Source organism: Nomascus leucogenys, chromosome 6 (genome assembly GCF_006542625.1).
Source record: "Nomascus leucogenys isolate Asia chromosome 6, Asia_NLE_v1, whole genome shotgun sequence".
Taxonomy (NCBI): domain Eukaryota; kingdom Metazoa; phylum Chordata; class Mammalia; order Primates; family Hylobatidae; genus Nomascus; species Nomascus leucogenys.
In genome coordinates, this window is record NC_044386.1 from 30,389,505 (window position 1) to 30,533,683 (window position 144,179).

Sequence of the window (144,179 nt, forward strand, 5' to 3'; positions counted from 1 at the left end):
AATGTTTAGGGTTTTCCAGGTATAGAATGTTATTGGCAGCAAAGAGAGATAGTTTGATTTCTTTTCCTATTTAGATGGCTTTTATTTCTCTCCCTTGCTTGATTGCTGTGGCAAGGACTTCAAGTACTATATTAATAGGAATGGTGAGAGTTGGTATTCTCATCTTGTTCCAGTTCTCAAGGGGAATGCTTCCAGCTTTTGCCTGTTCAGTATGATGTTTACTGTGGGTTTGTCATAGATGATTCTTATTATTTTGAGGTATATTCCTTTAATGTCTAGTTTTTTTGAGGGCTTTTACTATGCAGAGATGTGGGTTTTATCAAAAGTTTTTTCCATGTTTAGTGAGATGATCATATGTTTTTTGTTTTTAATTCTGTTTATGTGGCGAATCACATTTATTGATTTGCACATGTTAAAACAACCTTGCATCCCAGGAATGAAGCCTACTTCAACATGGTTAATTAACTTTTTGATATGATGCTGGATTCGGTTCACTTTTATTTTATTGAGGATTTTCACATCTCTATTCATCAGGGATATTAGCCTGTAGTTTTCTTTTTTCATTGTGCTTTGCTAGGTTTTGGTATCAGGGTGTTGCTGTCTTTGTAGAATAAGTTAGGGAGGAGTCTTCTCTCCTTGATTATTTGGAATAGTTTAAGTAGGACTGGGACCAGCTGTTTTTTGTACATCTGGCAGAATTCAGCTGTGAATCCATCTGGTCTGGGCTGGGTTTTTAGTTGTTGTTGTTGTTGGTAGGTTTTTTTAATAATGGATTCAATTTTGGAACTCAATATTGGTTTGCTTAGGGTTTAATTTATTCCTGATTCGATCTTGAGAGTTTGCGTGTTTCCAGGAAGTTATCCATTTTTTTCCAGATTTTATAGTTTGTGTGCATAGAGGTGTTCATAATAGTCTGAGGATCTTTTGTTATTTCTGTGGGATCAGTTGTAACTTCACCTTTGTCATTCTGATTGTGCTTATTTTGATCTTCTCTCTTTTTCTTTGTTAATCTAGCCAGTGGCTTATAGATCTTTCTTTGTGTGGATTTTTGGGTGTCAATTTCACTCAGTTCTTCTCTGATTTTAGTTATTCCTTTTTGTCTGCTAGCTTTGGTGTTAGTTTGTTCTTGCTTTCTAGTTTGTCTGGGTGTAACGTTAGATTGTTAATATGAGATCTTTCTTTTTGAAATAGGTGTTTAGCACCATAAACTTTCCTCTTAGGTCTGCTTCTGTTTTCTGTATGAGATTTTGGTATGTTGTGTTTCTGTTTTCATTTATTTCAAATAATTTTTTGATTTCTACCTTAATTTCATTGTTTACCCAAAAGTCATTCAGGAGCAAGTTGCCTAATTTCCATGTAATTGTGTGGTTTTGAGAGAACTTCACGTTGGTTTCTGTTTTTATTCCACTGTGGTCTGATAGTATGGTTGGTACGATTTCAACTTTTTTGAATTTATTGAGACTTGCTTTATGGTTGAGCACATGGTCAATCTTGGAGTATGTTCTGTGTGCATATGAGAAGAATGAATATTCTATGGGTGGTGGGTGGAGTGTTCTGTTAGGTCCAACTGGTCAAGTGTTGAATTTAAGTTTATAATGCTTTTGTTAGTTTTCTGCCTTGATCTGTCTAACGCTGTCAGTGGGATGTTGAAGTTCCTCACTATTATTGTGTGCCTGTCTAAGTCTTTTCATAGGTCTGGAAGCACTTGTTTTATGAATCTTGATGCTCCAATATTGGGTGCATATATATTTAGGATAGTTAAGTCTTCTTGTTAAATTGAACCCTGTATCATTATGTAATGCCTTTCATTGTCCTTTTTTACTGTTGTTGCTTTAACGTCTGTTTTATCTAAGAACAGTGACACCTGCTCTTTTTCGTATTCTGTTTGCGTAATACCTACTACGAAATATTATAAGGCTCTTTAAAAGGCAGGAGGCCAATCTCTTTATTCTAACACACATAGAGTTCTAAGACATATGTCTGAGTGAAAAAGTTACACTGCTCAAAACCAGTGTACATAGTGACAAAATTCACATGTAGGTATAGCTGAGCCTCAGCTTCAACCAAGGTAGCCCATATTATCCATGCATTTTTCCCCATCTAACTCTCTTAATAGTTGTGTGGGGTCAAAAATATTATCGTTACTTATTTACAATGAGAAACTGAGCTGAGAGAGGTTAAGTAGCTTAAGTTTACACAACTAGTCAGAGATAAAAACTTCAGTTTCACTGCAAAACCTGTACCCCTAACCATTGTGATATGTTGTCTTTACAATTTACAGAGCTGTATTGTGGTCAAATGAGACAATATATGGGAAAACACTGTAAGACTGTAAAAATGTAGGACACTAAGAAGGGACCATAAAAAAAAAGTTGGCTGGGTGCAGTGGCTCATGCCTGTAATCCCAGCACTTTGGGAGGCCGAGGCGGGAAGATCACCTGAGGTCAGAGTTCAAGACCAGCCTGGCCAATGTGGTGAAACCCTGTCTCTACAAAAATACAAAATTAGCTGGGAATGATAGCGGTTGCCTGTAATCCCAGCTACCTGGGAGGCTGAGGTGGGAGAATTGCTTGAACCCGAGAGGCAGATGTTGCAGTGAACTGAGATCATGCCACTGCATTCCAGCCTGGGCAACAGAGCGAGACTCCATCTCAAAAAAAAAAAATTAGTTGAATCTGTGAGTGAGAATAAAGGAAGTCATTGTACCATTTGAGAAAGTATTTTAACTTATTTTTTCAGTGCCTTGTTAAAAATGTGATTCTTTCTAGGTTAAATAATATTTGGGCATTGGGAGCCAACTTAGCACAGTTTTATTTTGGCATTGATATGTGAGATAAGCAAAGGTTAGAATTTTCCTGAAAGATGCAAGTACAGTAAGTCTTCACTTAATATTATCCATAGGTTCTTGCCAAACTGTGACTTTAAGTGAAACAACTTAGAACAAAACCAATTTCATTTTTCTCATCTACATGGAATAAAACAAAGTTACTTGAGGATCCTTTTTAGGTCATTTACTTGAAGTTGCAGTTTCCAAGAGCCTATGAATGAGGTTAAATGTGGACTTACTGTAGATGTAGAAGAGAACAGAGCTTGAGGACCAGTATTTGGAATCTGAATCCTTCCCAAAGGAGGGCAATTCTGTTTCTTATTGGTATTAAAATCTTCCTAAGAGGTGTGGAGAATATTAAAATAAAAAGCAATTTTGAAAATATTGTATATACCCCAGAGAAAAGAAATGCCTTGGATGCCAATAGCTGAAGGTAGAAGAGAGTGGTAGAAACATATTTTATTCAATGACTAAAGAGTTTGACTCATACTATAGGATAATTTATTGACAACACTAATAGAGGAATCAATCACAAACTGTGATATTAATAATCTTTCTTTGTATTTTTTAAATTTACTGATCTGGAATTTTGAATTGTAAAAGACTGGACTGATGTAAAAAACTAATTTCTTTGTGATTTCTGTTAACCATTCACTTAGAATTCCAAATGGGATGAAAATGTAAACATACTATTAAACATTTGCAAAGTTCTTACATCTCTTTACCGATTTGCGTAAACTTTTCAGAAAAGAAAACTACAATTTCTGTTTAGCCCATGAGAAAAATTTAGATCAACTATAAACAAAATATTACATAGTGATTCATAAGCATTGAAAAAAATTTCTAATATTAGGAATTACAGAAATGATAATTGGGGGTATAATCCAGTTAATACATTTGATTAGTATATAATTACTGAAGAGTAATATTAATTTAGAGACATTCCCTAGGAATAATATAGAAATTTATGTTAGTATTCTTGTGATTTCTCTACTTTTCTCTCATTCATGTAAATCTAAATTTTGAATTTTAAGGATGAATAATCTGAACACATATGTTTCTGGTATTCACCCATTCATTTAGTCATTTATTCACTCATTCATTTAATCCACACCCAAGAGTCTAATCCAGCACAGATAATGTGCCAGGCATTGTTCTAGATGTTGAGGATACAGTGGCAAAAAGGTAGAAGAGGACTCTGACCTCACCTAGCTCAGAGTTGATGATACTGGACAATTAAATCATAATGAGCAAAGGTTGTGATGGGACCAGTCTGTGCAACATACAAGCGTGTCATAGGGCTTATTAGAAATATTTGTGAAGAAGACTTAACTTTTGAAATCACACAGGAAGAGGGTTTATACTGTTGCTGGTCATTTATAGGAGGGCCATTTCTCCCGAAGCTAGAACTTGGAAACATCCATAATATTTATATTAGAAGGAAAATTAATCATTTCCCCTAATTCAGGTTGTCTTTTTTTTAAAGGAAGAGAGTTGAGATGGCTGCAGACTTGTGCCATGCTGGCCCACACTTGTGACACTAACCCAAAATCAAAGAATTTAACATGCTAAAATTAAAATATACCTGCCCAACACCAAGACTAAAATATCCCTGCCCAATACATGAATTGTTACGTGTGTTTAACACCAGGCAATCGGCATTTAAAAATGCATTATAAAGGAACCTGGAAATTCCTGTTAAAATTTAACTATCAGTTACGTATCCTTTTTTTTTTTTTTAAAGCTTGTGACTTTACAATTATATATAACTTGGAGCAAATAGACTCCTTACTTTCTCATCTTAAAAGAATATAAATGTCTTAACTCTTTTGTGGCCAAGTGCAGTGACAAAATACCACATAAATAACTACTGGCTGTCAAAAAACCAAGTTATACCAATTGCAAAATACTGATAAACAGAAATTGGGCAATGATGAAGGGTTCATTGACTTAATCCTCCAAACTAATTTTGCATAAAATTTAGAACTTCTTTAAATTCAAAATTGGGGAAGAAAACATTAAGACGTGGAAAACCATGCAAAGATAAAGATTGTTATACCCTTTCCTTTAAACATGATTATCCTTTTTTATACATGTGTTGGAAATAAATCTGTGTTGTATCTAGGCAGAAGAAAGTAAGACATTGCAGGATTTATGTTCTTCATGTTTTTATCCTCCTATGATAGTCATATTAATCCAAATTTAAAAGATGCCAATAGCTGGGTTTGAGAGACATCATCACACTGAAAAGGTGGACTCTGTTGTAACCACTTATTAAAAACAAACCAAGCCAAACTTGTGGTTTAAAAATTGAGAACAGATGATGCTTAATAAGCATGAAATACTTTTGGTGTTGCAAACGAGAACCAGGTGTGGAGATAAGCAGCTTGGAGCTGAGCACCGCCACCTACAACAGGACTCATCCTCCTCCCAGGGGGTGACGGTTGGTCATCAACTACATAGCTCATTAACTACACAGCTCGGCCACCGTGTTGTCTTCCTGGGGTGAGATGTACAACCGCAAAGGAAAAATAAAACATTGAAAAGTAGAGAACGTGAAGGCTGTCTTTCAAAAAATACGTATGTGTTCTGAAATCAAACCACCTAAGAGAAGTCAGGGAGGAAATGTATGAATTGCTCAATGGCAAAGCAATTAATAGAACTTCTGGACAAGTGGCTGCTTCTTTCTTATCCAATACCTAACTGCTCAGTCATGACGGAAGCCAAATTATCAGCAAGGTGATCCTGACTTTTACCTTAATAAATCTCCTTTAGTGAATCCTGGGGGAAAACTGGGTGACCTCAGGCAAGTAAGTTCATCTCTCTGGGTCTCAGTTTTCTCATTTATAAAATGCGGGAGTGGAAACTTATTATGTAAGGTCACTCTCAGCAATAGGACTCTATGGCATTATCTCTGAAATGTGTATATGCAGGGAAACAATTAAAATATTTTTCTATTTCACTCAGATGTTCAGCTTTAGCCACCAAAACTTTGTACATTACTGGCTCTGACTTCAAAGGAGCAAGATAAATACGTTGCCCAAGAAAAAAACCAATCCTGCTCCTTTCCCCTCTATTCATATAAACTCATTAAAGAAAAGTTCTCTGAGCCCAACTATTTCTCAGTTGTTCCACAGTGGGTCAATATTAAATTATCTACACCTGGTTGAGAAACAGTAGAAGGTAGACAGTCTGTGGAGACATGGACTCTGCTCTCAAGAGGCGACAATGCCATGGCCCAGTGGTTACCAGTTTTCACCAGACGCCAGAGTCATCAGAAGGGCTTATTAAAACACAGATAACTGGGAACCACCTTTAGAGTTTCTAATTCATTGAGTCTGGGGTGGGGACCAAGGATTTGCATTTCTAAGTTCCCAGGTGATGCTGATGCTGCTGGTCCAGGACTCTCACTTTAAGAATCATTGCACACTGAACCTAAAGATGCCAGTAATCTAGGTGAACAAACATGACATCGTTATCTCAGCATCATCATCATTATTTTTTTTTTTTGTGGCTTAGAACATAGTACTCTGTCAGGCACCACGGAATACGAACAGCTTCAAATATGGAGATATCTTTCAAACTATATCCCTACTGTTTTTCTGCATTTGAATAGGACTAAAGGCGTACTGAAGAGGAGCCTATTGACAAGTGATAGTGTTGACATTAAAGATGTATCAGCTGCCACCGCCAACTCTGTTCTCAGAATGGACTACACAAGTGGTGGGGCTCCTTGACTAGAATCATTAAGAATTTCAAGACAGTAACAATAGAGCATTAAACCAAACATAGGGCCCTGTGTGACTATCTAGGTCACATGTCCATAAAACTGACCTGACATGTTCTTATCCTATAATTCTAAGGACAAGAGTATAGTTCTATAAGAACCAGCTGCTAGGAGTCAGAGAGTGGCTTTGAAGGACAGCAGAGAAGGCAGGGACAAGCGCAGCTTCCACCTGGGAGTAACTGAGAACATTTGTCATCAATAGCAACAATAAAGTACCTACTGAATTCAGTCCATTGTATCATTCAAAGAGAGTTAATACGCAGCTCTTACCTTATAGGAATTCTTAATTTGTTTGAAAAATATAATAGATATTTAAGGGCTAATATATTTTAAGCCTCATGAGGACAAGGAAATATCAGTTTTATTTACCATTTTATTCCTAGGATCTACCATGATGCTTAAACAAAGTTGATGTTCATTATTAAGTAAAGGAGAGAATTTATCTCTAGTGGCTATCCTCTGTCCATAGGCAGGGTATCCAGTTGAAGAATGAGAATTCTCAATACCTAGAATGAGAATGTTTACTGATCCAGGACAGAAAGCAGTGAGTTCCTGTAACAGTTTCAGTACTTAACAAATATTTGCTGAATTAAGTTGGATTGAATTGCAGAAGACAACAGCACAGACCAGTGAAGAAAGAACTCATCATCAAAATAAAGAATACAACCTGAAGCCATAAGACCTGGGTTTGAATACCAGTTCTATCGATCACCATTTGTAAAAGTTAATACCACAGGCCACTTTCCTGGAATCTCACCTTTAACCTTTTGACCTAAAGAAACGAGAAAAGTGAGAGAGTATAACGGTGGCATACCCAAATTTCCTGGAGACTTAGTTAACTCTGTTGTTCTACAGAAATGCAAAGAGGTGAGGAGAGTCAATTTCAGGCTTTGGTAGTTGGTGAATTCTTCCTGGTATGAGAAGGGCAAAATTAGAGATGCAGAATTTAGCTATGGAGCTGTGAGAGAGTGGAAAAAGATGGAGAATATGGCTCTTGAACTCAAATACTTATACAAGGGCCACTGAAAGTCACATTAACTATTTGGAGCTGTGGCTTGAACAGTACAAGCCCCATCTATAAGTGGTAGTCAGTTGTCACTGAGGGTCCACCATGGCCCAAATCCATACATTCACATGAAATCTCCCAATTTTTAAATGCTGGCAACTAACTTGAAATTAGAAAAACACTAAGGTGTTGAGAAAAATAGCAATTGTAGGCAATATCTAGACTCTTAACCATCTCTGGCTTAGAAGGAGGGATAAGCTTGCAGTGGTTGGGCTAAGGTGAAGCCGGGGCAGGGGTGTGGCCAGAGCAGTGAAGAGGAGTCAGAATCCTTGAGTGGCAGGCTCTGCTGGACATCAGAGATCAAAGACAATTTTTTGACACATATTCCACTCATATATCCATTCATTTATTTGACAAAGATTTAGGAATGTTAAGCAATGTGTACATATAATGAGTGTCTTAGTTGTCTTGGGCTACCACAACAACAGAAATTTATTTCTTAGGGTGCCAGTATGGTCAGGTTCTGGGGAGGGCTCTTTTTCTGGCTTTGTGCTCACTTTACCTTTTCTTTGTGTATGCTGAGAAGACAGATAAAGAAAGAGGAGAAAGATCTCTGGTGTCTCTTCTTATAAGAACACTAATCTCATCTGAGGGCCTCATCCTGATGACCTCATCCAACCCTAATTATCTCCCAAAGGTCCCAATTCAAAATACCATCACATTGCACGTTAGCATTTCAACATGAATGTAACTGCGGGCACAAACATTCAGTCCACTGCAGTGGGTAAGATGAGACCCTATTCTAAGGCAATATTTAGTCTAGATAGGAAGATTATATTATATTTTTATTTGTTTTTGAATCTTTGGTAGAACATGCCATACAAAGCTACAGATAAACCATTGAGAATCCAGGTAAATAATTTCTCTGATGTGCTGGGCTAGGAGAAGATATCTGAAAAATCTTTAAGGAGAAGGTGGTTTTTATGTCATGTCTCAAGTCTTTAAATTTGAACACAAAGAGATGGGTGGGGATTCTAGACAAGGGGACAACATGAATAAAGACATAAATGTTGAAGGGAAATACTTAATAGGAAACACTGGGAAGTTACATTTGGCTGAACGCAGGATGGCCATTGGCCAGATCCTGGAGTGATTTTAATTTTAGGCTAAAGCGTTTGGATTTTATTGTATGGGTAGTGGGGCCATTGATTTTTGGGTGAGGAGTAATATAATAAAAGCCATGTTGTGGGATGATTCATCTGAGTGTAATGCATTGGATGGTGTGGAAGAAAGGGGAAAGAGAGCCATGAAATTCTTAGAGATCCTAGTAATACTCTTGGTGAGAATAATAGATGCTTGACCAGTGTAGTGGCAGAGGTAATGGAGAAGGAAAAAATTACACAAGACATTTAGGTTTCCAGATGGATTCACTAACAGTCCCATGAAGGGGCAAGGGGAAGAAATAAAGATGACTCTGGGGTTTTGAGACTGGGTAATTAGATGATGCTGGTGACCTAAATACAAACTAGGAATGTAAGATCATGAACAGGCCTGGAAGGGGGCCTGGGGGAGAGTAAGGGTACACATGTGGAATTCTATTGTGTGCACGCTGAGTTTGAGGTACCAGTATGACAGTTAGATTGAACAGAGAAAGAGATAATATTAGGTAGGAGAGGCTGGGCCATGGATGTACATTTTGGAGTCATTTACATAGTGGCAATCTTTGATATCCTGGTAGGGAATAGAGTGTCCCAAGTGAGACTGCAGGAAGAAGAGAAGATGGCTGATGACCCGATCATACTGATGGAGGAATTCAGTCATTTAGGGACCAAAAGAGGTTGAAGACCAGTGAAAGGGTGGTAGTCAGGGAGATCAGAAAGAATCACGTGGTGCAGGGTCTCATATGCTTTTGCAAAGAAACAGCGCAGGTGATCAATGGTATTGAGTGTTACCAGGACATCAAGGAGCTTGAGGACTGAGAATTGGCTGCTGGGTTTGGCAATGAGAAGCTCACTGGTGACTTTTGAGAACAGCATCAGAAGCAGCTGAGTTGCAACATTTTCCCTAAGCTATAAAGAGGTCCTGCCTTGACCGCCTTTTACCCTCACAGGTATGTATATGTGCATTCACATAACAAATTCAATGCACACACACACAATAAATTCAACTCAGTGAAGAAGGGGAATAGACATTCACAAATGCTTTACACAATTTTTCTTGTCTTCTTAGGCACAAGGGGCACACAATGCTCTTGTATTCAGTCTAAAAACTGAATGCTTGTATTTAAAACTAGCCAATAAATAGTTAAGAAATTCTTTCAGTTCCATTCCAATTCAGAAGATCTATGCATCTCAAAGGACACAAACTACAGGGCTGAAGCTGCCCTGTAAGTAGGACCCCCGATTGAACAATCGCTCAGTGAGCAGCCTCTTTTCTGTGAGCTGTCTGGCAGCCAAACATGTTTATGAGCTTTTTAAAAAGCCCTGCAAAGGCCTAAAGGCTGAAGGCATACAGAGAAGACATGTATTTATCTTGTAATGCCAATACGGAGATCTCACTCACATCCCAGGCCTTACTGCTATGGGACAGGAAAATTGCAACTGATGATGGTCGCAAATTCCAACAGATTTTCTGCACCAGGTTTTGTTTTCAAACAGTGCTGAAAGTGTTAATGTACCCAAAAGCTGCCAGCTGCAGCCTTAACCTGGATGAACCCTGTGCCAGGAGAGAGGGGTTGGAGAGCCTTTTATTCATTTGGTAATTATACAGCAATGGATATTTCATGCATTTTTAGAAATGGAGAGTGGAATGAGGAGAGAAAGGCAGGCACTTAGTGCAGGGAAAGCTCTGGTCGCATGGCTTGGCATCATGGGCACCACCACAGTCTCTTTAGGGGCAGCCTGTCCAGCCCTGGCCTGGCTGGCACAGGGTATGAGAAAAAATGAGAGGGCAACCTGGCATTTTCTTATTTGTTTATTTTAACCTCTCAGGCCTGCTGAAAACAACTGGAATCTTCTGAGTTGCTGAAAGCACATAGACTTCTTTGATGGAGCTCTTGGCCCCTGCCACCCTAAAGCCAAAGGGGCCCATTGATTAAGTTGTCGGGTGACCATGCCCTCTGTGAATTCAGGTCAGGCCAGAGGCAATGAGGCAATGGTTAATAGCTGGCAGGTAACTGTCCCTAATGTAATCTTTACTATAATCTCCAAAGCTGAACTTGAAAGAGTATTCCACTGAAATCCAGACTGCAAGTCGGGAAAGATTTTGAGTCTGGGCATTTGCCTGTGTTACTTAGAAAAGGAAATGCTGGGAAAGCATAGAAAGGTAGAAAGGCATGATTCAACACAGCTGGAGAGAATCCATGCAGATAGCCAAGACAAGGGTCAAAGGGAAATCCAGGGCCTTTTTGTTTTTCTAATGATGAGGAGGGACTCAGGCTGTGGGTTGGTGGACTGTGCAGACTAGTTCCCACCAGATGCAGGCTACTGATCAGCTTATCTTTGGTGATGGCCCCATGGAATGAGCTGGTGGGCCAGGGACCTCCACTGGACTACCTTTTGTGCTTCTGTTTTTCTTCCAGAAGGAAAGGAGAAGGGGCTCAGAGAATAGTCTGTTAACTTGTGGGCTCAGTAGTCTAGCCTGGCTTTGACTGAGTCCAAGGCATGTGAGGGTTCTACACGCTTTAGCTCCCCATGTGTTTTGTGGTTCCTGTTGACAAATTAAACCAAATGTTATAGAAGCTCATCAGGCTCCCAATAAGTTTATTCTAAATTAGATCAGGTTTATTGCTGTTGGGAAAACTCACTGGGCTTGGATTTGGGGGAAATCTGAGAGTTTCAATACCCCCAAGCATTATTGGAAGGTTAGATTTACCAATAATTAGCAATGAGACCCAGACCAAGCTATTTGCCCTTTCTCAATGATAAAGAGCTACTGTATACTGAGCACTTGCTACCTGCTGAGGATTGTGCTAAGCACTCTACTGGAATTATCTATGTTTTTCTTTGCAATACTCCAATGACAAAGGTACTTGGTAATCTGCTAGTCCCCTATTTTACAGAAATGGCTAATTGTATGAATTTGAGACTCAATTTCTCTTCCATAATATAAGGGGTTGGAGTAGAATGATTTAAAAAATACCTTCCAATTCTGATATTTATCTGGGGTTTAAGTTGCAGAAGAATACCAACAATTGCTTTCTGGAAATTAGAAAGAATCAAACGGGATGGAGGGAAAAGTGACCTAAACAACTTGAAATCACTTGTAGTAATAAAATCTACTCTGCTATCAAAAGCAATTTCTTACACATCTTTAGTAATTAATAGATTTAACAGCAGACTTTGCCATTGTCTTAGTTTTGCAGGGCTACCACAACAACATATCACAGACTGGGGGCCTTAAAAAACAGAAATTTATTTTCTCACAGTTTTAGAGGCTGGAAGTGCAAGATCAAACTATTGGCAGGTTTGGTTTCTCCTGAGGCCTCCCTCCTTGGATTGAAGACAGCTGCCTTCTTACAAGTCCTCATGTGGGCTTTCCTCTGTGTTCACGCATCCATGTCTTTTCGTGTGTCTTGATTTCCTCTTTGATACGGTTTGGCTGTGGCCCTACCCAAAATCTCATCTTAAATTGTAATCCTAACTGTAATCTCCACATGTGGGGGCAGGGGCCTTGTGGGAGGTGATGGAAGTAGTTCCTCCATGCAGTTCTTGTAAGAGGAAGTGAGTTTTCACGAGATCTGATGGTTTTATAAGGGGCTTTTACCCCACTTCACTCTGTACTTCTCTCTCCTGCTGCCATGTGAAGAAGGATATGTTTGCTTCCCCTTCCAGCATGACTGTAAGTTTCCTGAGGCCTCCCCAGACATGTGGAACAGTGAGTCAATTAAACCTCTTTTCTTTATAAATTACTTGGGTAATTTATAAAGTACCAAGTACCCAATGTTCTCTATTGAGTCTCAGTTTGACTCACCAAATTGATTCTTGCTGCCTCTCCCAAGCTACAAAATATAGCCTTCTGCCCCTCAGCTATAAAGCCTGCCTACTTTTCTCAGGTGACATCTGTCTCTCCATCTCCCAAACCCTAGTCTGTTGGTTCTTTAGCAACCCCCAAAGAAGTGCCAAAGACTACTGACTCCCATGAATACTTCTCATGTCCTAGATGCTCTGAGTCATGTTATGTCAGGTTGCCAAATCACATCAGTTTACACTGCTACCACTGTGATTTGGAAGTAAACCAAATTTACTTAAGATTTAAGAAATTTAAAATTAATCAAAAATTTCAAATAATTAGATAATTTTAAACCTCTTAAAATATTCATCAGCAAGTAAAAGATGTATGAATATGTGTATATATACATACCTAGGGCAAGCTCTGTTAACCAGTCCATGTGTCTGTATCACTGTATTAGCCTCTGCCTCTTCCCATTGCCTTGTGAGGCATACTGTCTAAGGCCATAGCTCGTGAATGCCCAAGACTGGCAGGCTGCTTTCTAGTACGCAAGTAACTCCTCTTACTGGCTGACCTGATGCCTGCCAAGCAGTCTTCTTAGGTTGATTGTAAATGTTATTGAACTTACACAAGATAAATATTCTATAAATTAATGAAATTGGAGAGTGAAAAGAGAATTACACTATGCAATACTTTGAAAAAATTAAATGAAAATGAACTTGTAAGACAAATGCTATTAAGTCAGTATAGGCAAGACAACCTGGAAAAGATTGGAAAAGACTATAAAAATATAGAAGAAATCTGCACTTGTATTTCCACTTTAAAGAAGCTGAAACTAGAAATTATAGATGATGTATTGGGAGGATGGTATGTGCAGGAAAACTGTGTAGAACTCTAGTTAGAGAATTTATATTTTATGTTTGTATTCTGGATACTACACCTTTATCAAGTAGATGATTTGCAATGTTTTTGCATCCTGTGGATTGTCTTTTTCTTTTTAAATATTTATTTGGTTTTCTAAATTGATGCATAATGATTGTATATATTTATGATGTATGTAGTGATGTTTCAATATATAATATATAGTGATCAGAGCAGGTAATTGGCATATCCATCATCTCAAACATTTATCATTTCTTTTTTTGAGGCAGAATCTTGTGTTTCCCAGGCTGGAGTGCACTCTGCCTCCTGGTTCAAGCAATTTTCCTGCCTCAGCCTCCCAAGTAGCTGGGATTACAGGCACCCACCACCACGTCCGGCTAATTTTTTGTATTTTTAGTAGAGATGGAGTTTCACCATGTTGGCCAGGCTGGTCTTGAACTCCTGACCTCAGGTGATCCACCTGCCTCCACCTCCCAAAGTGCTGGGATTACAGGCATGAGCCACTGCACCTGGCCCAAACATTTATCATTTCTTTGTGTTGGGAATATTCAGTATCCTCCTTCTAGCTATTTGAAACTTGATAATATATTATTGTTTACTATAGTCATCTTACAGTGGTATGGAACACCAGAACTTGTTTCTCCTATCTAGCTGTAATTTTGTAAGCTTTAACAAATCTCTTCCCTTCCCTGTACCCTTGCCATCCTCTAGAGCAGGTGTCCCCAGCTCCCGGGCTGCAGACTGGTATGGGTCCATGGCCTGCTAGGAACTGGACTGCACAGCAGGAAGTGAGCGACAGGCCAGTGAGCATTACTGCCTGAGCTCCACCTCCTGTCAGAGCAGCAGAGGCATTAGATTCTCATAGGAGCCACAGACCTCATTACCGCCTGAGTTCTGCCTCCTGTCAGGTTAGCAGAGGCATTAAATTCTCATAGGAGACACAAACCTCACTGTGAACTGCACATGCGAGGGATCTAGGTTGCACTCTCCTTATGATAATCGAATGTCTGATGATCTGAGGTGGAACAGTTTCATCCCGAAACTATCCCGCAACCCTCACTCCCATCCCCATCTGTGGAAAAATTGTCTTCCATAAAATTGGTCCCTGGTGCCAAAAAGGTTGAGAACTGCTGCTCTAGAACTCTCTGTTCTACATTTTACTTCTATGAGAACTTTCTTTTAGCTTCCACTTATGAGTGAGAATGTGGTGTTTAACTTTCTGTTTCTGGCTTATTTTACTGAACATAATGTCCTCCAGTTGCATCCAAGTCTTTTTCATGGCTGAATAGTATTCCATTGTGTGTATATACCACATTTTCTTTAACCATTCATCTGTTCTTGCACACCTAGGTTGATTCTATATCTTGGCTATTGTGAATAGTGCTGCAATAAACACAGGGGTACAGTTGTCTCTTCAATATACTTATTTTTCTTTTCTTTGGATAAATGCCCAGTAATGGGATTAGTGGATCATATGATAATTGTATTTTTAGTTTTGTTCAGGAACCTCCATACTGTTCTCCATAGTGCTTGTACTAGTTTACACTTCTACCAACAGTGTATAAGAGCTTCCTTTTCTCTGGATCTTCACTAGGCATTTGCTATTATTTGTCTTTTGGATAATAGCCATTCTAAGTGTGGTGAGCTGATACCTCACTGTTGTTTTAATTTACATTTTCCTGATGATTAGTGATGTTGAGCATTTTTTCATATATTTGTTTGCCATAGGTATGTCTTCTTTTGAGAAATGTATGTTGAGATCATTTGCCCATTTTTAAATGGGGTTATTTTGTTTTTTTTTGTGGTTGTTGCTGAATGGTTGAGTGCCTTGTGTATTTTGGATATGAATTCCCTATTGGATAAATAATTTGAAAATATTTAATTCCATTCTGTAGGTTGTCTTTTCACTCTGTTGATTGTTTCCTTTGCTGTGCAGAATGTTTTTAGTTTGATATGATTCCATTTGTTTATTTTTGCTTTTGTTACCTGTGCTTTTGAAGTCTTATTTATAAAATCTTTCCCCATACAAATGTCCTGAAGCATTTCCCCTATGTTTTCTTATAGCAGTTCCATAGTTTTGGGTCTTACATTTAGATCTTTGATCTATGTTGAGTTGATTTTTGAATAGGGTGAGAGGTGAGGGTCTAGTTTCATTCTTCTGCATATAGATATCCATTTTCCCAACATCATTTATTGAAGAAGCTGCCCTTCTCCCAATTAGTGTTCTTGGCACCTTTGTCAAAAATCACTTGGCTGTCAATACCTGGATCAATTTCTGGGATCTCTATTCTGTTCCACTGGTCTATGTGTCTGTTTTTTATGCCTGTACCATGATGTTTTGGTTACTATAATTTTGTAGTGTATTTTGAAGTTTGGTAGTGTGATGGTGTCTCCAGCTTTATTCGTTTTCCTTAGGATTGCTTTGGCTATTAGGGGTCTTTTGTGGTTCCATACAAATTTCAGGACTTAAAAAAATTTCTGTGAAGAATGTCATTGACATATCTATCTATCTATCTATCTATCTATCTATCTATCTATCTATCATCTATCTATCTATAATCTATCTATCTCTATGTCTATGTCTGTATCTCGGATACAGACACAGATATATGTCTCCTCTATTAATTGATAGATGAGATACAGACATAGACATATCAAATAGACATCTATTGATAGACAGATATTCTTTAAGAGACAGGGTCTGGCTCCAATCCTAAGCAAAAAGAACAAAGCTGGAGGCATCATGCTACCTGACTTCAAACTATACTACAAGGCTACAGTAACCAAAACAGCATGGTACTGTTACCAAAACAGATATGTAGACCAATGGAACAGAACAGAGACCTCAGAAATAACATGACACATCTACAACCATCTGATCTTTAACAAACCTGACAAAAGTATTGGGGAAAGGATTCCCAATTTAATAAATGGTGCTGGGAAAACTGGCTAGCAATACGTAGAAAGCTGAAACTGGATCCCTTCCTTACGCCTTATACAAAAATTAACTCAAGATGGATTAAAGACTTAAATGTAAGAATTAAAACCATAAAAACCCTAGAAGAAAACTTAGGCAATACCATTCAGGACATAGGCTTGGGCAAAGACTTCATGACTAAAACACCAAAAGCAATGGCAATAAAAGCAAAACTGACAAATGGGATCTAATTAAACTAAAGAGCTTCCGCACATCAAAGGAAACTATCATCAGAGTGAACAGGCAACCTACAGAATGGGAGAAAATCTTTTCAATCTACCCATCTGACAAAGGGCTAATATCCATAATCTACAAATAACTTAAACAAATTTACAAGAAAAAAACAAACAACCCCCTCAAAAAGTGGGCAAAGGATATGAACAGACAATTCTCAAAAGAAGACATTTATGCAACCAACAGACGTAAGAAAAAATGCTCATCATCACTGGTCACTAGAGAAATGCAAATCAAAAGCACAATGAGATACCATCTCATGCCACTTAGAATGGCAATCATTAAAAAGTCAGGAAACAACAGATGCTGGAGAGGATAAGGAGAAACAGGAAGTCTTTTATACTGTTGGTGGGAGTGTAAATTAGTTCAACCATTGTGGAAGTCAGTGTGGTGATTCCTCAAGGATCTAGAACTAGAAATACCATCTGACCCAGCAATCCCAATACTGGGTATATACCCAAAGGATTATAAATCATGCTACTAAAAGGACACATGCACATGTATATTTATTGCAGCACTATTCACAATAGCAAAGACTTGGAACCAACCCAAATGGTCCATCAATGATAGACTGGATAAACAAAATGTGGCACATATGCACCATGGAATATTATGCAGCCATAAAAAAGGATGAGTTCATGTCCTTTGCAGGGATGTGGATGAAGCTGGAAACCATTATTCTCAGCAAAATATCACAAGAACAGAAAACCAAACACTACATGTTCTCACTCATAAGTGGGAGTTGAACAATGAGAACACATGGAGATAGGGATGGGAACATCACACACCGGGGCCTGTTGAGGGGTAGGGGCCTGGGGGAAGGATAGCATTAGGAGAAATGCCTAATATAAATGATGAGTTGATGGGTGCAGCAAACCAACATGGCACATGTATACCTATGTAACAAACCTGCACGTTGTGCACATGTACCCTAGAACTTAAAGTATAATAATAATGATAATAATAAAAAGAATTTCTTTAAAAAAAAGAGACAGGGTCTGGCTCTGCTGCTTAGGCTGGACTGCAGTGGCACAATCGTGGCTCACTGCAGCCTTGACTCCTGAGCTCAAGCAATCCTCCTGCTTCAGTCTCTCGAGTAGCTAGCACACCACCACATCTATCTAATAAAAAAAAATTTTTTTAGAGATGAAGTATTGCTATGTTGCCCAGGCTGGTCTTGAATTCTTGGCTTCAAGTGATCCTCCTGCCTCAGCCTCCTGAGTAGCTGGGATTATAGGTGTTAGCTACTGCACCTGATTATCATTAGTGTCTTGATAGTGATTGCAATGAATCTATCACTTGCTTTGGGTAGCATGGTCATTTTAACAATATTGATTCTTCTGTTCCAGGGGCATGAGATGTTTTTCTGTTTCTATCCTCTTCAATTTCTTTCATCAGAGTTTTGTAGTTTTCCTTATAGAGAGGTCTTTTACCTCTCTGCTTAAATTTATTCCTAGGTATTTTATTATTTTGTAGCTATTGTAAATGTGATTGCCTTCTTGATAACTTTTACAGCTACTTTGTTGTTCATGTGTAGAAACACTACTGATTTTTGTATATCAATTTTTGTATCCTGCAACTTTATTGAATTCAATTATTAATTCCAGAGTTTTTTTTTTTGGTAGAGTCATTAGGTTTTTCTGTATGTAAGATCATGTTATCTGCAAACAAAGACAATTTAACTTCTTCTTTTCCAGTTTGGAATCTCTTTATTTGTTTCTCTTGTCTAATTGCTCTGGCTCAGACTTCCCATACTATGTTGAATAAGAGTGGTGAGAGTGGACATCCTTGTATTGTTCTAGTTGTTAGAGGAAAAGCTTTTAGGCTTTCCCCATTCAGTGTAAGGTTAGTTGTGGATTTGTCATAGATGGCCTTTATTATGTTGAGGTATTTTCCTTCTATACCTAATGTATTGAGAGTTTTTATTCTGAAGGGATGTTGAATTTTATCAAATACTTTTTTTCTGTGTCTATTGAGATGATTATATGATCTTGCCCTTCATTCTATTGATGTGATGCATGATGTGAATTGATTTGCATATGTTGAATCATCCTTGCATTCTTGAGATAAATCCTACTTGATTATGATGTATTATCTTTTTAATGTGTTGTTGGATTCCTTTTACTATTATTTAGTTGAAAATATTTGCATGTATATTCATTAGGAATACTGGACTATAGTTTCATTTTTTTGTTGTGTCCTTGTTTGGTCTTGATATCAGGGTTATCCTGGCCTCATAGAATAAGTTAGAAGGAATGCTCTCTGCTTCAGTTTTATTTTGTTTTGTTTTTTGGAATAGTTTGAGGAAAATTCTTCTCTAAAGTTTTCAGTAGAATTTGATGGTGAAGCCATGTGTTCCTGGACTTTTATTTGTTGAGAGAGCTTTTATTACTGATTCAATCTTGTTACTTGTTATTGGTCTGTTCAGGTTTCCTATTTCTTCTTGGCTCAATCTCGGCAGGTTGTATGTGTCCAAGAATTTATCCGTTTCCTCCAGGTTTTGGAATTTATTGGCACATAGTTGCTTGTAGTAGTCTCTAATGATCCTTTGTATTTCTGTGGTATTCACTGTGGTGTCTCATTTTTCCCTTCTGATTTTATTTATCTTCTTTCTCTTTTTTTAAGTCTAGCTAATGACTTGTCAATTTTGTTTCTTTTCAAAAAGCCAATCTTGTTGTTTTGTTGATCTTTTGTATTTTTGTAGTCTTGATTTTATTTCTGCTCGAATCTTTATTGTTTCTTTCATTCTAGTAATTTTGGATTTTGTTTGTTATTGCTTTTCTAGTTTCTTGGATACATCATTAGGTTGTTTATTTAAAATATTTCTAGTTTTTTGATGTAGGCACTTATTGCTATAAACTTTCCTGTTGGTACTGCTTTTGCTGTATCCCATAGGTGTCAGTATGGTATGTTCTGTTTCTATGTCCATTTGTTTCGAGGAAATTTAAAATTTTATTTTTAATTTCTTCTTTTACCCATTGGTCATTCAGGAGCATGTTGTTTAATTTCCACCTATTTGTATAGTTTCCAATGTTCCTCTTGTTATTAATGTCTAATTTTATTCCATTGAGGTCAGATAAAATACTTAATATAATTTCAATTAAAAAAATTTTAAGACTTGTTTTGTGTCCTAGTATATGGTCAGTCCTGCAGAATGTTTTGTATGCTGATGGAAAAAAAGTGTATTCTTCAGCTATTGTGTGAAATGTTCTGTAAATGTCTCTTAGGTCCATTTGTTAGATGACACAATTTAAATCCAAATTTTTTGTTTGATTTTCTGTCTAAATGATCTGTCCAATGCTGAGAGTAGAGTGTTGAAGTTCCCAACTGTCTTGTACTGGGGACTATCTCTCCCTTTAGATCTAATAATATTTGCCTTATATCTCTGGGTGTTCTAGTGTTGGATGCATATATACTTAAAATTGCTACAGTCTCTTGCTGAATCAATCCCTTTATTATTATATAATTTCCTTCTTTGTCTATTTTTACAGCCTTTGTCTTAAAATCTGTCTGATATAAGTATAGTTACTCCCACTTATTTTTGGTTTCCATGGAATATCTTCTTCCAATCCTTCACTTTCCATCTATGGGTGTCTTTACAGATGAGGTGAGTTTCTTATAGGCAGTGTAGAGTTGGGTCTTGTTTTTTGAATTCATTCAGGCAGTCTATATCTTCTTTTTTCTTTTTAAACAATTTATTCATTTATTTTTAAAATAGAGACAAGGTCTTACTATGTTGCCCAGGCTGGTCTGGAACTCTTGGGCTCAAGCAATCCTTCCTCTTTGGCCTCTGAGAATGCTAGGATTACAGGCATGGGCCACCATGCCAGACCATCTGTATATCTTTTAAATGGGAAATTTAATCTGTTTACATTCAAAGTTATTGTTGATAGGTAAGGACTTACTCCTATCATTTTATTGATTATTTTCTGGCTGTTTTGTGTATCCCTTGTTCCTTACTTTCCCTCTTCTTGTTTATCTTTGTAGTTGGGCAGTTTTCTGTATTTATAAGCTTTGATTCCGTTCTCTCTTTCTTTTGTGTATCTGTTTTACCAGTGAGTTTTATAGTTTTGCATGTTTTCATGCTGGTAGTTACTGTCTTTTCTCTTCCAGATATGACTTTCTTGAGAATTTATTGTAAGGCTGATCTAGTGCTAATGAATTCACGTAGTTTTTGCTTGTCTGGAATCTTTTGTTTCTGAAAAATAGCTTTGCTGGGTGTTATATTCTTGGTTAGCAGCTTTGTTTTATTACTTTGATTATATCATGTCACTCTAGTGTATTATGCCATGCTCTGTTCTGCCACAGACTTTAGCAGAGGCTTAATTCTTTTTTTTAATTGAGAAAGTACCACTGTATCTCTGGGGTCTTTATCTGTAAGCACTAGTGAGTTAAGAATGTTAAAATGAAATTAGAGTTACAGCCCTCATTTTCTTCTCAGAAGTCCATTATTAGTCAAATGGAGATTTTCTTATATGTGACTTGGCATCTTTTTCTTGCTGTTTTTAAAATTCTTTCCTTGTTTTTGACTTTTGACAACTTGACTATAATGTTCTATGTTGAGGACCTTTTGGATTCAATATAGTTTGGCTTCTTTGAGCTTCTTGAACCTGGATGCCCATCTCTCCCAACACCTGGGAAGCTTTTAGCTATTATTTCATTAAATATGCTTTCCTCACCTTTTCCCTTTGCCTTGCCATCAGGCATGCCCATAATATCAATATTTGTTTGCTTATTGATGTCCCGTAAATCCTGTAGGCTTTTTAAATTATTATTTTTCATTTTTGGGCTGCCTGTATTATTCCAAAACACCTTTCTTCAAGTTTAGAAATTATATCTTCTGCTTGGTTTAGTCTGTTGTTGAAGCTCTCAGTTGTATTTTTTATTTCACTCATAGAATTTTTCTGCTCTAGGATTTCTGTTTGGTTCTTATGATATCTATCTCTTTTCTGAACTTCTCATTCAAACATAAACTGTTTTGTGATCTCATTGAATTGTCTATCTGTATTCTATTTTGTTTCACTCAATTTCTTTAAGGTCATTATTTTGAATTCTTTTTTCTGGCATTTCATATATTTCCTTATGATTGGGGACTATTATTGGAGAATCATTGTTTTCCTTTGGAGGTGTCATATTTCTTTGCTTCTCTATGCTTGATGTGTCCCTACATTAATTTCTACACATCTGGTGGAAAAGTTGTTTCTTCAAATTTTAGGGAGTAAGTTTCATAGGAAAAGACTTATTCATGTGAATGGGTCTTGGGATGTCAGTTTGGTGAGGGGTGCATTGACCTTGGTTCTAGCTGGACACAGTGTAGTGTTAGTGAAGTTTCTTTATCTGTAATCCACATTAGTGACATTTGTGAGTGTCTCAGTGGCTTAGGCTGAGAGAGTTTGTGGTGGCAGTGATGTGGCTTTGCTGGGTGTGGGCTTTCCAGGTTGCTTCTCAGGTTGGGGTGCATGTGTGCACATGGTGGGTCAACGAACTTGGGGTCTGGCTCATAGGGCTGTTATTCTGGCTTGGAGTATGCTGTCCTTTGATGCACAAAAGTTTTTAATTTTGATAGAGTCTAACTTACTTTGTTTTTCTTTGCTTATACTTTTGTTGTCATATCTAAGAAATCAAATCCAAGGTCATAAAGATTTATTCCTATACTTTCTTCTAAGAAATTTATAGTTTTAGCTCTTACATTTAGATCATTGATCCATTTTGAGTTAATGTTTATATTAGTCTGTTCAGGCTGCATGAGAAAATACCATAGACTGGGTGACAAGCACCAGAACTTTATTTCTCACATTTGTGAAATCTGGGACATCTAAAATCAAGGTGCCAGCATGGTCAGTTTCTAGTTGGGACTCCCTTCTTGGCCTTCAGACAGCTGTCTTCTCACTGTGTCCTCATAGTGAAGAGAGAGCTCTTTTGTATCCCCTCCAGTAAAGGCACTAATCCAATCAAAGGCCTTATCCTCATGAGTTCATCTAACTGTAATTGTCTCCCCCAAACCTTATCTCCAGATACCATCACATCAGGGTTATAACTTCAATGTTTGAATTTTGAGGAGGATGGAAACATTTGTACTATGACGATTCTTATGTCCTATTTGATGTAACAGTCTGACTTCACTGTTATGTCATGTGGATTTCCAGTTGCCCCAGCACCATTTATGGAAGAGACTCTTCTTTCCTTATTGAATGGTCTTGGCATCCTTGTTGAAAATAAATTTGATCATAGATGTTTGGATTTATTTCTGGACTCAAGATTTTATTCCATTGATCTATATGTCCATCTTTATGCTGGTATCATACCATTTTATTCACTGTAGCTTTATAGTAAGTTTTTAAACTTGGAAGTGTGAGCACTTCAAACTTTGTCTTCAAGTTAATTTTGGTGATTTGGGTTCCCTTATAATTTCATATGAATTTTAGGAACAGCTTTTCCATTTCTGCAAAAAAGTGGCTATTAGTATTTTTATACAGATTGTGTTGAATCTGTATGTTGCTTTGGGAAGTATTGCCATCCTAATAATATGAAGTCTTCCAGTCCATGAATATTGGGGTATTTTTCCATTTATTTAAATATTCTTTAGTTTCTTTTGGCAATGTTTTGTAGTTTCATTGTACAAGTCTTGCATCATCTTTGTTAAATATATTCCTATTTTATTGTTTTTGCTGCTACTATAAATGGAATTGTTTTCTTTTCTTTCTTTTTCTTTTTTGTTTTTGAGACAGAATCTTGTTCTCTTGCCCAGGCTGGAGTGCAGTGGCGTAATCTTGGCTCACTGCAAGCTCCACCTCCCAGGTTCACGCCATTCTCCTGCCTCAGCCTCCTTAGTAGCTAGGACTACAGGTGCCTGCCACCACGCCCAGCTAATTTTTTTTTTTTTTTGTATTTTTAGTAGAGATGGTGTTTCACCATGTTAGCCAGGATGGTCTTGATCTCCTGACCTCATGATCCGCCCACCTTGGCCTCCCAAAGTGCTGGGATTACAGGCATGAGCCACCACGCCTGGCCTGTTTTCTTAATTTCTTTTTTGGATAGTTCATTGCTAGTGTACAAAAACTTGTATTTTAAAAAAGGTTTTGGATGCACAAGAAAAGATGTGTGAATGAACATTTGTTAACATATTTTAGTTAAAATAAAAGTTTAAAGTAAGTAAATATAATGTTTAATGAGTATCTTCTCTAAATCTAATGAGTATCTGATTCTCAATTAACCAATCAACTACCCTGATTGATCACATTTGAGAAGTCTATTATATATTTTAATAATTATGAGTACCTGATTCTCTGTTAACTAATCAACTACCCTGATTGATCACATTTGAGAAGTCTGTTATATATTTTAATAATTATGAGTACCTGATTCTCTGTTAACTAATCAACTACGCTGATTGATCACATTTGAGAAGTCTATTATATATTTTAATAATTATGAGTATCTGATTTTCTATTAACCAATCAACTACCCTAATTGATCACATTTGAGAAGTCTATTATATATTTTAATAATTTGCAGTTTCATAATACATTTATATATTTCAAAAATATAACCAACATATTAGATAGAAATACTATGTTTGTTAGTATTGATATGATTTGACAATCAAAACTTCACTGGGTTAAATAATATTTACTTAGCTAAGAACTCACAAAGATGAATGACTGGGGAAACAATCTTTACCTGGAATTTACTGCTTTTGGTATTCAAATAAAATATGTTTCAAGTATTAACTATGGTCTTCTCTTCTCTTGCAGGCTTGGAAAAGCACCACATAGGAAGGGAAGAAGCTCAGGATCTGGGTTTAGGTTCTAACTCTGAACTTACTATCTATATGATCTCAGCAAAGTAGGCCATTTTGTGATTCTGAGCTCTAGCTTTTCTCATCCACTAAATGGGAAAACAAAAACTGCTTTACAGAGTTCTAAGGATTAAATGGGACATCTTCTATGAAAATGCCTGGTACAAGGGAGGCCCTCAAGAAGGTAAGGGTGATTTTGAAAGATTTACCAAATTATGGTTATTTATTATTTCACCTATTTATTCCCTTAAGTTCAACTTTGGGACCAAAAATAAGTGTGCAAAATGCCTATGCTATACATAAAGTATGTGCTGAACAAATACTGCTTTTTACATGATTAATGAGGGGTCAGTGATCCTATTTTTGGCCATGTAACTTAGGAAAGTTAACTGGCCTAGAACAGAGACCAGGCCTCTGTCTTGGCTCCATTATTACTGCCCTCATAAACAGAGAAGATTAATGAAGTTTGTTTTGTGAAGGAAGAGGAGGAGACTCTCCAGGATTCTGAGATATTTTCCTGTAGGCACATGGCTTGTGTACATCAAAAGCCCTTCATAAACTTGCTACTTGTGAATGATTCTCAGATAATTCTAGGTTGGCTTTACCTGAAACATTTAATAACTGGTATATTTCTTTGTTACCCACCATCTTTTCAATACTACCCAGTCTTGGAACATAAAACCCAAACTGAAAGGGGAGCTCTTATTTTAATATCTTCTTCATGGGTGCAGAATTTTTGAACAGTTCTGCTATAATATGAAATATTATTTGAGCTTTTAGGGTAAGAAAATATCTTTGGAAAGATCATGTGTGATTGAGGTAAGTTGTTCCAGTAACATGTCTAGGACACGGTTCAGAAGGTGAAAATATATACCATATGACATGTGAGTCTTACTAAATAGAAGGAATCCAGGAGCTTTAACAGATGGTTTGGTAAAGCAGGTTTCTTGGATGGAGCCAAAACCCTCAGGTAATAGTCCAGCCTGTTTGATCAGAGAAATTGGAAATGGCTTAAAGAATGCCGTGCCTGGATGAATTGGTATGAGTCAAGAAGGACATTTGAAAGAAATTAAATCTTGTTTGCGTTGCTTGGAATTCCCATATACAATATACTCCTGGCAGAAGCATCAAGCTGCCATGTAACACAGATGAAGAAGATTTTCTTTACTGATAGTGCTTTTTAAACAAATATAATGAATGAAATGAACCTTGAGGAAGTTAGCACAAATTAAATGTGTGTCATTATGAATGGCTCTGAGAGGGAAAATATAAAAGATAAACAGTTCTATTTTCCCTGTTGGGTGCTATGTATCATCTCAAGTATAGAACAGAGTTGGCTTCTCTATGTCTTACTTCCCCTTCTGAAATTTTTCCCAACATCTGGATGGCAGCAGTTTGTGAACAAGATATCTCTTCTTTTTTTTTTCCTTTTAATTACATTTATTTTCATGCTGAATTTACTCCCGTGCCATAAGTTTTTGTTTCTTCAGTTTCTTCTGAGATATCTTTTTCTTCTGGGCAACCTCCTCTTCTGGTTTAGGAACAATCTGTTCCTTTTCGGTAAGGATCATCTCAAAGTGGCAGGGAAAGCTCATGTATGGGTTAATTGGAGCTCATGGTCAGATTGACCCATACAAGATATCTCTTCTTTTCCCCAAACTTAAGTAATGAACTCCATTCCCTCCTCTGAATAAAAAAACATGGACTTTATAAATGTTCGTTTTGTGATTTACTAATAAGTGGTGACAACACTGCATCTCCGCGTGACTAAAGGTGGGAACAGAACTGGAGAATAAATTGAATTGTCCGAGAAACTGAAGGTCAGAAAGAATTATGGATTAATTTATATTATGGGATCAACCAGTAGTGGCTATAAAAGAAAGATTTGGATTGACTGCCAACAATTCAGTTTAGAACTTATTTTTCATGGAAGAACACTTTGGAAATCAGAATAGTCTAGGCTACGTTCTGTTAACTAACAACTCCAGAATCTCAGCAGTTTAAGACACACACAAAAGTTGTGTTTCTTGCATCCATTACATAGTCACTCAAGGACCCAGTCTGATGAAGGCTTTACCACCTTACTAGCTGTGTACCATTTGAAGTATGTGACCTCCGTTGCTACAATAGAAGAAGAGAGAATTGCAGATCTTTCACAGACAAAGGCTTTGATGTTACTTCTACTCATAATCAGTTGGCTATTAGTACTCAGATGTCCCCATCTGCCTGCATGGTAGTAGAGAAATGTAATTCTTCTGTGTGTCTGGAAGGAGAAAGGAACCTATTTTAGAGACGCTCCACTGTAGGAAGGAAGAAAATAAGAAAGAAGTGAAGACAAGAAAATGAGCATTTATTTTAAGATAAAGGACCTTGCGATGTCTTGCAGTTACCCTTGAAATTAGACCTTAACCAGTTCCCCTGGTCTATATGTCTGCACAAGATATGACCACTACCCACTCATCTCATTCTTCTCTCACCCTTGCCCACTCTGCTCCAGCCTTTGAACCTTATTTTGTTCCTCACACACATCAATCTTGTTCTTCCCTCGGGGACCTTGTGTTGACTTCCTTCTGCCTGAAATGTTCTCCTCTCAAATATTTGCATCTTTGTTATCTAGGACTCTGCTTCTTCAGAGAAGCCTTTTCCATCACATAGCCTAAATGAAACACCTTTGCTAGCCTTTCCTTATCTATCCAGCTATTTTATTTTCATTCTAGTATTTATCATTGTCTGTTATCTTCATATTTGTTTGTCTCTTTTTTATTGTTTGTTTTCCTTCACTAGAATATGTTCCATGAGACTAGGGAGCTTGTTTATTTTGTTCAACATTGTATCCCTAGTACACAGTAGGCATTTAATAAATGTTTGTTAAATGAACAAATTTACAAATGGTTGAGCAGAATCCTATGGAGGCTAGAACCACCAGATGGTGTTCTAGGGTCTGTAAAAGTAGGCATTTTCAACACGAACCTGATAAGTCATACCTGAAACCAAGAAAGTGAAGACATGGTGCCCCTAAGACCAAGGAGAAAAAAGGAGTTACCCAGCTTGGGTGTGAAACAATAATAACAAATTCAGTTATCTCAAGTGGCTAAGGAAAACTTTGGATTCAATGAATGACTTACGTATTCACAAGTGTCTTATCAGTATATTGCTTCTACTTGATTGTGGTAGCCAGCTACTGAGATGAGCTCTAATAATCTTAGCCTTCTGTTATTCATGTCGGTCTGTCATCCTTACTGGCCTAGTGTGACCTTTGGAATACAGTAGAAGTAAAGATGTGTGACTCCCAAAGCTAGGTCATATAAGGCATTGCAGCTTCAGCCTTGCTTTCTTGGATCACTTACCCTGGATGAAGTCATCTGCCATGCTCTGAGGATACTCAAGCAATTCTGTGGAGTGGTCCACATGGAGAGGAAGTGCTACCTTAGCCAAAGACCGACACCAACTGGCCAAGTAAGTGACCTTGGAAGCAGATCTTCCAGCCCTACTAAAGCCTTTGGTTAACTGCAACCTCAAGAGAGACCCTGAGCCTGGATGGCTCAACTGATCAGCTTCTGAATTCCTGATTTACAGAAACTATGAGAAATAATAAGTGATTACTATTGTTTTAAGCCACAAAATTTGGGGATAATTTGTTACATAGCCATACTAACTGGACCACAGAGATTTCTTCAAGGTTTCAAAAATTGTTTTACTCTCAGTGATGTTCATTGTCTTGGAATGAGAATGGGAAACATAGAGGTCAGAGATAGAAATTTAATGGCTTAGCCAGCCAAATTAACCACATCAACTCTGCCCACTGATGGGGAGACAGATATTTCAGTCATATTGTCCATCATATATCCCTACTTTTTGTGGCCTTGCAAAACAACTAATAACCGTAAAGCTATATCATCACAATGCAATAATAATAGGTTATTTCAGTAAAAAACATGTCAAATTAAATGTTAGAAGCTGTGTCAACACAAGTGGCTGATTGAATGAATTTTTTACTTTAGAACTAATTATTTGGCCAAAACTTAGAAGGTTCTTGGGATCAAATTTTAAAGCTAAAAAAACTAAACTAGATTTTTTAGTCTGGGGAGGGGATCCTAGATTTATAATTTTATTTGGGTTTTCATACGTATAGTTTAAAATAAGTTTTGCTGCCTTTAATGGAACATGTAATTATGGATCAGGTGACAGGAACACAGTATGTTCCTTTTGGATTATAAACTGGAACTTCAGATGTCTTTCTTGAAGATTTTGAAAAACCGATCTATTACATCTGTACATAAATGCCTGGCCTTTGGCCTTCCTATGAAGTAATCTGCAAGTTCATAAAGTATTGTTCTGTTCCCAGGCTTCAGGGTATTAAAAATGTATATGTTCATTTGTTTGAAATTATCTGAAGCTCTGGGCTTCCCCATACTCACCCTTGACTCTTTCCTTTTTGACATGTTCTGCATATCTTGGTGTATTTATGAAAGACTTTTTAGATGTAAGTTTGAAGGAGGAGATTTTTTAATCTCTGTACTTTTCATCAACAGAGTGCGATTTTCCTGGGAATTACTATTTTTCCTTATGGCTTTGAACATGGCTTGTTATTGAGTGGTCTAGTCTCCTGACCTGTTAGGCCATAGAATTAGAAAAAGCCTTGTTTCCACTTGCATTTTTCAAGCCGTTCCTTATATATAACATCTTAATGAAACCATTATGGTTTTTTTGCACAGAAGCTCCCTTGACTTCTCTTGGGAACCTGCTCTAATACTTTGTGGCTCTTGTTCATGAGAACATTCTTTTTCCTAATATCTGGTCTAAATGTTACCTTCCTTAGCTGAAGGCTTTCTGTCACCCATTTTTTGAAACTACAAGTGATTCCCTTTCCTCACTGAAGACTAAACTTTATACCTAATGGCTAGAATGTCAAACAAACATTAATCTTGTCTCCTGCCTCTTTACAGATGGAGGAATGCCCAAAAGCAATTTAGCTTTAGACAGCAGATGTATTTGTGTAGTGTTCTTTAACCTCTGATTCATCTTCTCAAATCATTTTGGGTTAAGCTTCATTTCTCAAAGATTCCAATAGCGTAAGAATCTACCTTGAAATTTCATAATCATTCCATACTCCTGCATTTCGTTTTAAATTATGTCTCTCCCTTACATAAGCTACCTACTGTAAAAAGGATACTTACACATTTGCAAAGGACCATTTATTTGCCACAGCAATACATGTATCAGGTTTGAAATTTTCTCTTCGTAGATAGGGCCTACTCTAAGACCACTTAATATGCAAAAAATTCATACTTTCCAAAGAGCTATGTAAGGGGCAATTGTTCACATCCAGGCAAACCTCCCCACTTTCCTCCACTCCAAACACACATACACACGGGCCAGTCACACGGAAATTCCACCTTTGGGAATGTAGCCCTTAGGGATAAGTAGCTCAAGATTTTAATGTAGATCTTCTGGGAGGACACTAGAAATTCTTGATACTCTTGCTTCACACATTTATTACCAAACTAAGTGGGGCAAGGGGTGGAATTTCAATATGAAGACCTGAAATTAGAATAAGCTAGTACTTTGAGCCAGCAATTATTTATTCTTTTTAATATGAATTAGTGTGATCTATTCTTTATTGTTAAGATAGTTCATTGAAATCTTATTTTTGAGCTAGTGAGGATTTCAATGAAAAGATGATAATTGGTCTTCTTCTGGGAAGAGGGTGGTGATGACTTGCACAAGACAATTTTCAAGTGAGTGGGAAGGCTGACCAGTGAAAGACACTTTAACAAGCGGTTGGGGAGTGTTAGAAGGCAGAAGAATTGTATAGAAGAGCATCTGCCCTCCATCCCAACTTAAATCTGTTGCACTGTTTTATTCATGCACTAGAAAAATTCTTAAAGCTATGCTGAAGTTACTGAGTTGCTTGTCTGTTACCCCCAGTCAACTCTTTGAGGATAGAAAGAAGGATGCTGTGCTGTGGGGGAGGAATATGAATGAGATAACAGGAGCATAGAGGTCTGGAGGAATAAAAATATAAATAATTTCATACTACCAGTTACAGAAAGTAAAGCCAAATGACATTAGAATGAAATACCCCAATATCTAAGAAGATTTTCAATGATGCTGAAGGTAGCATGTCAAAATATGGAGTACACTACATGAAGTTTTAAACTCATTGAAATGGAGTGGAGGTGGAGCCAAGATGGCCAAATAGGAACAGCTCCGGTCTACAGCTCCCAGCGTGAGTGACACAGAAGACGGGTGATTTCTGCATTTCCATTTGAGGTACCGGGTTCATCTCACTAGGGAGTGCCAAACAATGGGTGCAGGACAGTCGGTGCAGTGCACTGTGCATGAGCCGAAGCAGGGCAAGGCATTGCCTAACTCGGGAAGCACAAGGGGTCAGGGAGTTCCCTTTCCTAGTCAAAGAAAGAGGTAACAGATGGCACCTGGAAAATCGGGTCAGTCCCACTCTAATACTGTGCTTTTCCAATGGGCTTGGAAAACGGCACACCACGAGATTGTGTCCCGCACCTGGCTCGGAGGGTCCTATGCCCACGGAGTCTCGCTGATTGCTCGCACAGCAGTCTGAGATCAAACTGAAAGGTGGCAGCGAGGCTGGGGGAGGGGCGCCCACCATTGCCCAGGCTTGCTTAGGTAAACAAAGAAGCCAGGAAGCTCGAACTGGGTGGAGCCCACCACAGCTCAAGGAGGCCTGCCTGCCTCTGTAGGCTCCACCTCTGGGGGCAGGGCACAGACAAACAAAAAGTCAGCAGGAACCTCTGCAGACTTAAATGTCCCTGTCTGACAGCTTTGAAGAGAGTAGTGGTTCTCCCAGCACGCAGCTGGAGATCTGAGAACGGACAGACTGCCTCCTAAAGTGGGTCCCTGACCCCCGAGCAGCCTAACTGGGAGGCACCCCCCAGTAGGGACAGACTGACACCTCACTCAGCCAGGTACTCCTCTGAGACAAAACTTCCAGAGGAACTATCAGACAGCTGAATTTGCGGTCTCACAAAAATCCGCTGTTCTGCAGCCACCGCTGCTGACACCCAGCCAAACAGGGTCTGGAGTGGACCTCTACCAAACTCCAACAGACCTGCAGCTGAGGGTCCTGTCTGGTAGAAGGAAAACTAACAAACAGAAAGGACATCCACACCAAAAACCCATCTGTACATCACCATCATCAAAGACAAAAAGTAGATAAAACCACAAAGATGGGGAAAAAACAGAGCAGAGAAACTGGAAACTCTAAAAAGCAGAGCACCTCTCCTCCTCCAAAGGAATGCAGTTCCTCACCAGCAATGGAACAAAGCTGGATGGAGAATGACTTTGATGAGTTGAGAGAAGAAGGCTTCAGACGATCAAGCTACTCCGAGCTATGGGAGGAAATTCAAAACAATGGCAAAGAAGTTAAAAACTTTGAAAAAAAATTAGACGAATGGATAACTAGAATAACGAATGCAGAGAAGGGCTTAAAGGAGCTGATGGAGCTGAAAGCCAAGTTTTGAGAACTATGTGAAGATTGCAGAAGCCTTGGTAGCCGATGCGATCAACTGGAAGAAAGGGTATCAGTGATGGAAGATGAAATGAATGAAATGAAGCAAGAAGGGAAGTTTAGAGAAAAAAGAATAAAAAGAAATGAACAAAGCCTCCAAAAAATATGGGACTTTGTGAAAAGACCAAACCTATGTCTGATTGGTGTACCTGAAAATGACGGGGAGAACGGAACCAAGTTGGAAAACACTCTGCAAGATATTATCCAGGAGAACTTCCCCAATCTAGCAAGGCAGGCCAACATTCAGATTCAGGAAATACAGAGAACGCCACAAAGATACTCCTCGAGAAGAGCAACTCCAAGACACATAATTGTCAGATTCACCAAAGTTGAAATGAAGGAAAAAATGTTAAGGGCAGCCAGAGAGAAAAGTCGGGTTACCCACAAAGGGAAGCCCATCAGACTAACAGCTGATCTCTGGGCAGAAACTCTACAAGCCAGAAGAGAGTGGGGGCCGATATTCAACATTCTTAAAGAAAAGAATTTTCAACCCAGAATTTCATATCCAGCCAAACTAAGCTTCATAAGTGAAGGAGAAATAAAATACTTTTTAAAATACATGCATGTCCAGGAATTTAACAATTTCTTCTAGATTTCCTAGTTTATTTTACGTAGAGGTGTTTATAGTATTCTTTGATGGTAGTTTGTATTTCTGTGGGATCAGTGGTGATATCCCCTATATCATTTTTTATTGTGTCTATTTGATTCTTCTCTCTTTTCTTCTTTTAGTCTTGCTAGTGGTCTATCAATTTTGTTGATCTTTTCAAAAAACCAGCTCCTGGATTCATTGATTTTTTGAAGGGTTTTTTGTGTCTCTGTCTCCTTCAGTTCTGCTGTGATCTTAGTTATTTCTTGTCTTCTGCTAGCTTTTGAATTTGTTTGCTCTTGCTTCTCTAGTTCTTTTAATTGTGATGTTAGGGTGTCGATTTTACAAAGGATGCTTTCTCTTGTGGGCATTTAGTGCTATAAATTTATAAATTTCCCTCTACAGACTGCTTTAGCTGTATCCCAGAGATTCTGATACGTTGTGTCTTTGTTATCATTGGTTTCAAAGAACTTATTTGTTTCTGCCTTAATTTCATTATTTACCCAGTAGTCATTCAGGGGCAGGTTGTTCTGGTTCCATGTAGTTTGTGGTTTTGAGTGAGTTTCTTAATCCTGAGTTCTAATTTGATTGCACTGTGTTCTGAGAGACTGTTATGATTTCCATTTTTTTGCATTTGCTGAAGAGTATTTTACTTCCAATTATGTGGTCAATTTTAGAATAAATGTGATGTGGTGCTGAGAAGAATGCATATTCTGTTGATTTGGGGTGGAGAGTTCTGTCGATGTCTATTAGGTCCACTTGGTCCAGAGCTGAGTTCAAGTCCTGAATATCCTTGTTAATTTTCTGTCTGGGTGATCTGTCTAATATTGACAGTGGGGGGTTAAAGTCTCCTACTATTATTGTGTGGGAGTCTAAGTCTCTTTGTAGGTTTCTTAGAACTTTCTTTATGAATCTGGGTGCTCCTGTATTGGGTGCATATATATTTAGGATAGTTAGCTCTTCTTGGTGAATTGATCCCTTTACCATCATGTAATGGCCTTCTTTGTCTCTTTTGATCTTTGCTGGTTTAAAGTCTGTTTTATCAGAGACCAGGACTGCAATCCTTGCTTTTTTTTTTTTTACTTTCCATTTGCTTGGTAGATCTTCCTCCATCCCTTTATTTTGAGCCTATGTGTGTCTTTGCATGTGAGATGGGTCTCCTGAATACAGCACACTGATGGGTCTTGACTCTTTATCTAATTTGCCAGTCTGTGTCTTTCAATTGGGGAATTTAGCCCATTTACATTTAAGGTTAATATTGTTATGTGTGAATTTGATCCTGTCATTATGTTGCTGGCTGGTTATTTCACCCATTAATTGATGCAGTTACTTCATAGCATCAATGGTCTTTATGATTTGGCATGTTTTTACAGTGGCTGGTACCAGTTGGTCCTATCTATTTTTAGTGCTTCCTTCAGAAGCTCTTGTAAGGCAGGCCTGGTGGTGACAAAGTCTCTCAGCATTTGCTTGTCTTTAAAGGATTTTATTTCTCCTTTACGTATGAAGCTTAGTTTGGCTGGATATGAAATTCTGGGTTGAAAATTCTTTTCTTTAATAATGTTGATTATTGGTCCCCACCCTTTTCTGGCTTGTAGGTTTTCTGCAGAGAGATCTGCAGTTAGTCTGATGGGCTTCCCCTTGTGAGTAACCAGACCTTTCTCTCTGACTGCCCTTAACATTTTTTCCTTCATTTCAACCTTGGTGAATCTGGTGATTATCTGTCTTGGGGTTGCTCTTCTCAAGGAGTATCTTTGTGGTGTTTTCTGTATTTCCTGAATTTGAATGTTGGCCTGCCTTGCTAGATTGGGGAAGTTCTCCTGGATAATATCCTGAAGAGTGTTTTTCAACTTGATTCCATTCTCCCCATCACTTTCAGGTACACCAATAAAATGTAGGTTTGTTCTTTTCACATAGTCCCATATTACTTGGAGGCTTTGTTCATTCCTTTCCATTCTTTGTTCTCTAATCTTGTCTTCATGCTTTATTTCATTAAGTTGATCTTCAGTCTCTGATATCCTTTCTTCTGCTTGATCAATTTGGCTATCGATTCTTGTGTATGCTTCACGAAGTTCTTGTGCTGTGTTTTTCAGCTCCATCAGGTCATTTATTTTCTTCTCTAAACTGGTTATTCTAGTTAGCAATTTCTGTAACCTTTTTTCAAAGTTCTTAGATTCCTTGCATTTGGTTAAAACATGCTCCTTTAGCTCAGAGTAGTTCGTTATTATTGACCTTCTGAGGCCTACTTCTGCCAACTTGTCAAACTCATCCTCCATCCAGTTTTGTTCCCTTGCTGGTGAGGAGTTTTGATGCTTTGGAGGAGAGGAGGCATTCTGGTTTTTGGAATTTTCAGCATTTTTGCACTGGTTTTTCCTCATTTTTGTGGATTTATCTACCTTTGATCTTTGATGCTGGTGACCTTCAGATGAGGTTTTTGTGTGGACGTCCTTTTTGTTGATGTTGATGCTATTCCTTTCTGTTTGTTAGTTTTCCTTCTAACAGTCAGGCCCCTCTGCTGCATTTCTGCTGGAGTTTGCTGGAGGTCCACTACAGACCCTGTTTACCTGAGTATCACCAGTGGAGGCTGCCAAATAGCAAAGTTTGCTGCCTGTTCCTTCCTCTGGAAGCTTTGTCCCAGAGGGGTACCTGCCAGATGCCAGCTGGAGCTCTCCAGTATGAGGTGTCTCTTGCCGCCTGCTGGGAGGTGTCTCCCAGTCAGGTATCCACTTGAGGAGGCAGTCTGTCCCTTAGCAGAACTTGAGCACTGTCCTGGGAGATTCGTTGCTCTCTTCAGAGCCAGCAGGCAGGAACATTTAAGGCTGCTGAAGCTGCGCCCACATCCACCCCTTTCCCCAGGTGCTCTGTTGCAGGGAGATGGGAGTTTTATCTATAAGCTCCTGACTGGGGCTGCTGCCTTTCTTTCAGAGATGCTGTGCCCAGAAAGGAGGAATATAGAGAGGCAGTCAGGCTACAGCGGCTTTGCTTTGCTGAGCTATGGTGGGCTCTGCCCAGTTCAAACTTCCCTGCAGCTTTGTTTACACGGTGAGGGGAAAACCACCTACTTCAGCCTCTGTAATGGTAGTGCCCCTCCCTGCCACCAGCTCAATCATCCCAGGTTGACTTCAGACTGCTGTGCTGGCAGTGAGAATTTCAAGCCAGTGGATCTTAGCTTTCTGGGCTCTGTGGGGCTGGGATCCTTTGAGCTAGACCACTTGGCTCTTGGCTCCCTGGCTTCAGTCCTCTTTCCAGGGGAGTGAGCAGTTCTGTCTTGCTGGCATTCCTGGCACCACTGGGGTATGATGAAATACTCCTGCAGCTGGCTCAGGGTCTGCCCAAATGGCTGCCCAGTTTTGTGCTTGAAACCCAGGGCCCTGTTTGTGTAGGCACCTGAGAGAATCTCCTGGTCTGCGGGTTGTGAAGACTGTGGGAAAAGTATAGTATCTGGGCTGGAATGCACCATTCCTCGTGGCACAGTCCCTCCCAGCTTCCCTTGGCTATGGGAGGGAGTTTCCTGACCCCTTGCACTTTCCAGATAAGGCAATGCCTGATCCTGATTTGGCTCGCCCTCCATGGGCTGCACCCACTGTCTAACTAGTCCCAGTGAGATGAGCCAGGTACCTCAGTTGGAAATGTGGAAATCACTCACCTTCTGTGTTGATCTCACTGGGAGCTGCAGACCAGAGCTGCTCCTATTTGGCTATCTTGCTAGCCACCCCAACACAAACAATTTTGAGGAAAATTTTGACAACACTGTATGTAGCTGAAAAATCTAATACCTGATTCTGAAACCTATGTTGCCACATGAAAACTTTAATTAAAAGAAAGACAGAAAGAAAAGGCTCAATAGCAAGAAACCTAGCATTCCCCAATCATGTCTTCAACTGCCATTAAAATGGCTTGGCACTTCCTCACAGGTGTCTGTCAGAATTACTTCACTAAATATTCTAATACATAGAATAAAATTAAGAGAGGAGTCACAAATATAAGCCTTGTGTATAGTTTGACCTTTTAACTTATATTAAATAAAATTTTATGCTTTGTTTACTGTTTTGGCCAATTTCAAATGTTCATTTGAAATACTTTCTATAAACAATGGGCATGTGACCTTTGAAACAGAAGAGCTAGCATTGCATTTTCTTAGGAAAATCAGGTTTCGTGTACCTAATTTTTACTAATGGTATATTTTTCAGTAAAATGGCCTATGATGAGATCAAGGATGTGTTAGTGCATTTTCATATTGCTATAAATAACTGCTTGAGAGTGGGTAATTAATAAAAGAAAAGGGTTTAATTGACTCATAGTTCAGCATGGCTAGGGTGGCCTCAGGAAACTTATAATTGTGGCTGAAGGGGAAGGGGAAGCAAGGCACCTTCTTCACAAGGCGGCAGGAAGGAGAAGTGCTGAGTGAAGCAGGAAGAGCTCCTTATACAACCATCATATCTCATGAGAACTCACTCACTATCATGAGAAAAGCATGGCAGAAACTGCCCCCAGGATTTACTTACTTCCACCTGGTCTCTCTCTTGACATGTGGGGATTATGGGGATTACAATTCAAGATGAGATTTGGGTGGGGACACAAAGCCTAATCATATCATCCCACCCCTGGCCCCTCCAAAATCTCATGTACCTTTCACATTTCAAAACCGAGCATGCCTTGCTAACAGTCCCCCAAAGTCTTAATTCATTCCAGCATTAACTCAAAAGTCCAAGTGTAAAGTCTTATCTGAGACAAGGCAAGTCCCTTCTGCCTATGAGCCTGTAAAACAACAAAAAAGTTATTTACTTCAAAGACACAATGCGGGCACAGGCATTGGGTAAATTTTTCAATTCCAAATTGGAGAAATTGGCCAAAACAAAGGGGCTACAGACCCCATGGAAGTCTGAAACCAGGTGGGACAGTCATTAAATCTAAAAGTTCTAAAATGATCTCCTTTGACTCCATGTCTCACATCCAGGTCATGCTGATGCAAGAGGTGGGCTCCTATGGTCTTGAGCAGCTTTGTCCCTGTGGCTTTGCAGGGTACAGCCCCTGTCCTGGCTGCTTTCATGGGCTGGCATTGAGTGTCTGTGGCTTTTCCAGATGCACAGTGCAAGCTGTCAGTGGCTCTTCCATTCTGGGGTCTGGAGGAAAGTGACCCTCTTCTCACAGCTCCACTAGGCTGAGTGGGGAATCTGTATGGGGGCTCCAACCCTACATTTCTCTTTCCTTCCATGGGGCTTGGGCCTTGCACCCTCTGAAGCAATAGCCTGAGCTGTACATTGGCATGTTTTAGCCACAGATGGAGCTGGAGTGGCAGCAGCTGGGATGCAGGGTGCCAAGTTATTCGTTGCACAGAGCAGCTGGGGGTGGGAGGGTGGGCCTGGGCTAGGCCCAGGAAACCATTTTTCTCTCCTAGTCATCTGGGCCTGTGATGGGAGGAGCTGCTCTGAAGGTCTCTGACATGCCCTGGAGAGATTTTCTTTATTGTCTTGGTGACTAACATTTGGCTCCTCGTTACTTAAGCAAATTACTGTAGCCAGCTTGAATTTCTCCCTAGAAAATGTTTTTTGCTTTTCTATTACATAATCAGGTTGCAAATTTTTCTAACTTTTATGCTCTGCTTCACCTTTAAACTTAAGTTCCAATTTCAGATTATCTCTCTCAAATTTGAAGTTCCACAGATCTCTAGGACAGGGGCAAAATGCCACCAGTCTCCTTGCTAAGACATAGCAAGAGTGACCTTTGCCCCATTTCCCAATGAGTTCCTCATTTCCACCTGAGACCATCTCAGCCTGGACTTCATTGTCCATGTCACTATCAGCATTTTGGTCAAACCATTCAACATGTCTTTAAGAAGTTCCAAACTTTCCTACATTTTCCTGTCTTCTTCTGAGCTCTCTGGATTGTTCTGCCTTCTGCCTGTTATCCAGTTCCAAAGTTGCTTCCACATTTTTGGGTATCTTTATAGCAGCACCTCACTATGCTGGTACCAATTTACTGTATTAGTCCATTTTTAAACTGTTATAAAAAACTGCCTGAGATTGGGTAATTTATGAAGGAAAGAGGTTTAATTGGCTCACAGTTCAGCATGGCTGGGAGGCCTCAGGAAACTTACTGTCATGGTGGAAGGCAAAGAGGAAGCAAGGCACCTTCTTCACAAGGTGGCAGGAAAGAAAACTGCTGAGAGAACGGGGAAGAGTCCCTTATAAAACCATCAGATCTTGTGAGGACTCACTCACTATCATGAGAACAGCATGGGGGAAATTGGCCCCATGATTCAATTACCTCCACCTGGTCTCTCCCTTGAGACGTGGTGATTATGGGGATTATGGAGATTACAATTCAAGATGAAATTTGGGTGGGGACATAAAGCCTAGCCATATCAAAGGACTGTTTTTACTCACTACTAGGAATTAAATAACATTTGGCCTATAATAAAAATGCACTCATGTTTTTGAGGATGGTAGTGTACCCCAGGTTCCTCTGAAAGCAAAGCCAGAGATTAAGCCTTGTAGTTTGGAAGTGATTCTGGGGAAGGATGGGGGAGTGAAACAGAGAGGGGAAAAGCCAACACAAAGGTATGCAATTGATTTGAAAACCACTGTGGGAAACTGGGACTTGATTTTGCTGGGAACTTCTGAGGAGCCTTTTGAAATGTGTCTTAGACTGTTGTCTAGAGGAGGGATAAGCAAACTATATCCTTTGGGGCAAATCTGTCTAGCCATCTATTTTTGTAAATAAAGTTTTATTGGAACATAGCCTCAAAATTAATTTCTGTATTTTCTATATCTCTTTTTAGGCTATGATGGCAGAGTTGAATAGTTGTGAAAGAGACTGTATGGCCCACAAAGCATAAAGTATTCTCAATTTTGCCCTTTACAGAAAAAGTTTGCTGACCTCTGCTCTAAAGGATGGGAGTAGAAAGCATTTATCCATTAGCTTTCCTTCCTAGTGGTTAAGGGTTGTCTTAATGAAGTTAACTGTCCCACCCCCTGGGTTGCTCTCATGTAGTAAGCAGATTCCCACACTGTGGCATAAGAGAAGCCACAGTCCAAGAGTGAATGTTCCAAGGTTAACCACTGTCACATTAAGACAGGACAATCTTGTCAAAATTTGTGTGGAACTGGCAGTTGTAAGATGGTTGGTGAAAGAGGCTGGCTGCTAGAATATAAAGTGTGTTCAAAAATGTCTGATATTTAGTGAAAATGGTATGATGATGGTTTGCTTATTCATTAGAAATATTTATTGAGCACTTATTATATGACAGGCTCTCTTCTAGATACTAAAAACATAGTAGTGAACAAAACTGGCAAAAATCTCTGCCCTCATAAAGCTTACAATCAAGTCTAGAAGACTGATGCTAAATAATGTAAAATACATGGCACACTAGATAGCAATGAGTGCAAAGAGCTTTCTGGGTAAGAACAACGGCCTGAACAGAAGTGTGCTTGGAGTATTCAGAAATAGCGAGATGGAGTGTGACTTGAACTCGGTGTGGGGGAGCTGGAGGAGATCATGTCAGCCATGAAGGACACAGTAAATAGTAAGGACTTAGGCTTTTACTAGGAGTGATAGGAAGCCGTTGGAAAGTTTAACTAGAGATGTCACGTGATAGGAGTTGTGTAATTTTTCTAAACAATTTTTAAAATTGAGATATAACTTATACATAGTAAAGTGCACAAATCTTACATGTATATCTCCATAAATTTTTATGTATGTATCCACCCATGTAACCAACACCTGGTTCAATATGTAGAATATTGAACTCAGAGGTTTCTTGCTCCTTTTAGTCCATATCCCATGTCCTTAATGAGATAATCACTCTTCTGTCTTCTAGCTCCACTGATTGACTCTATTTATTAGTTCTTAAGCTTTATTTTAATGAAATCATACAATATGTACTTTTGTATCTGGTTATTTTTGCTCAATGTTATATTTGAGCTTCATTCCTGTTGCTGCATGTATAAGGCTCTCTCTGTCTCTCTCTCTCTCTCTCATAGAGTACCGTTTGTGTGAATATGCCATAATTTATTCATTCTCCTATTGATGGGAATTTTGATTGCTTCTGTCTTTTGGGTGCTATGAATAAAGATACCATGAATGTTCTTGAATGTATTCTTCATTAACTATATGCACTAGTTTTTCTTGGGTATACCTAGGAGGAGAAATGCTGAGTCACAGGTTGGGCTTTTATTTAGTTTTAGTACTGTGAAAACATTTTACAGAATGGTTGAATAATTTACCTAACATCAGCAATTTATGTTCATTCCAGTTGCTAGATATCCTTACCAAATATTGATATTGTGAGTCTTGTATTTCAGCCGTATTGGTAGTTATGTAATGGTACCACCTTGTGGTTTTATTTTTTATTTTCCTGATAGGCAATAATGTTAAGTGCATTTTTATGTGCTGCTTGGCCATCTGTTTATGAAGTATCTGTTTACATTTTGCCCATCTGTTTACATCTGTTTACATTTTGCCCATTTTGTTTTTTTCTTTACTGATTTATTTTTTCTCTTACTGATTTGAAATTCTTTAAATATTCCATATATAAGCCTTTTTAAGCTATATATATTACAAGTATTGTTTTCCAGCCTGGAGCTTGCGTATTTACTTTCCTAATGATAAATTTTGATGAACAGAAGTTCTTAATCTTCATGAAATCCAATTTATCATTTAAAAAATGGTTAGTTTTTTGTTTTCCATTAAGGAAATCTTTGCATAGCTCAGAAAAAATGTATGTTTTCTTCTAGAACTTGATTTTTTCATTTTTATATTTAGGCCTATAATCCATCTTGAATTAATTTGAGGTATGGTTTGAGGTGAGTGATATGGATTTTTTTGATAGCTTATTTCTCTAGCAATAGTTATAAAATATACTCTTCTTCCCTGCATTAAATTACAATGGTGCTTTTGGTTTATATCAAGTGACAATGTATATGTGAGTTTATTTTGGATTCTATTGTGTTACATTGTTCTATTTAGTCTTATCTTTCACCAATATAATAGTCTCTTAATTATTTGTAGATTTAAAAGAAATCTTGAAGTGGTAATAAAAGTTCTCTTTATTTTTCTTCTAAATAGTCTTAATTATTTTTGGTATTTTGCATTTCCATATATACATTAGAATAAATTAGTATTGTCCTTTCAGTGGTTATTCTAGAAACACAAAATACATCCTTGGCTTACTACAGCCTACTTATGCTTTCAACACATTCCAAACAATGCAATAACCTTGTAACAGTTTAAATCCATTTACCCACTTCACTATTTTAAAATTTCTTTGTAAGTCTTCCAATTTATAAGCCTCACGAACATCATTATTTATTTGCCTTTCTTTTACACTTATAAATTATCCATATACTTAGACTTTACACTACAGTTGATTCTTTCTTGTACTTTTGTCTTTCTATCTGTGATTACTTTCCTTCAGCCTGAAGAGCTTCCTGTAGTGCTTCTTGTAGTAAGTCCGTTGATTTAAAATTTTCTCAGCTTTTGTTGTGGAACGTGTATAATTCATTCAAACTTGAAGGATATTTTCACTGAGTGTAGAATACTAGATTGAGAGCATTTTCATCACTTAAAAGGTGTTATTCTGTTGTCTCCTGATTTCATCATTTCAGTTGAGGAATCAACTACAACCCTTATATTTGTTCCTCTCAAGAAGATAATGTGTTTCTTCTAAGCTTTTTTCTCTTTTAAAATAAACTTTATTGAAGTTTAAATTCTATACAATGAAATGTACTTTCCTGCTTCTTTACCTATCCCAGAATTTTTGCTTATATGCTAGACATTACAGATATTTTAATTTGATGATAATGTTCTCTTCCTCATTCAAAATTACTAGTGTATCACCTTGATTCTGCCAAAGATCGGTTCCAGGTTTTGTTCTGACAGGAGGTCAATTTCAATGTTTTGCCTAGTACTTGATCATAATTCTATTCCTATGGCACGGTTCTTATTTCTAAGTCATGATATTTTTAAGGTCTCAACACAGAGTATTCACAAAATACTCTCCTCTCTGGTTGAGCCAGATATCTACCTTCTCCCAAGCATTGCATGACTTCTGAAATATTTGTTCAACTCTCAGCATCCCAGAAGCTGTTCTTTCATAGGCCTCCTGGAATCTTTTCCTGCACACATGTAGTTCAACACAGCCAAAATCCCAAGAGTTTCTACATAACCCTTTGGGGTTCCTTTGTGATTATCTTATATGTGGTGCCCTGCCCTCTACCTCCAAATCCTAGCCACTTTAAAAATCCTGAACTCTCATGCCTAGAAAACTGCCACTTTTTGAAAAGTGCTCTCAGAGAAAAGGTGGGGCTCACCTTATGTGGTTTTCTTCTCTCAAGGTTTGTACCCCTGTGTTGATTTCTGTCAAATTTTCTGACTGCAAACTATTATTCTATATATTTTATCCAGTTTTATGGTTGCTTACAGAAGGAGGGTAAGTCTAATGCCAGTGACTCTAACATGGCTAGAGCAAGAAGTTCTGAGACATGGGTAGCGAAGAGATTTCCTTGGTTTCTTTCTTGAGAAAAGATTGGAGGGGTGTCAAGCAAGAATCAATGAGATCAGTTAGGTGACAATTGCAGTAAGCCAGGTAGGAGATGATAGTGGTTTGTCCAGAGTGTTAGGATTAATGTGGTAGGACATGGTCAAATTCTGAATCTATTTTGAAGATAAAGATGGAAGGATTTTTCTGATGGACCTGATGAGGGGTGTGAGAGAAACAATGGGGTCCATAATGGCCTAAAAGATTTTAGCCTATACTGCTGGAACAATGAAGTTGCTATTTATTGAGAGGTAAAGACTGCAGAAGGTGGTGTTTTGGAAGGAAATACTAGGAGATTAATTTGGACCTATTAAATTTGAGATGCCTATTAGGCATCCAAGTGGATAGTCCAAATAGATAGTAAATATGGTTCAGGGGTTCAGGAGAGAAGATGGGTTGGTGACACAAATTTGAGGCTCATCAGCATATAGATTCCATTTAAAGCCATGAGACTAGGCACAGTCGCCAGACAAATAAGTAGATATATAAAAACAAGAAGTTCAGGTGTTAAGCCTTGGTAAGACATTTATTAATAACTTAATTATATGCTTTATGACGGTGAGTTTAACTTAATAAAAGTCATCTTATAGGCAGCCTAATGGGGAATGGTGGTGGGGAGAATCCCTACTTACCCAGAAACCAACCAATTTTTATGTAAATTTAGATACTGCATACTGACCAGTTGTCTGAACACTGGTTCCAAGTTTCCATCCTTGCATGAGACTATATAATTTAATCCTAACATTCCAAAATAATGAAAACCAACCTAGGTCAATGTAACAAATTTTGAAGACATTTTGTCTAAAACTATTTTCTGTGTCATGTGGATACACACATAAAAAGAGTACAAATCATTTATGGTTACTGATGACGTTGGAGCTTATAAAATGGCACAAACTCAATTTTTTTTTTTGCCTTTTAAGATTTTTCTTATTATTTTACTTAAATTCTAGGGTACATGTGCACAACGTGCAGGTTTGTTACATAGGTATACATGTGCCTTGTTGGTTTGCTGCACCCATCAACTCTGTCTCCTACAGAGGATCTCTACGGTGTTTTTCTACGTGTATCTAAAGCTCAAGACTCAAACACAGAAATGGATATAAGTTGCAAAGAGACCATCTCAGGCTTTCAAGTGGCCCTGAAAGAATGATCACTAGTCTTGTTCACCAAGCAAATGTATCTGCATCATGACCTATAAATAAGATAAATAGCATTTTGAATTGTTCTGTTTTTAGATTCCTCAATAAGGCTACAGAGAAATAATTACAAATGGACACTTGTGACATATACAAAAAAAATTGGTATTGAGGATACATTGGTTCTTTCCTAGTCCCTATCAGATCATGTGATCTGGAGTAAGCCTTTGGAGTAATTGTCCTGCATCTCTAACTTCCTCGTCTGTAAAAAATAAATAAATAAATAAATAAACTCAACTGGATTAATCTTTAAATCTCATCCTTCTCCATTCAACCAGCATGATTCTGCTGAAGCTTTCCTTGTAAGCAAATGTTTTTCCACCTGAAATTGCTTCTGGCTAGACAGTCGCTTCCCCAGGAAAATTCATTCTAAGACTAAAGTTTATATGAAAAAAAAAAATCCAGATGTGTTGGAAGTGCCTACTGTCTTTGACTTTCTATGTGGCTTTTTTCCCACAGTATCTCAAAGCCAGTATATATCTCAAAACACATTGCTGCAGTATATTAAACCTAAAATTTGACCAGCAGTGTCCATGGGGCTGGTATATTTAACTGTGTATCTTGTTTAAATACAAACATTTACATGGTTATCTCAAACTCTATTGTCAACTCGCCATTTTTGCAGATAAGAGATAACAAGAATTAGACTAGTCTAGGAATGAATGTCAGTCCCAGGACTGACTGTCATATGAGATTATACCACCCAATTTGAGGTAAGTATTGTTACTGGCAGCAAATCCATATGGGTCTGCAGCAACCTCAATTCTCTCCTACTCAGACGAAAGAATTCAGCTGAGGGGCAGAAGGCAGATGGAGAGACAGGCAAGTTTTAGAGAAGGAGTGAAAGTCTATTAAAAAGCTTTAGAGCAGGAGTGAAAGTCTATTAAAAAGCTTTAGAGCAGGAGTGAAAGGAAGAAAAGTACACTTGGAAGAGGACCAAGTGGGCGACTTGAAAGACAAGTGCACCATTTGACATTTGACTTGGGGTTTTATGTGTGGGCATACTTCTGGGTTCTTGCATCCCTTCTCCCCTGATTCTTCCCTTGGGGTGGGCTGTCCACATGCACAGTGGTCTGCTGGCACTTAGCTGGTGAGCATGTGCAGTGTGTTTACTAGAGTTGTACGCATGCTCACTTGAGACATTCTTCCCTTACCAGTCGAATGTCCCTAGAAGGCCATTTACGAGATCAACACCGCCATTTTGCCTTTTAATGTTGATGCTTAAGCCCACCTGCCCAGCTCCTGAGATCTTATCAGGAAGCTGCTAATCACCAGTTTCAGATTTGTTCTATCTATTAGGAGACTGCCTTTCCTCCCTGGTGCTGGCTGTGACCAGTTATTTTAGAGAGACAGTTAACAATGGCCTGACCATCACCTGATGGTTGCCTAACAATCCTGGTGGGGTTAGGGGAGCCCTCTCCTGCCCTGCTCATGTCTGCCTAGCTACCTACTGTAACAGTATGACCAGAACTCACACGGAAAGTGAAGGTACAAAATTGGTAGCAAAAGTGACTTCTTTTTTGGCCAGATGTTTATTGGTCTTGGATAATATCAGGCTAAGTTAACATAAGCTGTTAACTACTGTGTAGTTGTGTTCTCTTTATAGGAGAAAATGCTAGTGTCTGTAAAGGATTTGGGTTGATCACCAAACAGTATTCATTCTGACTATAGGAACATACCTGCTTCAGAGTTCAAAGAGCAGTTCTGTCCTGAAGAATTGAATTTCCTCCTGCTGCATGACTTAGTAATCTCTGGAACCACAAGGTTACTCTTTGGTGTTGGTTAATGTTCATTCTACCTAATTCTTCTGATTTAATGAGAAATTAGGCAGATAAAACATATTTTGCAGTGACTTCTGAAAGTCCACATTTAGCCAAAAGATATTCAAATATAGTTAGATAATTATCTGGGTATCAGGCAAATCACAAAAGCACAAGTGACTGGAGATTCCTTAACAGTCTCTGTTGAGGGCTTTATTGTGTCTTCTCCCTTATAGACATTGTAGTGAAAAGACATTTGACAGAATCTTAAAAATGCACTGATAAAGCTGAATGAATACGTAAAGCTGTTATTGCTTGAATAGTGGGTTCATTTCAGGTTTCTTGGAATGCATAAACTCACACTGTCCACATTCAACTTCCCTTTTGGCCCTTTTCACTATTTCCCAAAACAAGCCATTTTCCTTTAAGATAAAAAGTTATGGAAGGAATGTTTACAGGCCTTTGATAATTGTCATTCTCTGCAACCCTCATAGAAGTGTTCATGGCAATGGCAGGGAAGCAAAGCAAGTGCCTTAAGCGCACTTGGCTTTTCTAACCCTAGACTGTGGTCAGGAGCTGTTGGTTTGGTGAGGTTTTAGACAAACAAGGTGCATTCAACCCTTTTCCACTCCCACTGAAGTGGCATCATTCTTCTGGGGTAATACCCAAGGTTCGTTAGCTCGTGCCAAGGAAATCGAGGACACAGACCCACAAGAAGTGAGTTTAAGAGCAGAAGTGTAATAGGCGAGAGAAAAAAGAAGAGAAAAGTTTTCTCCCACGCAGAGAGAGAGGCTCCTGGGTGGGTCTTCTGGTTTTGTGGTAAAATGCATGGGGTTTTATAGATGAGCTTGAGGAGACAGTGTCTGATTTACATAGGGCCCGAGAGACTGGTCGGACCAGGTGTGCATTTGCATAGCATGCAAAGAAGCTGGCCACCCTACCCTAATCTTTAACCCTTTTCCATTCCCACTGAAGTGGCATCATTCTTCTGCGGTAATGCCCACGATTCGTCAGCTCATGCCAAGAAAATTGAGGACACGGACACCCAAGAAGTGAGTTTAAGAGCAGAGGTGTAATAGGTGAGAGAAAAAAGAAGAGAAAAGCTTTCTGTCCTGCAGAGAGAGAGGCTCCTGAGTGGGTCTTCTGGTTTTGTGGTGCAATGCACGGGGTTTTATAGAGGAGCTTGAGAAGGCAGTGTCTGATTTACATAGGGCCCGAGAGATTGGTCAGACTAAGTGTGCCATTTGCATAGCCAGCAAAGAAGCTGGCCACCCCACCCTAATCTTTTTATTATGCAAATGGGTTCTCTTCCTGGCTGGTGCCATATTGTCTGTTACTTACTGTACACATGGTTGACAAGGAAAAGGGAAGATGGAGCTGTCATGTTGAACATGCCCGGCCCGCAGGTAGCCTTTTCCGATTGGCACAGCTGCCAGCATTCACCCGCGCAAGCTTCCAGCTTGCTTATCTATGTCTGCAGCTTGATTTTACAGGCTGCTCTTTGTCAGAAAAGAAATAATTTTGCGGCTGCTTTGTTAAAAGGGAAGCCTTACCGAAGACTCTCTTACCCTCACTAACTGCCTAAATAATTTCTTTTTAGCTCCCGTATCACCACTCTTCCTGAAACCGTAGTCTTTTCAGGTTCAGCTTTGGTTAAAAATGGTGAAACACGTGATGTGGATGGCCCCCACTTTGTATCACAGCATCAGAATGCTATTTTCTTCCCCGACCCCTGATTTCTACTTCCAAATTTATCCCTCTTCAGTGCTCTGAAAAAAAGTTTCCTGACTCCCAGTTCAGTGCTTTTTCAATGTTTACAAGTTGCAAATTCCTTTGCTCTGTAATCCTCTCTGGACACCCAATAGATAAAGCTGATAAAACATCTGTTAAACTGTAGGTAGAAGGCCCACAGCCCCCACTTAATCTATCCTCTTCACTTCTCCCCATTACCCCACAGCTTCCCATGAGTGTGGCCTCACAGAACCCCCAGAGCAAGCAGAGCCCAGTTGGAAAATGACTATCCCACTCAAAATTACTGTCTTCCTTCCTCTGGATTCCTTTTTTCTTTTTGTTTCTAACATTATTTCATTTATTCACTCACCCAGTAAATATATATTGAGTATTCACTAGGAATACCTGGCACTTAGTTATGGATGGCCTGGTTATAACACTTATCTAATTATGTTGGAATTTTCCATTTAATGTTTGTTTCCCCATTGACTGGATTCTTCCTTGGATCTCCTGATCCTACACAGAACTTAGAACACAAAGTTCGATGTTCCCATATATCCACTTGCCTCTAATCAAATGCCACCTAATTAGAGATGCCCTCACTCACCATCCTACCTCAAATCCTACCACCTTCACCCTCTCTCTCCTCTGTACCCTTAATCTGCTTTGTATTTTTCCCAAAACACTTATCATCAGCTTGTAAATTACATATATCCCTAAACAAGAGTAGGGTCCCCTTGTTTATTCACTACCATATACACAGCATCTAGAACAGTGATGGGCACTCAAGTTGGTACTCATTAAATATTTATTGAATGGGTAGCTGAATAAATGAAGTGAGTAAATATGGCAACATATTGTTAGCTTTTTAAGAAGATATTCATGTTGAAATGCTTGTGTCCCTCACTGGAATGACACCTTTTTAAAAACAAATCTATGTCTTATGTTTCTCCTTATCCTACACACCCATCACCCTCCATGCCCAGCACAGTATCTTGTTTATGGAAGAAGTTCCATACATTTATTGAGTTGACTGATCCAGGGACCAGCATCATTGGCATCACCTGGGAGGTGGTCATAAATGTAGAAGCTCAGGCACCACCTCAGACTACCAGCACCAACAGTTGGAAGCTGAATGCAGAAGTTTCCAACACCACCACTTGGAAGCTGCATTTTAGCAAGATCCCTAAGGCAATGGCATGCACCTTAATGTTTGAGAGGCCCCAGTGTCATCCTGTTCTGAGCCTCCTCTCACTCTTCTACATTGCCTTAATTATTCTCTTATGTTATTGCATTGAATAGTTCAGTTTTTGAACATGCCATTATAATTTATGTAAACATATTTATGATTCTTTGGCCTCTTTCAAAGTAAATCTGTGAGCCAATTAACAGCTATAACTTGACCTTCTAGATTCTGGGACATCAATTTCTGTGAATGTAAAATCTGACACAAATTTTCTCCTTCTGGAAAACATGGAAGAGGACACATCACATGGCATTCAGAACTGCCCCTCAAAGAGAGGGGGCGGAGGGCCACTTCTACTCTCCGGTCCACTAGCAGAGATACCTGGCTAAGCAAGGAAGGTCCACAATACGACCCTGAAAGTTTGGGGGTATGAGTGCGGAGAGGCTGAGTCCCCCCGCAGAGCTTTGACAAATGGCACATTCGGCAGCTGAGTTCTGCAGCCTCAGAGGGGCAGCCTCTCTCCTCCAGGTTTGTATTAAGTGATATATTTGTCTGAAGTTATAGGAGTCATGGCCTTCAGAGAAAGGAACAGGGGGTGAAAAAGGAAGGCTGATACTGATATTCTTTAATGCCCCGGAAGAATCATGAGGAGCTTGGTCACTGGACAAATACCAAAGACATTCTTGAGGTGGTTAGGCCTGGGGGAGGAATGATGCTAGAGCACTGTGACTTAGGCAGCAACGCTCAAGATTAATTGCTCTGTGTGTGTGCACGTGTGTGTGTGCACAAGTGTGTGTGCTTTTTTCCTACTTTGAATGTGGAAATAATTTCAAACATTCAAGAAAGCTGTAAGAATGTCACCTATTGTTAATATATTGTCCCCATCCACTTTACCAATTCTGTGGTTCTTTCTCTCCATTCCTTATCCCCTTTCTCTCTCTCTCTCCCTCTCTCCTCTCTCTGTCACTGTCTGTCTCTATGTCTGTCTGTATCTAAATATCTATATAATTATTTTTCAGTCATTTGAGAGTAAGTTGCATTACATCATGCCCCTTATCCCCTATGTAGTTTAATGTGTATTTCTTAGAGTATAGACATTCTCTTACATAACAAAGTGGCCATAGCTTTAAATGTCCTAATTTCCACAGCTTTCTCATGATGACTGCATTCCTCTTTGCACTGTTTCACCATTAAGATGACCACTTCCTATTTGATTAATATCTTGAATTCTTCTCATGTTCTGACCTTTACACATTTTTCAGTGTGATTTACTGTTGTGAGTAAAAACTTCAATATTACATAAAGTTTTTCCTACAAGCTCTTGGCTCTGCTGTGTTCCCATGATCCCTCTACCAGACCACCTCTAAGAACTGGACTGTGGTAATGCAGAGCCTTGTGGTGGCCACTAAAAGGTTTTACTTCATGGGACCAGCTGACGCATTTGGTCTGAAATCTATTCCATTATCCTTAGAGAAAAATAAGATAATATATTTGAGGCAAAAAAAATCAACCATTTTTATTATGAGCTGTCTCAGGCTTTTGGCTGCAGTTTTGGATTATCGTCCCTTAACAAGTTCAAAAGATGAAGAACAGAACCAAGAATGGAAGTCACACTGCAATATGCAAGCAATTGGATTGACTTCATAAGTGGAAATCCTAAAGCTTAGCCTTTTCAAGCTATGAAAATAGCATTTCTCACCTTATGTATTGTTTTTAAAAATATAATTGAGCTGAGCCATAATGTGCTCTTCCAAAACAGAAAACGTATAACACTAAGAAGGGTCAGTTGCTCATATGATTAGTAGGGCATCTCTTTAAAAACTGAGTTTGTGCCATAAAAACCCTAGAAGAAAATCTAGGCAATACCATTCAGGACATAAGCATGGGCAAAGACTTCATGTCTAAAACATCAAAAACAATGGCAACAAAAGCCAAAATTGACAAATGGGATCTAATTAAACTAAAGAGCTTCTGCATGGCAAAAGAAACTACCATCAGAGTGAACAGGCAACCTACAGAATGGGAGAAAATTTTTGCAATCTACTCATCTGACAAAGGGCTAATATCCAGGATCTACAAAGAACTCAAACAAATTTACAAGAAAAAAATCAAACAACCTCATCAAAAAGTGGGCAAAGGATATGAACAGACACTTCTCAAAAGAAGACATTTATGCAGCCAACAAACATATGAAAAAATGTTCATCATCACTGGTCATCAGAGAAATGCAAATCAAAACCACAATGAGATACCATCTCACTCCAGTTAGAATGGCCATCATTAAAAAGTCAGGAGACAACAGATGGTAGAGAGGATGTGGAGAAACAGGAAGGCTTTCACACTGTTGGTGGGAGTGTACATTAGTTCAACCACTGTGGAAGACAGTGTGGGTTAGAGGATTCCTTAGCTTAACCAAAGCCTTTGGAGAACTTTGTCACTAACTTTCTAGGTGACCTTGCCTAAGTTAGCAGACCTCTCTATGCTTTCTTTCTACCTATAAAATCAGGCACCATGTAGAGTAACAGAATGAGGATGTTTATAAAGTTTTTGAGGCTATACAAGTTGTTGAGAATGATAGAAACTGACCTATGTGTTTGTGGCAACAATGTGCATAATTTAGGATATAAATTGTTTAATGCAACCATCTTTAAGATTGCCTTAAAAAACTGGAAAGGCTCTTCCTGCTCAATCCCTGAATGTTCCACCCATAAGCTACATTCCATTAGGGTCCCATTTCCTTTCCTTCTCTTGCTTATAGCTTACTACATCTTTGTTAAGGTAATTTGTTGCAAGGAAATGGTCCTTCAGGAGCTTTGCTTCAAGGGACCCAACACTGGGTAGCCAAGTGCCCTCATCTCCTTATCTCTTAGAGTTCCTCCTATTTTAGGGAGACTAAGTGAATGCCACCCACAGGGCAAGGCAGAAAGAGCACCAGTGCCACCACCTGGATGCAGGGAGAATGAGGCACCACACAGAAAAGAAAAGTCACTACCTGTCCAAGGGGGAGCAAGCTATCTTGCTTGATTCTTTGCCCTTCTGTTTTCATTTTCTTATCATAATTTTTTTGTCTTTGTATTTGTAATCAGTTCTTTTAACATTTCCTACACATATGTGCCAATGATTCCTCAGTATCATCTACAATTCCCCTGCTTATGAAAGGGTCCAGAGAATGGTGAGGCACCCACTCTAAGTCGGGAGATAAGGAAACTAGAATTAGGTCATCCTTTGGAGAGTGCATCCAACAGGCTTGATGCCTAGATGCAGGTCTATGTGTCCTCCTGAATATACAGGAAAAGCCTCTTTGTGAAAGTCTTTTTCATGCTGCCTGAGGTTCTGTTAAGTGCTATCAAATCATTAGCTATGAAATCAAGAAGACAAGGTCAGTGATTTTCTTGTTCTATGAAGAAAGAGACAATATGGAGCCTAGTAGTTGCCTGCCTCTTGACATGTGAGCCATGTAATTAATGCTCCATGATACAAGGCTCTATACCATGTGATATGATTCGTAGACTAATCAGGGATTTAGGGTAATTGACTAAAAATGTTCCTTAGAGTAAGAAATAGCAGAGAGACCAAAAAAACCTTCCCAAGTGGACTTTGTTTCCTTAGAGACTTTCCCCTAGATGCTTACTTCTAAAGATCCCTAGGTTATACAGATAGTTATGCAAGTCATTATAGATTACCCACCAGGGGTCAGGCACTGCTCTTGGCACCAAAAATGAGAAAAGGAACCAACTAAGTTTTCTAAATTAAGGTTAGTTTTTGTTTTAGTGGTTTAGTTACCTATTTCAAATGCAAAATACTCATTTTTAGTGAACCATTTCAGGTCTCCCTGGATCCCAAGGGTTCCCTGGAGATAACTCAAGGGCAATGGGTTGTGGTAGAGGGATGGTGGAACAGTTTTTTTGAAGGCCCCACCTATCAATTAGAGGAGCTTTACTACTTTTTTTTGTATTTAGCAATTTTCTTTTTTTTTTTAACTTTTAAGTTCAGCAGTACATGTGCAGGCTGTGCAGTTTTGTTACCAAGTTAAACGTGTGTCATGAGGGTTTGTTGTACAGATTAATAACCCAGGTATTAAGCCTAGTACCCTTTAGTTATTTTGCCTAACCCTCTCCCTCCTCCCACCCTCCACCTTCTAATAGGCCCCAGTGTGTTGCTCCTCTCTATATGTCCGCCGTGTGTTCTCATCATTTAGCTCCCACTTAGAAGTGAGAACATGCAGTATTTGGTTTCCTGTTCCTGCGTTAGTTTGCTAAGGGAAATGGCCTCCAGCTCCATCCATGTCCCTGCAAAAGACATGATCTTGTTCTTTTTTGTGGCTGCATAGTATTCCATGGTGTATATGTTCCACATTTTCTTCACTCAGTCTATTACTGATGGGCATTTAGGTTGATTACACGTCTTTGCTATTGTGAATAATGCTGCAACGAACATATGAGTGCATGTGTCTTTATAATAGAATGATTTACATTCCTTGGGGCATATACGCAGTAATAGGACTGCTGGGTCAAATAATATTTCTGTCTTTAGATCTTTGAGGAATCACCACACTCTTCCACAAATGGCTGAACTAATTTACATTCCGACCAACAGTGTAAAAGTGTTCCTTTTTCTCTGCAACCACGTCAGCATCTGGTTTTTTTTTTTTGATTGTTTACTAATAACCATTCTGACAGATGTGAGATGGTATCTCATTGTGGTTTTGATTTGCATTTCTCTAATGATCAGTGATGTTGAGCTTTTATTTTCATATGATTATTGGCTGCACGTATGTCTTCTTTTGAAAAGTGTCTGTTCATGTCCTCTGCCCACTTTATAATGGTGTAGTTTTATTTTTCTTGTAAATTTGTTTAAGTTCCTTCTAGACGCTGGATATTAGACCTTTGTTAGAGGCATAGTTTGCAAAATTTTTCTCCCATTCTGTAGGTTGTCTATTTACTCTGTTGATAGTTTCTTTTGCTGTGCAGAGCTCTTTAGTTTAATTAGATCCCATTTGTCAATTTTTAGTTTTGTTGCAATTGCTTTTGGTGTCTTCATCATCACATCTTTGTCCACGTCTGTGTCCTGAATGGTATTGCCCAGGTTTTCTTCTAAGGTTTTTGTAGTTTTGAGTTTTACATTTAAGTCTTTAATTCATCTTGAGTTGACTTTTGTATATGGTATAAAGAAAGGGTCCAGTTTCAATTTTCTGCATATGGCTAGCCAGTTCTTCTAGCACCATTTGTTAAATAGGGAATCCTTTCCCCATCGTGTGTCTTTCTCAGGCTTGTCAAAGATTTAAAAATTCATATGAAACCAAAAAAGAGCCCAAATAGCCAAGGCAATCCTAGGCAAAAAGAACAAAGCTGGAGGCCTCATGCTAACCTACTTCAAACTACACTACAGGGTCACAGTAACCAAAACAGCATGGTACTTGTAGAAGGACAGACACATAGACCAATGCAACAGAATAGAGAACCCAGGAATAAGATTGCACACCTACAACAATCACAGCTTTACTTCTATCTGCTTTTGCATTGATATTCTGAGATATACTTGAAGAAAAATTTCTGAGAATTTTATGCAATTAGGTATAGATGATTATGCTGGGTAGACTCAATCCTAAGAATGATCAAGATACCCCCAAATTATTGTGAGATCAGTCTAACAATTCAGTCTTTGGCAAACCACAGTGACCCATTCTTAGCATCAGTCAGTGAATGAGTCCTGGATGACCTAAATATTTAAAATGGTTTATTGAGTATGTTATGGCTCAGTTTTATTTTTAAAATTCTGGGTTGGATTAAGGATTAACTTCTGTTAGGCTAAATGTTTTCAGGAGAAATTTAGTTGTCTCTTTTCTGGAGGAATTATAATAAAATCTGAAATAGAGTAATTCTAATACATCTCAAAGCATAAATACAGAAATTTAATAAGTAAGTTCTAAATAGTTTTATTCTGACGTAGACCATCTCCTCTGCATCCATCATAACACCTACTACAAGGCTGGAAAAATACTAGATGTTTAATGTATACTATTGAATTGAGCTGAATTTTTCAGATTCTAGCATTGAAGAGCTAGATTGAAGAGCACTGAAGATTTCAGATATAGTAAATACTATGTACACAAATAATTATCACCTTTGTAAATCTGTTTAGAGCACTCCTCATTAAGGGAAGGAGATGGCTGAGCTTGGGGGTATCCCTCCCTTCTTCCCTTGTCCTCCTCCTTTTTTCTCTTTCTTTCATCACCAAAGAACAGATGTGGTCTTTTCTGAAATTTTTGCTTGGGGCTAATAATTTAAAAATTTTATTCTTTGTATAACCATTGTATCAGTTTTTATAAAAATAATAGAAGTAACATGTTTGCTGAAATAAATATCAAACAATTTGGAAGTACTGGTAAAAACCATCCTTTGTATTCTTTTGAGAAAGTATCTTTCTTTACTTCCCCCCATGTTTATTAAGGAATAACTTACAAATAACAAAGTTTACCCATTTTAAGTACAGAGTTGATGAATGTTGGCAATTACATACAATCATATAAGCTACCACAATCAAAATACAGTTTTTTTTTTCCTTTTTGAGACAGAATCTCACGCTGTTGCCCAGACTGGAGTGCAGTAGTGCGATCTTGGCTCACTGCAACCTCTGCCCCCCGGGTTCAAGCAATTCTCCTGCCTTAGCCTCCAGAGTAGTTGAGATTACAGGTGTGTGCCACCATGCCTGGTTAATTTTTTTGTATTTTTTATAGAGATGGGGTTTCACCATATTGGCCAGGCTGGTCTCAAACTCCTGACCTCAGGTGATCCGCATGCCTTCACCTCCCAAAGTGTTGAGATTACAGGCATGAGCCACCATACCCTGCCAAAATGTAGAATATTTCTATCACCACAAAAAGTTCCCTCTGTCCCTTGAAATCATTCCCCCCAATACCTATTCCCAGGCAATCAATGTTTTATTTTATACCATTACAGTTTTGCCTATTCTAGAGTTTCACATAAACGGAGTTATATAATCAGGAGTCTCTTATATTTGTCTTATTTCACATAGATAATGTTTTGAGATTCATCTACATTGTTGCATATATTAGTAAGTCATCTTAAAATTGCAGGGTAATAAACAAATATACCAACATTTGCTTATTCATTCACTAGTTGATGGACAATTGGGTATTTTTCAGTTTTCCAGCTATTATGAATAATGCTCATGTGAACATTCACATACAGGCCTTTTTGGGGACATATGTTTTCATTTCTCCTGGAAAAAACATTTTGATGTGGGATTGCTGAACTATTTTCCAAAGTGGATGTACCACTTTGCATTTCCACCACTAATGTATGAGAGTTGGAATTGCTCCATATCCCTGTTAACACTTGATATTGCCAGTGTTTCTAATTTTAGCCATTCTCATGGGTTTCTGCAGTATTTCATTGCAGTTTTAATTTGCATTTCCCTAGTGACTTATGATGTTAATAATCTTTAACTATGTTTTATTGGCCACTTGTATATCTTCTTTTGATATATCTGTTCAAAATGTTTTCATATTTTTTATTGAGTTGACTTATTATTGAATTGTTGCGTTCTTTATGTAATTGGAATGCATGCCCTTTGTCAGATGTATGTTTTGCAAATATTTTTCCAGTTTGTGGTTTGCCTTTTTATTTTCTTAATTATTTCAAAAAGCAAAAGTTCTTAATTTTGCTAAAAGTTCATTTTATAATTCTAAAATTTTAGGTCTTATGTATCATACATGCTTTATGTAGCATGCTGAATTCATGTTTAAATGGTTTAAGAAATCTTTGTCTAACCAAATATTTTCTCCTAGAAGTTTTATAGCTTTGTGGTTTATTTTATATTTGCGCTTCATTTTGAGTCGATTTTTGTATTTGGCAAAAGGTATGGATCAAAGTTCTTTTTTTTTCATTGCTTATGGATGGATATCCATTTGTTCCAACATGATTTTTTGATCATTTTGACCCTGCATTGCCTTTGCAACTTTTTCAAAAATTAATTGACCTTATATGTGTGGCTGTATATCCAGGCCCTCCATTCTATGTAATTGATCTATTTTTCTATCTTGATGCCAATGCCACACTGTCTTATCACTGTAGCTTTAAAACAAGTCTTGAAGTTAGGCAGTGTAAGTCTCCCAAGCTTGTTTTTCTTTTTCAAAATAATTTTTGCTAGATTCTTTTTTAAAAATTTTTTTATTTGCATAGGTTATTGGGGAACAGGTAGTGTTTGGTTACATGATTAAGTTCTTTAGTGGTGATTTGTGAGATTTTGGTGCACCCATCATCCCTAGCATTAGGTTGTCAATTTCCACACAAAAGACTGCTCAGACTTTGATTGAGATTATATTTAAATATCTATAAATATTGAGGAGAAGTGAAATTTTAATTTAATTCTTCTTATCCACAAAACAGTATATCTCATCGTTTCTACCAGAGGTACAAGGAGGAGCTGGTACCATTCCTTCTGAAACTATTCCAATCAATAGAAAAAGTGGGAATCCTCCCTAACTCATTTTATGAGGCCAGCATCATGCTGATATCAAAGCCTGGCAGAGACACAACAAAAAAAGAGAATTTTAGACCAATATCCCTGATGAACATCGATGCAAAACTCCTCAATAAAATATTGGCAAACCGAATCCAGCAGCACATCAAAAAGCTTATCCACCATGATCAAGTGGGCTTCATCCCTGGGATGCAAGGCTGGCTCAACATACACAAATCAATAAACGTAATCCAGCATATAAACAGAACCAACGACAAAAACCACATGATTATCTCAATAGATTTATTTAGGTCTTTCTAAATTTCTCTCGATATTTTTTTTTTAATGAGCCCAGATGAAAAGAGAAAATTTCCTTAATTTAAAATTTTAGTAGAGACAGGGTCCCACTATTTTGCCAAGGCTGTTGTCGAACTCTTGGCCTCAAGTGATCCACCTGCCTCGGCCTCCCAAAGTGCCAGGATTACAGGCATGAGCCATCATGACTTGCCTAATTTCTTTCAGTGTTATTTGTAGTTTTCAGTATACAGGTCCTGCATTCCTTTAGTCAGGTTAATTCCTAAGAGTTTTGTATTTTTAATACTCTTGTAAATATTTTTTTAAACTTTCAATTTCTAATTTAAAGCTAGAATTTCAATTTCAATTTACAATTTAACTTGAAATTATGTATACATATCCAATGTACTTTTTTTTGTAGCCTGCAACTTTGTTATGAATTAGTAGACCAATTACTGTTTTTGTATATTCCAAAGGATTTTCCACATAAGATCATGCTGTGACTAAAGATTGTTTTACATTTTCCCCCCTGAGTTGTATATATTTCATTTCTTTTTCTCTCCTTATTGCATTGGCTAGATCCTCCAGTACAATGCCAACCAGAGTAGTGAGAGTAGACATTCTTGCTTTGTTCCTGCTATGAGAGGGAAATCATTCAGTTTTTACCATTATGTATATGTTAGCTATAGAATTTTTATATTTTAATAGATGCCATTTTGTTCTTTGTTTCATTTGTTATTATTTACATTTTTTCTGCTTTCTTTTGGATTAATTGAATAGCTTTTTATTTCCTTTTCTAATATATTAATCAACCAATAAATCTAATCCCTGATGCTGCATTATGGCCAGAAAACCAATGAACTTTTGGAGAAGAAAAAAGAAAGACTTATTCTACCATATATAAGGATGTGCTATAAAGCTTTAATACATTTTATGGCATTGTCAGAAGAGAGGATTAGATCATTTGAACAAAAAGAGCTACAGAAGAGACCCATATGAAGAGACTTATGAAAGAGGCTGCACTGTAGAGGGTTACAAAAAGCACAGTCTTTTCAATAATGATGCAGAGACCAATGAGCATTCATATGGAAAAAAGGAAACTTGACCCTATATAACATCATTCACAAAAATCTAGGTAAATTTTAGATCTAACTCTGATAGATACAACAATAAAGTTTTAGAAATTAATACCAAAGAATATTTTCATTGCATTTGAGTAAGAAAGAGATTTCTTAAATAGGATGCAAGAAAGTACTAACCTTGAAGGGAAAAACTACTAAATCTGACTACATTAAAATTAAAAACTTCTGCTTACCAAGAAAACTATTCAGGGCTGAAAAGGCAAGCCAAAGAGTGGCAGAAAAAGTTTTAAATATTTTCATTACATATAATTAGTAAATATCATACCAGGGTATGTAAAGAATGCGAGAAAAACTGATTTAAAAATAGACAAAAGTTTTGAGCAGGTACATCATAAGAGGAAAGAAAAATAGCTAATAAACCTATGAAAAGTTATTCAACCCCACTAGTAACCAGATGGATACAAATAGAAACTACAAGATACATGCAAACCAGACTGACAATAATTTAAAAACCCCAACAATACCACATTTTAGTAAGGATATAAATCAGTGAAAGCTCATATGTAACTAGTGATAGTACAAATTGGTGCAACCACTTTGGAAAACTCTGAGATTTATCTATTAAAGTTGAAGATGCAGACACATTGTAATACAACAATTCTGCTCCTAAGTATATACCCAGCAGAAATGGGTACATATGTATGCTAGGATGCATGGAAAAAAGCCCCAATCATTATTTATAATAGACCAAGTTCAGAAATAACCCAAATATCACTTAATAGTAAAATGAATACAGAAAATAAATTTAAAAGTATTGTGGAATTCTCAAGTAATGGAATTTATAAAGGAAATAAACTGTAGATATCGCCATGGTCTTAGATAGATCTTGAATATAATGTTGAACAAAATATACCAGACATAAAATTATACACACTTTTCATTCCTTTTAAATCAATTTTGAAAACAGACAAAAGTAATCTATAGTGTTTAGGGATAAGTCCTTACCGTTACAAAGAAAAGCAACAAATATGCTGGAATAATGGTTATATTTAGAGGGGAGGATGAGATTTGTGTTTACGGATGAGCATTTAAGGGGTAGGTTTCTAGGGCATTGACAATGTTTTATTCCTTGATCTGGTTGGTAATTACACATCTGTTAGTCTTATAATAAATCATTAAGCTATACATTTATGCTTTTTGCATATTTATTGTCTGTCATTTTTCACAAGGCCAAAAAAGTAAAATGAATCACTAAAAACACAATAGTAATTATCCCAGCATCTAGCTTATATTACTCCTATATAAGCACAAAGATATAAAATACCTTGTCAAATGTCCTGCTTAAGCACATCTCCCTGATGTTTGGAGTAATCTTGTCAAAAATGAACATGATACTTGCTAGACATGAATTGTTTCTAATAGATCTTAGATAGACCCATGGGAGGCAGTATGTTGTCACATAAAAAATATAAAATGGAAGTGACAATACTGCTACATCACTCCTGGCTAGCCCAGTGCCTTGGAAAATCAATTGACTACGTCCCTCTTCTTTAAAAATGACCTTGAAATCGATGATTACTTAGGCTTTCTATGATTTTAAACTTTTTAAAATTCATTAATTCTATGAATAAAAAAATTCTCTAAAATATCCTGAATTTCTGTTCTATAAGGCCTCTCTGATATTCAAGTGATATTCAAGTGAGTGTTAAAAAGAGGCATCACAAAACATGCAATTCCAAATTATATGCAGTGATAATCAGTTAAAAAAAAACTAGAATATCTATGGCTAGAACATCTAAAAGTTTTAACTAGAGCTTGCTGAGCAGTGTCAATATATGTACTTGGTCCATGCTGTTGTTAAAAGGTGGCTTACAAATCCAGAGGAGGAGAGAAGTAGTCTAAAAGTTATTTTATTTTTGTTTGAGTTCTCAGCACGATCCATGTTAATTCCAGAAGATAAGTAATAGGCACTGAGCTCTACCCACTTACCTCTCAAGTCCTGATGTGTGGAAATACTATCCAAGTAGGAGCTGCTTGTTTATTCATTCAAGCTACGAGTGCTTATTTAGTTCCCGTCCTGTGCTGACACTGTGGAGAATGCAAAGATGGAGGGAGTATTATCCCTGCCCTGAAGTTGCTTACAGTAGACCTGTTACTTTTGAAAAATGTTACATAATTTTGATTAACATGAAACTTCAAAAAATGCTATTGACAGACTCTGATTTATTAATTTACATAACAAGAAAATAATTATCAATGGAACGTTGATGATCTGAAAATAAAGGACCAATAATTAGCAAGCCAATCCCATGTTAGAAAGTAATTCCAACAGTATCAGAAAATTCTTATACTATGATGTTTTGTTCTAAAAGGCGAAAAAAAATTGAGTATGCAGCATGATCTCAACTATGGAATATGACAAAAGAGAAAAGTACAGTAGTCACACTGCATTCATAGATTGACTTTCCATAATTTCAGTTACCTGCAGTCAACCATGGTCTGACAATATTAGGATACCTTGAGAGAGTGAGAGAGCACATTGTCATAACTTTTATTACACTATACTATAATTGTTCTATTTTATTATTAATAATTATGTTGTTAATCTCTTACTGTGCTTAACATATAAATGAAACTTTATCACAGCAATGTATGTATAGGGAAAAACATAGTGTATATAGGGTTTTAGCACTATCCGCGGTACTATCAGTGGTTTCAGCCGCCTACTGGGGATCTTTAAACATATCCCTTATGGATAAGGGGGAGCTACCATACACTAAAATGTGAATAGTGGCTATCTTTGGGATATTTATATTTATTTATTTATTTCAAGGGTATATTTTCTTTAGAATCAGAAAAATATATACATTTATTTAAAAATATATCAAAAAGATAGTTAGCATAAAAGTTTTCAAAAGTAAAGTGAAAGAAACCAAGTTTGTATTTACTTGGAATTAACCATTTAGCCAGAGCACTGAAAAGCAGAAACACGTAGCACCTAGAATTACAGGGTCATACTAGAGTTTGTTTTTAAAAATCCACAGGAAAAAACACTGGAAGATTAGAGAAGATAGAAAGGAAATTCAACCCCATAATTGGGAAGGGATTTTGCTGAAAACATTTGCCAGTTTTTCTAGTAATAATATTGTTTTGCTTGATAATCATATTGTGTCTGCCAATGGCATTGTTCTCTATGTTCTCTAGTGACAGTGAGAGATAAAAGCGAGACAGATTTGTGACATGTAGTAACGTGGGGAAACATTTTCCCTTGCAACAGGAAGAACAGAAAATCTTACCTCCCTGAATCTTGAGTCTTTACCCATGCCACTGCAGAATAACAGAGTTTAAATTTAAAATAATTTTTTATTTTTATGGGTGTTTTTTAGTCTTAATTTATTTTTATATTTGTATTAAAGTTTAATTAAGTACAATGAGATGCACAGTTCCTAGGTATTCAGTTTGAGGAGGTTTGACAGTAATAAGATCTAGAACAACAAAGTTCCCTTGAGCCCCTTTTCCCATCAACTCCCCTGTCCCCTCCTCAATTACTTTCTGATTTCTGTCACCACAGATTAGTTTTCTCCCCTTTTGGAATTCTTATAAATGGAACCAGAGAGCGAAACATAGTAACAGAGCTTTGACTACAAAGTCTAGTTTGAAATTTGTTGAAATTTCTTGGGCTAACCTCCCAAGAATTCTGGAGTATTATCAATCACTTCATGTAAACAAGTAGCTGTGTCACTACCACAGCAACAAAAATGAGTTTAAAGTTGCTTTTTTCCCCTTTTGCTCAATTTTCCTAGATAGGAACGTATAACCTTATAACCTGAAAGGTACCACTTTCAGGAGGACTGAAACCAACCATGAAATCAGGGAGACTTGGGCTCTATTCCTGTTAATTCTGATAGCTAGCTTAATAGTCTTGCTCAGGTTGTTTGCTCTGTCTCTGTTCTCTTTAGTTCTTCTAATCTCTAAAATGAATATGACTCGAGATGGCCACACATAAATAGTGGTGTTAAGGATCTTCTTTCAAGGTTTCCTTGCCTTTAATATATATGGAAGTTGTGGTGAGCATGCTCGTTATAGGCATGCTCCTGCATTGGCCCACACTTTTTCTTGTACTGCCACAGTCTTCTGACTCCTAACAGTCATTCCAGACCTCTGTTCCACTCTTTGCTAGTCAACTTACTTCATTTCATAACCAGCTTCTCAGGATATTGCCATAACCCAGCACCATTTCATGCAAAGTATACACCCAGTCCCCTTCAATTCCTCCAAAGAACAAGTGACATAAGGCCGCAACATTTAGCAGAATGGTTTCACAGGCTTGGAGATAACAAAAGTATAACATCAATTACCTTAGAACAAAAACAGATCCAGATTCTGTGGGGAATAATGTTTATATAATTTGGGGCTTTCTGTAAGAAAAAGAATACAAACATATACAAATATATCTTACCTTGCAAATTTAAAAACACATGACCATATACACACATTGTTAAGTCCCCTCCCAAGATCTTTGAAGGGGGCCTACAAAGTAAAGAACGCTGGAAATTAAACTTCATTAGTTTTATGGTGAACCCACCTTCACTTGTATTTGCTCCCAGAAGTTTCCAGACCCAAACCCTGATTATTTGTACAGCTCCTATCAAGCTTCCACGAGAAGTGAAGCCAGCTCAGCTCCTAACAATGGGCATATTCAAGATTCATCACCTCATGCTTCATTTCCTTCCCCAGGATGAATCATGATAGGGAGATCGATGTTCTTCAAGAAAATGCCAACCCCCATCTTCAAGATGCATCCTGGGTCACATGCCATAGACATGGACATCACAGTAGTTCACAGTATATATCCCAAAGTCTGATGTCTGGGTTATTAAGCCCTTACTGACACCATATTTGAGAAATCATTGGTTTAGCCAACACACCTCACACCTAGGAATAGTACATTTCATAGTACATCATAGATGATGTGAAAGAGAAGGTGAACTTTGTCCATTCCTTTTGACCATCAGTCAATCACCCCTTTCCGACGAGCTAGTGTTGAGACAAGAGCATAGACACTCTCTCCAAGAATAAATATGATTTTTCAGCATAAGAAAACTTAAAACAAATTTAAAAAGTTGTCTAAATCTTTGGATTCATGGTCTTGCTAACAGACTTGCTTTACATTAAGAAACCAAATTCTTAACATTTCAATCCAAAAAGCTTTCTAAAGAACTGTCTATAATGTACTGCCCTCCATCAGCTCCATAGCGATCTTTCCCTGGACAAAACAAGGCTATTCCTGAAGATAAATCCATTTTCTCCTGAAATACATCAGCTGCTTTCAAATGTCCTAAAAGACAATTCTCTAATTGTAAAAACTCTTAATTACAATCATCCTAGGGTACCCTCATACATTGTATAATAACACTCTTCACAAGGTTGTTTGAAGATTACATTAAACAGTGTCTGTGAAAGTGCTTTGCAACATTTAAAGACTACATAGATATAAACCATGTTACTATTGAAGAATTGTAGCCCAAATCCTGTCAGTTTTTTAACTGATCAAACTATTAGAAATCCTCTATTACTTCTGTTAGTGGCCTCAAGAAGGCTAAACTAACATTCCCACAAATGATCCCAAATCAAAACTTCAACCACCCCTTCACTTATTTTATTCACCTAAAGCTGGTGAAATAGCCCAAAAGTGAGAGGTAGAGAAGTAAAGTGCACAGGTTTAACCAGAAATCAACAGTTGAAACATAGTGGTTTCAGAAGAGCAATATATTAAATACATAAAGCAAGACTTTTTTAACCATGTAAATATATAGAGGTAAATATTATCTCTTTCGAAAGCACAAATAACTATGCCTAGATAACACTTGAAATTGTTTCAGCAAAAAAGCAGGGTATAAATAACTCAAAACCCTTAAAAACCATTATTAGTATATAATGCCAGCATTAGTCCCAACTCCTACTGTAGCATTATAAAAAACATCACTCTAGTTACTGTCTGCCCACAGGGTGCACAGCAATTTAAAGACATGCTTCTTGTTGTGTAAGAGGTTTTCTTTATTACCTAGTTCAAGGTCTCTTAAACCTCAGTCTTTTGTGAACTACATTCACATAATGTAGTATAATCTGTAACTTTATTCATGAATTACTTTCCTTTAAATTGACTCTCTTTTAAACACTTAAATAGCTAATGTTAGTTTCATTTCAAGCAATAAACTCATGACATCTTGAACTTGATGGTTTTCTATTTTTTAATTTTAATTTTATTTTTTTAAAGACAGGGCCTCGTTCTGTCTCCCAGGCTGGAGTACAGTGGTGCGATCACAGTTCATTGCAAACCTCTGCCTCACAGGCTCAAGCGATCCTCCCACTTCAGCCTCCTGAGTAGCTGAGACTACAGATGTGTGCCACCAGGCCCTGTTAATTTTTGTGTTTTTTCGTAGAGATGGGGTTTTGCTGTGCGCACAGGCTGGCTATTTTTTAAAGATACACATGAAATAAGTGAATAGCTTATTAGTTTTTTTAAAAAAAGTTTAACCATCTTAAAAAAATTGATACTATCATAGTTTATGTACCACAATGGAGACAAAACTGAATCACATAATGTATAAGGAGATAGTAGTAGACTTTGCCTGGATTAGAACTGTGAGGATAATTGGAAATCATTTAGTATAGCCTCCACTGAAACTGACAAAACAAACAAGGAGAAATTGAAGAATCAACAATTCTTTTTTTTTTCTCAGCTGGCCTTAGGCCTAATCTTTTTTTTTTTATTATTATACTTTAAGTTCTAGGGTACATGCACAACGTGCAGGTTTGTTACATATGTATCCATGTGTTATGTTGCTGTGCTGCACCCATCAACTCGTCATTTAACATTAGGTATATCTCCTAATGCTATCCCTCCCCCCTCCCTCCACCCCACAAGAGGCCCCGGTGTGTGATGTTCCCCTTCCTGTGTCCATGAGTTCTCATTGTTCAATTCCCACCTATGAGTGAGAACATGTGGTGTTTGGTTTTTTGTCCTTGTGATAGTTTGCTGAGAATGATGGTTTCCAGCTTCATCCATGTCCCTACAAAGGACATGATCTCATCATTTTTTATGGCTGCATAATATTCCAGGCTGTATATGTGCCACATTTTCTTAATCCAGTCTATCATTGTTGGACATTTGAGTTGGTTCCAAGTCTTTGCTATTGTGAATAGTGCCGCTATAAACATACGTGTGCATGGGTCTTTATAGCAGCATGACTTATAATCCTTTGGGTATATACCCAGTAATGGGATGGCGGGGTCAAATGGTATTTCTAGTTCTAGATCCCTGAGGAATCACCACACTGACTTCCACAAGGGTTGAACTAGTTTACAGTCCCACCAACAGTGTAAAAGTATTCCTATTTCTCCACATCCTCTCCAGCATCTGTTGTTTCCTGACTTTTTAATGATGGCCATTCTAACTGGTGTGAGATGGTATCTCATTGTGGTTTTGATTTGCATTTCTCTGATGGCCAGTGATGATGAGCATTTTTTCATGTGTCTTTTGGCTGCATAAATGTCTTCTTTTGAGAAGTGTCTGTTCATATCCTTCGCCCACTTGTTGATGGGGTTGTTTGTTTTTTCTTGTAAACTTGTTTGAGTTCATTGTAGATTCTGGATATTAGCCCTTTGTCAGATGAGTAGATTGCAAAAACTTTCTCCCATTCTGTAGGTTGCCTGTTCACTCTGATGGTAGTTTCTTTTGCTGTGCAGAAGCTCTTTAGTTTAATTAGATCCCATTTGTGAATTTTGGCTTTTGTTGCCATTGCTTTTGGTGTTTTAGACATGAAGTCCTTGCCCATGCCTATGTCCTGAATGGTATTGCCTAGGTTTTCTTCTAGAGTTTTTATGGTTTTAGGTCTAACATTTAAGTCTTTAATTCATCTTGAATTAATTTTTGTATAAGGCGTAAGGAAGGGATCCAGTTTCAGCCTTCTACATATTGCTAGCCAGTTTTCCCAGCACCATTTATTAAATAGGGAATCCTTTCCCCATTTCTTGTTTTTGTCAGGTTTGTCAAAGATCAGATAGTTGTAGATATGTGGCATTATTTCTGAGGGCTCTGTTCTGTTCCATTGGTCTAGAATCAGCAATTCTAATGATGCATTTCTAATATACCGCTTTCCATAATCAATAGAACAAACAACAAAACCTAGCGGAGTCACAGAAATTTGGAAAACACAGTTTAAAACACTTGATTTTATGCCATATAAAAAACATGGATTCAACAACTGCAGAATGTGCATTCTTTCAAAATACACATGGAACATTTTCAAAAAATTTGACCATGTACTGGGCCAGAAATAATTCTGAACCAACTCCAAAGGATAGAAGTCATATAAAGCATGTTTTTTGACACAAAGCCATTAAGCAAGAAATCAAGTATATATAAGCATGTTTTTAAAAAATACTATTGAAATGATGGAATGTTCTAAAGAAACTAAAGAGGGGGTTAAAATAAAAGAGAATAAGGCAGCTGTCTAGACATTGCTGATATTCAGTGGTACCCATCTGCTAATTTTGCTTGGCATCTGTTCAAATTATTCGGTGCATTCTTTCTGCCTGCTCAGGATCTGGGTCAGGCTGGTTGTTAATACTCGGAATATTACACCATCTTTACAAACTAACATGGGGAAAAATCCTCTTGGGCATGGCAGAAGGTTGGATAAAAAATAGCCACTTTGCAAAACCCATGCCTGGAATGATTCTATTTTGTCAAAAAAAGGAGTATATGTATTCTTAAAAGTAACGGTGAACATTATTTAATTGTACAAAGTGAGTATCTTATTTAATCTTCAAAATATCCCTGAGAAGTAGGTTTTACAATTATTTCCATTTTATAGATGAGAAAACTGAAGCTTAGAGAGGCTTAAAGAACTTGGCCAAATTACGTAACTAGAAAATAATGGAGTTGGCAGTCACACTGTGCTTTCTGCCCTTCCAAATATTAATTTTAATTTTGCTATTGCTTGGAAGGACAAAGAAGAAGCTGGAGAGTGTTTGGCACTGGTAAGTCTAATTGGAAGCCCCTGGGGGTGGGTATAGGATAAATGTTGAGGAACGATTGTTCTTTTCACTGTCACTCTGGATTCGATGTACTTTTTGATTATTTAAAGTTTATTTTTTCAAGGAGTACGTTGTGATTTTTTTCAGAGGAAAATTGACAAACAAAACGAAATAGCAGTAATTCATCCTACTTCCAACAGCCTGTACTTGTGACGTCTCCAGTGGAGAGCAGATGCCCAGGAAGGAGTTCTACCCAGCAAGCTGAGGGTTCAAGAATGCTTGTGTGGCTTTGAGAAAATAAACCCCCATCTGTATTAGAAATGCTTTGTATTTCTCCAACACCTAATCTGAGTGTCCCAAAGGCTGAATAAACACTCGTTTATCCTCAGAGCACCCTGTGAGGTCCCTGGTGTGGTCTAGGAGAGTGTGGAATTGAGTGGTGATAGCCCAAGATTAGCTCTCACCCACATTTAGGGATTCTGGCCCTTGGCAGGAAACGACTTAAACTCTGTGTGCCATCAACTAAAGGCATCGTCATCTTTACAATAATGATTTCCAGCCTCAAATGGATGCTATTAATTAGTCTAAAGTTTTCAGGGGCTTGAGAATGCCAGATGCTAAGGACTGAATGAATGCGAAGTTTTAGCCAAATCATAGAGCTGGGAGCTTGAAGGGAGGAGGTGAGGTGACTCGCAGCCCGTCAGTCACACGAGGAGGCTCAGGGCAGAAAGAACAGGATGGCCACTGTCCTGAGGCTGAGCTCCCTCTTCTAACCACACCAGACCACGTAATTAGAAATTACTTCAGCACATAAACAGGTACTTTACAATGTTTTCTTTTGACAACGGGCAGCACGCTTCTCCTTTCCTCTGCCAGATGGGAACCAGCATTGGCTTCCCATGGGCCCACCTCCTTTTCAGCCCAGCCCAGTCTTCCCCTACAGGGAAAGCAGCAGACACAGTCACACGGGAACATGGGTTCTAAATGTGGCCCCCTTCCAGGGGCCCTGGCTCAAGAGGAGCCGGTAAAATGGCCTCCTTTAACCTAAATCACCGCGGCCACGGTGCCCTCCCCCTCCGCCCTCCCGTTCTCCCATCAACAAGTTTAAGAAAGTTCTCTTCATAGAAAGCCTCATTATTGACATGGACACCCTCACTCAGAACACCCTCACCATACACCACTCCATCCCGCGGTGAGTGATAACAACTCTGTTTGTGTTTAATTAGCTCTTGGTTTATGGGGCAGTTTGAGTTTAGGGTGTGGCTGTTTTAGTTGGTTATGCAGTTGACAGAAATACATGTGTATTGATGTGGGTTCTCTCTATATGGCCTCCCCCAGGCTCTGGTCTGAAAGCTCAACAGGCCCTCACTGCACTCCCAATGGAGGCAAATTTTTGCAACTTCCATGGTTCAATTTTATTCCATAAAGCTGGAATGGTAACGCGTGTTCTTAGTCTCTCGGTATCTGGCCAGGTGAGGGCCCATCTTGCTTATCACGAAGTAGAACTATTGACTGAAGCATAGTGGCTGCTCGGTTTCACAGGGCTGGAGGACAGCACAGCTTTAGAGACTACTCCCCAGGCAGCTGGCTGTGTGCCCTGACCCTAAGTGTCATCTGTTTATTTCTCTTATTTTTAAAATCATGTCCCTCATAGGATCCATGTCATGACTTATATTCACAAAAACATCTAAAATAGAAGCATGATTATAAAGCGGTGGATTATTTTTTAAAACAAACATTACAGAATGTACTCATCTAAATGTGTGTTTTCTCTTTCAAAGTAATCACTTTTGAAAGTTGTACACATATTCCCCAAATGGCAAGATTATGTAACATATTTGAGAAATTCTTTGAAATTATTCAAATATGTACGAGGCATCATATGTAAAGACAAAACAAAATCATAATTTTTTAAATTTAAAAATAATACATGTTCATATTGAAATTTTAATTTTTGTCTTATTCTTATTGTTTTCTGAATTCATAATTATAATACTAAAACCCAGAGACAGGCATTTTTAATGTGTTTTATATATATATGGATATACATATATATATCTATATGGATATATAGATATATATATGGATATATATATATATGTATATTTCTAGTCTTTTTTCCTAAGTTTCGTCCTACTGAATAGACTCAGAAGTGAGAAATCTTTGTCCTCTGAATGTAATTTCGAGCTTTGGAAACTAATTCCATTTTGTTGAATTCAGCAAATATTTATTGACTGTCTCTACATGCAAGGAGCTGACTAAGTGGAATAAAAAGATTAACAAGATGTATTCGTATTGACTTTTTAAAGAGGCCATTAACTGGTTCAGAAGAAGATGCCAAATAGAATTATAGAAAATATTCTGAACAATTGCAACATCACTGGAATAGGTGTGTAGTCTCCCAAGAGGACAAACTGAGGGGACAAATTGCACAGTACACATAATTGTGCAATTCCTGGAATGTTACAAAATGAACGTGGTCCACATCATATGCTGAATAAAACTATTTGGGATAGCCAGTAGAAGCCACCACAGCTCGGAACTAAAACTAGCCTAATGCAATGGTAAAAAATAGGTAAGGTGACGCTGTATCCCAGTTTGTCTGGGACAGTCCTGCTTTATGCCTGTCATCTTGATAAAATTAGTAACATTGCCCCCTTTCCTTTCCGAAGAGGACTGGCCAGGAGGACCAATTAATGATCTCCTTAATAACAGAGACAATTGATGTTGGTACCTTCCCCCATGCCTCCGAGTGTCTAAGAGCAACACTTTAGTTAGTTTAGTTAGTTAGGCCTGTTGGCCTGCCTAAACTATTTCTATTGGTCTATTTCTTGGCCTTTTTTCCTCTTTATTTCCTATCAATTAAAACACACATGCTCTAGTTTCCTAAAAATACAATGAGCCAATAAACAATGAGATGATGTCTAATCTTAGCTTTTTATCAAGGAGACACAGGTTAAAACAAGTTGTTACCAATAATTAAAGTCAGTAAGAGTGTAGTAGGTGGATTCTACTACAGTCTTGAGTGTGAGAAGATGAAATTGTTAAGATCCCTAATGGTAATTTTGTTGTAGATTTCATACTATCTGAAGGTGAAGATTGTGGATTTTGAGCCAGGCTGCCCAAGAATGAATCCTAGCTGCACCACTTACCAGCAGTATGATCCTGGGAAATTATCTACCCTCTTGGTGCTCCAGTTTTCTTATCAGTAAAATGGAGATAATAATCATATTTTTCTCATAGGATGGTTTTAAAGATTAAATGATATTTACATCCTATTACATCCAACATACATACTACGTGAGCTCACTCCTGATGAACGGAATGATCTAGGAAGCGAAACTGAAACATAGCGAAATTATCCATGTATTCAATCCTTTGACAAATGAGTTGGAGGACAAATAACAAATCAGGCACTATTCTAGACATGGTGATATCATAATAAGAGAAAGACAGATAGGTTTCCTGTCCTCTTCTTGCCTGAAGGGCAGGAAAAACATTAAACACCTAATTACAGCTAAAGTATGTTGAGTGGTAAGCTGGGACCATGCATGAGGGAGCCCCAGCTGAGCACAGGAGGTGGTGAAAGCCCCCTGTTGAAGTGACACATGGGTTTTAAATGGGAAGGTGTAAGGAAAGCGCAGTCTGATGAAAATATCTTATACCTCAGCCAATCCTAGTTTGTTAAATAAAGTCGAGTTATTGCGAAGATTATTTATTTATTTATTTATTTTATTATACTTTAAGTTTTAGGGTACATGTGCACAATGTACAGGTTTGTTACATATATACACATGTGCCATGTTGGTGTGCTGCACCCATTAACTCGCCATTTACATTAGGTATATCTCCTAATGTTATCCCTCCCCCTTGCCCCCTCCCCCCACCCCATGACATGCCCCAGTGTGTGATGTTCCCCTTCCTGTGTCCAAGTGTTCTCGTTGTTCAATTCCCACCTATGAGTGAGAAAATGTGGTGTTTGGTTTTTCGTCCTTGCGACAGTTTGCTGAGAATGATGGTTTCCAGCTTCATCCATGTCCCTACAAAGGACATGAACTTATCCTTCTTTGTGGCTGCATAGTATTCCATGGTGTATATGTGCCACATTTTCTTAATCCAGTCTATCATGATGGACATTTCTGGGTTGGTTCCAAGTCTTTGCTATTGTGAATAGTGTGCAATAAACATACGTGTGAGAAGGAGTCTTGCTCTGTCGCCCAGGCTGGAGTGCAGTGGCGCGACTTCAGCTCACTGCAAGCCCCGCCTCCCAGGTTCACGCCATTCTCCTGCCTCAGCCTCCCAAGTAGCTGGGACTGCAGGTGCCTGCCACCATGCCCATCTAATTGTTTTTTTTTTGTATTTTTAGTAGAGACGGGGTTTCACCATGTTAGCCAGGATGGTCTTGATCTCCTGACCTTGTGATCAGCCCGCCTCAGCGTCCCAAAGTGCTGGGATTACAGCCGTGAGCCACCACATCCGGCCTGTGAAGATTCTTAATACAGTGCTCCCATACACTAATACACAGTATGGTCATCAGTTCAGGCTGGAGCATGAGATAGGCGCCTAACACATTGGTGCTTGCTCATTTGATTTTCAAAGTTTAAGGATTTTTCCTAGTGTAGAAGCCCAGACTGCTAAACCTTTGTCTAAAAGTGTGATCTCTTATATGGTCTTTCAGCAGCTGAGTTGTAAGAAGTGGCATTCTCGGAGGGTTGTCCAAGACATCGAGTCTGTTCCCTTCTCTAAGCACCCTACATTTTCCCCTGGGACTAACTGCATTTCCAGACACTTTCAGAACTGGTCTGAACACTTTAAAATATCACGCATTTTCAAAGTTGTTCTTTAGTTCTATACCATCGAAAATTACCATCTGAAACCCACTTCTTAATTTGTTGTGACTATACCGATGGTTCAGTCCTTAAATAGTTCTGTGTCTCCTATGTGAAGTCCATGTATAATTTTATTTAGAATTTAGGGTATAGTTTTATCTCACTTCTAGATGCTGGTGTACTTCTGCCTCTCTGATGACAATCATGGTCCTGGCTGCCAGGGAGGTCATAATTAAATGAGAGGTCCAGTCACAACAACCATGTTGACTAGCAGGCACCTTTTCTCTTTGGCCCTGATTTTCTATCTTATAAATTTATCATATATTTTGATAAAAACTACCCCAATTTTTTGTGATAAAATGATGGGTATAAATAAACTAAATATATAATACATTATTTCCATAAATTGTTACATATAAATAGACTAAGTATTAATATATTATTGAACAGTTTTAGTTACCATTAAAAAAAACTGGTAAAGCATAAATCAATGACAGAGAATGGAACTCAATAATTTTAGCTATTGTTGAGTTATAGGGAATGTTAGAAGCCCGTTAAATCTGCCAGTTTGTACCCGAAACCCAGAGGCCCTAACAGCAAATTTTGTAGGTGCCCCACAGAGAATGTTGATCTCTACCTGTAGCTTGGAAACTCTGCTGTCCTAGAAGGAGATGGGAAAGGTCCCAAACCGAGGAAAGCTGAACAAGCATTATTACTCACTTCCATACACAGTATGTTCTCAGAGCTCGAAACTTAAAAATAAACCCTGGTAAAATGCAGAATCCTTAAAGCGTGCTGCATCTTGACTCGGCATGTCTTGTGCCTTTCATCTGTTCAGACACAAGTAGAAATAAAATGAACAGCATAGGAGTATGTGAAGCATAGAGATATTTGTTAGGCTTTAGCAAAAGGGCAGAGCCAAAGTGAATGACAGAGTGGAGAGGACTTAGACCTCTCAGGATTCAGGGTCATCTTGAGGGTTGTTTAGGAATCCATCTGTAGAAAGGAGAAAGGAAAGAAGGAGAATTACCTTTGCCAAACATCTACTGTCTTCCAGGCACTGTACTAAGTGCTTTTACATATGCCTTTCTTTTAATTATCACAAGATTTTTCTCTTTAAGATAAGCAATGGTATTCACATGCTTTCTCTTTAAGGAACAGGAAGCCTTACCCTACCTTTTTTTTCCCTGTTGGAAAATAATAATATGAATCATAGGTTTCAAGCATTTTTGATTCTTAATCTATTTTTAATTAGTATTTTTCAATAAAGTTAAGAAATTAATTCTTCTCAATGTTAATTAAGATTATGTGCTTCTGGGGATAATATTGACAGTTTAGTTAAAAATAAAAGCTCTTCAATCAATCTTAGAGATGTTGACTCTAGCAGATCAAGTCCTAAGGATTGGGTGCAATTTCAAAAGCATGAAAAATAAAATAAGGGCAAGGATTGGATCAATCGAGACCACATTTTATCAAATACAAAACATGGCTTATGGTGTGACACTGGCAATCACATTAAGTCACACGGGCATATTAGCTACTACTCCTTTTTCTAGTCCCTCTATCATACATTATCTATCTATCCGATCATGAATAACAAAATGATATGCTTTTTCCTCCTGAAATTTACCATATGGAAAAGCATGTATTAAGGTGAAAAGGATTTTATACCTCTTTCACCAAAATTCCAAGTGTCATTCTGTAGTTTGTTTGTTTGTTTTTAAAGATGTGAAAACTTGTAACTTGTTCATAGTACATGCCAGGCAAATAGACCCTTTTTTTAAGAGACTGCTCCATGCTCTGTTGCCCAGGCTGGACTGCAGAGGTGCGATCATAGCTCACTGCAACCTCGAACTCCTGGGCTCAAGTGATCCTCCTGTCTCCATCTCCCAAGTAGCTGGGACAACAGGCATGTGCCACCACGCCTGGCTAATTTTTATTTTTATTTTTATTTTTGATACGGAGTTTCACTCTTGTTGCTCAGGCTGGAGTGCAGTGGTGCAATCTCGGCTCACTGCAACCTCCACCTCCTGGGTTTAAGTGATTCTCCTGTCTCAGCCTCCCGAGTACCTGGGATTACAGGCACATGTCACCACGCCTGGCTAATTTTTGTATTTTTAGTATAGATGGGGTTTCATCATATTGGTCAGTCTGGTCTCGAATTCCTGACCTCAGGTGATCCACCTGCCTCAGCCTCTCAAAGTGCTGGGATTACAGGCATGAGCCACCACACCTGGACAATTTATAATTTTTCAAATTTTTTTTTGTAGAGATGGGGGGTCTCGCTATGTTGCCCAGACTTGGTCTCAAACTCCTGGGCTCAACTAATCCTTCTGCCTTAGCCTCCCAAAGTGTTGGGATTGCAGGCATGAGCCACAGTGCCTGGCTAGACTTTTTGTAGTCACAGAAATGCAGAAATTATAAAACCTCAGAAAAAGAAGGGCGGCTGAAGATGATCTTGCTCAAACTCTTTATTTTATAGGTGAAGAAATGGAAGCCAAAAAAAGCTGAAGGAGATTATTTAAAAAAAAAATAGCACTGAGATTCCAGAGTTCCTCTCACCACATCATAGTCAAGATGTTGTTTTGAGTGTCATTTTGGCAAAAACCATACATACACCAGCAAATTTTGTAGGTGCCCCATAGAGAATGCTCTTACTTATTTTCTTGGTTACATGGGATTGTAAAGCTTGAAATTCTTTCAGAGATCATCGAAGTCCAAACTGTTTATATAGAAATGAGAACAGGAAGGTCCGGAGAGGTGAAATGTCCAGTTACATAGCTAATGAGTGGCAGACTTGAAACTGGAATCCAGCTTTGTTAACTCCCAGGCCAAATATTCTCCATTCCACCAAGGAGTATGCTATCTCAGTAAAACGGGGATATCAGTGAGGCTGTTCCAAAGCACAAAATACTGTTATGTAAGGAATTGAAAAGGTGTTGCTTCAACATCATGAACTTAGCACAGAAGCCTGCAGCAACTAGGGATTAGCAGGACTAATTCTACTTATTATTTATCAGCCCAGCATTGGAGCTCCTCTGGCAATGTGCAGCTCTGCATTAGCTTTCTGCTTTATAGCATAGTTACCTTGGGGGAAGCTGGACTTCAAGGTTAAATAACTTTCCTCAAGGTTATATATTCAGTCATCAGCTCAAACAAGTCGAAACTCAAGGTACTCTTGGTTAAGTCCAACCCAAGACAAAATAGTAGAGCAGAAAATGTTCCATTTTCAGTATATCCTATTTTTCCCTCTATGTCTTCTCTTTCTGTTATTTTAACATGTGAGTGCTGGGACACATGGAACATGGATGTACATAAGGAGAACCAGGAACTGGGAGTCTAAGGTGTATCAATTAGGTCAACAGTGAGAAGCCAAGACATACACATGAGTTTGTAGCTAGTTTAAAAGATTGAGTCAGAGGCTAGCTAGGTATTCATACAAATAGATGAGCAAGGAATAGGAGAAAAGGTCCAGGTAGATATTCAGAAAGCAAAAACCAATAAGAATTAAAGAGGCAAAATCAAGGCCAGGTGCAGTGGCTCACACCTGTAATCCCAGCATTGTGGGAGGCTGAGGCAGACGGATCAGTGGAGGTCAGGAGTTCGAGATCAGCCTGGCCAACATGGTAAAACCCTGCCTCTACTAAAAATACAAAAATTAGCTGTAGTCCCAGCTACTCGGGAGGCTGAGGCATGAGAATTGCTTGAACCTGGGAGGCAGAAGTTGCAGTGAGCCGAGATTGCACCACTACACTCCAGCCTGGGCGACAGAGTGAGATTCTTTCTTAAAAAAATAAAAAAAAGAGGAGACAAAACAAGATAAACTCAGATAAGTAAACAGCGAAGTATCACATTGTATATCATAAACATATACAATTTTTATTTGTCAATTATATCTTAATAAAGCTGGGGGAATACAAGAAAATATATGTCCACAAAAAAACTTGTGTACAGATTTTCATAGCAGCATTATTCATGATGGCCAAGAAATGGAAACAACCCAGATTTCCATCAACTGATGAAAGGAAGAATAGGGTATATCCATACAGTAAAGTATTTGGCAATAAAAAGGGAAGAAATGCTGGTACCTGCAGTAACACGGACAGATCTCGAAAATATTATGCTGAGCGCAAGAACAGTCACAAAAGGTTACATAATATACTATTCCATTTATATGAAATGTGAAGAATAGGCACATTCATAGACACAGAAGGTAGACTAGTGGTTTCCAGGTACTGGGGTGGGAGTGGGGGAGTGACTGCTAATGGGTATGCAGTTTCTTCTTGGGATGAAGAAAATCTTCTGAATTAGATAATGGTGATAGTTGCACAACTCTGCGGATATCTAAAAACTGATGAATTGTGTACTTTAAAAGGGTGAATTTCATGGTATATGCAGTATATCTCAATAAGGCTATAAGAAGAAGAAGGAGGAGGAGGAGGGGGAGAAGAAGAAGGAGGAGAAGAAGGGGGAGGAGGAGGAAGAGGAAGAGGAGGAGGAAAAGGAAGAGGCAGAAGAAAAGATGAAGAGGAAGAGGAAGAAGAAGAAGGAGAAGAAGAAGGAGAAGGAGAAGATGAAGGAGAAGAAGGAGAAGAAGAAGGAGAAGAAGAAGAAAGAATAAGAAGAAGAAAAGAAGAAGAAGAAGAAAAGAAGAAGAAAAGAAGAAGAAGAAGAAAGGAAGAAGAAAAGGAAGAAGAAGAAGAGGAAGAAGGAAGAAGAGGAAGAAGAGGAAGAAGAAGAGGAAGAGGAAGAGGAAGAAGAAGAAGAAGAAGAAGAAGAAGAAGAAGAAGAAGAAGAAGAAGAAGAAGAAGAAGAAGAAGAAGAGATTCTCAGAAGTGACAATAACCCATTGCTTGAAACCAGGTGATTGCATGCTTTCTGTGAGGGCACAGAAGGGCCTCCTGGTGGTTAATTTGGGATTTGCAGGTAGAAGTTGGTAATACCTTTGGCTGAGATAGGGCTTGTGTAGCCTGGAGAAGGCAGGTCCATATACAAGGCACCCTGTCACATTCAGTCATTCACTCAGTACATATTTTCTGAGTGTCTACTACGAGTGTCAGGTACAGTGCTAAGTTCTTGACTTTTAGTGACAAATTATAAATAAAGCTCTTGACCTCCTGAGGCTTCCATTGCTAGAGAAGGCAACAAATGATAAAGGAATAAATGTAGGTATTCACAAGTGCTTTGAAGTGACAGAAAAGAGATTAGTAATGGTGGTGATGGTACTACTCTAGATGGGGTGGTCAGGCTTCTCTGAGGTGTCACTTGTGCGGACACCTGAGTGAAGTGAATAAAAGGTCCCTCAAGTGGTTTCTCCCAAGGCACTAATACTGCCCATCTTGTCCACCTACTTTGCACATCAGAACACCTCTAGCCCATTGTTAGTTATTTTACCTGCTGGAAAGCCCTGCTTTCTAATCTTTAGGATGATGAACAACTAAACGAACTGGCTCTTCTATTTGAAGAGACCCATGGTACCCTTCAAACCACTCACTTAGGTAGTGGTAGATGCTTCTTGGTACTTTCCTTCTCTATAGATCATTGGATCATATCGATCACTTAGAGGAAGCAAGTGATGGTTAAGTCAAAACTAAGACCGGAAGACCGAAGAGCTAAAGAATAGGGAGGTAACTACAGCAAAGTCTGCTGGGATTCAGTAAATCTGAGGCAGGCTGTTTCCCAATCTTTATATTTCTCCCTCTGCTCTCACTGCCAAGGAAAGAGGAAAAGAACTGTATCTATCAGTTGGGATCTAACCAGAAAACCAGAAACACCAAAACTACCTTCAGCATCTAAAACAGGGATTCTGATGAAGGGAACTAGTTACACAAGTGATGGAGAAGTAGAGAGCCAAACCAGGCTGCATAAGCTTCAGTGAGTGAACCCCGAGGCCAGGCATTATCATCCCTCAGCTGGAAGGAAGTGGCACTCACCATGCCTAAGGGACTGAGACCACTTGACCAAAGCTGGAATCGTCGTGGGTCTGTCTGCTAGAAGGGACGAAAAGAAAATGTAGCTGCTACCAGAGCAACCACTAAAGGCTGGGGGCAGGAAGAGGGAAATAAAATACCTTGGGGTGTCCCTATAACCCCTGCTTTCTAATTCCCACAAGTATTTCCCATGGGTGAAACCCAGCCAGAAGCCAGGCGATATGGGAGTATGGGGAAAGTAGCCTGCAGGGGGCTATGACCTCTGCGACAGAAAGAAAAAACAGGGTAGGGGTGAGGAATAGATTTGAGGGCACATATGCCCAGGCCTGTCTGACGAGCTGTGGAAGTGTACTGAAATGTTCCTAAGTACTTCTCATGAGGCAAGTTCTAAGTTAGGACCTCTCACAAACATACTCTCCTTTACTCATCACAGAAGTCTTCTTTTGAAAGTAGGAATGATTATCACCCTCCTAAAGATGAAAAAACCCAGGTTCAGAGGGTTTGTGGAATTTGCTCATGGTATGATACTAAGTTAAGTATAGTGAAGTCAGGATTCAAATCCATCCCTGCCTGATTAGTAACCCTCTTCTCTATTGTTTTATGTATATAGATATATATGAAGAAAAATATATATTTATATTTAATCTTTTTGGACAGTTTAAAAACATTGTTTAAAAAATTTTTAATTTTTGAGACAAGGTCTCACTCTGTTGCGCAGGCTGAGTATAGTGGTGCCATCACTGCTCACTGCAGCCTCAACCTCCTGGGCTCAAGTGATCCTCCCACCTCAGCCTCCTGGGTAGCTGGGACCACAGGCATGTGCCTCTATGCCCTGCTGTGGTTTTTTGTTTTTTTTTTTTTTTAATTTTTGTAGAGACAGGGTTTCAGCATAGTGCCCAGGCTGGTCTCGAACTCCTGGGCTCAAGCGCTCATTGCAGCCTCAACTTCCTGGGCTCAAGTGAGCCTCCCACCTCAGCCTCCTGGGTAGCTGGGACCACAGGTGTGCACCTCCATGCCCTGCTGTATTTTGTTTTTTTTGTTTTTGTATTTTTGTAGAGACAGGGTTTCAACATAGTGCCCAGGCTGGTCTCGAACTCCTGGGCTCAAGTGATCCACCTGCTTCGGCCTCCCAAAGTGCTGGGATTGCAGACGTGAACCATGGCATCTGGCCTTCATTGTATTCTTGACCCCTCAGGATATTAGCAGGGGGCACATCTCCTTCCTAACCACAGATTTTTCCTTTTCACCTCTCGTGTGGTGCTCAGGCAACTTTTGAATAACAGGTAGAGTCTCTGTACTCTACCCTAAGACTAGAGTACAGGAAGATATGATCTTTGATTCAAGAGAAACCTCATCTCAGATATAATTGTTGATGTTACAAAACTGTATTGAAACTATCTCTCTTGAGGAGATTTACATATTAACTGCTTTTGTTTTCTGTACTGCAAAGCTAAGCAGAGATGCCTATGCCTACACTTTCAGAGACCAAGACTGAGTTTTAGGCGTGGGGGGTGTTTGCTCCCAGGCAATGAGGTAAGAGACTAAAAGAGCGAGGGTGGGGCTTTCTTTCCCCAGATCTCAGGTGAAACTTCTAGGTTGACAGCAAAATCCTCCTTTCATTTATAAATGGACTATGTTTGCTCTGGAAGCATCTGAGAGGATAAATATGGGATCCCACAGAAGCCACAATGTTATTTTTACTGTGTCTTTTCTCATTATAACTTCAGTTCAAGTCTTCTTTTTTCTTCCTCAACCTCTGTTTTTTCCTGGGGGAAAGGGTGGTTGTGTTCCTCATGTGTGAATGCGTGCACATGTATGATTGTGTATATGCATACACACATAGTAGAAGTTCTTTCTTTCTTTTTTTTTTTTCTTTAGACAGAGTTTCGCTCTTGGCACCCAGGCTGGAGTGCAATGACACAATCTCAGCTCACTGCAACCTCTGCCTCCCGGGTTCAAGTGACTCTCCTGCCTCAGCCTCCCAAGTAGCTGGGACTACAGGCGTGTGCCACCATGCCTGGCTAATTTTTGTATTTTTAGTAGAGATGGGGTTTCACCATCTTGGCCAGGCTGGTCTCGAACTCCTGACCTCATGATCCACCCACCTTGGCCTCCCAAAGTGCTGGGATTACAGGCGTGAGCCACCATGCCCGGCCCTACACATAGAAGTTCTTTCTAATTGAGGATCCTAAAAAGATGCAAAGACTGACCCTCTGAATAATGTTTACCTGACAAAAAAAATGTTTACACCATTCCTTTTCCTAATTTTTCCCACCTGGTGAGACTATCCTGAATTGTGGTTCAAATTTGGTCATGTTCTATCTTGGAAAAATATGAACTCTAAAGAATGTACAAATTAAATAATTATTATGTGATGTTAGGTATATATACTCTTAATTATTTAAAGAGCCATTTGGTAGCAAGTATCATTTTAGTATTTGTAACAGGCACACTAATTTTATCCTGAGAGATATCAAAATATAATGAAGATCTGGGTAAACATGTTCATCCTCAGTTTAAGTTTAAGGTTAGATTCCACATTTATGTTGTATATTAAAGCAACGTTTTAGGTACCCTTGGGGAGTAGCCAGAATAAAGGACCCCCAAAGCTGTCTGGTCTGTCTTAATCCCCCAAATCTGTGATTATGTTAGGATACATGGCAAATAAGAATTAAGCTTGCAGATGGAATTAAGATTTCGAATTAAGATGACCTTTAAGACTGGGAGATTATGCTAGATCAGCCCGATGAGCCCAGTGTAATCACAAGACCAAGATCATTCGCGTGGCCAAGGAAAGTGGAAGAGTCAGTGTCAGAGTGATGTGATATAAAAAAGATGTGACTGGCCATCGATGGCTTTGAAGATGGGAAGAGGCAATGAGCCAAGAAATGTGGGCAGCCTCTAGGAAGGCTGGGAAAGGGAGGAAAACAGATTCTCCTCTAGAGCCTCCAGAAAGGACATCTGGATTTTAGCTTAGTGAGAGCCATGTTGGACTTCTGACTTGCAGAACTGCAAGATAATAAATTTGTGTCATTTTAAGCCACCAAGTTTGTGGCAATTCGTTACGGCATCCATAAAAAAGTAACACACCTTCGAACTCAGGCTATGCCTACAGAATACTAACAAAAAGCCACTTAACAATAACAATGTCGGCTGGGCACAGTGGCTCACGCCTGTAATCCCAGCACTTTGGGAGGCCGAGGAGGGTGGATCACGAGGTCAGGAGATCGAGACCATCCTGGCTAACACAGTGAAACACTGTCTCTACTGAAAATACAAAAAAATTAGCTGGGCGTGGTGGCAGGCGCCTGTAGTCCCAGCAACTCAGGAGGCCGAGGCAGGAGAACGGCGTGAATCTGGGAGGCAGAGCTTGCAGTGAGCCGAGATTGTGCCACTGCACTCCAGCCTGGGTGACAAAGCGAGACTCCATCTGAAAAAACAAAAAAAACCCCAAAAAACAAAAAACAATATAATGGTATTAGTTAAGGCAAGTGATATTCGCTACCATAACAAAAATCTCTAAAAATCATATGGCTTAATGTAATTAGAGTGTATTATTTGCCCCAGAGAATTCAGACAGATGTTTGTTTCTGCTCTAGTCACTTTCCACATAGTCATTCCAAGTCCAGTCTTCTTCCATCCTGTGGCTCCAACTTCTTCCAAGACCTTAAAATCCTTTCTCCTTCCAGCAGATGCAGAAGGAGAGAATGTGTGGAGGATTATGTGGAAGGATTTCATGAGCCTGGCCTGGAGAGGACACATCACTTCCAACTCCGTTCCATTACCAGAGCTTAGGTGAATGCATGTGCCTCATTGCAAGGGAGGCTGTGAAATGTAGTCTAACTGTGTCCTCGAGGAAAAGGAAATTTGGAACTTGACTAACACATAGCAGTCACAGCCACAACTGGGCAAGGCCATCTTTTGACAAAATATAAAAATACAGGGACAGAGAAAAACAACAAATTTCATTGTGAAGTAGAGTCAATTAAATAATGAGACGCATAATAGATAAGCAGCTGTTAGCGCTAGTTTAAAATACCTGCAACATCACTGAGGGATTCCTGAAAAGTCACTTAAGGTCTCTGGGTCTCAGTTTTCTCATCCTGGATACAGCAATAAAAATCTGCCCTGCCTCAAACTTGTTCTCTATCCCAGCTTTCGCCAGTTTTCAGGTTTTTAGAAAAAACAGAAAGACACTAAACATGTTTATTTGTTTGCATGTGCATGTCTAGAGAATGTGAGTTACACTATTTTTTATAAATGAATTTTTCCAAATTGACTAGTTTAAATATAAATGCATGGTTTCTTTTTGTTAAGTTGCCCATCGAAATTGCCATTTTTTAGCTTAAATATGGCCAAATGACGGCAATTTCATACAGTTGAATTTAATATATTACATTAAAATAATATGTTGGCTCCTTTTGCATAACCAAGAAATGACTTAGGAGACTGTTTCTGATTACTGTAAATCTTCACTGTAATTCTCTATCATGATGTCTTGTTTATTATCTTCCCACATTTTGCAATTTGTAATTTATCTGCTTGTTTGCTTCTTTAAAGTCTATTTCCAGAAGATTATAAGCTTCATGGGGGTAGATGCTTTACTTCATTCATCACTGCATCTCCAACACCTAGCACAGAGTCCTGAATTACAGGCTCAACAACTATTTACTGAATGTGAAAACAGAGCTGCTTCAAGATATATGAAGCTAACTGAGGTGACGATATCACATAACTTTTATCTGAGATTGCAAATAAATTGTTATACATATTCCAGATAATATTTTCACTTGTTTTACTTTAATTTTTATAAAATCCAGAATTCCTTTCACTTAATTTTCAATGCCAACCAACACCACCAAGCCATTTGCATGCTACGAAAAAGCAGTGCCCACACTGTTGTAAATGCTTTTCCATGAATTACTTTGGATAGCTAAAGACTGACTTTGAAGCTCATAGTGATTCAGTCTTATTGTGAATTGCGTAAGTGAGAAGGGACATAGAGGTTGCTGAGCCTCTCTATACCCAAACTCTCCTAGACTGGTGCAAATTTGTTCAATTTCTAACATCTTCCTAGAAGAACATTGCACACTCAGCTTTTGGAACCACTTCCAATGTATACCATATGTCAGCGTTGTTGGGATTTTCTTCCTTTTAATTTAAATGCTTGTACTTAGGTCTGTTTCTTCTTGTTGTTAAGTGAAAATAGTAAAAGACTGTCATCTTTTGGGTGGTGAAAATTCGTCAAAGCCAAGAAAACCATCTTTTAATAATCACCAGTTCTCATTGTTCTATGTTCATGTGGTTTTGAGATGTTTTAGACTCATCTCCAAAAACACCTGCACCCCAGGCAAAACTGGTAGCAAAACAGCAACCCGGACGTTGGTGTGCATGTTAAAACGTTGTTCTGACTCAAAGAATTGGAATGTAATTTACTACTGGGGATAAACTCTGTGAAAATACCTCCATGATCAAAATAAAAGATGAAAAAGAAGAGCATCCTTGGGCCCCAGGGAGAGAACTAGATCCGATGGTGTCTGGTGTAGCTTGCAGATGTGAACATTTCTTAAGGCCACAACAGGACAGGAATATAACAGCCCAGAAATAATTGAACTTGAAAATGTTCCTGCCCATTTGGCTGAAATCAATGGTGAAAACCACTATGGCATTCAATATGTTTTTTAATTTATATTAAATACTTCCATTTTCTGGAAATTCATTTTGCTTTTCTTTTTACTTAACTTGTGCATTTGTTGGCTATTGCTGCTACAGCGGATGCTGTTGTTCGGTATTCAGATGTCAAGAAACAACTAGCCAAAGTAAGGAGGAATGAGGGGCCCATGAAGCTCAGTAGAGCTTGTGATAATATTTGCAAGAGAAGACTGCCTGCCAAACTAACTTCAAAAAAGGTAATGATGATGTTCCCTACTATCAAATACAATGTCATGGAAATAGAGTGTTAGGTACAAAGATAAAATCAGAAACACACAAGTCCTCTGGGAGATGCAGCAGCAACAGGAGTGATGTGTGGGGCAGCCCTAGTAATGTGAAGGAGGACGGATAAGATTGAATTTGCTCATGAAGAGTCAGTTTCTTGTTGCATCTTTCTCAAAGCACTTCTTTTTATCTTCTGTGACACTATGTTTTCCTAGGTAGTAGGTCTTCCTACCTGCTCTGTTTTAATCTCTGGGTAATCTTCTACCTCGAGTCTCCTAATGGAGAGCCTTCCCTAAGACTCCTTTCTCACTCCCCTCCCATGACCTGTTTAGCAAGCAAACCCTTCGCTATTCTCTGGCTATGATCTCAACTCTGGACCTTGTATTTCCAAATGCCATTGATAATTTTCCATAGGCATATGCATTGTAATGCATTGTAAAGTTGAATGGAATTCATAGGAATGAGACACTTTCCTCATCAACCAGAGCAGAACAAACAGAATATATTGATAACTATATATGCCTCAGGATAGATGTTCATGTATCCCTTATAGAATCTAAATATAAGCACAGTATTCTGTCTACATGGAATCCTCAATGCAAGTTATTGACTGACTGACATAAATCTGAGTAAAGCATTCACATAATAATCTGAGTAAAGCTTTATGTAATAGATTATAGGGGATTTTTTTAAAATGAGCTATTTAGGGTCATTAGTGTTGGGCTGGTAAGTGACAAAGAGAAATTAGAATTCCTTGGCTCCCATTTTGTGCCTGTCTTCTCAGAGTTTGTCTCAACCCCAGGGTAAGAAAGCTGTGCCTTATATTCCTGCACCAGTCAGTCACTTGTTGAGAGTTGCCTGGGGACTTTCAGCTCTGTGCTTGTGTGGGCTGAGGCCCAGGAGCACTTTGGTAGCCCTCCAAGAAAACTGGTGTGAGCTTTGGAAGCAAGAGCACACAGAAGCCAGGGAAAGGTCACACAGCGATGGCAGGCAGAACACTGGCAGTCTCCTCTACACCAAGAAAAAATTTAATATCTCATGAAGCATAGTATTAATATAAATGTAATTCTGTCTTCTTAGAAATTCCAGTAACATGGAATGTTAAATGGATGCTTCCAGAGAGACATCATCAACTCTTCGAGATTTAACTCTCACCACTGCTTCTTAAAATGCACCAGGTGGACCCCTCTCCCAAGCTGTGTAGCTTGAACACTTCACTTGGTGACAAGGCTGGCATTAGGATGGCACGCTGAGGGCAGCTGGGGCAAAGGACATGGCACTTGATGGCTATTTGACAAGCCGAGGCCAGGAGAGTTGTACTGTCCCTTCCTGCATACAGAAATCTGAATCCTAATGAGGACTAAGTTCTGATTTTTTTTATCTTGCCCAAATTCCTATCTAAGGGGTCTGGGAAGTCATGCCCTACAAACCATAAATTCTCATCAGGTGGGTTTTATTTAACCCTATATATCATGACTTACTTTCCAACCTGACTCTCTCATAATGAAGCGACATTGTTGTCTAGGGTTGAATACCTGGGGTTTGTTGTCTCATGCCAAGAAAATTAAGGACACGGACACACACACAGAGTAGGTTAAGGAGCGGAGTTTAACAGGCAGAAGAAAGGAGACAGCAGAGCAGCTCTCTCTCTTGAGAGAGGTTTCTGACAAAAAATGGAAAAGTGGCCAACACAGCAGATTTTATAGGCAGGCTTGAGGAGGTGGTGTCTGATTTACACAGGGCCCACAGATTGGTTTGGCCAGGTGTGATATTTACATGCTGCACGGGGAAGGCTGGTTGCCCCACTATAATCATATTATGCAAAAGTCCCCTTGGCCAGCACCATCTTGTCTGCTTCTTACTATACACCTGGCTGGCAGAGAAGGAAGATGGAACTGCCATTTTGAACATGATTGGCACAACTACCGGCATCTAGTTCTGCAGCTCGATTTTACAGGCTGCTCTTTGTTAGAAAGGAAAATGATTTGGGGCTGCTTTTCATTAAAAGGAAAACCTTACTGAGGACTTCCGTACCCTCACTATCTGCCTAAGTAATTTCCATCTCCTATATCAATAACATTACAAGGAAGAAAATAAAAATATTTCACTCCAAAACATATTTCTTTGCCATATCTTGAAATGGCCCTGCAAAGCTGCCCTTTGTGGGGGAAAATTTGCATCTGTAAAGAATCTCTATTAACATAGCTAGATCTTTTTCTTCCGGGCCCTCCCAATCCTAAAGAGATTAACAGAACGTCTAGCACCTTTTAAAGATCTGAATAGGAAACATCTGTCATCTATTGTCTCTAAGGGCAGCCACTGTAAGGCCTCAAAAGAACCTTGTCTCCACAATCTTCTTAACCTGAATATTTCCTTTCTATGGATCCCAGGTTTTTAGACAAACTCAATCAATTGTCAGAAAAGGGTTAAATTTACCTATAGCCTGGAAGCCCCCCTCCCACCCCCCACACCCTTTGAGTTGTCGTGCTTTTCTGGACCAAACTAATGTATTTCTTAAATGTATTTGATTGATGTCTCATGCCTCTCTAAAATGCATAAAACCAAGCTGCACACCTTGGGCACATGTTCTCAGGACCTTCTGAAGGCTGTGTCACAGGCCATAGTCACTCATATTTGGCTCAGAATAAATCTCTTCAAATGTTTTGCAGAGTTTGACTCTTTTGTTGACACTAGTGGCTTTGGCTTTGTGACACTACAAGAGGCTTGAGAGACTGCAGGAGATGCTAGAGAAATTCTTTAAAAAAAAGGGAACTACTTTTAAGAAGAGGTATGACTGAGAAGAAGGGAAATAAAACTTTTTTGTTTATTCTAAAACAAAACCTAAACATATCAATAATATTGCCCTTCAAAATAGCACCCTCATTCCAGCAACCCTTATTCCAGCAGGAGAGCAGCCACCACTTAACTGCCCCCAAGGGACTGCTATGAGCCAGCTAAGACAATCAACATTTTTACTTTAAACTTACACCTTGATTCAGTCTCAGAAACATGAAATAAAATGTGGTAAGCTGTTTTACTTATTAGATATCACTGCAGATGATTTCAGTTGTTTACAATTTTTTAAAAATCACCTTCATGATTGAAAAATTCGGTGAAAAATTTCCTCCACTGAAGACATCATTCAGATCCAGAAGGCATTAAACAGAAGTACCATCATCTAGATATTAAAGGCCCCAAAGTACTAAATTAGAATTACTTAGATATTTCATGTAAATGTGGATTTTTTTTTCTATTTTTGCCCAAATTATCCAGGCAATTTACTGGTTTTCTTCTGTAGCACATAGTGTGTTATGGCTTTGTCATGGTTAGTGCATCTTACCAGGTATGCAATTTTTTCTGCATTGTAGTTTAAAAAGTAATCACATAAATTATATAGCAAAAAGGCTCACATCTGCTAGGAGCATGACAGAAGCACAGACTTAAATTGGAGATCCTGTCAAAGTCTATGCTGTCGTGTTCATGGACATAACATTGATCCTGGATTTCTGTGGCCACTAACTAAGGCTGGGAGCAGAAGAATTAAAGGTCAAATGCACTCTTTGCATTCATGACCATTGTACAGTAAAATCCATTGTAAGTTGAAGGTTTCCTCTGTGCAGTAATTAATACCATTTCATGGTATTTGCCAGTTACACAAGAATGCACAAAGTTGTAAAAATGTTAAAAATAGTTAAACCTTGATGGCTTCTGTCACTTTGTCTCATAAAAGAGAAGGAATAGAAACAAAAGAGGCAAAATTCCTTGTGGTTGTGTGATGAGAATTCCATTCACAGAAGGACCTGCTCAGGTGAGCAGATAAAGGACACAGAGAGCTGGAAGTCGTTTAATTCCATTTCTGCTGCAGGTAGAGCATGCCTTATCTGAAATGCTTGGGATCAGAAATATTTCAGATTTTGGATTTTTCTTGGATTTTGGAATACTTGAAGATATATACTTGGGGACAGGACCCAAATCTAAACACAAAATTCATGTATGCGTCATATACACCCTATACATATATGCCTAAAGGTGATTTTATATAATATTTTAAATAATTTTGTGTATGAAACAAAGTTTGAGCACATTGACCCATTGGAAAGCAAAGGTGTCACTACGTCAGCATTTTGGATTTCAAATGTTTGGATTAGAAATGTTAATGTACATGCTTCTTGAGAGTTCATCACAGCTTGGGGAACAGAAAAAACTCATCTGACTAAAGGAAAAATAACTTTGATATGGTAGCACAAAACATTTCAGAATCATAGAGGTAAGAGAGTCTTGGAGAGAGAATCTATTACCTTCCTCTGACTTCAAGAACAGCCATTCTAATGAGGCAGTTATGTTTTATATGAAAATATCTACTCTAGCACAGAGAATGCTAAAACTTATTGGGTAATGCATTTCAATCTCTAAAAATTAAGAAGTACACTAATGCTCATGGTTCTATTAAAGCACCCATTTTTTCTTCATTACTAATGGAATTGATAATCAGTTAATCATTGTCATATGAATAATTCTACTTAAAAAAGGACATTCTTAAGTCATTCTTCAGCCTTAAAAAAATCTCCAGGCTTATTAAGCCTGGAGATAAATCTAGGTGTAATTTTCTTACCATTTAAACAATCTTTTTGATTTTTTTCCAAGATTCACTCCTCTTAAAATAAATCTGGTTTTAGTTAATATGCTTCAAATTGTTGTTAATAAATAGAGAATTGCCACTACTTATCCTTCCTCATCTTCTGGTAGCATTTTCTAGAAAGCTGGCCAAGTTTTAGAAAGAGTGTTGTATCCACAAGCCAATGAGAGAATAATTAGCCAAAACAGGGACTAAATTCACAATTATGTTTTTCTTTGTACCGTGCCTAATAAAATAAAATAGCATATGTGAGGCAAGAAGGCTTTAAGGAGGAAAGAAGAGGAAAGGGGGTTACAGAGTTTGTGAAAGAATCTAAATATTTAGGAAATAGACATTATACTCTTATTCTTACCAGTGGGGCTGGGGCTCTGAAAAGTTAATGGGAAATATCAGTGTTTCAGTGCTGATGAGAGTGCTCATCAGAGAAAGGATAATACAAGAAACAAAACAACAGAGCAGGTGAGAGGGTATGGGATCCAGGTAGAGGGGGACTAGATTTTGGTAAAGCAATGATAGTAAATTCAACATAGCTGAAGAATTGCAGTTTGGGTACTGAATGCAGGTATGAATTGTTAGATATGATGGTGGAAAGCTGATGGTGACTGCTTCTATGATGTCTGTAAATGTTACAAATGAGAATAATAGGAAAGGTGAGGGAGTAGGAAATTTGGGGAGGTAGAAAAAAAGATGTGAACTAGTAACTTAGGAAAACAGAAAGGTGAATAAACTAGGCATGTGCGGTAGGATTGCCCATTTGAGGTTAGTGGTCATGGATATAAAGTGAGATCAGTCAGCACAGTTCTTGGGTGGCCAGGGCAGTCTCAATTTTAGTTGTTGATTTTTTTTTGTATTATCATTTGAGAGATACTTCTCTTTGCCCATTGGCTGTTTGGATAACCTCTTGACTTGCTAAAAGTGTTGAGGGAATGTCCAAGCCCACTGCTGTCTGGAATCACAACCTTGGACTGTGTCACAGCTGATAAGAGATAATGAAACAGAAGGAGGTGCCTAGGGAAGAGAGAAGCAGTTTTTCTCAGAGCTGGAGTATACTCCCGACAAGTTGAAGATAAGAGAGCTTCAGGGAGGCCAGCTTATAGGTCAAGACGCAGGAAGGAAGGGCCTTAGGATGAATAGCCAGCACCATCTTATCCTAGACAGCAAGGCTCCATCCTATTGTTGATTCTGGGAGTAAAATGGTTTCCCTGATTACTGAAGCCTGTTTATTCGGTCAGGCCACAGAAGCAAGTATGTTCACACCGTGGCAAGCATACAACAAGCTTTTTTTTTTTTTTTTCCTATGCAGCACAATTTTTTTTTTACTTTTTTATTTTATTTATTTATTTATTTATTTATTTATTTATTTATTTATTTATTTTAATTTTGAGACGGAGTCTCGCTCTGTCGCCCAGGCTGGAGTGCAGTGGCGCGATCTCGGCTCACTGCAAGCTCTGCCTCCTGGGTTCCCGCCATTCTCCTGCCTCAGCCTCCCGAGTAGCTGGGACAACAGGCGCCCGCCACCTTGCCCGGCTAATTTTTTGTATTTTTAGTAGAGACGGGGTTTCACTGTGTTAGCCAGGATGGTCTCGATCTCCTGACCTCGTGATCCGCCCACCTTGGCCTCCCAAAGTGCTGGGATTACAGGCGTGAGCCACCGTGCCCGGCCCGCACAATTTTATTTTTTAACTTTGGGGTACATATGCGGGTGTGTTACACAGGTAAACTTGTGTCATGGGGGTTTGTTGTACAGATTATTTCATCATCCACGTATTAAACCCAGTACCTATTTGTTTTTCCTGATCTTCTCCCTCCTCCCACCCTCCACCCTCTGAAAGGCCCCAGTGTATGTTGTTTCCCTTCCATGTGTTCATGTGCTCTCATCATTTAGCTCCCACTTGTAAGTGAGAACATGTGGTGTTTGGTTTTCTGTTTCTGTGTTAGTTTGCTAAGGATAATGGCCTCCAACATCAACCATGTTCCTGCAAAAGACATGATCTAATTCTTTTTTTATGGTTGTATACTATTCCATGGTGTATATTACCACATTTTCTTTATCCAGTCTATCATTGATGGGCATTTAGGTTGACTCCATGTCTCTGCTGTTGTAAATAGTGCTGCAATGAACATATATGTGCATATATCTTTATGTATGTATTTATTTATTTATATTTTTTTGAGATGGAGTCTTCCCCTGTCACCCAGGCTGGAGTGCAGTGGCGCAGTCTTGGCTCACTGCAACCTCTGCCTACCAGGTTCGAATGATTCTCCTGCCTCAGTCTCCTGAGTAGCTGGGACTACAGGTGTGTGCCACCACACCAGGCTAATTTTTGTATTTTTAGTAGAGACAGAGTTTTACCATGTTGGCCAGGCTGGTCTCAAACTCCTGACCTCAGATGATCTGCCAACCTCAGGCTCCCAAAGTGCTGGGATTACAGGCGTGAGCCACCACGCTCAGCCAGCATGTGTCTTTATAATAGGACAATTTAGATTCCTTTGGGTATATACCTTATAATGGGATTGCTGGGTCAAATGGTATTTCTGTCTTTAGGTCTTTAAGGACTTGCCACATTGTCTTCCACAATGGTTGAATTAATTTACACTCCCACCAACAGTGTATAAGTGTTCCTTTTGTCTACAACCATGTCAGCATCTGTTATTTTTTGACTTTTAAATAATAGCCATTCTGACAGGTGTGAGATGGTATCTCACTGTGATTTTGATTTGCATTTCTCTAATGATTAGCGATGTTGAGCTTTTTTTCATATGATTGTTGGCTGCATATATGTCTTCTTTGAAAAGTGTCTGTTCATATCCTTTGCCCACTTTTTAAAGGGTTGTTTTTTTCTTGTAAATTAAATAACTTTTCTTAACACTTTCTGTGTCATCACATTGTCTCAGACCTTTGTTTCCATCTAGCTGTGTTATTTCTGCTCTTTCTCCCCCATGGCTGCCTGTTTTCTTCCACATCCAGCCCTCTAAGTGGGGTCTTCTCTGAGGCCCATCCTTGGTTTTCTCCTATGATCAGTTTATACTCCCACTCTTAGAAAGGTGAATCATTCTTTTGGTTCTAGCGCTCTCCCTGTCTCCCACTTTGTGTTTCCATAGAGATAAACATCAGAACTTCAGTGTGTCTAAAATCAAAACATTTGCTGTCTCTTCTCCTGGGTTTACTACATGGGATCATGAAGTTACCATTCTCACCATCTTCTAAGCTGGAAACCTTGCAATGTCATTACTTTATACTTTTCCTTCTCCATTACTTCCAATCTACCTCCACATCCTCTCCATTCTACTTACGTAATGTCATTTTTTATCCATGCTCTGTTCTCCATCCCTCTGCCATTTTCTTCAGGAACTACAGCTACTCTCTCAAGGATTACTTTGTAGCATCCTAAGCTGTCTCTCCAGCACTACTGTCTCTCTGCTCAAAGCCTATACACCATCTCTGTGCTATCATCTATGGTGTACTAATACCATGGTGTTCTAATTGATCCTACCCAATAAAGTCCAAAGTCCTTAACGTGGCCGTCATGGCCTTCAATGATGTCTGTAGTCTTTCCAGCCTTATTTTCTTTAATACATGTATCTTCACCACATCAGTGGCACAATAAAACTCTCTGCAAGTATGCCCTATTCCCTTTCCTCCGTATCTCCTCTCACATCATTTCTTCAATAATCACTTCCTCCTTTTCTCATAATCCATCCCCAGTTAAACATGCCAGCCTCCCTAGTTTAACTGTAGGTGGCATGACAACATTATTTCTACATATATTTATAATAAAAATATATAAAATGAATAAAACATAAAAAAGTAATTGGCTTAAAATGTTATGTATATAATTACATAGACACACATATATAAAGTTTTCAAGCCAATTATGTTTTAGTTTTCCATTATAAAAGATATGCCAGCACACTGAAGAAAATCTGGGAGATGCAGAGAAAGATACAGCTCATGGAATGATCAACATAACACAACCACAATGAGGACACTAGTACATTTCCTTCTTTAGGTGTTTCTGGTTGAAATCATCATGCCCAACGTTCCACCAGGTTCCTCACATGTTGAATACATCAAAGCCTACTCCACCCATCTGGTGAGTCTTGATTTGAACTCTTAGAGAACTCAAAGTTGTACTCTTCTATTGCTGCTCTGATATTATTTTTTATAAAAAGACTGCATTATTTTTGTTCAAAGCAACCAAATTAAATCCTTAGAATCCACAAAAGATAAATTTAACCAACAGCTCAAAGGCTTGACTTTCTCACCTTTTCCCAAGAGACATTTTTGACAATTGTATCAGTCATCTAGGACTTCCATAACAACATACCACAGGCCGGGTGGCTTAAACAACAGAAATTTATTTCTCACAGTTCTAGAAGCTGGAAGGCCAAGATCAAGGTGTCAGCTGGGTAGGAGTTTCTCCTGAGGCCTCTCTTCTCAGCTTGCAGATGGTTCCCTGGTCACTGTGCCCTCACATAGTCTTTTCTCTGTGCATGTTTGCATCTCTGCTGTCTCTCTTCTTTCTTACAAGGACATCAGTCATACTGGACTAGGGTCCCATCCTTTTGAGCTCATTTAACTTTAATTACCTCCCGAAAGGTCTTATCTTCAAGTACAGTCATATTGGGTGTTAAAGCTTCAACATATGAATTTCAGGGGGATGCTCGGTCCACAACTGCGATGGAAACTTCTATGGTCCCTTCAACCTAGGCCAAATGTACTAATAGGGATCTCATTTTTTCCCCTTTGCTTTGCTAATAATACGGGATTTGGAATAAGAAAATGTAAAGTGCCACCATAGATTTACATTAGCATCAAATTGGAAAGTTCACTTCTGAATCATTTCGCATGGCTGAACATTCACATTGAAATTTTGCCTCAGGTGTAATTGTAAAAAATGCCCCCCATCACTTTCTACTAAAGGGGAACCAAAGAATACCAGTTTCATTAACTGAATTTGGTTATAAATCACACTGGTACTAAAGGGAGGACAAGTGTTAGGTCTAGCGATGAGGCAGCTGCTGTCACAGCTTTTCCCATCGAGTTTCCAGTCCATCCAGAAGAGCAGTATCTCCCTTCCAAGAGATAAGTTTATGTTGGATTTGGCATAGAAGGCAAATTCTGGTCTGATATATGTAAGGTGTTGACATTTCCAAAAGAAAGTCACAGTGTGTTCTCTCCTAGGGTCACCAATAAGTTCTGAATATGAAACACAACAGGGCATCTGTTCACTTCTCCCCCAACTTCTAGAAAGTAAAGTAAGTTGCTCTACACAAGAGGCTTAGTGGATGTACTTCATCATCACAAACGGAGGTGTCGATTATGGAAATTATGGAGAAACAAAGCCATGTGCTGCTTGTTACTGGGAGGGGTAAGAAAACCAAGAATCCAGAAAACAAAGGCTCTCAAAGGCGAGCCAGAAAACAAATCAAACACCAAGTGATCACACTGAAAAGAATAAATGTTACAGTACAGCATTTTATTCTTGTACTTGTCAGTTGGCTTTGTGGATGCCCTCAAATTAGAAGCTTGATGTTGGAAGAGCCCCACAGGGATGAAATCAGAAAGGAACAAATAAGGGCTGGAGAAGTGATCAACTGTTTATCACAGGCCAGTCCCCAGCACTTAGAAAAGGTCTATATGTCAGAGGCCCTGATATAGTTTGTGGCATTATGGGATTTGCTTTGGGAATCTAATAAAGGTGCTTACAATAAAGGCAGTCAAATCGATGCACTTATAATTGCTATGGGGTAAGGACAAGATATGTTATTAAACTTGCTAGAGGTCTTCAAACCTCATTTCACAGTTATTTTGGTGCTCTTTTCTTCAAAAATCTATGAATACAAAAAATACAAATGCATTGAATGATGCAAATTCCATCTCCATCGTTTCTTGCCAGCTCTCTTAGCGAGGTGCTAATGAGCAATAAAATGGTCCCTAAACAGGCTTTTGGAAAGAGAAGGAAGAAAATCCAGGAACCAGGAAACCCAAAGCTGGATCATCACTCAGAATGAGCTATAAATTATCTTAACTGTCTTCTACAATGCTGCCTACAATATTAGGTTTCTCAATCCAATTGTCACATGGCATCAAAATTATACCATTACCACTAGGCATTTCTCAGCAGAGAATTTTCTAGGCAACAATGCTTCTTTTCTTCCTCTTTCTCTTTATAAACAGAAAAACATGGAATCCGTATTTTCCCTATAAGATAAACATGTGATTCACTTACCACAGGACTGTCTCTAAAATAACTCTGGCTCAGGGTGTGGACATCATCTCACCCATCGTCATCACAATATTCTTTAAGAAACCACTTTCTGGGATAGAACTGCCCCAACGAGGTAGCAGCCAGGTCACATGGTGGTTTTAGTTTACTCTCTCAAACATGCAATTCAAAATGATTTTTTTTCTTCACAATACTATCAGGTTCAAATGAAGGAGGTTCCTTAGAGCATTTAAAATATGACTACATTTCTAGAAGTTCTGCAACTTTGAGGCAAACACACCCATAGTGTGAAAATAAAGTCCACTTTCGATTTACATTAATATTCTGTTTTCGTATAGTTTAATTCTCCTAATTTATTCACTTAATCACTTTCTTATTTGTTCAAAAACCTCTTAAACAAACTTTAGACTTCTGAGACACTGACCACAAGAAGGATAGTCTAAGTTGTTTCAAATAATGAAGAGGCCTAGTCTCTCGGCCCATGTGACATTACATGCCAGACAGGGAAGTTCACATGATTCTGAGTAAAAAAAAAAAAAAAAAAAAAAAAACCTGAGTTCAAACTTCAGCATTATGAGTTGCAATACTAGTTGCACGACTTTGGGTAAATTACCTACCCTGCATGTCAGTTTCTCCATCTAGTATAAAAAGGACTAGCTCATAAGTTGCCTGAGGATTCCTGAGATAACAAAGCACATGATGCTTGATTTACAGGGGCCAAGTGGCTGATAAAAAAATTGTTAGTTTCTAGATATACAATCATGTCATCTGCAAACAGGGACAATTTGACTTCCTCTTTTCCTAATTGAATACCTTTTATTTCCTTCTCCTGCCTGATTGCCCTGGCCAGAACTTCCAGCACTATGTTGAATAGGAGTGGTGAGAGAGGGCATCCTTGTCTTGTGCCAGTTTTCAAAGGGAATGCTTCCAGTTTTTGCCCATTCGGTATGATATTGGCTGTGGGTTTGTCATAGATAGCTCTTATTATTTTGAGATACGTCCCATCAATACCTAATTTATCGAGAGTTTTTAGCATGAAGAGTTGTTGAATTTTGTCAAAGGCCTTTTCTGCATCTATTGAGATAATCACGTGTTTTTTGTCTTTGGTTCTGTTTATATGCTGGATTACATTTATTGATTTGCGTATGTTGAACCAGCCTTGCATCCCAGGGATGAAGCCCACTTGATCATGGTGGATAAGCTTTTTGATGTGCTGCTGGATTTGGTTTGCCAGTATTTTATTGAGGATTTTTGCACTAATGTTCATCAAGGATATTCGTCTGAAATTCTCTTTTTTGGTTGTGTCTCTGCCAGGCTTTGGTATCAGGACGATGCTGGCCTCATAAAATGTGTTAGGGAGGATTCCCTCTTTTTCTATCGATTGGAATAGTTTCAGAAGGAATGATACCAGTTCCTCCTTGTACCTCTGGTAGAATTCGGCTGTGAATCCATCAGGTCCTGGACTCTTTTTTGTTGGTAAGCTATTGATTATTGCCACAATTTCAGAGCCTGTTATTGGTCTATTCAGAGATTCAACTTCTTCCTGGTTTAGTCTTGGGAGGGTGTATTTGTCAAGGAATTTATCCATTTCTTCTAGATTTTCTAGTTTATTTGCGTAGAGGTGTTTGTAGTATTCTCTGATGGTAGATTGTATTTCTGTGGGATCGGTGGTGATACCCCCTTTTTCATTTTTTATTGCATCTATTTGATTCTTCTCTCTTTTCTTCTTTATTAGTCTTGCTAGCGGTCTATCAATTTTGTTGATCTTTTCAAAAAACCAGCTCCTGGATTCATTAATTTTTTGAAGGGTTTTTTGTGTCTCTATTTCCTTCAGTTCTGCTCTGATTTTAGTTATTTCTAGCCTTCTGCTAGCTTTTGAAAGGACTATAAATCATGCTGCTATAAAGACACATGCACACGTATGTTTATTGCGGCACTATTCACAACAGCAAAGACTTGGAACCAACCCAAATGTCCAACAATGATAGACTGGATTAAGAAAATGTGGCACATATACACCATGGAATACTATGCAGCCATAAAAAATGATGAGTTCATGTCCTTTGTAGGGACATGGATGAAACTGGAAATCATCATTCTCAGTAAACTATCACAAGGACAAAAAACCAAACACCGCATGTTCTCACTCATAGGTGGGAATTGAACAATGAGAACTCATGGACACAGGAAGGGGAACATCACACTCCGCGGACTGTTGTGGGGTGGGGGGAGTGGGGAGGGACAGCATTAGGAGATATACCTAATGCTAAATGATGAGTTAATGGGTGCAGGAAATCAACATGGCACATGGATACATATGTAACAAACCTGCACATTGTGCACATGTACCCTAAAACCTAAAGTATAATAATAAAATAAAAAATAAAATAAAATTGTTAGTTTCTTCTTTACCTCATCTAGATATCTTTCTTGCCTCTGTCCCCTCACCTCCTATAATCACAGTTAGCCCTCTAACTAGAATCAGACATTCTGAAATTTACATTTTATCGGCATTTTCCCCAGAAAGTATTCTACTGGCAAGACATAACAGCAACAATAGCGGCAGTAGCAACAATTGCTAATATTTTATTGAAGCCTCATGAAGTACCTGCATTACCTCATTTAATCATCACTACAACCCTTTGATTAAAGTAACTGGCTCAAGTGAGATGCAAACTTAATACATGCAGGCGATACATACTGATATGTTTTGTTACCTCCAAGTACAAAGGTAGTAGAATTTTCATTACTTGTATGTATTAGAAAAGCTGTAAATTCTCTAGCCCCTTACTCAGAGATGCTGAAATAGTCATAAATGTGAAAAAGAGAGGATGTTTCTACTGTGGAGACCTAGTATCATGACAGCTCATAACCAGAATATAAACGTGACATTTGACCTAGTGATCTTTTCTGAATCAAACTTTCTCTTTCAGCAGCCCCCAGTCTCATGAAACCTGGAACTTTCATTCTGCAGAGAGACTCTTGAGTAGAAGACTACCAATGAGATCCACTCATTTGCATACAAATATGTTAATTATTCACAGAAATTTTACATTACAAGTGAGAATTATTAAAAATTCCTTTGAATTTCCTAGAAAATAATTTTTAAGAAATTAAAGTAATAGACTTCATATTTTAGAACTGTTTTAGATATACAGAAAAATGGCAGAGTTCCCTTTTGCCTCCTCCCCCATTTCCCCTCCCCACTCACCTCCCACAGTTTCTGCTTTTATTAACATCTTGCATTAATGTGGTATATTTGTTACAACTGATGAACAAATAGTGACACATTATTAACTAAAGTCATAGTTTACATGACTGTGTTGTAAAGCTCTATGTGTTTTGACAAATGAATAATGCCATGTATCCACCATTAGAGTATCACACAGAATAGTTTCACTACTCTAAAATTCCCCATGTGCCACCTCTCTTATCTCCCTCCCTGCTTACAAAACCCCTCCAAACAACTGCTCCTGTGACTGTCTCTACAGTTTTGCCATTTCCACAATGTTCTACAGTTGGAACCAAAGAGTACGCAGACTTCTTAGGCTGGCTTCTTTCAGCAATATGCCTCCATGCCTTTTTGTGGTTTGATTATTCACTTCTTTTAGTTACGGAATAATATTCCATTGTAAGGGTATACCATAGTTTGTTTATCTATTCACCTATCCAAGGACAGCTGGGTTGCTTCTAAGTTTTGGCAATTATCAATAAAGCTGCTATAAACATTTATGTACAGGTTTTTATGTGGATAGAAGTTTTCAACTCATTTGGGTAAATGCTAAGGAGCTAGATTGCTGGACTATAAGGTAAGAATATGTTTAGTTTAGTAAGAAACTGCCACACTGTCTTCTAAAGTGGCTGTACCATTTTGTGTTCCCACCAGCAATGAATGAGAGTCCTTGTTGCTCTACATCTTCACCAACATTTGGTATTGTCAGTGTTCTGGATTTTAGTTATTCTAATTGGTATGTAGTGGTATCTTATTGTTGTTCTAATTTGAATGCTCTAATTACATACGATGTTGGGTATTTTTCATATGCTTAGTTGTCATCTGTATTTCTTCTTTGGTGAGGTTTCTGTTAAGGTCTTTTCCCCATTAATTAATCATGCTTTTCTTCCTTATTGTTAAGTTTTAAGAGTTCTTTGTATACTTTGGATACCAGTTCTTTATTAGATATTTGTTTTGCAAAGATATTCTCCCAGTCTGCGGTTCATGTTTTCATTTTCTTAAATGAATCTTTCATAGAGCAGAAGCTTTTAATTTTCATGGAGTCACACATCAGTTTTTTTCTATCATAGATGGTGCTTTTGGTGTTGTAGCTCAGAAGTCACTGCCAAACCTAAGGTTACCTAGATTCTCTTCTATGGTACTTTTTAGGAGTTTTATGGTTTTGCACTTTACACTTCAAGCTATGATCCATTTTGACTTAATTTTTGTGAAAAGTGTAAGATTCATGTCTAGATTCATGTATTTTTGCCTGTTGATGTCTACTTGTTCCTGCATCATTTGCTGAAACAGCTATTCTTTTGCCATCAAATTACCTTTACTCCTTTGTCAAGATTAATTGACTATATCTATGTGGCTGTATTTATTGGCTATCTGTTCCATGGATTTATTTGTCTATTCTTTGGCCAATACCACATTGTCTTAATTATTATAGCTTTATAGTAAGTCTTGAAGTAGGGTAGTGTAAATCCTATGACTTTATTCTTCAACAATTTAATGGTTATTTTGCACATTTTTATATTTTATATAAAATTTAGAATCATTTGATTTATAACAATCAAATTATTATTGACAAAATAATCTGTTGAAATTTTTATTGGGATTGTGTTGACTCTACATATCAAGTTGGAAAGAATGAATATCTTAACAACATTGAATGTTCCTATCCATGAACATGGAATATCTCTCCATCTATTTATATCTTCTTTGCTTTATTTCTTTCACTTGTTTTGTACTCTTCCTCATATAGATCTTATACATATTTTGTTAAATTTGTGCCCAAGCATTTCATTTTTTTGGTGTTAATATAAATGACATTGTGCTTTAAATTTCAAATTCCAATTGTTCATTACTGGTATATAAGAAAGCAATTGACTTCCTATATACCAGCAATGGTATCTGTTAAAGATTAATAAAAAATAAACTAGGCATATTAACTTTGTATCATGCAACCTTACTATAATTGTTTATTCGTTTCAGGAAATTTTCTTTGTTGATTCTTTGGAATTTTCTACATAAACAGTTGTGTCATCTGTGAGCAGACAGTTTATTTCTTTATTTCCAAATCTATATACCTTTTATTTTCCTTCTTGACTTACTGCATCAAGTAGAACTTTCAGTATGATGCTGAATATGAATGGTGAAAGTGGACATCTCTGCCTTGTTCCTGAACTTAGCTGGAAAATATTTAGTTTCTCACTACTAAGTATGATGTTAAATGTAGGTTTCTGTAGATGTTCTTTATCAAGTTGAAGGAAAAATAAACTTTTAATGGCAGGATTTCAGCGACCAATGAAGGGTGTTTTCTGGGGGCAGGGGTTTCTCTCAAATAATACTTCACAGGGCTTCTGTTACATATGCAAATGGTCAAGCACAGTACAAGAAATGATTCTCTTCTCTCAGATAAACAACAGAAAGCTCCCAATTCTGCTCAAAGATGTTCTTCTACAGCAAAGGCAGATCCATTAGTTTCCACAGTGAGTTCTCTCTTGTTAAATGAACTCAAAAGCCTCTACTGAATCCCTCCTAACACTTTTCTGCTGCAGAAATGCAAAGATAAGCAGAAAAAAATCCCAGTACTTTAAAATTTTACAGTGAAGTGGGAGCATTTTGGGGATGGAGCAGGGTTTGTTGAGTAGGATAAGATGTGTCTACATGTATCTAAAACTCAAGGCAGAGTATTCTAGATTTTGGGGCAGTACTTAGAAAGTTAGACTTTTTTTTTTTTTTTGCTTACTTCTTAGAGCAACCTAGTGGGTCATTGATATTTGTATTTCCATCAGATTTGAACCACTGCCATAAATTTGCTGAGCAGATTCTCTTGAATCCAGTTTCTTTAGCAGAGTTTCAAGGAAAGACCAAGCAGATTCTTGTTATGAAGTCTGTCCTAGAATAAGTTGTTGCTATCAGAGAGAGAAAAGACAGCCACATCCAGGGAAGACACAAAATGTGATTGTGGAAGCTAGAGAAAGAGAGTACTCTAAAAGATCCCAGCTTTTAAAACGGAAAAAAATAGCTCCACTCAGGCTAAGGAGCCTTTTACATACACGCAATCATTTGTTTTCTAAACTATTTTTAAAACGAATTAACCAGAGTCCTAGAGGTCAGCTGCTGATTAAAGAGATCACTACTTGTAAAAAGTGATTTTGTTTTGTTTTTTTGAGCAAAGAACTAAGAGTTCCTTACATCATAAAAACTGTCAGGAGAAAATATCCCAGTGAAGGAAAAAATGCATAAAGAAAATATTGGAACTGAGTGCTTCCATAAATTGAATATGTTTGCATTTGTTGAAGTTCATGAGATTTTGCAGAGTGACAGATAATTTAGAACTGTTTGTTCAAAGAAGAGAGGAGGTTGTAAGATGTCCTCAAAATAATTCCATATGTTAACATGTTAGTTCTTGGAAAATTCAGAGTATGTTCTATCACTTCGAAAACAATCCCACTGGGCAATGGCCTCCCAGGGCATAAAAGAAACAGATGCCATTGGCAGAGATGAACTGTTTATTTTTAAACATAGAGACCTAAAGATTGGTAAAAAAATAAACTAGACATTTGAATATTTTTTTCTCACCAAGGACTAGAAGTGTGCATGTTTGGGGGTAGGGGCATGTGTAAAAATCAATCTACATTTTCTAGGAGAAAAATTTCCCAAACCATATTGTAAAGGAAAAATAACTAGAAGTGGATGTTAGAGCCAAGAGAAATAGATCTAGTCCTGACTGCATCAATTAGATCTAGTCCTGACTGTATCAAATATGATCCACATACTTTAAAAAAAAACAAACCTTTTTTTGAACAAAATTAGACTTTTAGAAAAGTTGCAAAAACAATATGATATGATTTATATGTGTGTTCCTTCCAAATCTCATGTTGAAATGGGATTCCCAGTGCTGGAGGTGGGGCCTAGTGGGAGGTGAGTGGATCACAGGAGCAGATCCCTCATGAATGGTTTGGCACCATCCCCTTGGTGATAAGTGAGTTCTTGCACAGTTAGTTCGTGGGAGATCTGGTTGTTTAAAAGTCTGAGACCGCACTCCTCACTCTCTTGCTCCCACTCTTACCATGTGACATGCCTGCTCCTCCTTCACCTTCTGCCATGATCATAAGCTTCCCTGAGGCCCTCAGCAGAAGCAGAGATGGGCACCATACTTCCTGTACAGCCTGCAGAGCCATGAGCCTATTACACCTCTTTTCTTTATAAATTACCCCATCTCAGATATTCCTTCTAGTAACAGAAATGGACCAATATACAATGTAATTTTCATATATTCTTCACCCAGTTTTCCCAAATGTTATTTTAATACATTTGCTTTAAATCTAATCTGTCTGTCTAGCATCTTTTTTCTGAACTGTTGGAGAGTCAGACATAATGCTTCTTTTCCCCTGAACATTTATGTGTGGATTTCCTAAAAACAAGGACATTCTCTTACATAATCACAATAATAATTACTAAAATTAGGAGATTACTTAAGTTTTTAAAATTGTTTCACTGTTTTTTGTAGCAAAAAAAAACCAATCCTGGATCTAATTCAAAAATACACATTGCATACAGTTATCATACCTATTCAGTTTCTTTCATAATGTGTATACTTCATACTTGATTTCCCTTGGCTTAATTTCTACACCTATAAAAGGGGTGTGGCAGGACTGGCTTTCTCCCTCTGCCAATACCACCACACATATTCCATCATCTTCCACCCCTTTCTTGTAGACCTGTATATATCCACCTCCTTATGGGATACAAGGCAATATTATGTTTGTATCTAATGAATTACATATAATATATAGCAGAGGATGGGGAGAGTAGCAGTGATAGTAAAGAGAAAAGAGGTTCTAAAGAAAGATTTTTCTTAAAAATCCTCTAATGATTATGAAAGAGGTGAATGTAAGGAAGAGGGCAGACTCTGAGAGTAGAGAATAAAAGAGAAATATCATTGAGTAACTCTTGCTGGGGGGCATGGTGGAATTGGATATTGTACAGAAAAGAGGAGCCACTTAAACTTTCACTGTTCTGCGGATGTTTCATGGGTTGAAATTCTGAAGCAAATGTTATGGACAGGAGACAGGGAAAACAGGGAAATACTGGGTAGAAGAGAGCAGGGTCCCTGGCAAGGGCTCCATCCTAAAGCCTGGACCTGGAGCCCAAAGTGAGAACTATCCCTGTTTTCCCCAATGAATGTTGCCTTTTGGCCCATCCTGCCCCCATCTTGTGCCCATAAAAACTCGGCTCCAGACTCAGCGGACGCACACACACACACACACACACACACACACACACACACACAAAAGAGAGAAGCTTCTGGACATTGAGAGCAGAAGCAGCAGCTGGATGTTGGAGACTATGGTCACAGAGGAGTCTGGCCCAGGAGAGCCAGACTCCAGGGGAAGATTATCTTCCTGCTCCACTTCCTTTCTAGCCCTATACCTTTTGCTGAGAGCTACTTCCACCCCTAAAAGTCCTCCACACTCACCACCCTTCGATTTGTTCATGTGACCTAATTCTTCCTGCATACTGGACAAGAACTTGAGTACCAAGAGGGATACTGTACACCCAAGAGAGCAGGGTGTAAAAGGCCATCACCCTGACCCTCCACTGAGCTGGTTAATACTTAACTGTCCGCGGATGGCAAATGTTAAAAAAGCACTGATTTAAACATACACCCTCTTGGGCTCCGTGGGTCGCAGACAACCCCTCCAGGACGGCAAAGCTGAAAGAACATTGTAACACACTTGGACACTGCTGTGGGGCCCGCACAGAGCCTGCTCCCATCAGAGAGGAGCGACCAGCCTGTTTCAGCGTTTGTTTGCTCTGGTTCCTGCACCCGTCTGCTTGTGTGCTCCCTCCCATAAGGGATTGAGTGTGGCAGCCGAATAAATGAGCCACCCCTTTCATGAGTCCCGCAAAGGAGTCAAAGGAACTCTCCCATCTCACAAATACCTATTTTATATAATATATACAGCTTTGTGGACTTCATGGCAGCACATAGCTGGCAAATGGTAAGGGTGTTATTACTGATTAACTTTACCAGCTCTCCTTTTCACTAGTGAAGAAGAAGGCAACAGTATGGGGATAGTAAACACAAAGTGCCATACAAATGCAAGTGATTAATACTAATCAGTTAGTGAAAACTATTCAGATGCAATTATCTATCCATGGGGAATCATTCTAGACTGCAATGTTGTCCTCATACTTAAATTCACTCAGTCACCAGGTTTTGTCAATTCTATCTCCTAAGAGTCACTCAAATTCAGCCAAACAGAACTTCAGCTTCCCACAAAGCTACAGTAGCAGGAAGTAGTCTCACCCTTAACACTAAGACAACTAAAAACTCAACAAAATATAAATAATAGTTTTTAGACATTGGTCTGTGATTCCCCCAAAGAGAGAAAACAAATAAAGTGAGCCATATCAGCATCCCAGATTACTGCCCGGAGAAAACTTCCAGACCACAGCATAGGACAGGAGAACCTGGGCAGAACCCAGTGATCATCTGAATTGAAGAGACAGCCGGGAGCCTGGGGAGACCAAGGCAGTTAGAGTTCACAGGGCAGAGTGCCACAGAATAGTGAGTTGCACAGTGAAAGAGAGAGGGGAGAGGGAGAGAGAGAGAGAGAGAGACAGAGACAGAGAGAGAAAAGCTTTGAATATCTGCAGGAGGTTCTGCTCAAGTTTTCAGCAGAATACTAATCAGCACATGAGTGTAAGAAAATGACACAAGGCCAAGAAAAAGACTACCTGAAATGAGCAGAGGAAACAATTTCCAGATCTTACACTTGAAATAATGTACAAACCATCCAGAGTACAAAACTTCATAACTCACAGGGTAATGGATAAAGTGCTGAGAAAGTTATTGATTCAGTAATGGGACAGAATTAGCTCTAGAATGAAGGTTGTTATGTTGCTGCATAACAAAGCTTAAAAGAAAGCCTTGAAAGGATCAAACGATTTCAAGGAAACTTAACTATGATCCAGAACAAACCCCAAGAATCCTTATAAAAAATATCAAGTACAGTACAAAATAAAATTCACTATGTATGAAATCCAAAAAAAATTACAAGATTTGGAAAGAAGCAGAAAAATGCAATTCATTATAAGGAGAAAAACACATAGAGATCTCAAAATGAAACAGATGATAGAATTAATAGACAAGAACAATAAACAACATAGTTGTAATTGGCTGGATGTGGTGGCTCACGCCTGTAATCCCAGCACTTTGGGAGGCTGAGGCGAGCAGATCACCTGAGGTCAGGAGTTCGAGATCAGCTGGGCCAAGATGGTGAAACCTCACCTTTATTAAAAATACAGAAATTAGCTGGGCGTGGTGTCAGGCGCCTGTAATCCCAGCTACTTGGACGCTGAGGCAGGAGAATCGCTTGAACCTGGGAAGTGGAGGTTGCAGTTAAGTCAGATAGTGCCATTGCACTCCAGCCTGGGTGACAAAAGCAAAATTTCGTCTCAAAAAAAATAAATTATAACTATAATTCCATGTATTCAACAAGGTAAAGACTTAAGCTGATTAAGCAGAGACATGAAGGACAGAAAATAGACTCAAATAATCAAGATGACCTTCCGGGGGTGGAGCCAAGATGGCCGAATAGGAACAGCTCCGGTCTCCAGCTCCCAGCCCCAGCAACACAGAAGACGGGTGATTTCTGCATTTCTGCTTGAGGTACTGGTTTCATCTCACTAGGGAGTGCCTAACAGTGGGTGCAGGACAGTCGGTGAAGCGCACTGTGCGCGAGCCGAAGCAGGGCGAGGCATTGACTCACTCGGGAAGCGCAAGGGGTCAGGGAGTTCCCTTTCCTAGTCAAAGAAAGGGGAAGCAGACGGCACCTGGAATATCGGGTCAGTCCCACCCTAACTGCGCTTTTCCAACGGGCCTGGAAAACGGCACACTAGGAGATTGTGTCCGCACCTGGCTCGGAGGGTCCTATGCCCACGGAGTTTCGCTAATTGCTAGCACAGCAGTCTGAGATCAAGCTGCGAGGCGGCAGCGAGGCTGGGGGAGGGGCGCCTGCCATTGCCCAGGCTTGCTTAGGTAAACAAAGCAGCCAGGAAGCTCGAACTGGGTGGAGCCCACCACAGCTCAAGGAGGCCTCCCTGCCTCTGTAGGCTCCACCTCTGGGGGCAGGGCACAGACAAACAAAAACTCTGCAAGAACTTCCACAGACTTAAATGTCCCTGTCTGACTGACAGCTTTGAAGAGAGTAGTGGTTCTCCCAGCACGCAGCTGGAGATCTGAGAACAGTCAGACTGCCTCCTAAAGAGGGTCCCTCACCCCTGAGCAGCCTAACTGGGAGGCACCCTCCCAGTAGGGACAGACTGACACCTCATTCAACCCGGTACTTCTCTGAGACAAAACTTTCAGAGGAACTATCAGACAGCTGAATTTGTGGTCTCACGAAAATCTGCTGTTCTGCAGCCACCGCTGCTGACACCCAGCCAAACAGGGTCTGGAGTGCACCTCTAGTAAACTCCAACAGACCTGCAGCTGAGGGTCCTGTCTGGTAGAAGGAAAACTAACAAACAGAAAGGACATCCACACCAAAAACCCATCTGTACATCACCATCATCAAAGACAAAAAGTAGATAAAACCACAAAGATGGGGAAAAAACAGACCAAAAAAACTGGAAACTCTAAAAAACAGAGCACCTCTCCTCCTCCAAAGGAACGCAGTTCCTCACCAGCAATGGAACAAAGCTGGATGGAGGATGACTTTGATGAGTTGAGAGAAGAAGGCTTCAGACGATCAAACTACTCTGAGCTACGAGAGGAAATTCAAAACAACAGCAAAGAAGTTAAAAACTTTGAAAAAAAATTAGAAGAATGGATAACTAGAATAACCAATGGAGAGAAGGGCTTCAAGGAGCTGATGGAGCTGAAAGCCAAGTTTCGAGAACTACGCGAAGATTGCAGAAGCCTCAGTAGCAGATGCGATCAACTGGAAGAAAGGGTATCGCTGATGGAAGATGAAATGAATGAAATGAAAAGAGAAGGGAAGTTTAGAGAAAAAAGGATAAAAAGAAATGAACAAAGCCTCCAAGAAATTTGGGACTATGTGAAAAGACCAAACCTACGTCTGATTGGTGTACCTGAAAATGATGGGGAGAATGGAACCAAGTTGGAAAACACTCTGCAAGATATTATCCAGGAGAACTTCCCCAATCTAGCAAGGCAGGCCAGCATTCAGATTCAGGAAATACAGAGAACGCCACAAAGATACTCCTCGAGAAGGGCAACTCCAAGACACATTATTGTCAGATTCACCAAAGTTGAAATGAAAGAAAAAATGTTAAGGGCAGCCAGAGAGAAAGGTCGGGTTACCCACAAAGGGAAGCCCATCAGACTAACAGCTGATCTCTCAGCAGAAACTCTACAAGCCAGAAGAGAGTGGGGGCCGATATTCAACATTCTTAAAGAAAAGAATTTTCAACCCAGAATCTCCTATCCCGCCAAACTAAGCTTCATAAGTGAAGGAGAAATAAAACACTTTACAGACAAGCAAACGCTGAGTGATTTTGTCACCACCAGGCCTGCCCTAAAAGAGCTCCTGAAGGAAGCACTAAACATGGAAAGGAACAACCGGTACCAGCCACTGCAAAAACATGCCAAATTGTAAAGACCATCGAGACTAGGAAGAAACTATAGCAACTAACGAGCAAAATAACCAACTAACATCATAATGACAGGATCAGATTCACACATAACAATATTAACGTTAAATGTAAATGGGCTAAATGCTCCATTCAAAAGACACAGACTGGCAAACTGGATAAGGAGTCAGGACCCATCAGTGTGCTGTATTCAGGAAACCCATCTCACATGCAGAGACACACATAGACTCAAAATAAAGGGATGGAGGAAGATCTATCAAGCAACTGGAAAACAAAAAAAGGCAGGGGTTGCAATCCTAGTCTCTGATAAAATAGACTTTAAACCAACAAAGATCAAAAGAGACAAAGAAGGCCATTACATAATGGTAAAGGGATCAATTCAACAAGAAGAGCTAACTATCCTAAATATATATGCACCCAACACAGGAGCACCAAGATTCATAAAGCAAGTCCTGAGTGACCTACTAAGGGACTTAAACTCCCACACAATAATAATGGGAGATTTTAACACCCCACTGTCAGCATTAGACAGATCAACGAGACAGAAAGTTAACAAGGATATCCAGGAATTGAACTCAGCTCTACATAAAGTGGACCTAATAGACATCTACAGAACTCTCCACCCCAAGTCAACAGAATATACATTTTTTTCAGCACCACACCACACCTATTCCAAAATTGACCACATAGTTGGAAGTAAAGCTCTCCTCAGCAAATGTAAAAGAACAGAAATTATAACAAACTGTCTCTCAGACCACAGTGCAATCAAACTAGAACTCAGGATTAAGAAACTCACTCAAAACCGCTCTACTACATGGAAACTGAACAACCTGCTCCTGAATGACTATTGGGTACATAATGAAATGAAGGCAGAAATAAAGATGTTCTTTGAAACCAACGAGAACAAAGACACAACATACCAGAATCTCTGGGACACATTCAAAGCAGTGTGTAGAGGGAAATTTATAGCACTAAATGCCCACAAGAGAAAGCAGGAAAGATCCAAAATTGACTCCCTAACATCACAATTAAAAGAACTAGAAAAGCAAGAGCAAACACATTCAAAAGCTAGCAGAAGGCTAGAAATAACTAAAATCAGAGCAGAACTGAAGGAAATAGAGACACAAAAAACCCTTCAAAAAATTAATGAATCCAGGAGCTGGTTTTTTGAAAAGATCAACAAAATTGATGGACCGCTAGCAAGACTAATAAAGAAGAAAAGAGAGAAGAATCAAATAGATGCAATAAAAAACGAAAAAGGGGATATCACCACCGATCCCACAGAAATACAATCTACCATCAGAGAATACTACAAACACCTCTATGCAAATAAACTAGAAAATCTAGAAGAAATGGATAAATTCCTCGACAAATACACCCTCCCAAGACTAAACCAGGAAGAAATTGAATCTCTGAATAGACCAATAACAGGTTCTGAAATTGTGGCAATAATCAATAGCTTACCAACAAAAAAGAGTCCAGGACCTGATGGATTCACAGCCGAATTCTACCAGAGGTACAAGGAGGAACTGGTACCATTCCTTCTGAAACTATTCCAATCGATAGAAAAAGAGGGAATCCTCCCTAACACATTTTATGAAGCCAGCATCGTCCTGATACCAAAACCTGGCAGAGACATAACCAAAAAAGAGAATTTCAGACCAATATCCTTGATGAACATTGATGCAAAAATCCTCAATAAAATACTGGCAAACCGAATCCAGCAGCACATCAAAAAGCTTATCCACCATGATCAAGTGGGCTTCATCCCTGGGATGCAAGGCTGGTTCAACATACGCAAATCAATAAATGTAATCCAACATATAAACAGAACCAAAGACAAAAACCACATGATTATCTCAATAGATGCAGAAAAGGCCTTTGACAAAATTCAACAACCCTTCATGCTAAAAACTCTCAATAAATTAGGTATTGATGGGACGTATCTCAAAATAATAAGAGCTATCTATGACAAACCCACAGCCAATATCATACTGAATGGGCAAAAACTGGAAGCATTCCCTCTGAAAACAGGCACAAGACAGGGATGCCCTCTCTCACCGCTCCTGTTCAACATAGTGCTGGAAGTTCTGGCCAGAGCAATCAGGCAGGAGAAGGAAATAAAAGGTATTCAATTAGGAAAAGAGGAAGTCAAATTGTCCCTGTTTGCAGATGACATGATTGTATATCTAGAAAACCCCATTGTCTCAGCCCAAAATCTCCTTAAGCTGATTAGCAACTTCAGCGAAGTCTCAGGATACAAAATTAATGTACAAAAATCACAAGCATTCTTGTACACCAATAACAGACAAACAGAGAGCCAAATCATGAGTGAACTCCCATTCACAATTGCTTCAAAGAGAATAAAATACCTAGGAATCCAACTTACAAGGGATGTGAAGGACCTCTTCAAGGAGAACTACAAACCACTGCTCAATGAAATAAAAGAGGATACAAACAAATGGAAGAACATTCCATGCTCATGGGTTGGAAGAATCAATATCGTGAAAATGGCCATACTGCCCAAGGTAATTTATAGATTCAATGCCATCCCCATCAAGCTACCAATGACTTTCTTCACAGAATTGGAAAAAACTACTTTAAAGTTCATATGGAACCAAAAAAGAGCCCGCATCGCCAAGTCAATCCTAAGCCAAAAGAACAAAGCTGGAGGCATCACGCTACCTGACTTTAAACTATACTACAAGGCTACAGTAACCAAAACAGCATGGTACTGGTACCACAACAGAGACATAGATCAATGGAACAGAACAGAGCCCTCAGAAATGATGCCGCATAGCTACAACTATCTGATCTTTGACAAACCTGACAAAAACAAGAAATGGGGAAAGGATTCCCTATTTAATAAATGGTGCTGGGAAAACTGGCTAGCCATATGTAGAAAGCTGCAACTGGATCCCTTCCTTACACCTTATACAAAAATTAATTCAAGATGGATTAAAGACTTATATGTTAGACCTAAAACCATTAAAATCCTACAAGAAAACCTAGGCAATACCATTCAGGACATAGGCGTGGGCAAGGACTTCATGTCTAAAACACCAAAAGCAATGGCAACAAAAGCCAAAATCGACAAATGGGATCTCATTAAACTAAAGAGCTTCTGCACAGCAAAAGAAACTATCATCAGAATTAACAGGCAACCTACAGAATGGGAGAAAATTTTTGCAACCTACTCATCTGACAAAGGGCTAATATCCAGAATCTATAATGAACTCAAACAAATTTACAAGAAAAAAACAAACAACCCCATCAAAAAGTGGGCAGAGGACATGAACAGACACTTCTCAAAAGAAGACATTTATGCAGCCAGAAAACACATGAAGAAATGCTCATCATCACTGGCCATCAGAGAAATGCAAATCAAAACCACAGTGAGATACCATCTCACACCAGTTAGAATGGCCATCATTAAAAAATCAGGAAACAACAGGTGCTGGAGAGGATGTGGAGAAATAGGAACACTTTTACACTGTTGGTGGGACTGTAAACTAGTTCAACCATTGTGGAAGTCAGTGTGGCGATTCCTCAGGGATCTCGAACTAGAAATACCATTTGACCCAGCCATCCCATTACTGGGTATATACCCAAAGGACTATAAATCATGCTGCTATAAAGACACATGCACACGTATGTTTATTGCGGCACTATTCACAATAGCAAAGAGTTGGAACCAACCCAAATGTCCAACAACGATAGACTGGATTAAGAAAATGTGGCACATATACACCATGGAATACTATGCAGCCATAAAAAATGATGAGTTCGTGTCCTTTGTAGGGACATGGATGAAACTGGAAAACATCATTCTCAGTAAACTATCGCAAGGACAAAAAACCAAACACCGCATGTTCTCACTCATAGGTGGGAATTGAACAATGAGAACTCATGGACACAGGAAGGTGAACATCACACTCCGGGGACTGTTGTGGGGTGGGGGGAGGGGGGAGGGACAGCATTAGGAGATACACCTAATGCTAAATGACGAGTTAATGGGTGCAGGACATCAACATGGCACATGGATACATATGTAACAAACCTGCACATTGTGCACATGTACCCTAAAACCCTAAAGTATAATAAAAAAAAAAAAAAAAAAATCAAAAAAGAAAATAGACTCAAATTGAACATGTAAACATAAGAAATACAATTTCTGAGATTAAAATATACTAGATAGATTTAACAGCAGATTAGATACTACAGCAGAAGTATTAGTAAACTTGAAGATACAAAATAAAAATGATCTATAATGAAAAACAGAGAAAAAAGACTGGAAAAAAGTGAACAGAATACAGATGAGATGTGGGACAATTTCAAATGGCCTGTATGTGTGTATGGAAGAGAGGGAGGGGAGATAAAAGTTATTTGGAAAAACATCAAAAAATTTTCCAAATTGATGTAAGCTCTAAGAAACTCAACAAACTCCAAGCACAAAAGACAAGAAAATGTGCCAAGGTATATCACTAACAAGTTGCTTAAAAGAAATGAAGAAGAAAACATTTTAAAAATAGTCTGAGGAAGCAGACATATTATGTACAGAAAAAAAATGGTAAGAACAACAACACATTTATCAGAAACAATGAAAGCCAGAAGAAAATGGAGCATCTTTAAAGTATTAAAAACAAACAAACAAACCTAGAATTCTACAACCGGTGAAGATATCTTTCAAAAAATAAGGCAAGAAAACATTTTTGGGCATATAAAAGCTGAAAGCATTCTTCATCAGCAGCACTACACTACATAAAACACTCATGGAAATCTTTCAGGTAGAAAAAAAAACTACCAAAGGAAAATAGGGATCTATGCGAAGAAATAAAGAGCATCAGAAATGGTAAACATGTGAGTGCATATATATATATTTTTTTAATTTAAAATCTCTTTGAGAGATAATCCACTAGTTAAAGCAACAATAATGTATTGTGGGGTTTATAACAATTAGAGGTAAAATGAAAGACAATCACAGCACAAAGGCTAGGAAAGGAGGAAACAGAATCATACCATTATAAAACTCTTATACTGAAAATTAGCCAAATTAACTTGCAAAAATTTGAGAACTCTTTTTTTCAAGAAAAGCAGCTGACTCAACCTTGCAGAATTTTAGAAATTAGTCAATTAGCTCACAACAATTTGAGAACCATTTTTGTTTTTTAAAAAAGCAGCTGAATCTCAGTAAGAATAATGAGGTTTTTGGCATTTTAACTTGCCTTATTCCCATCCTCCTCTCCTCAGCTCTGTTGTAGGCTTGAAAGGCAGCAACCTAGAGCCACTGAAAGGGAAAGATTGGGTTTGAAGCTCCTAAATATGGATACTCCCAGAGAATTTGTCACTCTTTGACCTCTCTGGAAGCCCCCTGGAAAAGACACTTACTGGGCTTGTCATTATTTTACCCACTCAGGGCTCTCTCAGTGGGGAAAGCTGGATCCCTAGGGCATTTGTTGAAAACAATCAGTGACATTTACGTAATATTGCAGCTGCCTGAGGCTGCAGTACTAGTTGGTACAAACAACAGACTGGTCAAAACACTGAAAAGGAAGATCTGGGGAATGCAATGTCCATAGGTGGGTTAGGGGTGGGGTGGATTTTGTAAAGGTGCATTCCTTAGGATTTAGAATGCCATGCACATGTGTAGGACTATATGAATACCCAGTAAAGAATCAAAAAGGTCCAGCATCTCTCTACTCTGATGCTGAGGCTGTGTGCTAGCAGAAAGTGAAGGATAAGGCAAATTGCTGGAATGTTGAAGGTGTGCCCCAACAAACACATGGAATTCCTTGGCAAAGAGCTTAAGATTTATTGGCTTAGAGTATTTAAGAAAATATCTTTCTAAGTGCTAGCTGACCAGTAAGCCAACCAGGAAAAGACTTCAGCATCTGTACATTGTGAGGAATACAGACCTAAAGGCTTGGCACACACACACACACACACACACACACACACACACACACACACAAAAGCCTCTAAACACACAAGTACTAATAACAACGACAGCAACAGTAAAATACAGAAATAACACAAAATAACAATAAGAGACAATCCTGGGGGGTGGTGGTCTGGTTTCTAGAGTTGCCACATGATACTATTTAAAATGTCCAGTTTATGACAAAAATTATATGATATGCAAAGAAACATGAAATATGGCTCTTAAACAGGAAAAAAAGCAGTCAATAGAAGCTGTCTTCAAAGAGGCTCGGATGCTGGACTTAAAGAACAAAGACTTTAAATCAGCTATTATGTTCAAAGAGCTAAAGGAAATTATGCTTAAGTAATTAAAGAAAATTATGAGATCAATATCTTACCTAATAGAGAATATCAATAAAGGGATAGAAATAATAAAAAATAATTTGGAATTTTGGAGTTGAAAAGTACAATAACTCATAAAAAATATTCACTAGAGAAGTTTAACAGCAGATTTGAGTTGGCAGAAGCAAGAACCAGCAAACTTGAAGATAGGTCAATTGAGATTATGCTGTCTAATGAGCAGAAAGAAAAACGTAATGAAAAAAATTGAGCAGAGCCCCAGATACTTATGGGATACTATCTAGCATATCTACATGGAATCCTAGAAAGAGAATAGAAAGAGAATAGGGTATAAAGAATACATGAAGAAATACATGAAGAATAAATGGAGAAAGAATACATGAGGACCCCAAACTTCCTTAATGTGATTTTAAAAACACCATTAATCTATACATCCAAGAAACTCAATGAACTTCAAGTAGGATAAACTCAGTGACAGCCACACCTAAACTCATTAGTAAAACTGTTAAATGACAAGGACAAACACAAATCTTGAAAGCAGCAAGAAAAAACAACTTATTATGTATACTGAGTCCTCAATAAAATTAACAGCTGATTTCTCATTTAAAAAAGTCACACCTGTAATCCCAGCACTTTGGGAGGCCGAGGCGGGCGGATCATGAGGTCGGGAGATTGAGACCATCCTGGCTAACACGGTGAAACCCTGTCTCTACTAAAAATACAAAAAATTAGCCGGGCGTCGTGGCAGGTGCCTGTAGTCGCAGCTACTCGCGAGGCTGAGGCAGGAGAATGGCGTGAACCCGGTAGGCGGAGCTTGCAGTGAGCCGGGATTGCGCCACTGCACTGCACTCCAGCCTGGGCGACAGAGCGAGACTATGTCTAAAAAAAAAAAAAGATGGAGTCCATTAGATAGTGGAATGACCTGTTGAAAGTGATAAAAAAAAAAAAAAAAAAAAAGGCTACCAATAAGGAATTCTGTATATAGTAAAACTATCCTTCAACAATGAAGGAAATATTAACACATTTCTGATAAAGAGTGATAGAATTCATTCCTAGCAGACTTGCCCTACTAGAAAAATAATAGAGAATTTTTTCTTTCTTTCTTTTTTTTTTTTTTTTTTAGACGGAGTCTCGCTCTGTCGTCCAGGCTGGAGTGCAGTGGCACAATCTCAGTTCACTGCAAGCTCCACCTCCCGGGTTCACGCCATTCTCCTGCCTCAGCCCCCAGAGTAGCTGGGACTACAGGCGCACGCTGCCATGCCCGGCTAATTTTTTGTATTTTTAGTAGAGACGGGGTTTCACCGTGTTAGCCAGGATTGTCTCGATCTCCTGACCTCGTGATCCGCCTGCCTTGGCCTCCCAAAGTGCTGGGATTACAGGCGTGAGCCACTGTGCCCGGCCATGATAGAGAATTTTTTCATCTTAAATAAAAGGACACTAGACAATGAGTCAAAATCACACAAAAAATAAGGATCACAAATAATAAAGGTCAATATAAAATACATTATAAATGTACTTTTGTTTGTAGCTCTTCTCCTATCTGATTTCAAAAGACAACTGTATAAAGCAATAGTAATAAAGCTGTGTTGATGGGCTTATAATGTATGCAAATTTAACTGGATTGGCAAGAATGGCACAGAGAAGGGAGGAAGGACTAGAGGTATTGGAGCAAAGTTGGTGTCTGCCATTGAAATTAAAGCGATATTAATATGAACAGGATTACTTATGTTAAGATGTTAATTTTAGTTTCTTGGGCAACCACTAGTAGAATAACTTAAAAAATAGTAAAAGAAACAATAAGTGAATTAATATGGTACACTAGAAAATATATAGTCGACACAGAAGAGTGCAGTAATAGAGTATTTAAGGAACAAAAGATACACAAGATATACAGAAAACAAAGAGCAAAATAGCAGACATAAAAGTACCTTCTCATTATATCAAGCTAAAAAGCTTTGGTACAACAACAATAACAACAACAACAACAACAACAAAACACCAACGGAGTAAAGAGACAATCTACAAAATGTGAAAAAATGTTTGCAAACTATACATCTGATAAGGGGTAAATATCCAAAATATACAAGGACTAAAAAATCTCAATAGCAAGAAAAAATGTGATTAAAAAATGGGCAAGAGATTTGAATACACATTTTTCAAAAGAAGACATGCAAATAGCCAACAGGTATATAAAAATGCTCAACATCACTAGTCACTAGGGAAATGCAAACCAAAACCAGACAAAAGATAACAAATGTTGGCAGGAATGTGGAGAAAATAGAATCCTTACATACTTTGGTGGGAATGTAAATTAGTACAGCCATTATAGAAAACACTATACAGGGTCCTCAAAATTTAAATATAGAACTACCATATGATCTGACAATTCCAGAACTGGGTATCTTTCCAAAGGGAATAAAATCAGTATGTCGAATTTCCATGTTTATTGGAGCACTATTCACAGTAGCCAGGATATGGAATCAACCTAAGTGTTCAACAATGGATAAATAAAGAAAATATGGTATATATACACAATGGAATACTATTCAGCCACAAAAAAAGAATGAAATATTGTCATTTGCAACAGCATGGATGAACCTGGAGAACATTATGTTAAGTAAAATAATCCAAACACAGAAAGACCAGTATCACATGATCTCAATTCATATGTGGAATCTAAAAAAACTGGTTTATATGTGGAACATCTAAATGATCTATCCTTTCTTCTAAGCTATATAACTATCTAAATTATATAATTTCATCTAAATTATATAACCATTACCAGAGGCTTAGGTGGTTAACAGAGGCTTGGGTGGCTAGGGGAATGGGGGAATGTTAAAGGATATATAATTTTAGTTAGACGGGAGTGAAAAATGTACAGATTAGGCAAATATTTAAAGACACAATAGGTAAATATATGGACAAATAAAGTAAATAAGTGACTGCCTGGAACTAGGGTGGTAGAAGGAAGAGGATAGAGGGAGACAGAAGGAATTGAAATGACTGTTAATGGTTATGGAGCTTCTTTGTTGGGTGACTAAAAAACTAGAATTGATCATGGTGATGGTTGCACAACCCTGAGCATGCTAAGAACTATTGGATTGTATACTTTAAATAGGTAGTGATATGTGAATTACATTTCAATAAAGCTGTTTTTAAAAAGTTCCTTATTAGTAGTTAAATTAAATGTAAATGGACTACATATTTCAATCAAAAGACATATAGTGGCAGAAAGGATGAAAACATGCTCAACTACACTCACACTATAAAAGACACATTTCAGCTTCAAAGCCACAAATAAGTTGAAAGTAAAAAGATGAATAAAAATATACCATGCAAACCATAACCAAAAGAGAGCTGATATGGCTATTCCAATATCAGCAAAATAAACTTTAAGACTAAAATGATTCATAGAAACAAAGAAGGACATCTAATAATGATAAAAGTGTCAATCCATCATGAGGACATAACACTTATATATTAAACTATCGATAGAGCCACAAAATGCATGAAGCAAAAACTGGCAGAATTCAAGGAAGAAATAGACAGAATAGACAACTTTTTTTAAACAAAAAAACTTGGAGACTTTAATATCCCACTTTCAATAATGGGAAGGACAACTAGACCGAAGATCAACAAGGAAACAGAAGATTTAAACAACAGTATAATCTAACTATATCTATAGACCACTCTACTAACAACAGAAGAATACAGATTTCCCACAAATGTATATGGACCATTTGCCAGAATAGATCTAGGTCATAAAACAGACCTGAATACATTTAAAAGGATTGAAATCATACAAAGTATATTCTCTGGGTGCAAGAAATTAAGATAGACACCAACCTCAGAAAGAAATTTGGGAAACTCACGAATATGTGGAAATTAGACAACACCCTGTGAAATAACAAATGAGTCAACAAAGAAATCACATAGGAAATTGGATAGTACTTAGAAATGAATGAAAACAAAGACATAACATCAAAATATATGGTATAAAGCTAAAGCAGTGCTCAGAGGAAAATTTATAGCTGTTAATGGCTGTACTAAAAAAGAAGAAAAATCTTGGATAAATAATCTAAACTTTCACACTAAGAAAGCAGAAAAAGAACACAAAATAAGAAGCAAGGAAACAATAAAGATTAGAGCAAAAGTAAACAACAGAACTGAAAATAAAGAAAAATTAATATAACTAAAAGTTTTCATATTCACTAGGATGGCTAAAATTTTTAAGAGACAATAACAAGTATTGATGAGGATATGTACAAAGAAAAATTTTCATACATTGCTGGTGGTTGTAAAATAGAACAGCAACATTAGAAAATATGTAGCAGTTCCTCAAATGTAACCCTGGAGTTACCATGTTACCCAGCAATTTTATTTACCCAAGAGAAATGAAAGCATATGTTCACAGAAAAACTTGCGGATCAATGCTCCTAGCAGCATTATTAATAGTAGTGAAAAATGTGTTAACAACCCAAATGTTCATTAACTGATGAATGGATAGACAAAATGTGATATATATATATATATATATATATATACATATATATACATATATATGTATATATATATGTGTATACATATATAAAATGTGATATATATATAAAATGTGATATATATAGGATGGAATATTATTTGGCTTTATAAAGAAATTAGTTCAGATACATTCTACAACATGGATGGACATTGAAAACGTTATGCTTAGTGACAAAAACTAGTAAAAAAAAAACCTGTGTATTCTATAATCCATTTATATGAAATGTCCAAAATAGGCATATCAATTGTACTAAAATTAGGCAGCAAGAATGGTTGTAAAATTCTGTAAATATACTAAAACCTACTGCATTGTACAATATAATAAAATGAAGTTGACTTATGTTGATTACATCTTAATTACATCTCAATATCTCAATAAAGTTGTTAAAATTATTCAATTCATCAAAGATAATTTTAAACATTTGCAAATATGACAGCAGAGCTTCAAAATGCATGAAGCAACACCTGAAAGAACTCAAAAAGAAGTAGATAAACCCAAAATTATTGTCAAGATTTCAATAACCCCTCTTAATAATTGATAGAGCAAGAAGACAGAAATTAGTAAGAATTTTGAAGACAAACAATATCAAACAACTTGATCTAACTGGCATTAGTACAATGTTCTATTCAACAACAAAAGAATATACATTCTTTTCAAATGCATTCAGAACATTACCAAGATAGAGCATTGTTTGGGACAATCATAAAACCTCATGAATGCAGATGCAAAAATTCTTAACAAAATTTAGCAAATCAAATCTATAGTATTTTAAAAGGATATCTCATGACCAAGTGGAGTTCATGCTCAGAATGCAAGTTTTATTTAATATTTGAAAATCAGTCTCTATAATTCATCATATTAAGAGACAATATTATCATCTCAATAGATGCAGGAAAAGTATACACTAACATCTCTTCCTGATAAACATTCTCAGTATTCTTACTGGAACAAAAGAAACTTCCTCAACTTGATGAAGGATATCTATGAAGAAGAATCCACAGCTAATACCATACTTAATGGTGAAAGAGATTCAAAGTCAGTATTCCCAAATCAATTGTATTTCTATATACTAGCAACAAATAATCAAAAATTGAAATAAAAATATCATTTCTACTATGATAAAACTATGAAATATTAAAGGATAAATATGACTAAAAATGTGCAAGATCTATACATTAAAAACTATGATATATTCCTTAGTGGGGGAGAAATACATTGTGCTTATGGATTGAAAAGTTTGATATTGTTAAGATACTTATTATCCCCCAACTGACTGACACTTTCAATCCAATCTCAGTTAAATCCCCAGTAGGCTTCTTTGTGGAAATTGGGAATTGGATTCCAAAATTTCTGTGAAAATGCAAAGGACTTATAATAACCCTACAGGTCTGAAAAAAGAATAAACTTGGAAGACTTACACTACCAGATTTTATGACTTATTATAATGGCAGTAATTCAAGACAGTGTTATTAACGTTAAGATTGAAAAAAGGAACAGAATAGCAGATACAGAAATAGCCACATATATGGCCAATTGATTCCTGGAAAATTTGTCAAGGCAATTCAAGGGTAAAGAATAATCTTTTCAACAAGTGGTGTGAAATAGCGATGTGTAAAATCAACCAACCAACCAATCAACCATCCAGCCAACCAACCAACCAACCTATCAGCCAACCAACCAACCAACCTATCAGCCAACCAACCAACCTATCAGCCAACCAACCAACTTTGGCCCTTACCTCATACCAAATGGATCATAATGACAGAAAGCAGATCAGTATTTGCCCGATCTGGAAAGGGGTAGGGATTACAAAGGGTACAAGGAAACTTTTGAGAGTTATGGAATGTTCATTTATCTTGATTGTGGCAGTGGTTTCATAGTGTGTATATATGGTGAAAATGTGTCAAAGTGTATACTTTTGATACGTGGTTTATATGTCAACTTTACCCTAATAAGGCTGTAAAAAAATTTCAGTGGGCTATTTCTGTGTCCTGTCTGTTGAATGTTACAGTTTTAGCCCTTCTTATTTTACCACTAGGCAATGGAAATAACCTCCTGACTGCTATCCAGGTCTCCAATCTCTGTGCATTTCTAATGCTTACCTCAACTCTATTCCCCCACAAGGCTTAGCAAGTTCATACTATGAAGTCCTCCTGACTTGAGACTTGTTACCAAAACGTTGCCTTCCTGATTGCTACCATTATTCACAGTCTCCCTCTGCTTCACCCTCCCGCAGGTGGTGGTGCTCAGAAGTATCATGCCACGCTGTTCTCTGTATACTGCTCCCCAAGATAGAGACAGTCCTGGGCCTCTACATTTCCAAAAAAAGGAACAAGCCTTTATCTTAGAATGGCTACCTCTCACAATGGTAGATGTGAAATTAATGTTTAAAAGGGGTACACAGGACTATTTTGGTATCTATGTTTTCTAACGTGGGGATCCATTTTTAGTACAAATCAGAATGTTATTATTTCAGCAAAAATATGACTTGTTAAGGGGCAGTATGGGCCACCTGAATAGAAAGAAGCCTGTCAGCTGGTTTTTCCAGGGTGTATTCCAAGAAACGAACCTCCTCAGCCCAGCTGCCATCACTCTAACAATGTATAGCCCACCTGCTTTGTGCCAGACATTCTGAGACTCTGAGCTTACAAAGATGTATAAGGCGCAACTCTTGCCTGCCCTCAACAGCCATTTGGAATCTCCAAGGCGAAGGATACACAAACCAATTCTTTAGGAAAAATTATAGCTAAATCATCCAAATCTGTTGCAATATTATTAAATTACATTAAATAATTAAATCTAATTGTATGTATACTTTACTGGTAGGTCATAGTTAATCTAAATCTATTTGCGGCCAGGCATGCTGGCCCATGCCTGTAATCCGAGGACTTTGGGAGGCCGAGGTGGGCAGATCACTTGAGGTCAGGAGTTCAAGACCAGCCTGGCCAAAATGATGAAACTCTGTCTCTATACTAAAAATACAAAAATCAGCCAGGCATGGTAGTGAGTGCCTGTAATCCCAGCTACTCAGGAGGCTGAGGTGCACTAGAATTGCTTGAGCCTGGAAGGTGGAGGTTGCAGTGAGCCAAGATCGTGCCACTGCACTACAGCCTGGATGGCAGAGTGAGACTCCATCTCAAAAATAAATAAATAAATAAATTAATTAATTAATTAATTTGCATACCTCATTTGCTACAGCAAAGTGTATAATTAAATACAACAAATTACAGATACTGTATGTTAGAATATTGATTTTTTTGATTTCCACTTAGCTACTTCTCAAGGTTCAAAGTTAAAAAACAAAACAGGTACTGCTATAGATTTTTGGACCAGGTGTGTCCTTAGCTAAGTATTGCAATCAAAATTCAAGTGTGCAAATAGGCAGTCATTTAAAATGCAGCTCTCATAGAAAAGAATGTCAGCCAGGCTTTCTGGGAGGGTGGCTGATGACTTAAGACCTACAGGGTTATAAATGTTTTCTATTCACTGGACCATATGTACTGTCGCTGAAGATAGAAAGAATGTCTTTTATCTCTAAAGTTACACTGTCTAGGCCTGGGGTATCCAATAGGCAGACTAAACAGGTGTGTAGAGAATAAGAAAAACATAAGCACCAAAAAAAATGAGAAGAAAAGATTCTGAGTGAATTTAATATTCGATGTTTCCAAAAATTATCAAATTAGTTATAATGGGGTGTGGAAAAAGAATTCTGATGATTTCTTTGCATAATTTATATTTTAGTATTGTTTTTATTTTAATCTGTCGTGAGTCCATGATGGGGGAAGGGGTATACAGAATAATCTTTTCAGTGCCTATAAAGGCTTTAATTCAGTTCTAACACCATGCTTACTTTAGTGTTCATGGTGGTTCACATCTGTAATCCCGGCACTTTTGGAGGCCGAGGTGGGCAGATCATGTAAGGTCAGGAGTTCCAGACCAGCCTGGCCAACATGGCAAAACCTCCCCACTACTAAAAATACAAAAATCAGCCGGGTGTGGTGCCGTGTGCCTTAATCCCAGCTACTGGAGGAGCTGAGGCACAAGAATCACTTGAACCCAGGAGGCGGAGGTTGCAGTGAGCCAAGATCACACCATTACACTCCAGCCTAGGCTACAGAGTGAGACACTGTCTCAAAAAAAAAAAAAAGAAGAGTAAATGCTCATTAAAAATGTGAGTGACTAAGTCTGTTTGTGTGTGTCTATGAGTTCAGTCCTAACACTAGCTCAACAGATGTATTTTATTGGGTGACCATTATTGAATAAGTCCTGTGTCTTACACTGAAAATGCAGATAATGAATATTTTAATTTAACCCTTTTTTTTTTGTTAAGAAAAGTAACCAAATCTACATATAAATAATCAAGTCCCTTGTTCTTTTGTTACCTAGCTATGGACAACCCAAATTCCAAGTATGAAACAAGTTAATCAAATAGAACTCTATTAATTAAATGTAGACTTCTTTTAAGAACAAAGAAATGGTGACTTTTTCCAGTGACTGAAGATTTTATCTTAAAAGACTTAATAATAACAGCAAATTTTAAATTAATTTTACCTTCATTCTTGAATCCTTTTTTAATGATTCAGAGCACTTTCTAGTCATTTTATTAATTCCAGAGCAGATAGAACACAAAAATTTGTAACACTGACTATTTTGACAGATATGAACAGTCAGAAACCAATTGTCCACCTTAAAAGTAATTGCATTGGCTTTAACTGGATAGATTGAATAGACCTTAGTTTTGGCATTGTTTATATACTGCCTTGGTTTTCCTGTTTTGCAGTAGAGATGACTATGTGCAAAAAAGTGCTTGCAAAATGTCTCATGGAAAATTAGCTTTAAAACAACAACTCTAACCCAGATATTTAATTCATAGCCTCTTAGAATGATTGTATTTCAAACTGCTCAATTTTACAGACAAAAGCAGCCTTACAAAATAGAAAATATCAGAATGTGTCATATGTAGTAAAGGTATTATTTTGTGAAATGTTTGATTCAGGGGTGTGTGTGTGTGTGTGTGTGTGTGTACTGGGTCATGATGTAAAATGCATTTCTTATGTGGATTGCAGTCAAAAAAGACTGAAAAACACTGTATTAGTGCTTCTTCTTTCCAAGGGTATGCATGCAGATTATATATCTTTATTCAGACCAGGTATAAAAGACTAATAATGTATTTACAAGGTACAGTCCAATAAAAAGCAACATCTTAAGGGATACTCTGGAAGTTCTAATGTAAATGACTTGAGAAATACTATGTTATCTGATTGCAGCACTATTTAACTTTAACATTCAACTGTTGCGGGAAGTCAGGGACCCTGAACGGAGGGACCGGATGAAGCCATGGCAGAAGAACATAAATTGTGAAGATTTCATGGATATTTATTAGTTCCCCAAATTAATACTTTTATAATTTCTTACGCCTGTCTTTACTGCAATCTCTGAACATAAATTGTTAAGACTTCATGGACATTTATCACTTCCCCAATCAATACTCTTGTGATTTCCTATGCCTGTCTTTACTTTAATCTCTTAATCCCATCATCTTCATAAGCTGAGGATGAATGTCGCCTCAGGACCCTGTGATGATTGCGTTAACTGCACAAATTGTTTAAACAACATGAAATCTGGGCACCTTGAAAAAAGAACAGGATAACAGCGATGTTCAGGGAACAAGGGAGATAACCACTAGGTCTGGCTGCCTGGGAGCCAGGTGGAACACAGCCATATTTCTCGTCTTTCAAAAGCAAATAGGAGAAATATCACTGAATTCTTTTTCTCAGCAAGGAGCAGCCCTGAGAAAGAGAATGCATTCCTAGGGGTAGGTCTCTGAAATGGCTGCTCTGGGAACGTCTGTCTTTTAAGGTTGTAGATAAGGGATGAAATAAGCCCTGGTCTCCCATAGCGCTCCCAGGCTTTTTAGGATGAGGAAATTCCTGCCTAATAAATTTTGGTCAGACTGGTTGTCTGGTCTCAAACCCTGTCTCCTGATAAGATGTTATTAATGACAACACGTGCCCAAAACTTCATTAGCAATTTTAATTTCGCCCGGGTCCTGTGATCTCACCCTGCCTCCATTTGCCTTGTGATATTTTATTACCTTGTGAAGCATGTGATCTCTGTGACCCACACCCTATTCATACACTCCCTCCCCTTTTGAAAATCACTAATAGAAACTTGTTGGTTTTGCGGCTTGGGGAGCATCACAGAACCTGCCGACATGTGATGTCTCCCCTGGACAGCCAGCTTTAAAATTTCTCTTTTTTGTACTCTTTCCCTTTATTTCTCAGACCGGCCGACACTTAGGGAAAACAGAAAAGGACTCACGTTGAAATATCGGGGGCTAAATATCCCCCAGTATTCAACATGTTGGTGAATCCTGAAATGTTTGTCCATAAATCCCCTAATATGCAATAGGCAATGTAGGAAAAACATAGTGTGACTAAAATTATGACTACCTGATTCAATTTTTCCATCTTCATTTAAACATTGGTTTCATGTACCAAAGACATTGCCCCAGGTAAACTGATACTCCAGAAAGAATTCCTCTTTCATTTCATTTCATATCAGAATTTCATTATTTTTTCTCTTAGATCTGTAGGACATATCCATTCCAATTTTCTTGGGCTCATTTTACAGAAGAGAATGTGCTACTCATGACTAATAAGAAAATAATTCTATATTTGGAATTAACTCATTTCCCTCTTCCTGCCAACTCACCTTGACTTACCAGGGAATACTAAAAAGCTGGAGGGAGACACAGGAACCTGCCTTCCAGGGGACAATTAACTCCTGGTCTTTGATTCCTAAGCCTCTGCCCGTAATCGAAGGCAGGAACAACACTCTTGGGTGCTCCAAGCACCCCACACTTGCTCCACGGGTGAGTTCATGCTTTTCAAGGAGACTTTGTTAAGGCTCTTTGCCAGGGTAGACACCATGAAAAATTTATCTCTTCAAATTTTCTCTTCCCTTCTTACGTTTTTCTTAATTACTCTAGCCTTCCTCTCGCCAACACTCAGTACTTTTGCCTAGCCCAGCTGCGTATCTCAGGCTCTCTGCTGAAGGTCCCTGTCATCTGCTGTTCTTTATGGTATCATATTCCCTGGAGACCTTTCCCTCTTTCATCAAAACTAACCGGTCCCAGCAATAAAAACAAAGATAAACAGCTGAGACTTTAAATTAAACTAAAGAGGTTTTGCACGGCAAAAGGAACAGTCAGCAGAGTAAAGAGACAACCCACAGAGTGGGAGAAAATCTTCACAATCTATACATCTGACAAATGACTGATATCTGGAATCTATAATGAACTCAAATTAGCAAGAAAAAAACAATCTCATAAAAAAGTGGGCTAAGGACATGAATAGACAACTCTCAAAAGAAGATATACAAATGGCCAACAAACATATGAAAAAATACTCAGCATCACTAGTGATCATGGAAACGCAAATCAAAACCACAACGTGATACCATCTTACTCCTGTAAGAATGATCATAATCAAACAATCAAAAAATAGTAGATGTTGGTGTGTATGCAGGGAACAGGGAACACTTTTACACTGCTGGTGGGACTGTAAACTAGTACATCCACTATGGAAAACAGCGTGGAAATTCCTTAAAGAACTAAAAAGTAAAACTACCATTTGATCCAGCAATCCCACTACTGGGTATCTACCCAGAAGAAAAGAAGTCATTACATGAGAAAGGTACTTGCATACGCATGTTTATAGGAGCAGAGAAAGGTACTTGCATATGCATGTTTATAGGAGCACAATTTGCAGTTGCAAAAATGTGGAACCAACCTAAATGCCTATCAATCAACGAGTGGATAAAGAAACTATGGTATATACATACAATGGAATACTACTCATCTATAAAAAGGAATGAATTAATGGCATTTGCAGCAACCTGGATGAGGTTGGACACTATTATTCTAAGTGAGGTAACTCAAGAATGGAAAACTAAACATCGTATGTTCTCACTCAAAAAAGTGGGAGCTAAGCTATGAGGATGCAAGGGCATAAGAATGACACAATGGACTTTGGGGACTCAAGAGGAAAGGGTGGGAAAGGGGTGAGGGACAAAATACTACAAATTGGGTGCAGTGTTGAGGATGTTTCAGGGGAGGGAGGGGATGCTTGGATGGAAAGTGACTGGCCCCTGATAGACCGTTCATTGGATCTTATCCACTCAGCTGACAGTAAAGCCTCAAACTACCCAAGAGTCAGCTTGATGTCGCTGAGTCATGATAATGTCTTCCCAATTCCTCTTTACTTCCTCATCTGGTTGAACTACATGATTGTACCATCCCTTCCATCTCTACCTGGCTATGTTTAAAGTAGCCCCAGGTAGAGAAATTTCTCTTCTTGACCCTTCACTGACTGAGCCTTGTGGCTGCCATTACCCTCTGCTTGCAAACTCTGTGCTGATTCAGTTTATTTGCTGGAAGAAGGAATTTTGTTTATGATTAGGCTGATCATTCATGCTAGTTTGCCTGGTTCAGCCCTGGTTTATGCCTGTCATCCCAGTGTAATTAATAACAACACTCATTTTGCTTTTTGTTTTTTTGAGCAGAGTCCCGCTCTGTCACCCAGGCTGGAGTGCAGTGGAATGATCACAGCTCACTGCAAGCTCTGCCTCCCGGGTTCACGCCATTCTCCTACCTCAGCCTCCCGAGTAGCTGGGACTACAGGCACCCGCTACCATGCCCGGCTAATTTTTTTTTTATATTTTTAGTAGAGAAGGGTTTCACCGTGTTGGCCAGGATGGTCTCGATCTCCTGACCTCGTGATCCGCCTGCCTTGGCCTCCCAAAGTGCTGGGATTACAGGCATGAGCCACTGCGCCTGGCCTCATTTTGCTTTCTAAATGTCTAGTTTGGATTATAACTTGTGTGGCCATCTTATCTAGATAAGCAGCGGCTAGGGTGGGTGGAAAAACTTAAGAATTATATACTGGTAGCTATGCTGTTATTATTTTCATAGTTTAGAGGCTTTCATAATTTCTAAATAAGATGACAAAAGTGTATGTAATTAACTTTCCTTACCAACGAAGGGCTCTCAGCACATAGTTATTGAAATATATTTCTTGCATGTTTATGTATAAAGCTCCTGATTTGAAGTTCAGTTCAAGGTAAGTCCAATTACTATCCTCTGATAGAAATTCATTCCACTCTGGAGCCCCCAGAGTTAGGCTCCTTCCTTGTTAGTGAAGTACAAACACATTCACTGTAGCTCCAGTAACCATCTCTTTCTTGGGACTCCTGGTATTTAGTCTACAACTCAGTAAGCAATAGGCTTTATTCCTGGAAAGAAGAAAAACAAGTCCCCAAAAAGTAAATAAAGCATTTCTTTTGATTTTTTCCTAAAGGATCCAAAATTAAAATGCAAATTCCTGCCTTGGGAAGGAGGAGGTAGATATATCATTTGCTTTCAATACTAAGACTTTTAAGACCACAAGCAGGGAGGGAAAGATTAAAATAAAACCTGAACAGTCTTTTATCTGTCTGTGCATTTCTACCTTCCTGGCTGAGTATTTTGAAAACCTGATTATTATTATGCCTTGCATGTGGTAGAAACTCACTATCCACCCAAACACACCAAGCTTTTTCTCACAGTACATTTTTGTTTAATGGAAGTTCAGCCTTATATTTATCACATTCCCCTACCTGTAGCCCCGGCACTTCTAAACACGAAGCTCGAAGTTGCTATTCTAGTGAATGCCTCACCTTTTTAAAAAGATGCTACTGGCCGGGCGCGGTGGCTCAAGCCTGTAATCCCAGCACTTTGGGAGGCCGAGGTGGGCGGATCACGAGGTCAGGAGATCGAGACCATGGTGAAACCCCATCTCTACTAAAAATACAAAAAATTAGCCGGACATGTTGGCGGGCGCCTGTAGTCCCAGCTACTCGCGAGGCTGAGGCAGGAGAATGGCGTGAACCCGGAAGGCGGAGCTTGCAGTGAGCCGAGATTGCGCCGCTGCACTCCAGCCTGGGGGACAGAGCAAGACTCCGCCTCAAAAAAAAAAAAAGATGCTACTTTGTGAATCATCAGCCTCTGACAGACCATTCTAGGGTCTTGCGAGTTAGAATTTAACGCTAGTCTGAGAATTAGAGCACCTTGATTCAATTCTGCCTTGTTGGTGTTGAGTAGGATGTATGGTGGCCAAGAGGATGGACACAGCAGCGTGTACTCTTGGTTCTGCCCTTTACTGATGTGTTACCTCAGACATGGCACTTAACCTGATGTCACTGTGCCTGGGTTTCCTCATCTCTAAAATGGGGGTGACAATAGCCTCTATCTCATAGGGTGAGGCAGGAAGGAGTTCTCAGACATAAGGCATTTGAGGCAGAAATGCCTGGCAGAAAATAGGAGGAGCAAACACCCAGGATCTATTACCTGACTCTTTTTTTTGTGGAGACTGGGTTTCGCCATGTTGCCCAGGCTAGTTTTGAACTCCTGGGCTCAAGTGGTCCTGTCCTCCTGCCTCAGCCTCCCAAAGTGCAGGGATTATAGGCATGAGCCACTGCACCTGGCCTAATACCGGACTCTTTTTAGGTCTCTTTTCTACATCAAGTCTCCTGGCTCCCCCCACCTCCCGACCTCCCTAGTAGACAGGGACACTTCTTTTGGGCTTTTCTTGAATTGGGATCACACTGGTTGGCATTTATTTATATATTTCCTTCTCTTAAAAGAATGCGACCTTAGATGCTGACCATATATTCCTTGAATAGCTGGATGAATTAATATGTGATAAAAGTGTTGAAATGGATAATTCCCTGGGGGTCCCGCAGAACCACCGTGGGATGAGTCAAATGGCTGGGATTGTGCTCTAGTCCATTTGTTCCAGATACTTGCAGATGTGGCTGCAATGTAAGGAAAAAAGAAAGCATTTTATGCAAGGTCCATTCTGTAACAGTGTCCTGGAGCAAGAGCTTTTCAAACTTTTTTAAAACTATAGAATACTTTCTTCAAGGGAAATCTGGTGAGGAATCATACACTCACAGATAAAAGCCAAGAGGCCCTCTCTGAGATAGGCTGGGAGGCAGAACCCCATAGCTTGACCCTCATTCTCCTGGTGAGATTTCACTGAGCAGATCTCTGTGAAATACTATTTACAAATCAATGGTCTGAGCAGGGATTTTATCACTATGATTAGTTGAGCTCAGGAGTTCTTGGAGAGGGCATCTCAGTAGCACTGAGAGGGGTGAGAAAACAGGAGGCCAGCGGTTGGCAGCAGGTCTGGATCTCTCCTTCACCCACCACCTCAGCTGTGGGTCAATCCTGCCTCTTTTGTGATCTACTGATCGTCTGTAAGGATGTAACTTGAAGAAAAGAGTCAACAGCTTAAAGACATTTGAAAAGCACCAGCCTGGAGAGATGAAACAATCACTTGGAAATTGTCATTGGAAAATTCACTCAAGTACTTATAAACTAGGTATGTTTTTTCCCACAGGATACTTTGCATTGAGAAGTGGTTCCTTCAGGAGAAATTTGTGGTATAATTGGAGGTTGAGGTCTTAGAGCATTGGAATGTCTAGCTTCCAGTCCTAGCATTGGTATGGATTATATTTGCTGAAATCTCCTGTTGGTTGTATATATATCCTTGAACTTTCCCAGTGGTGGTGTGAAGCACAAGTAAATGAAATACTGGTTGGGAAAGGACTTTGTATTTGTTCAGGTCTTGAAGCAGCAGCCACCCAGATAGATTCAACTTGTAAGAGATGGGGGAAATGCCTACAAGAGGAAAAAGGGAGAGAGTTGAAGCAGGGGTGGAGAACCCTGAGCCTGAGATTCAGGTCTGAACCCTGTGAAAGAGAGGAGCAGGAAGAGTCTTGGCCTGCAGCTCAGTCCTAGGAAGGTTTTGGCCAGCTGCTGGGGAGCCCTGCAGTCAGCTGCTCATCAGAGGAGTCTTGCATCTTGCCCAGAATGAGCCGGCCTTATTCTTCCCGCTGCGTGCATTCAGGGGCTGGGGGCAGCCAGTGGGAAGTGCAGTCTGAGTGTGGGCACAGAGGGGCATGGCTGAACTTGCCAGTCACATTCCTGCAGCAGATGTGAGCGGCACACTTTTATGGCCACCACAGGCTTGCACACTATTTCCTGATAATTTGTCTTAGACGAATTATACTCCAAAGCAATAATTCCTGAAAGTTAGGCTAGACAGTGGTGAAATTAAAAAACAAACTAAAAACCAAAACAAACCAAAAAATAAAAAGCAGTCATAATGAGTTTTCCATAGAACTAAACTTACTAAAACAACTATTCTTTATTCTTAGATTATGTCCCTTCCTTACCTTTCAGAGGGACATTAAAGTATCCTTTTATTTTTAATGAAATGAAAATGATGCTAGAGAGTAGTGATATTTTTAGTATTCACAACTTGGAAAATTTAAAACTGTGCATTGTCTTGGAGGTCCCAAGACAATCTTATTGGATAGGTCAAAAAGACAAGGACTCACAGCTCTAGGATAACTGTAAAGCAAAGAGCACAGTTTAAAGGAAAAAGGTTTATTGTTAATAGTTTTTTTTCTTTTCAGAAATAAGAGGAAAATATTCAGTATGAGACATTCCTATTCATTACTGCCTAATGCTGTCTAGGGTTCCCAGAACTTCCAGAGGTGTAGAAAATCTGGAGGGGCTGTCTTTAGTTTGTCCCAAAGTTCGCTTGATTCGGGCTCTTGACTCTGGCTCATTCCCTCTGGCCAGTCTCTGTTCCTTACAGAATCCTACTCTGGCTCCGCAGAGGACAACCAGTGAGTATAGACAAAGACAGTCTCAGGAAAAACGGAGAGTCCAGTCCCTTCATATTACAGATCAAGTTGCTAATTCTCCTTTTGGGAGAAGAGAAAAGGTGGACTTTCTTTGGATTAGGGGCTGAAATGATTCAGACTGACATCATTTCTCCACTTTGCTTTGCATGTACAGCTATTGACACTGAAACCACCAGGGAGGAGGCAACACAGAGCAGCGTGTTTGCTACTGGCACAAAACTTGCCAAGGAGATCTAACGAAAGCATGATTTTACAAATAACGGCATTCTTTTACTATGCCTGCAGCACTGGATCACAGAAAAGTAAAAAAAAAAAAAATTATACTCAGAGATATTATTTTATGTCTCAGGATAAAGGCAGCAAAACAGCAAGTTTTTCTAAGTATGCAGGGACTCAGCAAGCCTGGGCAAATTTCTGCTTGAGCTGGGGGAAGAAAATCAAACAGCCTCTGCTCTTATAAATCCACATATATGTATTTTAACATGACAGCATTACTGAGAACTAGTAATTAGCTGGGAGTATATGGTCAAAATAAAATAGATTCAAGCCAACCAGCTCCCATAAATTCATTTAGTCAATTTCAGATTTTGCGATAATAAATTGCTTATGCAAAGTTGCTCATAATAAAACAAAATAAAGGATGGCTTGAGGACATCTTGTCATCTTGTCAGACTTTAATCATTGCAGGTTAATTATGCTTTTCAAAAACAAAACACATCAGTTGCGATGTTTCCAAGCTGGGCAACTCCCGGCTGGTGTGTCAAAAGGAAGAGTGGTTTAGGCAGGTAGATGTTTTCAGGTTTCTTGTGGTTGAATGGTTGCCAGGCTCCAGTTCTTAGTAAATAGAAATTCTGATTTGTGAGGCCAACATTGCTCTACTGGGAGGGAGGCACTGACAGATACCGTCAACAGGTAAGTTTATGTAGAGATGCAGAAAGTTGTTAGGGGAATACCTCTAAGTGTTTACCTACAAAATTTTATTTGGCACTGCCAAGCTGCTAGTCTTTGAATATTTCTGGGCTGGGCAGAATACTATGCGTTTTTTGGATGGTATAGCTTGGATACCATGGGTTTTCTCTTTCCTACTAACTTGGTGGGAGGAAGATGGGACATCAGAGATAAATTTAGAAAGCTGCATCTCAAAGGCACATTTAAGAATCCGTGAGTGATAAGGTGTAAAATGACCACAGATTAACAGTATGTAAACGAGTAAATTATTTCGGAACATGATTTGAATATGTGCTCTTTTTCACTATTTCTCAAAAAAAAATATGTGAAGAGGTTACGAGCAATTTAAAGAAAGTACTCCTATATAACGCACCTAGCTTACATGTGGAACTTGTTGCCCAGAGAATTAGGAAGGTAAGAGAGTATGGTTTAGATTCATATTATGAATAACAAAAAGTTTCTGAACACTCAGATTCATCTCTAACTTTTTAAGGGATCCAAAAACATCAGACCACGGAAGAGAAGATGGGAAGCAAGGTGAGGCTATGCAGGGTAAAGGAGAAACGCAAGACAGTATGTCATTTCCCCAAACATGTCTTTCTGTGTCCAGACAGAGGCACAAATACAAGACTGGGAAGACCACTGATTTCATGGAACCTCAGTGATTATTATCTTTACAGAGTAGGCAAGTGCAAGCACTTCCTTTAGCCCAGGGATTCTTAACTCTTGGACTGTGGGTTGAATGCAGGAGATGATGGAGGAGAGTGTGGCCTATGAACTTAAATGGGAAAAATTTACAAGCTTTTTTTTTTACAACTTCTCATTGAAATTTAACTTTTTCTTACATTATGAATGTAGGCAACAAACCACAGTAGAATTAGCAGTATTTCAGCAATAGAAATAAAAAAATTCATATCGTATTTCAGTACTTGCAGGAATTTTGGACGGTCATTTATACTCATCATTCTTCAAAATCACAGTAGGTAATAGGTCTGTCACTAGATCATGTATTTGATGCATTAATGATAACACACATATTAGTATGTGGCAAGTTTGATATTTTACTATTTTGATAACTGTGTTTCAATATACTTCCTGTTTGATCTCAGTATTTTGATAACTGTATTTCAATAGAATGTATTTCCTTTGTAATCTTACATCTTTTATGTAGCTATGCTTCACCAGTCTGCCAAAGGCTTCCATGATACAAACCAATTAAAAATTCCTGCCTCTGTATTAGTCATTAACTAATTTTGAAAGAATTTGATTCTTTTTAGAATAGTTTTAGATTTACAGAAGCATTGCCAAGGTACAGAGAATTTCCATACACCCAGCATCCAGTTACATCTATAAATAACATCTGATATTAGTATGGTATATTTATTACAATTAATGAACCAATCATGACACATTATTGTTAACTAAAGTCCATACTTGATTTAGCTTCTCTTAGTTTTTGTCTAATGTCTTTCTTTTATTCCAGATCTCATCCAGGATGCCACATTACCTTTAGCCATCATGTCTCCTTAGACTCCTCTTGGCTATGAATCAACTCATTTTTGACCTAAGTTATTTAATGTTTTGGTTCTCATTTTCCAATTCTAATTTCCATCTATGCTACGCCAGCAAATAGACATATTTCAGATCTTTCAAGTTAACACCTCCACCGTTTTCAGTAGAGGAGTTTTATTTAGTTGACAGTCTTCTGTACCAGGTCCAGGTAAGTGGTAGGTAGATCTGTTTCAAACATGCTCTGCCCTCCTGTAGGTGGTACAGACACATACCTGTTACAACTTCATGTTGTTACTGACCCTTACAGCCATTCCTTGATTGGGAGCAACTTTCCATGTTAAATGCCTTGACATATATATAAACAGTAGCTAAAAGGTGAAAATACTGCAAGAAAGAAACTTTTATGATAAGAATCACTCAACTTAATTCTACAATGCATAAAGCTTACACTGGGCAGTCAGCAATGGTTGCCACCATTAGCTTGTAAATATCCTTTGAAGTAAATCCTATTTGATAGATTCAACAGATAATATACTAAGAATTGTGCTATATCATTGTATCCAGATGTCAGGGTTAATTTAGAGAGAAGTTGTTACTCATCAGAGCCACTCCTCTTTCTCCCTCCCTCTCTCAAAAAAATGACTTCTTATCTTCAACATGTTATATTTATCTGATCTTTGGTTCAGCACAGTTATGGAAATACCATTTATGATTGTGAATTGCTGTGAATGTGAAGATTATCTCAAAAGAAAGAATTGCTTATTGAGGCTATCTATCAATCATACATTAATCTATCATTCATCCATCCATCCCATCCATCCATCCATCCATCCATCCATCCATCCATCCATTCATCCATCCATTCATCTGTCCATCCATGCAACATGAGGATATGACAATTTCACCTTTGTAAAGCACCTAAGATGAGTAGAAGACAGGGAGTTAGCTAACAGTGCTATGAAGGTGAAGCCTATGTTGAGGGATGAGATATCAACTGAAGGAGAATTTATCTGTAATAGTAAGTGGGACAGTCATTTGCTTATTTTCTCTCAGATCCATTCCTAACGCTTTTCTAGCCTTGCTTAGTATCACAGATAATTACATTTCCCAGGATCCCTTGCAAATCGACTTTCTCCTAAGATCAGCCAATGGGAGCGCTGGTGGGAGCTTAGAGGAAGGGAGGTAAGAATAAATCATGATATATCAAATCTTCCTACCTCCCTCTCTACACATACAAACACACACACACACACACACACACACACACATTTACTTTACTCATTTCTGTAACCTGCCTAGCCGCACACAGTCTTTTGAGTTTTTGATCCCTTTGGTCAATTCCCTTTAGTAATTCTATGTGTTTTAGAGGTTACTGAATAAAATTCTAAGTCGTGTGTTGCTAATAAATGTCACATACCCAGAGAAGGTCTTGGTGTGGGCCAGGGAAGAGAGAAGGTAAAGCTGGGCTAGCTATTTGGTCTATTTTTACTGTGTCTTGTCTTCCCAACTAGCATATGAGTGCTTAGGATATATACCATCTATTTGTCATTTTGTATTTATAATTCTTTTACTTCTTTCCCATATAGTAGAGGTTCAATGTAATATGTTTTATAAATTGTCCTTGGTATTTTTTAAAGACAAACTTTATTTTTTGGTGCAGTTTTAGGTTAACAGAAAAATAGAGTAGAAGGTACAGAGATTTTCCATAACTTCCTTACCATAATTATGCACAGCTTCTCACACTACCAAAATTCCACACTAGAGTGGTATTTTTATTATAATCAATGAACCTGCATTGATACCTCATTATCATCCAATGTCCATAGTTCACATTAGAGTTCACTTTGGTGTTGTACATTCTATGGCTATTGACAAATGGATAATGATATGTATCCACCATTACAGTATCATGCAAAGTAGTTTCACTGCCCTAAAAAGCCATTGTACTCTGCTTATTCTTCCTTCTTTCTGCCCTAACTCCAGGCAATCACTGATCCTTTTACTATCTCCACAGTTTTGCCTTTTCTAGAATGTCATATGGTTGGTATCACACAGTATGTAGCCTTTTCAGATTGGCATTTAGTTTCCTCTATGTCTTTATGGCTCATTTCTTTTACTGCTGAATAATATCCCATATCCAAGATGTACTAAAGTTTATTTATTTACTATTTATCCATTCATGTACTGAAGGACATTGTGGTTGTATCTAAGTTTGGGCAATTATGAATAAAACACTACACGCATTTGTGTGCACGTTTTTGTGTGGACTGAAGTTTTCAACTCATTTTGGTAAATACCAAGAAGCACAATGGCTAGTTTGTAACATAAGAGAATGTTTAGGTTTTTTTTTTGTTTTGTTTTGTTTTGTTTTAAAGAAACCAACAAACTGTCTTCTAAATTGGCTATACCATTTTGCATTCCTACCAGCAGTTAATGAGAACTCCTGTTACTCTACACCCTGACTAATTTAGTGTTGTCAGTGTTCTGGACAGCCAGAACACAAGTCATTTTAATAGGTGTGTAGTGGTATCTTCTTGTTTTAATTTTTAATTCCCTAATGGCATATGATGTTGAACATTTTTTCATATGCTTACCTGGCATCTGTATATCTTCTTTGATAAGGTGTCTGTTCAGGCCTTTTGCCCATTTAAAAATCAGGTTCATTTTCTTATTGTTGAGCTTTAACAGTGCTATACTTTGGTTTATTTGACCCTTCCAAATCTCATGCTGAATTGATCCCCAGTGTTGAAAGTGGGGCCTAATGAGAGGTGTTTGGATCATGAGGACGGATCCCTCATGAATGTCTTGGTGCTGTCCTCGTGGTAATGAGTGAGTTCTTGCTCTATTAGTTGCCGTGAGTGCTGGTTGTTAAAAAGACTCTAGAACCTCCCCTCTTCTCTCTTGCTTCCTCTTTCAGCATGTGATCTCTGCACATGCTGGCTCCCTTTGGTCTTCTGCCATGAGTGAAAGTAGCCTGAGATTCTCACCAGAAGCAGATGCTGGTGCTATGCTTCACAGTATGTACAGCCTGCAGAAATGCAAGCCAAACAAACTTTTTTTTATAAAGTTCATAAATCACCCAGTTTTAAGCATTCCTTTATAGCAACACAAATGAACTAGGACAGTTACTTTGGTATATTTTGGATACCAGCTCTTTATCAGACATCTTTCACAAATATTTTCTTCAGGTCAATGACTTGTTATTCTCTTGACAGTGTCTCTTGCAGAGAAGAAGATTTTAATTTTAATAAAGTCTAGTTCTTCAACAATTTATTTGATCATTCATGGATTTGGTGTTATACCTAAAAAGTCATCACCATGCCTTAAGTCATCTAGGTTTTTTCCTACTAAAGCTAAACAGTTGTCCAAATGTATGATCTATTTCTAAACTCTATTCTCTTTCATTGGTCTAGATCAATTTATCTATTAATATCTTGATGCCAACACTACAAGTGTTTCAATTATTGCAGCTTTATTACATTAATATATCCATTATTTATTAATGAAATATCAATTATTATTATTTTAATTATATCTTATTTTAGATTCAACAGTATTGTGCATGTTTGTTACATGGGTATATTGCATACTGGTGGGGACTGGGTTTCTAGAGTACCCATTACCCAAATAGTGAACATTGTACTCAATGGGTAATTTTTCAACTCTTGTCTCTCACCAAACCCCTCCCCCATTTTGAAGTCCCCAGTGTCTATTATTCCCATCTTTATGTCCATGTGTACCCATTGCTGAGCTCCCACTTATAAGTGAGAACACAGAGTATTAATTTTCTGTTTCTGAGTTAGTTCACTTAGAATAATGGCCTTCAGCTCCATCCATGTTTCTGCAAAGGATATGATTTCATTTTTTTTTAACCAATGATATTGGTAATTTAATAGAGATTGCATTGATTCTGTAGATTGCTTTGGGCAGTATGGATATTTTATATGGTACTATGTGGTATTCCATGATATATATATACCACACATTTTCTTTTTCCAGTCAACTGTTGATGGACACTTAGGTTGTTTCCATGATTTTGCTTTTGTGAATCGTAATTATATATTTTTTAGATTTGGTCACACTAGTGCAGGTCTCTTTGTATAATGATTTTGTTTTCCTTTTGGGTAGATACCTAGCACGGGGGTTGCTGGGTCAAATGGTAGTTCTATTTTTAGTTTTTGGAGAAATATTTTTGAGAAATATGCATATTGTTTTCCACAGAGGTTGAACTAATTTACAGCCCCACCAACAGTGTACAAGCATTCCCTTTTCTCCACATCCATGCCAATGTCTGTTGTTTTTTGACTCTGTAATAATAGCTGTTTTGACTAGTGTAAGATGATATCTTGTTGTGGTTATAATTTGCATTTCTCTGATGATTAGTGATGTTGAACATTTTTGTGTTTGTTGGTTGCTTGGATTTTGTCTTTTAAGAAATGTCTGTTCATGTCCTTTGCCCAGTTTTAATGGCGTTTTTGTTGTTGCTGTTGTTGTTTTTTGAGTTCCTTGTCGACTCTGGATACTAGTCCTTTGTCAGAGTGCTAATTTGCAAATATTTTCTCCCATTCTGTAGGTCATCTTTTACTCTGTTGATTATTTCTTTTGCTGTGCAGAAGCTTTTTAGTTTAAGTAAGTCCCATTTGTCTATTTTTGTTTTTGTTGCATTTGCTTTTGGGGGCTTCATCATAAATTATTTGTCTAGACCAATGTGCAGAAGAGTTTTCCTAGGTTTTCTTCTAGATTTTTAATAGTTTCACGTCTTACGCTTAAGTCTAATTCATCTTAGGTTAATTTTTTTATATAGTAAGAGATAGGGATCCAGTTTCATTCTTCTGTGTATGGCTAGCCAATTTTCACAGCACCATTTATTGAATAGGGTGTTCTTTCCCCCATTGCTTATTTTTGTTGACTTGGTTGAGGTGTGTAGGTGTGTAGCTTTATTTCTGGGGTTCTCTATTCTGATCCATGTTAATTTTGTTCCAGTACCATGATGTTTTAGTTACTACAGCCTTTTAGTATAATTTGAAGTCAGGCAATTTGATGTCTCCAGATTGTTCTTTTTGCTTAGAATTGCTTTGGCTATTTGGGCTCTTTTTTGGTTCCATATGAACTTTAGGATTTTTTCTAATTCTGTGAAAAATGATACTGGTAATTTGATAGGAATTGCATTGATTCTGTAGATTGTTTTGGGCAGTATGGATATTTTCACAATATTGATTCTTCCAATCCATGAGCATGGGATGTTTTTCCACTTGTTTGTGTCATCTATGATTTCTTTCAGCAGTGTTTTGTAGTCTCCTTTTAGAGATCTTTCACCTCCTTGGTTAAATGTATTCCTAGGCATTTTTTTTTTTGTGTGGCTATTATAAATGGTATTGCGTTATTGAGTTCATTCTCAACTCGAATGTTTTTGGTGTAGAGACATGCTACTGATTTTTGTACATTGATTTGGTATCCAGAAACTCGACTAAAGTTGTTTATCAAGTTTGCAGTCTTATGGAAGAATCTTTAGGGTTTTCTAGGTACATGATCATGTTATCAGTGAACAGAGATAACTTGACTTTCTCTTTTCTAACTTGGATGCCTTTTATTTCTCTCTCTTGCCTGATTGTTCTGGCTAGGACTTCAGTACTATGTTGAACAGGAGTGGTGGGAGTTGACATCCTTGTCTTGGTCCAGTTCTTAGGGGGAATGTTTTCAACTTTTCCCCATTCAGTATGATGTTAGTTATGGGCTTGTCATGTATGGCTGTTATTATTTTGAGATATGTTTCTTTGATGCCTAATTTGTTGAGGGCTTTCATTGTGAAGGGATGTTGGATTTTACTGACTGCCTTTTCTGTATATATTGAGATGATCATATGGTTTTTGTTTTTGTTCTGTTTATGTGGCGAATCACATTTATTGATTTGTGTATGTTGAAACATTATTTCATCTCTGGAATAAAACCTGCTTGATTGTTATGTATTCTCTTTTTGATGTGCTGTTGGATTCAGTTTGCTAGTATTTTGTTGAGGATTTTTGCATCTTTATTCATCATGGATATTGGCTTGTAGTTTTTTGTTGTTGTTGTTGTGTCCTTGCCTGATTTGGGGATTTAAATATTTATTATTGAAATCAGCTAGTATTGGAACTTCAACTGTTTTCAAAGTAGTTTTTGACTACTCTGGATCCTTTGCATTTCTGTATGAATTTTAGAATAAGTTTATCAATTTGTACAAAAAGCCTGCTGGCCTTTTGATTGGGATTGCTTTGAACATATAGATTAATTTGAAAAAACTGATAACAACAACTTAACTGATATTGTAACAATCTTTAGACTCATGAACAAAATATATTTAGGTTTTCTATTTAGGTTTTCAATTCTCATGACAATGTTTTATAGTTTCAGCATATAAATCTTGCCTAATATTGGTTAGATTTACACCTATTTTGTATTGTTATATTGTTATAAACAGCAACCTTTAAATTTAAACTTCAAATTGTTCATGACTAGTATATAGAAGTACAATTGATATTTATATATTGATTATGTATCCAGCAATCTTGTTAAATTAATTTATTAGTTCCAGTAGGTTTCTGTAGATTACATTGGACTGTCTATATAGATAATAATTTTCAGCAAATAAAGAATTTTACTCTACCTTTCAGTGCGGATGATTTTTTTTCTCTTATTGCACTCACAATAAATTGTTATCAACTTACAAGGAATTGTTAACAATGTGTGAATCTACATATATGAGGGATATTGCATATGTTGCGTATGTCAAAACATCATTTTCATTTTGTTATAATGAAGTTTCATTTTGTTATAATGTCTTATTTGGTTTCGATATTATGACAATGCTAGCTTCATAAAATGATTTAGGAAATATTCCCTTTTCTGAATGTTTTTAGAAGAGTTAGTGTGGAACTGTTATTATTTCTTCCATAAAAGATTTGTTGAATTCTCTAGTGAAGTCTTTGGGGCTTGGAGGTTTTTTTTTTTTTTTCTATGAAGGTTTTTAACTACAAATTCAATTACCTTAATAGAGCTACTCGGGTTGTCTATTTTTTCTTACTTAAGTTTTGGTAGTTTGAGCTTTCAGATAATTTGTCTATTTTATCTATGTGTATAATTCATTGACATAAAGTTGTTCATATTCCTTTACATTTTTAATGTCTATAGAGTCTGAATCTGTAGTGATATAGCCTCTCATTATCAGAGTTGGTAATTTGTGCCATCTTTCTTTTGTCCTGGTCAGTCTGGCTAAAGTTTTTTTATTAATTTTATTGGTCTTCTCATAGAACCAGCTTTTGGTTTCATTGATATTCTCTATTGTTTTTCTCTTAATTCATTTCTATTCTAATCTTTATTATTCCTTTCTTCTGTTTAGTTTTAGTAGGTTCGTTTTCTAGTTTTTTAAGGTGAAAACTGAGATTATTGATTTGGGACCTTTCTTACATTCTACCATGGACATTTAGTGCTATAAATTCCCTCTCTAAATAGATGCTTTAGCTACATGTCATAGTTGTATTTTTTATTGCTATTGAGTTCAAAATACTATCTAATTTCTCTTTTGATTTCTTTTCTGATTGATGGATCAAATAATGGTGTTACTATGTTCTAAATATTAGAGGATTTTCTGGATTTCTTTCTTTTACTGATATCTAATTTATTTCACTTGTGGTCAGACTTTGTATGACTTGAATCTTTGCCTTTTAATTAATTGTTTTTATTGAATTTTTTATAATTCAATTTTATCTCTTGTTGGGTCATTAGCTATAACTGATTCATCATATTAGAAGTTGCTTTAGGATTTATAGCATACATCTTTAAACTACTACAATCTACCTTCAAGTGAGGTTATATTATTTCGCATGTAACATTCAATAGTACACATTCATTTCTCTCCTTCTGGCTTAAATGCTATTTTTTTTTACACATCTTATTTGTTGTATGTATATATCCCACAATACAGTGTTATCATTGCACTTAATAAGATATTAAAATTAAACAAATATTATATATTTACCATGTCATTTCTATTTCTCATTATCTTCATTCCTTTGTGTAACTCCAGATTTCTATCCAGTATCATTTTCTATTATCTGAAGTTTGGTTGTGATAAATATTTATTTTAAAAGATAGTTTTGCTGGGTATAAACTTGTAGCTTGATTCTTTTTTTTATTTTTCCTTTCAGTACTTTAAAGATGCAGCTCTACCATCTTTTTACTTGTGCTTTTTTCCACTGAGAAACTTGTTGACATCCTTTTCTGTGTTTCTCAACATATAATGTGTTATTTTTTTTCTCTGATTGCATTTAGGAGTTTTTCTTTATCACAATTTTTCTCAGTGGTTTTAAGCAATTTGATTATTATTTGTCTTGGTATAGTTTTCTTCATGTATCTTGGGCTTGGGGTTTATGGAATTTTTTGATCCATGGGTTTATAGTTTCATCATTATTTCTTCAACTATCTTTTGCGCCTTATCCACCTTCCTTTGGGGACTCTAGTTATACATATATCAGGCTGCTTGAACTTGTTGTACATCTCACTGATGCTCTCTTTATTAAAATTTAAAAAATTTATCTGTTTCATTTGTTTAGTTTCCATTATTTTGCCTTCAACTTCATTCGTCTTTTTTTCTACGAAAATGTATCTCTCAACATTTGATTTTTTTAAAAAACTTTCATCTCTGTTAATTTTTTGAAAATATATAACAATAACTATATTAATGCCCCATCTGCTCTGTCTAACATCTGTGTCACTGCTAGTTGGCATCAATTGGTTGATTTCTGTACTGGTGTGAGATATATTTTCTTGCTTCTTTGTATGCCTTGTAATCTCTCTTATTTTTTTCCTTTGGAGACAGAGTATCACTCTATTGCCCAGACTGGAGTGCAGTGGTATGGTCTCGGCTCACCGCAACTTCTGCCTCCCAGGTTCAAGCCATTCTCATGTCTCAGCTTCCTGAGTAGCTGGGATTACAGGTGTGTGCCATCACGCCCAACTAATGTTTGTATTTTTAGTAGAGATGGGGTTTCTCCATGTTGGCCAGGCTGGGCTTGAACTCCTGACCTCAGGTGACCCACCTGCCTTGACCTCCCAAAGTGCTGGGATTACAGCCTTGAGCTACCACCTGTATGCCTTGTAATCTTTAATTGAATGCCAAACATTGTGGTTTTACCCTCTTTGTGCTTTGGATATTTTTGTACTTCAATGACTATTCTTAAACTATGTCTTGGGATGTAGTTAAGTCATTCATAAACTGTTTAACCCTTTTGGGTTCACTTTTTAAGAGTTGTTAGGTAGAATCAGTGGAGCATTTAGTCTAGGACTAACCTCCCCTTTACTGAAGAAACTTCCTTTTCAGTTATTTCCCATGTCCTATTAATGATCAGGTTTACCAGTCTGGCTAGTGCAAACAGGCATATTCTGACCTTGTTATTCTTTTCCTGGTCAGAAGTGGTTTCCTTGTATGTATGTACCAATCAGTATACAGTTGAGTACTTATCTTTAGAATGATTTTTCTGTGCAGCTCTTTCCAGTAATCTGTCTGGTAAATTCAACCCTCCTTTGTCTTGTCAGACAGTTAGCTCTGTCTCTTCAATGCAGGAAGTGTGCTGAGCTTCACCTGGGATCCCCCACCTTGCACTGCAGACTGTAAACTCTCAAGAGATTAAGCTAGGGCGACAGAAGGGCTCATCTCATTTGTTCCCCACCTTTCAGAGATCACACTGCCCTTTGTTCCCTGAATTCTAGTGTACTGAAAAGGTAATTTAATGCATTTTTCCTGTTTTTAAAAATTTCAGATGGCAGGGTAAGTCTCTTCCTGTTATTTAACC